At 44.6% G+C, this 144,179-nt stretch overlaps 6 protein-coding genes, 2 long non-coding RNA genes and 5 other non-coding genes across 14 annotated transcripts; 4 read left to right on the plus strand and 9 right to left on the minus strand.

Moving 5' to 3' along the window:
- Nucleotides 1–6,205: 6,205 nt before the first annotated feature.
- Nucleotides 6,206–14,831, minus strand: LOC135401654 (uncharacterized). Of its 2 annotated transcripts, none has more exons than XR_010424875.1 (4): nt 14,667–14,831; nt 9,395–9,532; nt 8,893–8,961; nt 6,206–6,327 (listed from the first exon to the last, which is right to left on the minus strand). It is a non-coding gene; the product is annotated as an uncharacterized LOC135401654 (long non-coding RNA). The 2 variants fall into 2 exon arrangements; XR_010424876.1 differs by lacking the exon at nt 6,206–6,327 and adding an exon at nt 8,567–8,687.
- A 963-nt stretch (nt 14,832–15,794) lies between these two features.
- LOC135377752 (uncharacterized) lies at nt 15,795–36,581 on the minus strand. Its single transcript, XM_064610403.1, has 6 exons — nt 36,524–36,581; nt 36,228–36,470; nt 35,945–36,116; nt 35,734–35,882; nt 35,550–35,659; nt 15,795–15,842 (listed from the first exon to the last, which is right to left on the minus strand). Exons 1-6 carry the CDS (start codon nt 36,579–36,581, stop codon nt 15,795–15,797), a joined length of 780 nt encoding a protein of 259 aa, XP_064466473.1.
- Trnag-ucc (transfer RNA glycine (anticodon UCC)) lies at nt 20,846–20,917 on the plus strand. The gene has a single exon. It is a non-coding gene; the product is annotated as a tRNA-Gly (tRNA).
- Nucleotides 27,493–27,564, minus strand: Trnag-ucc (transfer RNA glycine (anticodon UCC)). Its single transcript has one exon. It is a non-coding gene; the product is annotated as a tRNA-Gly (tRNA).
- A 437-nt stretch (nt 36,582–37,018) lies between the features above and the next one.
- LOC135377757 (uncharacterized) lies at nt 37,019–74,904 on the minus strand. The gene is made up of 14 exons (XM_064610415.1): nt 74,827–74,904; nt 74,640–74,726; nt 74,513–74,560; nt 74,396–74,428; nt 74,141–74,212; nt 73,956–74,033; nt 73,481–73,689; nt 73,015–73,174; nt 71,690–71,816; nt 38,956–39,008; nt 38,664–38,747; nt 38,044–38,104; nt 37,244–37,613; nt 37,019–37,120 (listed from the first exon to the last, which is right to left on the minus strand). Exons 1-14 carry the CDS (start codon nt 74,894–74,896, stop codon nt 37,019–37,021), a joined length of 1,554 nt encoding a protein of 517 aa, XP_064466485.1. The 5' UTR covers nt 74,897–74,904.
- Trnag-ucc (transfer RNA glycine (anticodon UCC)) lies at nt 67,726–67,797 on the plus strand. Its single transcript has one exon. It is a non-coding gene; the product is annotated as a tRNA-Gly (tRNA).
- Nucleotides 74,905–74,907: 3 nt separating the features above from the next.
- Nucleotides 74,908–75,861, minus strand: LOC135401662 (uncharacterized). The gene is made up of 3 exons (XR_010424877.1): nt 75,804–75,861; nt 75,642–75,707; nt 74,908–75,017 (listed from the first exon to the last, which is right to left on the minus strand). It is a non-coding gene; the product is annotated as an uncharacterized LOC135401662 (long non-coding RNA).
- A 1,132-nt stretch (nt 75,862–76,993) lies between these two features.
- LOC135377765 (uncharacterized) lies at nt 76,994–78,158 on the plus strand. The gene has a single exon (XM_064610426.1). It carries the CDS (start codon nt 77,094–77,096, stop codon nt 78,156–78,158), a length of 1,065 nt encoding a protein of 354 aa, XP_064466496.1. The 5' UTR covers nt 76,994–77,093.
- Nucleotides 78,159–98,901: 20,743 nt separating this feature from the next.
- On the minus strand, nt 98,902–98,973 carry Trnag-ucc (transfer RNA glycine (anticodon UCC)). Its single transcript has one exon. It is a non-coding gene; the product is annotated as a tRNA-Gly (tRNA).
- Nucleotides 98,974–107,334: 8,361 nt separating this feature from the next.
- Nucleotides 107,335–108,036, minus strand: LOC135377772 (uncharacterized). Its single transcript, XM_064610440.1, has one exon. It carries the CDS (start codon nt 108,034–108,036, stop codon nt 107,335–107,337), a length of 702 nt encoding a protein of 233 aa, XP_064466510.1.
- A 2,832-nt stretch (nt 108,037–110,868) lies between these two features.
- On the minus strand, nt 110,869–111,870 carry LOC135377780 (uncharacterized). The gene has a single exon (XM_064610450.1). It carries the CDS (start codon nt 111,868–111,870, stop codon nt 110,869–110,871), a length of 1,002 nt encoding a protein of 333 aa, XP_064466520.1.
- An 11,824-nt stretch (nt 111,871–123,694) lies between these two features.
- Trnag-ucc (transfer RNA glycine (anticodon UCC)) lies at nt 123,695–123,766 on the plus strand. The gene has a single exon. It is a non-coding gene; the product is annotated as a tRNA-Gly (tRNA).
- Nucleotides 123,767–128,287: 4,521 nt separating this feature from the next.
- On the minus strand, nt 128,288–129,202 carry LOC135377796 (uncharacterized). Its single transcript, XM_064610472.1, has 2 exons — nt 129,152–129,202; nt 128,288–129,067 (listed from the first exon to the last, which is right to left on the minus strand). The coding sequence occupies exons 1-2, from the start codon at nt 129,200–129,202 to the stop codon at nt 128,288–128,290; spliced, it is 831 nt and encodes a 276-aa protein (XP_064466542.1).
- Between the last annotated feature and the right edge of the window lie 14,977 nt (nt 129,203–144,179).

Raw genomic sequence — 144,179 nt, forward strand, 5'->3', positions numbered from 1 at the left:
TATACTGTGTACACGGGATTCTGAAGCACTTAGACAAAAGAGAGTGCTGACAGAGTATAAAGGGCCGTCTACCGTCTACTCACAGTACCAGAATGACTGTTCCATAACCGGAAGCACTAACTGAAACCTAACGGAAATAAGTTCAAGATGGTGTCGGAAACGATAAACGGGAACAGGAATATTTCAGGAAAATGGAAACCGTAACAAAAGTACTCCCATTACACTTCCCTAATTATAGTAGAAATACCGAAAAGTATTACAGTAGGAGCATTATAATAAAAATAACTCTTACTGTTTATCCCTGACTTTTCGTAGGAAACCTTCAAGCATCTTCCTCCTTCCCAGCACCTTGCTTCCTCTCCCCGTACAAAAAAAGAAAAAAAAAGAAAAGAAAAGATCTTCTAGAGTAACTGCATAATAATTGAGTTAAGAGAAAAATATGAAAGCTTGTGCAAACAGTGTTTGAAGAATTTTCGAAATAGCAGACGTAAGCAAGATTTTCCATATCGCATTCTGCACGTCTGAGGTCGGTGTGGAAGTGAAAAAGCAAGCAAGAAAGAAAGAGAATGCCGTTTGCAGAGCACCTTCTTTCCTGAAGATACACTTTCTTTTTTCATAGAAACCAATGGGCATTGTGCTGCACCTCCGTCCGGTCTCGGGCGGAAAGCCCAACGCTCTCTTATTGTTGCGAAATAGCGTAATATAACAAATCCGCTCACACGTACTGACCGTTCATGTATTTATTGTCGTCTCTTCTTGTTGTGACGTCATGCAAGGGAGGATTGGAAAATAGTACTGCTGATGTGTAATTCAAGCCATGGAGGATGTGCCAGTAAGAGGCACATCAAGTGGTATTGCAATACTTCCGCAGACTCATCTTTTTTTCTCCCAGGCGCTTGGATTTCTGCTGTGTCGATGTCACTGTGACCTCGTGCAGTAGCTAGAGTATGCAGAGTAGATCATAGTCGAGGAGAAAGTAACACCACGTGGATATGACGTAAGGCTCCTTGTTGCGCTGAACGGGGTAGTAAAATGCGTTTGAAAAATCGCACATATGTTCAAAATTAACGAGGCCTTTTCACATAATTGCTTTCCAATGCCTGCGAATGCGAGCGCGTGTGGGTTGCCATGGTAACCAACCTGTGCGTCGTCCCGCGTATCATAGATAATCACAGGCCGCGCTCCAGGTAGAAGAAGACCAATAATGTCAACGTACGCATTATCAACGCAATAGTGTTGCCCAATTATAGTTCACACTATTGCGTTCCAATGCGTGCGTGCGGCAGTGTGCGTATGCGTTGACATTCTTCTTCTTCGCAGTCCAATACAGTTGATAGCGTACAACTTTCGCTTTCGCGTGTTAAGGTGCCACTACGGACTAAATCTCGTGTCTTCAGAATCCTACCAAACCATGTTACTGAAATATTCTTGTCTCACTTAACATTCCTGTAAAATATTTTGGCTCTACGTGACACGAAAGCTAGAGAAAATACATTGTTATTTTTGAGAACTGTGACGTCATGTTAGGCTGCGACGGAGCACCCGGCTCTACATCCGGCAACGTTGTTGCCGTTCGAGTCTTCCGGGGGGGGGGGGGCGCTCAGTTTTTGCAATCCGTTAGCGGAGCCTCACGTGACATATCATCCGAACGCTCCGACCTTCGGGAAAAAACACGGAGGGAGAAGGCTTGTCCACCACGTGACCTTCCCCGGACGCCGGCGTCGTTGCTGGGAGACGAGTGCCCTCTCCAGAACATGACATCATTGCAATTTGTGGGCTTATGATTACGTCTCCTGCTCCTCGCGTCATCGAAACTTGTGGAAGTTCCGCAGATCTTCAAAAATTGACAGAAATGCACAGCGTTCGTAAACAGGATTGATATTTCGCGTATAGAATCCTTGAGGCACCTTCTTTTCACCTAGTAAATAAAATAACGCTGTTTTCCGTGTCCGGAGTGGAACTTTAACGTGTTGTTTCGGACACAGCTTCAATTCTAGAACACCTATAGTGTTGTGTGTGGATAGTTGGGGTTGCTTCGAATGTAACCAGCAAGGTGCATGTATGCCGCAATTGGCACACTTTTTGCTAACGTTTGTATGCTACCGTGGTGTACTGGAGTTGGAAAGTCGGACAAAGATCGAGTTTAGCATGACCCAGTAAAGACTAATTCGAAGCGTTGAGATCGGGATTTACCCGAAAAGTTAGACACTGTGTGAAAATAGTTTGTTCTGGAAAGGAACGAGCAATAATAAAGGGCCATCGGAAAGAAATGCGGAAATGTTTTATGGGGCACGCGTCAAACACGAAACATGAACACAGAACAGACAATCATTTGGCAACGTGGAACGGATTCGGAAAAGTCCTTGGGCATAGCCATCCATATGTGCGAGAGCTCATTGACTATCTAGGCCTGGAATCAGCTGCCGTACCTGTCATGAATCCATAAACTTATTTAAAAAATATGGACGTAACTCGTGGCTGTACACATGTAGGAAGGAAACACAAGAAGCGGCTCTTCGCTCCAGACTAGCGTAGCCACCATCTAGCGGTCGCTCGAGTCAAAATCGCCATTACGTCCTGTCCACCACGTGATCCCCTCTAAAGTTTCGGTTTTGCAAGGCTTTGTTTCTCGCGCTGCTCTCCGTGCGATATTGCTTTTCGAAAGTAATTTATTGTGGAAATGTGAGCACCATCGTAGAAACGACGAATACTAATGTGTTCCTGTCCCGGCTGCGGGTCTCGTTGAACTGGAAGCAGCTCTGTCACGAGAACACGTTTTGTTCGTAAGTACACGGTCAGTCGTAGTCGCCTGTGTGTGTTCGAGTCATTTTGAATTGTTCGTTTGGGACCTGACACTGTGCCGCATATTCATTTCATATCCTCTGTTTTGTACAAATCTGGTTAATAGTGTTCTGAGTGCGGCATTCTTTAAGACTTAATCAAGAAACGTACGTACGTTGGAAGTCACCGTTGCCACGCGTGATGTTTCCGGTCCCGCGAACTCGTTTTGCGTTCTGCACACTGTGACCGGTCTTCTAACAGAAGAGTAAACATTGGAACATACAGAAATAAAGTGCAAGCACGCGTTCAACGTAATACTGCTATCTGAACTGTGACACAAATACAGCTCGCGTCGTCTGCTCTGGTGGCGCCGTGCTGTCTGGAGGGTCACGTGAGTGGTCACGTGGTAGACAGTAGCATCCCAGAGTGCAACGAGAAGCCGGCTACACTCGTCCCGATGGAAAACTGTCGGGAGGGGCCGCTCCTTGTGTTTCCTCCCGACAAGGAGCGGCAAGAGCGGCCACCTTCAGACAAGGATACCGAATCTGCGGGTGCGAAGCGCTGATCATGAGGAGGCAATGGGACAAGTTCCTCTAGACATAAGCTTGCAGAATCCGCTTTAATATTTTATGCAGAAAAACTGTGAACACAAATGAACGAAAAAGAAATGTACCTCTCTTAGTTACTGACTAATACAACAACGCATTGTAATTTTATTACCTATACGCCTGTCACACGGGCAGTCTTTAATGGTCGTTGAAACTAATGGGAATTGAACATGCTCGTGGCGCCACTAAGTGTGTAACCTGTCAACTTCTCAAACAGCATCGGGGTCTGTGCTTCCTGACAGGTTGACACGTTACACGCTTGGTGCCGTCCGAGTGACGCTCTCTCCGATTTCCAGAGAGGGAATTCCGGCGTACGCTCAACATCCATCTTCTGCTCTTACCATGCATTACATGAAAATTGCACAGAAACTACTCTACTAGTTAGCGTCCAATTTTCGGCGTTATCGTCAGTGATGAACGAGGAGTAAAACGGCATTGGGTGATTTCAGGCAGAATCAGGCAGCGTGGTCCGGTCGACCTCTCAGATTTTTTTCGTTCCAATATATATTGAAGCCTAGTGTTTAGGAAGTACATTGGCGAAGGAAATAGCTGGAAATATGTTACAGTTGTTTTTTAAAAATAATAATGTTCAAGACTGACCATTTCGCACACTGCGAATCCTCGCAATTTTGAGGCATCGTATCTTAGTGGCCATTAAGGCCATGCAGTTAATTTTTTTCGCGCTTATTGCCCATGTGCTGCTGTACTGTTTGCTGTATCTTTGAGGTTCTAGGTTTTGCAGGTGTCCAGATAAAAAATCGCGAAGTCGCCTCATTTGCAAAAAAAATCACTTTTTGAAATACGATATAAATACGATATATAATAATATGAAAAATACGCAACCCAAGTTGCGCGTTTTTGCCATACCACCCCTCACTAAACACAGAACGATGTCACCTATGTTAACCCTCTGGTATTTGCAGAAAAGGAGTGACTCCTTTTCTGCAAATACCAGAGGGTTAACATAGGTGAAATCGTTCTGTTCGACTTTAAACGCTCTTTCCATTCATATAAAAGAGATTCTTGGAAAACCTCGGACATACTTCCTAACGCCCGTTTAGTGAGGGGTGGTAAGGCAAAAACGCGCAACTTCGGTTGCGTATTTTTTATATTCGCCCACTCGTGACGTGGTACATATTCATCACGCATGTTGTTCATGATAAGCTCGGATAGCGTAGTGAAAGAAAAAAAAATCACTTCAGAAATGATCGAGGTTCCGTTGCGGACACTCAAAAGCAGGGATGGGCATAAATAGATTTTCTGAGTATTTAACTATAAATACAAAATACTTTGTTGAAAGGGGTATTTAAATACTCTTCATAAATACTTTTCAATATTAGTAGTTATATACAAAATATAAATACAGTATTTAAATACCGTAACTACTGCTATAAATACTTTGAGGAAGATGGCATCTGGAATTACAGAGATAATGATGATCATAACAACAAATCAATAACATTTATTTGTTAGGTTATCATGACGATCTTAATATTAGAAGTTTCTCGAAGACTGCATCTTTTAGGCATCTTCCGTTCGGCCGTACAATCAGTTCCGCAAAGGTGAATAGCATCTCCACAGGTGCCGATGAACAAAGGCTTGTACTAAATTTGACGAAGATGCTTCATACAACAAGGTAGTCGGGTAGACGCGACCGTTGTCCCCAACAACAGTGAAACTCTCGCCATCTAAATGGTTGTCACATACGTATGCTGGCGCAAACACGGTACAACTGTGCCCCAAACTTGCCCTTCTTCGCGAAAGGTCAAATGCTGGGCAATTTTAGGATAGGAGTCAGTATATTCTGTATTTATGGGTATTTATAAAGTAATTACAATAATAAATACCCGAAAATTGGCATTTAAATATAATTATACATTTTTCTAGTTTGTATTTAAATACGAAATATAAATACATGTATTTATATTTTATTTATATTGTATTTATATTATATTTTTAATAGTATTTTAATTACAATGTATTTATATACGGCCCATCCCTGCTCAAAAGTAACCCCATCACAGCAACATGTATGGCGCGGTGTCGAAGCCGCGGTAGGGTTTTATGGCGCCTTTTTTTGACGAAGGTCACACACGAGGTGCGAACTAAGAAGCTGCGCAGTTCCTGCCGGATGGATGAGATCATGTGTCATAAAGCAGTGAAACATAATCCGCTTTCCGAATAGTTATTGGAGAGGCGATCGACAGAAGCGGAGAAAGCGCCTCTTTCCGTCACTCCTGTTGTCTTCATGCGACTTCGTCTAGGCAGAACACATTCTGTTCCTCCTATGTCTGGGAACACAAAAACCTCAGTGCTCCTTTGTAAGGGCGTGCAATGAACAGAGCTCATAGCGCAGACCGTGTGACCGTGTGTTCTGTGCGGACTACGCTGGTAAGCACTGCAGTGCACTCTAAGCAATTTCTTTGTTGTTTCAACAGGAAATCCTAGAAAAAAATAACCCAGGAGCCCCGTTAAATTTTACAGGACATTTGTTTTAGGTAATTTACAGGTCCCTCGCCAAAAAAGAAAAACAAAACAGGGCGGGGATGTTAAAATAACAGAACGCTGGGTTTCCCCAAAATAACAGGAATCCAAATCACTGGTATGCCTTTAACAGGATGGCGTAAAATTTACAGGGGACCTGTTTTAGGCAATTCACAGGCCGTCGCCCAAAAACTAAATAACAGGAAGGGGACGTTAAAATAACAGTAGGTCTGGTTTCCTCGAAATAATGGGGCAATCTAAATCACCCGGTGTGGTCATTTCTTCCCTAATTACTAGCTCCATGCATCCAGAAGCTCAGTTGAACGACCAGGTGAGTGCTTGAAAACGCTTTAGTTCGTCCACAAAAGAGAGCACGTTTTGGGTGACCGTTCCAGGGCCGTGTCTCTTGCCTTTTGTTTTTGACCCAGGAGGAGGATTGATGCTCAGGAAGCACCTGAAAACAAAAATAATCATATCAGGCTGAGGTCACAGGGAATGCAATCAAATGTTCTGCATGTTACCAAAGGCAATCCCTTTTATACAGAAAGCACCATTGATGTCCAGCTAATCCTCAACTGCGTTCACAGACATGCAAGCAATTTTAAGGCACCAGAGACAAAGGCTGTTCCTATGTGGGAACACCATGAAAATTTTGAATGAAGCCTTGACATAAGAAACAGAGTGTAAATATGTCATCTGAGATGACAGGCTACATAATGTATACATGTGTTGCAACATTTATACAGGGTGTCCTTTTTATTGGAAACATTTTTCATAAAAAAATCTAAAAAGGGCAGGCTATTTCTGCTTTTGCATATGACATACACTCCGCGTGGGAAAAAATTAAAAAATAAACTAAAATTCGTTAACTTTTTAATTAGCAGCCTTTGGGAAAACAGCAGAATTGTAGCCCATCCTAAAAAACATCCATACTATTTGTCAAAAATCTCGAAAACCGCGCGTACCGGCAGATATCAAATGCACAATGATCACATGCAAATAAGGTGTAAAGGGAGAAGGCGCTGATCAAACTGCACCAGAAAGGGCGTGCAGACACCACGTGATGAGTCACGCGCTCAAACCTTGCAGAGCGATTGGAGCTGGAGCGCAGATAAGCCGGTCCGATGTGAAAATAAGCCACGCCTTCGAGCGTTGTCAGCTTTTTTTCCGCGCCTTTTTTTACTCCGTTGAAGGCAGTTTGCATGTGGGTTTTTGGCAATGAATTTTGAAGATACGCGAGCTTTTTCCCGATCTTTCTTCGAACGTTATGGACGTTTTTGATGATGGGCTACAATTCTGCTATCTCAGTTTTTCCCAAAAGCTACTAATTAAAAATTTAACGAATTTTAGTTAATTAGTTGTCCAGCAGGTGCACAATACTGACCATAAAGTTCCCGCCGCGCCGTGTGTATCATATGCAAAAGCGGAAATAGCCTGCCCTTTAGATTTTTTTCAGAAAGATGCGTTTCCAATAAAAAAAGACACCCTGTATATGTGCCACGCCCTGCTCAATGACGTTTGACCAAGTTTTCGCTTCTTCTGCTATCAGGTAGTATTTGAAATAATGCTAACAATGCAGTACATCAGGAGTTCACTCTTGCCGTTAAAGAAAATGAAGTGTTGCCTCTACTTGACGTGGATACACTGTTAGAAAAAAAGGTATTAATAAGGTATAATAATGTGCTCTTATACCTCTTTTATACCTTCTGCTTCACATATATACCTTTGGAGGGTATAGAAGAGGTACACATTTCCTATTTATACCTTCAACCCTTCTCGAGGGTATGAAAGAGGTATAAAGGAGAGCTAACGTACCATATTTATACCTCATCACCATGCGTTCATATCCAGTACCAGCAATAGATCACCAGGCTATGCCTTTCACGGATACGATGAGGCTGCTTATTCCTTCTGTTTCTTTATACCTTTATGGTTTTTTATACCTTTATTTCCGCAACGTGCTGTATCACATCATCATTTTTTCTTGAGACGGTATCAGCTAAGTTAAACGGATATTTAACTAAGAAACATACACATCAGTACAGTACTATCTAAATCCACATGGTTAGTTTATGGCTGCATAAAATCTTCATTGCTGGAATGTTGAATCTAGATGTCCTCACCCTTAGGGTTGCGTACCAGACGAAAGCTGCTCCACAGTTTGTCAAGTCGCCACTAGTATATCAGTATATGTTGCTCTGTAAATGTCTGTCTCACGATACATCGTGATACACATATGATGACTGCGCAGAGCGTCTTGCTCCTCGAAAATTTTGTTTAGATTTCAACTCCACATCTTTTTATTTTTTTTAGATGCCGAGTAATGTGCACGAGGTTTTCGTCCTACTTCACAACCATATGCGTTTGCGTGCGTGCCAACCATGCGTTTGCGTGTGTTTGTAATACGTGTGTGTGTGTGTGTGTCAAAAACTTTTCTTCCCTCCAAAGGTGATTTTTCTAGTTCCTTCCTCTAAAAATACTTATGCCTAGGTGTGATGTAACACCATGATGGTACTCGTGCAGACCTTCACAGGGGTATAGAGCTATACCCCTAAAGGTATGGCATATGGCCCTTTGTTGAGGACTATTTTTATACCTGTAACCGAGGTATAAAATAATACCTAAGAAGGGCTAAGTTATTGAGCAGGCGACCTATACCTCTAAAGGTATAGATTTTTCTCTGAGTGTAGGAAGTGTTACAAACGAAATACAGGGCCATGAGAGACGCAAGAGCAGCATTCATATCTGGTACTGCTTTCATGACGACCTGCTGATCTGCAGCAATCATGAATCGCCTAAAAACGTAGGGGCTCCCTAACAGAAAAGAAAATATGGTATGACTGTTATTGATACAGGATGCGACCCAAGCAGCACAATGTACTGAAAGTCGAGTGCAATAGCTGTGGACGGATAGGTGGGAGGCCTTGACAGACTCAGGACACTAAAGAACATTAAGATACATACCGTCCACCCTATTGCACTCGACTTTCAGTACATTGCGCTGCTTGGGGAGGCTCACCAGCTGAAATTATCACAGGGGGCGGAGGCAGCGCAACGTCTTCGATGGTCTTGTCCGCCTGAAAAGGGGCTGAAAGGGAAAATACATCGAGGAGTGTCAGATCACTGGAGTTCAAATGGCAAAGAAGCACTCAACAGGTTGTTCACTTTCGTCATGAACGGGAGCGACCTTCCCTTGAGCGGGACAGCGGATCGTCCCAATCTCGTTTCCAGCTGGCTATCAGCGCCCGATTACAAAGCTCCGCTGTTTAAGATAAGTCTTCGCGCCACTGTGGACCTGGATTAGACTAGTTAACCTCAGAACGGAAATTTACGCCTTCCGCTCCAGCAATTTCGTCATATGGTATCCACGTGGTCCTATTCGTTCTTGTTCACAGTTCTTATCACCTGTTTGAATGAAATAGGCAGCGGGGTTTGGTTGTTCGCGATAAAACGTCGTGCTGAGAGGTATGGTTCCGTGGTTGAGACGAAATTCACAAAGCTTCCCACTCCCAATGACCCACCCAGAGAGGCTGCCGAAGGAAGACATCGTGGCAGCCAGAATATCCAGATTAGCCAACTGATGTCGGCTCTTTAGGTAGACGCAGCTTTTTCATCCCTCAACATTGTAACATCGGTATGGTGAAGATGCAAGTGTTGTTCTGGAAACATCAATTTAGTATGAGAGAACTGATGTTTTGAGGCTGGAACAACATAGATGTGACAAATACATACAAAGCCTCAACTACCTAAGAAATTAACGATGAAAGATGGAAGTCACTGAAAAGGTTAGCCAGCTGTAGGAGTCAAACCCACATCTTCAGGATTACCGGTCCAGGGCTCTACCAATTGAGCTAAGCTAACACGCCTTCCGAGCGACTTCCAGGGTGCGTCATCTGAAGGGACAAACCAGCCACTCTCTCTCACTCATCCTCCTTTCACTCTTACATTTTTGCTCACTCATACAGACATTCATACGACGGGATCGACGCTAGCGGCAACTGTTGAACGTGAGAGAACTGATGTTCGGAGGCTGGAACAACATAGAAGGGACAAATACATACAAGGGCCCCAATGGCCTAAGAAATTAACCACCAATCTCTACCAATTGAGCTAAGCTAACACTTTTTTTTCCACCAGGTAATAACGTTTATTTACAAACATTAAAATAAGCTATGACTGTACAGTGTTAATGAGTGATGTATGATGAATGAATGATGCACACCGTAGCATCCAAATACACAGGATACAAAAAAATACACGGTACACAAACACAGGTTACACAGGTCACATGCAGAGAGTAATAATTTACATACACACAGGATACGAAAAATACATGGTACACAACACACAGGTTAAACACGTCACACACAGAGAGTAATAATTTACATAGAGGACAGCGATTCACACAGATGCTCTAACCACGGTGGTGCTTCCAAATGCTGCATGCAGCATAGCTTCAGCTGCGTTATTTCTACTTTAAAATACTGCATGGGCGACGCCAATGGCTCTTCATTTCTGTCTGCCATACGCAGCTTCCACAAGCAATACATAGCTATCAACATGATAATATCGTAACGTATATCTTCATTCGGATGTAAAGGTAGGAATCTGATTGTATGTGGGTTCAGAGAGAGGCGTTTATTCAGTACTTTAATCTGTATGTCGTCCCAGAAAAACTGTGCTTCCGTACAATCAAGAAAGATGTGGTCAACGGTTTCAGGGACTTTGCAAAACCTGCAGTTGGCAGACCATGGAACATATATGCCTTTCTGTTCCAACCATGCTTTCACAGAGAGCGTTGATGTATGAAGCTTGAAAAAGAATGTTTTCATATTCGGCTTTATGTGCATGCGTTTGACCCTGTGTAAAACGTCCGCCCCAGGCCACTCAGACGGAATTTGCCTGTAAATTGGCACGGGAAACAAGGTATCTATCAAATGGGCTGCCAACACTTCCGTTGAAACCGAAAAGAGGTAATCTGGGGTAAAGCTGACTTTTAGAAAGTTGATGCAGTCCACGACCTCCTGATAAAACCCTGTCAACTGCAAGCCTTGTTCGTGGAAGCCAACATATATATCAGGCATATAGTTGTAGGCTACTGCTCTCTTCACGGCGTCTAATAGGGGGTGCACAGACTGCCTATAAAACCAGAGTCTCATAATTAGCTGCTTTACAAACAAGTGCTGTAGACCTAAACCTCCTTCCTTGACTTTCTTGAAAACGTTTTCTCGGCGCAGTCTTTCAAATGTTGAGCACCATGTCGTGGTGGCAAACACGCGATGGCATGCATGTACGATTTTACGGGAACACTGAAGTACTTGCAAAATGTATACCATTTTCGCCACCAAAAACACATTGCAAACTGAAGCCCGCTGGAATATTGACAGTTCCTTGCCTCTCCAAGTGAATGCATGCTTTTTCATCTTATCAATTCTTTCTGACCACATCCTGTTTGTGTTTCTACTTGCGTGTAATGGCACCCCCAGGTAGTCCGGGTTGCTCGTCTGCCACTTGTTATCGCAAAATATTTCTGGAGTTGAACCCCAAAGCCCACACCATACTCCTAAAGACTTCTCTTTGTTTACTTGAGCTCCAGAAGCTGCACAAAATAAGTCGATCTGCTCCATTATTTTTTCGACACTTCTCTTATCTTTCACCAAGAACGCAACGTCATCTGCATACGCCACAACTTTAACTTCAACACCACCCAGCTGAAAGCCATGAACGTCATACTGACAGATTGCGTGTATACACAACGGTTCTAAGTACAAATCGAAAAGTAAAGGCGATAAAGGACAACCTTGCCGGACCGAAGCTCCAAGCGCAATCGGGGTGGCAATGAATCTATTCACCACAAGGCTCGTTGCAACAAGTTTGTAGCACAACTGGATGTGATTTACAAACCTATCTCCTATGTTGACATGACGCAGCAATGCGAACAGGTATGTATGACAAACTCTATCGAAAGCTTTCGAAAGATCCAACTGTAGCCTCGCCACATGCCCACACTCACATCTGCACCAATCCAACACCGTACGAACTAGATGTATATTGGTTTATATTCTTCTATTCTTGATGGCACACGTTTGATGTTCCCCTACTAGATGGGGCAACACAAATTGCACACGTGCAGCAAGCACTTTAGCAAAAATTTTGTAGTCAACATTGCAGAGGGTAATAGGCCTATAGTCAGTCACTTTCGGAGTGGACCCCTCAGCTATTTTCTTCGGGATTAATACAGTGTGCGACCTCCGAAAACTAAGAGAAAAAATGCCCTTTTCCTCCGCTTCTGCATAAAGATTAAGTAAAACAGGCGTGAGCAGCTCTACGTACTTCTTGTAGAACTCTGCTCCCAAGCCATCCGGCCCGGGAGTGCGGTTGAAAGCTAACTCTTTGATTGCACACTGTATGTCTGTTGCTGCAGTGTCCGACCCTAACATTTCTTTCTCCTCCTCACTTAGCTTTGGCATGGTTGCAATGTACCTATTTATCAAACCCTCATCGACTTTTCGTGCTGTTTGTCCAAACAAACTCTTATAGTAATCGACGAATATCTCCCTCACTTTCTCAGAGTCACCTACTACTTTACCCCCGTGCTCTAAACTTTCAATGCGCCTACTACGCGTCTGCTTCCTCTCTGTTGCCAAATAGCTTTTGTTTGGCGTTTCATCCGGCAAATATCTCTTTGTTCGACATCTAACTCTTGCGCCTTCATACCTATGTTCGCTGAAAAGGTCGAGCCGGAGCTCGATTTCCTTTATATCGTCAAAACATGTGCCTAGGTTTTTCGCCTCAAGCTGGTACCAGACTGCGATGAGCTTCTTTCAATTTGGTTTCTTCACACATTCCTTGATATGCTATTATATTACTCCTCTCAATCGCGTAACCTCTAACCTCCTGCTTGAAGATTTCCCACTTTTCGGCCCAGCCTAAGGGATTCTCGGCAAGACATGCAAGCTTTCGTCGTATGTAATCATCGAAAACAGAGTCCTGTAAAAGCTTCGAATTCATTTTCCATAGCTTCCACGTCTTTGGAGTGCGTTTTGCCGTTTCGGGACTTCCAATTGTTGCCACTACGAGACAATGATCGCTGAAGTGGACTGGGAAGACTTGGTATTTCGTCACCTCTCTGAGTTTGTTGGCGGAATAGTATATGCGATCCAATCTAGCGTGTGAGTTCCTTTGAAAATGTGTGTATTTAATTGTGTCTGGTGTACTATATTCTGCAGCATCAATCAAATTATGAGTTTCTACAATGTACAGCGTGTATGCTATAAAAGGTCAGTCACATTTTCGCGCGTTGCGCGGTACCTACTTGACAGACAGACTTCCGCTGCCGCAGAGTGAAGAAGTTACGGCAGGAAACCCTACAAAAAATCGTCGATATCAGGCACTGCGTAACAAAATAGATACGGCCACGCAAACTTTCGTCTTCATGCATTTCCTATGCGCTATACCGACGTAAACACGCCAGTCTGTCGATAGTTGTTTGTAGCTTCCGCATGGGGCGCTAGTGACGTTGAATCCGAAACAAACTCATGTGGGCGCGTATTTCTGTTATGCACGGTACGTACCCGTGGTACTCATTGAGATTTACGTTTAACGGAGCTTGATACGATTTGTTTTAGAGGTTTTCTGCACATGTTGTGGCTCGCATGCCGCTTCCTAGCGAAACATGTCTGCTTGTTCTCTTAGCAGACGACAGTCTGTTTGCAATTGCTTTGTTGCGAGAACGACACTTTTAGCCGCCCTTCTAACGTTTTTATTTCATTCATTTTGTGTCTCTATACAGTTTCATTGGACTCTATTATTCCTGTTATTATATTTGTTCGTGTTCCATTTGTTTCTGTCGTATTTTGTATCCTTTGTGCCTTGCTGTGCGCCAGTTGACGGTTCAGGAGCTACACATGTGGATTCAACGTCACTAGCGCCCCATGCGGAAGCTACAAACAACTATCGACAGACTGGCGTGTTTACGTCGGTATAGCGCATAGGAAATGCATGAAGACGAAAGTTTGCGTGGCCGTATTTATTTTGTTACGCAGTGCATGATATCGACGATTTTTTGTAGGGTTTCCTGCCGTAACTTCTTCACTCTGCGGCAGCGGAAGTCTGTCTGTCAAGTAGGTATCGCGCCACACGCGAAAATGTGACTGACCTTTTATAGCATACACCCTGTATTGCAGACACTCGGCACTATCATCTTCAAGATTTCGGAACGTGCTTCTGTCACTCGCTGAGAGGACGCAATTAAAATCTCCCAGAAACACCATGTTATATTGGTCATCAAAATATTGTCTGGTCGATTCGAAGAACGCACAGCGTTGATTCTTGTCATTTGGAGCATATACGACTAAAAACCTCCAAAGTTCCCCCCAATGTCTACATCTAGCATTGCTGACCTACCATCTGCATCTACGGCACGGTATACATGGGTATAGGAAAGACTTCTCTTAATGAAAAGCATGACACCAGCAGAATATCCAATGGAATGGCTAACGAGCACTTCGTATTGATTCATGAAATACTGCGATAGCATTTGTTCGGTGTCCCGCTGCGACTCAATTTTTGTCTCTTGAATAGCAAGAATGTCAATTTGAGGAAAACCATCCAGTAGCCTTCTGAGTTGGTATTGTTTCTTTTTAGAGTTCAACCCTATAACATTAAGGGTTGCAATGACCAAATGACCCACAGCCATGATTTCTATGCTTCAATAGTGATTATGTATTTACTTATCAAATCAAATCACTTATGAAATCACTTTAGTGAACTGAGAGAGCAGCTTAAGCTTACCGACTTTGGAGGAATCTAGTTGCGCATCCTGCTAACACAACACTGAGGTAGCCAATCTCCCCAACACACTATGCTGACAAAAACCCAATATCGTCAAGAACAGAGCGGTCCACTTCAACAATCTTCGGAGGCATTGTCGCCGGCGCCGACTTCCTTCCCTTCTTCCTCTTTGGTGTGATCCAGAAATCATCTTATATCTGTTCGGTCGCTTCATTTTCAGATCCTTCTAAACCCGACGAGGCTGTATCTTGACGCTCCTGGAGAACGCTTTTCTCCTCTTCTTGTTGAGAGTCACCCATTGCTGGAGCAATGGGCGTGCCTGCTTGGGAAGCTACTGTCGCCGCAGCAGGTGCAGCAGCAGACGAAGGAACAGGAGCGGCAACAGGTACAGCTCCATCAGCATCGTCGTCGCATTCCATGTTGTGCTGACTGTCCTGGCTTCCATGTTGTTGACGAACCCTTGACGCGTATGTCACAACGCACTCATCTTCCTCGTGTCCAAAACGGCGACACGTTTTGCACCAAGGGGTGTGATATTGCTTCCTAATGTGCCCCACGCCTTTACACCGTAGGCACAATGGCGGTCGCCCTGGTATTGCCACAAGAACTTGACAGCCGCACACATACATCTGGTGCGGCAAGCTGTCCGCAGTTACACCATTTTTCAGTGTAATTACCACTTGCCGAGTCGTCGACTCAGCTCCTTCAAAGAATGAGTCCTTCTACTTTTCTCTGACAATGTTTGTCACAACGCCGTATCTTTCAAGCGCTGCTTTGATTGCCTCGTCAGGTACATGTTGAGGGAGCCAATGCATTTTGATATGAAGCTCTTTCTTATGCGGATCAATGAGCACACATCGTTTCTCTTTCACCGCTACTTCGCTGAGGCTAAGAAACTTATCCTTTGCACTCACGCTATTAAAGGTCAGGGCCCAAAGGTGGTTGAACAGAAACGGACCGACCGATGTGACCTCGCTCCAAACAACTTTGTCCTTCAAAGCGTCACTGAAATGGCCAATGTTGTATGGCCTCCCAGTTGGATCAGCATGTAGAAAAACGGTATTTAAAGCTACAGTACCTGATGGAATCGTTGGCAGAATCATTTTGTAACCTTCATCCCGGCTAGGCTTAACCGTAGTCGCCGCTCTCAATGAGCTCATAATTCCTGCGTCCGATCTGTTCAAACAGAACAAGCAGAAAAAAGAGCTAACACGCCTTCGCTTCATCAATTTAGTCTCTGTATGCAAGAGGGGATAAGTAGACTTATTCTCTGTTTAGTATTTTTGCTGGATTGACATCTACATACCACTATGTACCTCTCAAAGAAAATTTAGGACTGTATTGCAATTTACTGGCTCGCTACAGGAGGGTAAGAAACGGGACATGCACATATGCCAGTGGGATGGACACCGAGATCAGACCCATTTTCTACACATGCATACGAATGGTGTAGCTAATATATGATGTGGACAGGAACTTCGACATGCATTCAAGAGACATGTTCTCCCTATCTTACGTGACTGTGTCAGCACTGTTATTGAGCATTGTAATAAAAAAAAAGTCTGTACTCATGTAATAAGTATGCTCCAGGACACCAATTTCAAGACTGTGCTGCTTCAGCAGCAATCTTGGCTGCTCCACTGCACAAATGTGACTGCTAGTACTTTGCCCTACCTATCACTATCAAAGTCAGACTCGTGAAAACTGTTTTTCCTGCATGAAAATCTCCTGTGCCTGTTGTGTTCCATTGAAAAAGGGGATATGTCATGATCCTGGATTTTGTTCAAGTTCTACCATGTCATACACCCTACAATGATGCTAGCAGGATATGCATGAAGAGTAGAGACATACACACGTTACACATTTTGCATGTACGCTATTCGAAGGAACTGAACTGCACCGCTTTTTGCAAACTAAGAACGAGTGTGCTAACTGTGCTCCATTATTCGTGCGACACATGATTTTTGGCCTTCGAGAACCACAACAGAAGTGTTATGCAATTGTGGCATATTGTCACGAAGCGAAATTGTCCGGCGAGTCGTCGAATAAACAGCAAACGGTTTATTAAACTACTTGTTAGCAAAAACACAAGAGTGAGGATTCTCTGAACACAACTGAGTCCAAAGAATCAAAAATGCTCCAGCCTGGAGCGCACATTTAAGCGTCGCGCCGAAAAGTCTAGAAACAGCACGTGCGTTTGCCAGAGAGCAGGCGATGTGTCTGGAAGCTTCTTGCTGCTGCTTCAGCATGCGCCGGGATGAGATGTACCGTTTCGTGCCTGCCCTGGAAGTTTCGCGATGATGATTCGTGGCAATATTATGTCTGCACACAAGGATAAAATGCATTGTTGTTTACGCTGTATATGTATATTTGTATACATGCTCACTCCACGTACGTATAGCACGTAGACTGGGTATGTATGTAAAGCAAAGGATGTCATGTCAGAAAAAAGAATAAACACATGAAAAGAGGGACGTGCAAATAAATTTATTGTGCTGTGCTTTTCTTGGGGAAACGAAACCCCCTGTATGCTCTTGAAGGGAAACGCCTCCTGATTATGTTTATTGCACATGACGGCATAGGCTTTCGGTTATATTTCACCAAATATTCCCACACCCACAGTACAAATTGGCGGTATGCAGTAATATGGTATTGTCTGAAACGAGGCGAGGTGTAAATATTAGTGACAGTGAAGAATCTTGAATGCAGAAATGGACTAGAAAGAGAAAGAACTCTGCAAAGTTGATTCATAATGCTAAATCTCGCAAAACAAACGACGGAGATTTTGCAGCAAGAAAGAATGTAACAGCTTGATAAGAAAGGAAACATGCACGCTTGCGTGTTCCAATACAGAAGTACACCATTGGCTGTGCTGAGTCTAACGCACGTAATTTCACGGCGTCCCTATATACTCACTCATTTCTTGCTCTACTAGTCTTTACTCCACGTTGTCGCAGATCTCTGTTTGCAAGGCGCAGAACCACTTCGTTTATACAGGCGGAGGCAAACTCATCATGCTCCGTAATACATTTCACCTCGTTTTCTTCAATCATCTCTTCTACGGCAGCGTAATCGTGGCAGCATACCGATTCCATTGATGTTGGCATGTCAACGCAGTGCCCGCATCGACACGAGCACAAGCATCAAGGTGCCAAAGAACATGATAGAATGAATATGACAATCGGCGAAGACGCAAGACAGCGGCAAGTACCGAAACCACACGGCTAGGTCACCCGTCAAGTATGCCAACACATCACCTATGACCTGATAGTATGTGGTGATTACGACATAATTCGATAAGCTCTAAGACGAGACAATGCCTTGCACCAATGCGATGTAGTAACTTCCACTTACCAGTTTGTGTTTCCGACCCGATCAACGTGGTCCGGGCTCGTTTCGGCGATATTCTCAGTTGACGCGGTTTCCAATGTTGATGCGAGCGTCCCTGAGCGTTCTGGTGTCATGCCGTATAATGAACTAATTGCCGAAGTGCGCATAATAATCTCACGCTCAACATCGCTCAATTCGGTCAGGGACGCCATGCCGCTGGATCCGAAACCTGCACAACGTAGTCCGGCACAACAGCCGGACCACCAGTCACTCCGCGCTACAACTGATCCTGAGCTGATTGGCTCAGCAATCCGAAACGTCATTACTCTCTGCTGCCATATGATACGCTGGCGAGCCTCCACGTAACCGCATGAGGTCAGAGGCGAAGGAGAGACGCACGCGGGTTGCTCCTCTTTGATAGCATTGTTTCTAGGTCAATGTGCGCTGTTGAGTTGAACCAAGCGCATACTTGGGTAGTGTGAGGTGCATTCTTTGATGGAGTCACACTGCTGGAAAATATTTGATGACCTGTTTAGTGCCCCTTTAAGGTAATACAATTAACTCGAATTTAATTATTATTCAGTTAAATAACGTAATATTAATTGGCTAACTTCTTTTAGAAAGTCACCAAACTGAGTTTCACGACAAATTTTCTTTCTAAATTTTTCCACTAGCTGGTATACGCGAGGGTCTATCTTTTGCAGTGCGTTTCTTTAAAGGGATAGGCACAAAGCGTTAGCGCACATTTTAAGCATCTTTTAGGCATACATTTTGGACATCATGTCTCATACGTCAAGATTGAAGGCTCAGGTCAAGAGCCTGCCTTTGGAACAGAGTGTGCGTTCTTCTGCTGAGCGTAGTTGGCGAAAAGTCGACGGTAGCGTAGCCACAAAATCACTTCGGAAGGGTTCCTACGAGAACTTCACATGGGGGAGAGGATGTCGCCCTTGTTTTCTCTCTCCCAAATGCACTAAGAAAGGTACGATTTCGGGGGCTTTGAACCTACGAAACCCCCTTGTGGCTTGGTCACTGACAGTCACTGTTCGAAATGCCCACTCCTGACCCCAGGCTTTACTCTAGACATGTGTCATCTGAACGCTCGATCCCTCTTCTGTCATACATAATCTTTTTTTTGTTCTAATTTTTTCTAATACTTCTGGTATAACCTTATGCCACAGAAGGAGGGGCAAAAACATTAAGAAAGAACAAAAGCTGTAAATGCACGGTAAGTTTTCATGGAAACATTACTAGTGAGACAGTTCGGTTTCAATACAAGTGAGAAAAGAGTGCACGGGGTTACATTCGACAGCTTGACAATATAACAGATTCCAATCTGCAATAACAGTTGGGAAAAAAGGAACCCTTCAAACAATTAGTGCGCCCGTATGTACTGTTCACTAAATTACGAAGATCCCCGTTGAGACATGCTAAGGTAGTCTGATTGGTTGATACATGTGTCCGTTTGAATAATGAACCATAACGTCGTGAGACGTTGCAACCTAGCTCTACATGCTACAATGTGGAGACATCAGCTACCTCTAACAGGCATCTAACATGTGTGTTGGGGAATCATACCGAGAATATTTCTTAAAAACAAAACGACGTATGTCTCTTCTTTGAACTGCTATTGGATTAATCTTTGTAACAATATCAGGGAACCAGATTACGGAACCATAATCCAGAACAGAGCGCACGAGTGATTTGTAAGCAACTATAGCTTGGTTTTGAAGTCGGCATGTTTTAGGGTTCGCCTTAAGAAGAAAAGTCGTAGTGTTAGCCTGATGCAGTAAGCTTCTAATGTGGTCGTCCCCTCTGAACTGAAGTCCTAGATATCTCAATTCGTGCACACGAGAAAGTGGGGTGGCATTGTATTATATATAGTTTTTCTTTTTCTGCGTAAAAGCCATGCAAACTCTCTTGCAGAGTTGTACGTAACGCGTTACTAGTAATTGCGTTACTAGTAATCAATTACTTTTTCAGTAATTTTCAACGTAATCGATTAATTTTGTGAGCAAGTAATTTCCAAGTAATCTGATTACAATTTTCGGTAATCGATTACTTTTTAAACATTCTTTCAACAATGGCAGCTCTTTTCAGCAAACAAATTTGTAATAAACGCGTGTATGTGTTTTGTATGTTGCTTTCAAATGTATTTGTGTATTTCACTTACCATATATGTTGGTGTCTCATTTTAGAATTTGCAACAAGAGCTGCATAGTTGCATTCACTGCAGGCTTGTTGGCTTTGCTATGGCCCACAATTTAAAAGTAACGGAAAAAGTAACGCGTTATATTTTTAATCGGTAACGTATTACATTTTTGATGAAGTAATTTGTAACGTAAAGAGTTAAGAGGTAAAGAGTTACTTTTCGCGCAGTAGTAACAGTAATTGTAATCAATTACTTTTTCCGAGCAACGTGTACAACTCTGCTCTCTTGTGCTTATCTAGAATCATCTGTAATGTACTACACGAAGAGATAACAGCATCAAGAAAGTTTTGTAAGCACACATGATTATTTGACGAATTAATTTCTTGATACGGGACACAATCGTCAGCGAATAATGTGATATTAACGTTAACCGCGTCAACTACCATTAATGTATAACAAAAACAGCAGTGGCCCTAAGATCCCTGAGGGATACTTGGGCGTGCTAGCGATGATCTTATGCCAGTGACCGGTCGAGCTGTCCCTTCCATTTTTACGGGATGCGTCGGGTTCCGCCGGTCGTGCTCACTTCAACGAGAGGCTGATATCCGGTGCGAAACCAGTTGCGCCATTAGAGTATACCATTCTCTGTCGCTATTGACGGCAGCGCAGAGCAAATGTTTGTTTCCAGGTGACGTTGTGTGCGTCGGTGGTATAGTGGTTAGCATAGCTGCCTTCCAAGCAGTTGACCCGGGTTCGATTCCCGGCCGACGCAAATGCTTCTTTTGCATTTCTCACCACGCTCTCCGGTGTGCCTTTCGGAAGGAACTTTCCTGCGTCTTTTTTTTATTTTTTAGATTCAGCAAAACGATTCCACTTCGGCTGCCATCATTTAGTATTTCATTCCGCGTAAGCGTATTTCGTATTTCTCGGCTCTTCTTGAGACGAAAACCCGTTTAACGCGCTTATAGACGAATTTGAGGTTACAAATCGGAGTCATATCAGTCACCGTGTGGAATGCAGTAAGCATGCGACATAAGGATAAGTCCCCAAAAATTACTCATCCCGAAGAATACGCTCAACGAGAGTTGACATAGATCATTGGAACATATTAGTAATGTTGTCGGTGGAGGAATACACGGAACAGGCAATAGCAAACCACAACAAACTTTATTTTGGTTGGTTTCGTGTTTCATCTCCACAGGGAGTACTCTACCTGATTCCATATAATTAATTGATAATTCATTAATAACTGAATTATTAATTTTAATATAAGTTAGTAATATTATAAGTTAATAAGTTGGTTTTACGTTGCGAGACAACTATGATCATGAGCGACGCCACAGTGGTGGGTGTGTGGAGTAATTTTGCCCACCTGAATGGAAATATAATAGACCTGTGCGAATATTCGAAATTTCGAATATCAAGCGAATGTCTGATGCTATTCGAGTGCTATTCGCAACCTATTTTCAGTATTCGAAATTTTCGAATATTTTTCGAATAGTACTCAAGCGAGGTATCCAAGGTAGATTTAGCCAGGTAGCGAAGGCGGAGAAAAAAACCAAATCTAACTCGGCAACACTGTCATCTCCGTGACTCGAGCGATCCTGGGTGTTGGTAGCACAGGTACGGTCGTAAACAAAAATATTTACGATGCGCGCATGGGTCTTATACGTACTAATAGTTCACTCATAATTTAAGTATAGGAAAAGCTATCTGTTGCCTAACTATATCCAGTAACAGATGAAAATATGCGCAGTTTCTAAAAAAAGTGCAGGAAATTGACAATCTAAACATAGAGAGGAGGAGATGCACTCAAAGCAGACTGCATGGAACATGTTGACTAACTCTTAGTACAGTTCATCCCACAAATGCTGTCTACCATACACAACAAAGATAAGGTACCCTTCTCTCACGATATGTTATGCTGGGTGAAAACGCTCACAAGTTTGGAGCAGAGCATTATCGAAGGAGCACAGCACCACAAAATATTTCACCACGAGGTATTCGAAATTATTCAAATTGGGCCTTTTCCGATTATTCGAATTCGAACACTTCGAACACTTCGATTCGCCATCTGAAGAAATTATTCGGATTCGATTCGCAGTGCAGGTGAAATATTCGGAAGCTATTCGCACTGGAAATTTTGCTATTCGCACAGCTCTAGTATTTAACGTGCTCTGTAACCTCAGCACACAACACATATAAGCGGCACCCTCGGCCTATCTACTTAACCCTACAATTGTACCCTACCACTCAGTGCCGTGTATTAAAAGGCAGTCTGGCCATTAAAGGGAGCCTAATAAAGAAGCTTGAACTGGCAATCAAAGGTGAGCGTTTTTCATTGTCTGCTGTTTACCATTGGGGTCGCCATGACACCGAAATTTTCCCGGATATGGTAACGTAGCTTGGATCGGCGAAGCGAGAATTTCATGCCAAAAATGTACATAAATATATATTACTTTAATTTTGCTCTGTACGCATATATTATCTTGTCATTATCTTGGAAATCCCCTTTAAATTACGCTCCAGTGTCCATGTTCACGTGAAAAGTATATGTTACGTCGTCCTTGTTAGGCCTAAAGACAGCGATCGCAAGAAAATAGCAAGAAAAACGGTCTGGATGCCTAAAAATTTGCATTTTATGACGGACTTTTATGTGTAATGATTAAATATAATACCCGCAGTCTGTTCCAACAAGCGGTTCTGCCAGCCAATAAGTATTGCTAGCAAGTCGCAAGCAGTTCTGTCGTTCTGCTGTTCTCCGTCTTCTCGACACGCCTCTCTCAATCCAGATGACGCCGATAAAAGTGTGGCAAACTCCATTATGTTGGTAGGTCGCTAAGGGATATCCTATTCAATCTAATCCAATCCAGTCTACTGAAAATGGTGGCACGCAACGAATACAGGTGAAATTTAGCTCGGATAGCCAGAGAGTAATAGCGAACTCTATTTTGGCTCGTGATTGGTCAGAGAGCTCTTTAAGCTCTTTTACCCCTATCCCCCGAGCAGTGGTGGGGAAATTACTTTTATTTTGTAATGCATTACCATTACTCATTACTTGTATAAAAAAACTAATGCATTACACTACTCATTACTTTTTCTATGTTAGTAATGCATTAGTAATGCCATTACTTCAACGAAGTAATGACATTACTCTGGCATTACGTTTTCATTTTAGGGCATAAGCCTCAAAGATGCTATGCATAAGTTTTCCTCCTCGCTTTTTTTGTTATAGGCAATAGCCACCCGAGTATCCCCCAAGTCGGTGCTACTAAATCCCGACAAAAGCGAGGCTGATAGGCAAAAACTATTGATAAGATTGATTGCAGCATAGTAGGAGTTAACGCTCAAAGTTGTCATCCGCTAGCCTTGCCCGCTTCGGCGACAGGACAGGGGAGTAATGCATTACAAAGTAATGCATTACCGGTAATGCATTACTTTTGAGTAATGAGTAATGGTAATGAATTGCATTTTGCCAGCAAGTAATGAGTAATGGTAATGCATTACATTTCGACTCAGTAATGCAGTGTGGCATTACTCATTACTTTTGTCGAATGTTCATTGCGCCACGTGAGGATTGGGAACACATCCAGGTTTCAGAGCAACAATGAGAAGTGCCCAGTTCAACAGACGGCGGTGTGTGTCACAAGTGTCCATGATGGTATCACCGATTTTCTCCTGTACGCATTTGGAGTAAAGGATAATCAACTAAAAAGAAACATAGCCTCTATTAGGGTAACAAGTGACAATTGCACTAGTGATTCCCTGTTTTGATGTGGTACCGTGTTAGTTTCTCTTGTGCTGTCAGAGGTCGTTTTTCTGCAAGGACAGAATTTTAGGGCTGGGCATAGCGAAAAGGCATCATGGAGCCGGCGGGTGAAGACTTGTCCCATTCGTAGGTCGAATTTAGTGCGAATATCGAGCCAGTTAGTTGCGATGGGAGACATGTTAAAGTTCGGTGCAAGCTATAAGGATCGCAGCCTAGAATCGCTAGATGGGTTCCCGAAAATGAAGAGACTATTCGTGCAGTACAACACAGAAATTCAGTCATTCGCTTCCGCTGAACGAGTGTTCAGTACGACAAAAGATGTCCTGTCGCCGAAGCGGGCAAGGCTAGCGGATGACAACTTTGAGCGTTAACTCCTACTATGCTGCAATCAATCTTATCAATAGTTTTTGCCCATCAGCCTCGCTTTTGTCGGGATTTAGTAGCACCGACTTGGGGGATACTCGGGTGGCTATTGCCTATAACAAAAAAAGCGAGGAGGAAAACTTATGCATAGCATCTTTGAGGCTTATGCCCTAAAATGTAAATGTAATGCCAGAGTAATGTCATTACTTCGTTGAAGTAATGGCATTACTAATGCATTACTAACATAGAAAAAGTAATGAGTAGTGTAATGCATTAGTTTTTTATACAAGTAATGAGTAATGGTAATGCATTACAAAATAAAAGTAATTTCCCCACCTCTGCTCATTACTTGCTGGCAAAATGTAATTCATTACCATTACTCATTACTCAAAAGTAATGCATTACCGGTAATGCATTACTTTGTAATGCATTACTCCCCACCTCTGCCCCCGAGGTACCTCGGTTCGAATCCCGGTGCCAGCTGTGCTGTCTAGGGTTTTTCCTATGTTCTCTTCAGACGCTTTCAGACATATGTTGGCACAGTTCCCTTAGAAGTCGGCCCAGGACGCACATTCCCCCAGGGCGGCAGTCGTGACGTTGCCCACCTCTGTGAGGTCGACAACGGCGAGCCCTTTCACCATCACCACCACCACCACCCATATGAATGGTCAGAGAGCTCAAACCTTTTCCTTATAGACGACTCTGCTATTGCTAAGTTACTGGCGTCCTCTGTCAGGATAGAACCCGCAACTTTGAGAGCTACTGGGCACACTAAACGGATCCACCAAGGCCGGTTTTGTAACAAACTGAGTATCAATATAGAAAAGGAGACAAAACCCAAACGTTGTATACTGTGTTTAATTTAGATAAACCACATTCTGTGGCTACCGTGTAGAAATACTGTATAGCACCTGGCTACTTTCTCTAGCCTTCGGTCACATGTTCTCTACGGACAAAAGATGTGTACCAGATGCCTACAGAAAGGACGCAGAGGGTGACAGAAAGGATACAGAAAGTGTGCGTAAATTCTGAGGACCGGGGCATCAGGAGGTATACAGACTTTCTGCAGAAAGTGCTGAAATTTTTTGTACAGGAGAAAGGCGCCGTTCAGACGCCCCGCAACGGCAAACCGTAATTCCGGCATGCTCTCAACATCCGGCTTCTGCTCTTGTCATGTATTCCATCGAATAGCAGTCAAACTACGCCATTGTTTCGTGTGGGATTTTCGATACCGCGGTCCGTTGTCCACGCGGAATAAAATGACACTACAGTTTCGAAATCGACTGGAACAGATGCGACCGTCCCTTTAAGAGTTCAAAATCACATCGTCCCTAGGTATTATTTATTTTTTATTTATTTTCAAATACTGTTGGCCTCTGCTCAGGGGCCGTTACAGGAATTGGCACAACATAGGAGGTTCACACACACTACCACTCAAAATATAACCAGAAAAAAACATATGAAGAGCAGAAAATGCTCATACATGAGGTCACGCATGGCACAAAATCACTCAGCTAATGAACATATGTCATTAATACGCTGACAAAACTCGTCATAAGTAGCAGAGGAGACGCATTCTTCGGGTAACCGATTCCAATCATGGATAGTCCTGGGGGAAAATGAATACTTAAAAGAATTCATTTTCATGCGGTATGGCCGCAAGTGCTTGGGGTTCTTATGTCTGGAAGGGCACGTTTCGCTTTTGTTGATATATATATCACTTTCGAGTTTCAATTTGCCGCTGAATAAGACAAATAAGAATCTCAATCGTTTCGCTTTCCTGCGATTAGATAAAGCGCAAAGTCCCGCTGAGCGACAAAGAAGCGAGGGAGAATCAGTTCGCCTGTACTTATTGTAAATAAAACGAGCGGCCTGTTTTTATACCTTTTAAATTTTCTCTATGGCAGCAGAAGAATAGGGATCCCAAACCTCACAACCATACTGAAACACACACATAGTGTATGGGGCCGGTTGGTACATATCCCTTGGCCAGGCGACAAAAGAAACGAACGAGACAAAGGCATACTCTAAGATTGGTCTAACCAGGGTCTTGTAGGCAGTTAGTTTGGTTTGTTGAGTAGAACTTCTGAGCTTTCTTTTTAAAAGACCTAGTTTCATTTTCCCGTTATTGCATATCTTATCAATGTGGACATTCCAAGATAGAGACTTGGTGATATGAATTCCTAAGTATTTATAATTATGCACCCTAGGGAAGTTAAAATTGTTCACGTTATAGCTATACTTCATCATCTTTTTCTATACACGACAACGGCGGTGTTCGAGCGACAGCGGTACAGCAGGAAACGACAGCGTATACTGCATTGTTTTCATTTGGTAGCGCTGAAGCTACCTCGTGTGTTGCTCAGATTAGCTGCGGAGCAGGGCATTATGTGTAGTGCCTACACTCTTAGAAATGAACTTCACCACATAGCACGCTCCTGGCCAACCATCATCTCGAATGACAACGTTCTCGCCCCTGATTTGTTGAAAACGGGAGGAGGAGCCTATTTTGTGCCGTGCATAATGGGCACAGAATAGGCTCCTCCTCCCGTTTTCAACAAATCAGGGGTGAGAACGTTGTCATTCGGGATGATGGTTGGCCAGGAGCGTGCTATGTGGTGAAGTTCATTTCTAAGAGTGTAGGGCTACCTAATTTCTACAGCGGACACGACACTGTCAAAGATTTTGTTTCCTTTTCCGTGTGCAAACTGAGCCTTTAGAATTCTTCCTGTTTTCGTCTATTTCTCCTCCAACTACCTCACTAATATTCTGTTCTCCTATTTTTTAACGCTCTATCTAAAAAAGTACTGTGTGTGTTCTTTCCAATTTGCCCTTTTTTTCTATCATGTGTCGAATGTTTGCGTGTACGTCAAGCTTACTGGATGTGACAGCCATTGTTTTCATGACTCTCTATGACAGGTTTGTAAGGTTAAATTGATTGACGATCTTGGGGCAAACCATGCAATACGAGTATGATAGCTAAACAGCGCACAAACAAGACGGGGACGCAGAACCGACGAGCGCAAGCAGCAACTTCCATCTCAATTTTATTTAGAAAACCTACATTAAGTTAATCATACACCCGCACAGAAGCACGTGCAATATGATATTGTATTTTGGCATCTCAAGTGGAATTGTTTGGCACAGTGTCAATAAATTTGGAGTTGCCCATGCAAGATATGGCGGATAACGAGTGGTGAATGAAAATAAAAGTATGCGTCGGCCGGGAATCGAACCCGGGTCAACTGCTTGGAAGGCAGCTATGCTAACCACTATACCACCGACGCGACGGTAACGTGGAGGAAGAGAAAATTGGCATAAGTTTCGGTTAATAGTGATACGTAGGGCGCGGATTTTAATCCCCCCAAATACATGTTTTTTTTTCCTCTCTCTCTCTCGATATGGCTTCGTATCTGGACGATGGAAAAACAATTTTGGACATGGCTTGGGACTGATTAGAAGGGATCTATAACGGATATAAATGAATGCTTTGCACTTTATGGCATATTCCACATGAAAATGCACGCGTAACGCATATCTTGCCATATTTCCTTCTTCTCCAATTACCTTTTTCTGCCATCTTTCCGGATAGCGAGCTGTGAGAGCTTTCTGCTTCTTTTTTCATTGGACGTTTTGCTGACTTCGAGAACACTTTAGGTCCTATTTCACGAGAAATCGTGTCTGAATATAATATTTTCGATGTTTCGATGGGATGTGGTGTTCAGCCCCCACCCTGGCTGATCCACTGCGCGAAATACTACCCGCAATTGTTCGAGATCTTTTCTTACAGTGGCGGCTCTAGCTTTACGCCTTTTGATGGCGTGCGGAGTGCGTTCGCTGCGCGTGTATGGTCGGTGGGCCGTGCTTCGCCTTCTCCACTTTCTTTACCGATAGGAAGATGGGCGGCGTTCGCATTTCAGTCTGCACTCTGGTGCAGTGCTGAAAGCAAAGGCTTTAGCTGCATGATTTATATGTGTGACTCAAGCCTTCTTTATTGTGGGCCCCTGAACGAAGGCGGCTTTACTTTATCGTGTGATCTAACTAGAACTAGACTCTAATGCACAAATTTTGTCAAATATTCAGGAGATGTATTGCCTTCCTACTAAAAACGATTAAAAACATCACACATATTCAGTTTTTAGTGCATGTTTCGAAGATTTTAGGCGCATAGATACATGCATATTTCGGGAGTTTTTAGTGCATATTTATCCGCGCTTTAGAAGGAAAGTCTTCTATATGAAGAACCTATAGGTTCTTCATAGAAGCCCTCCTGCCGTCCAAGCGGGGAGAAGGAAAATGCTATCCAGCGATTCGAGATATATGTCAAGAGTGAAGCTTCGAGTCAGGAATTGGATATTTCGAATAAAGACCTCTCTTCTGCAGTTAGCAGTATAAGAACAGCCCCTTTCCGAAAGTAGGGTTCTTACCTCAGGCTTCATTCTTAAAGGGACGGTCTCGTACAGATCGAGTGATTCGGAAACTTAGCTGAAACTACATTCACGAGTGCTACAGAGACTCAGTCCTGAAAATTTCATCCACAACAACGAAGTGGTTTTCGAGAAATTTACAGAAATATGCCGTAACAGCAGACGACGGAAGTTGCAGCTGGATTCACTCCCTCTCATGCAACGTCAGGCGTGACATCGTTACGGTGGTCACGGCGGAAGGTCGCCCATTGGGCAACCGAAGAACGAAACAGTTGTTTGCGGTTGGAAGTTGTCATGCGCGACGTCGCAATGTCTGACAGCGATCGAATTTAGCGATAGTGACGGGTCCCTGTCACTGAGCGCGGAACATGAGTTCATCGGCGCCGACCGATTGAATTACGGGTACGTCGATGATCCTTACGCTGCTGACCCTTTGTCACGACAACGTGGTCAGCCAGTGTAAGTATTGGATGATCCTGATTGGGTTAGACTCTTCAATAAATGTGCACTGTTTTGCGTATATATGTTCCGCCTTATCGTGACACCGCTTCTCAATTGTACAAACCGTTGCAGGTGTGTGTGTAGCCACTGCTCGCCGAAGGAGGCTGACGAGTACATATGCTGCACGGCTGTAGACAGGGCAGCGGTTGTCGTAGACGAGGCCGGGGTACACTGCGTCACGCAACATCTGCTGTTCCTTGATTTTTGCACACGTCGGGAACATTTAATCGTAAACGGCCCTCCGTATCGGTGATACAGCCGTCAACTAGACGGCCACTGGATCCGAACGATAACACGTGTGTTGCGATTCTGAACTTTCACTATTGTTTATAGAATGGCGCGTTTTCATTTATTGCGACGCAACGAAACCGACGCGGAATTGACATGCATCTGCATTACTTCTGAAAGTGCATCAGATATGCAGCGTATGCATGGTTTACAAACTGGATCTGGGGATATCTTGGTCCAAAGAATAGGCGCCAGATACCAGGATGTGTTGTTCGCACAATACGGAACCTGTTCCCATCCGTCACGTACACAGGCTACTTCCCCTGAAATGTGTTGTAAGGTTTGATTTAGTTGCTCAGCTTTTCATTTGCATATAAAAATGTGTATTTGGTGGTACATTATGCAAAATTTCAGGGCTTGGGCACTTCGTCATAAGCATCACAACTTGGATGGTCTTCTGAAGGAAGCTGCTCTCAGTATCCATTCCAGCAAGCGGCAGGAGGTTGTCAACGTGATAAGCGAAGGCATTCCATCCACGTCATTGCACCTGGAGCAAATGACAAAATCAAGGAGAATCTGATACGTCAGCCTTCAATTATACCCCTGGCCTATGGCAAAAAGGCCCTTCTCAGGGCTATCCCACATGTCTGCATCAAAGACCGCGCCTCTGCATAGAATAAGCCCTTGTCGTCATTGTTGATGATATTATTTATTATTTATTTATTTATGTGCATTCCTCAAGGGCCACACAAGGGCGTTACGTTTCTTCAACGTTTCTCAACGTAAGACAGGAGCCGCTGGGTCAGCTCACAAATATGACGTCATCCAACTGTTTTTTCCAAAGCTTTGTCCGACACATTTTAGAATATGCGTCCTCAGTCTGGGATCCTAGGACACAGTCTAACTCTGCTCGAGCGTGTAGAACGTCTGGCACTTCGATTTATATTTAATAAGTATCAACGTAACACATCTGTCACATCCATTTATGCCTTAGCTGACATCGAACCACTAACTGCTCGGCGCTCACGCGACAGACTTAAACTTATTTATCTCATGGTCAATGGAAAACTTCGTATCGACATCAACAAATATATATCGCGTAACGAAAATAAGCCAGTGCGATCCGGGCATAACAACACGTTTGTTGCCCCTTTTTCTCGAATAAATGCATTCAGGTTTTCCTTTTTCCGCGCACAATAACAGACTGGGATGCACTAACGTACGAGATAACAAATGCTTCATCATTACATGCGTTCTCATCAGCCATCGTCCCACAGTAGCTGTTAAGCCCTTCCTCTTTATATGTTCTGGTGCTTGTTATAGGTTTTCATTGAGCTCTATTCTATGTATTACTGTGTTTGAATCTTTTTTGTTGTTGTTGTTTACTCTTCATTTATTCATCCAAAACATTGTAGCCTATTCCTGCTACGGTCGCCAAACGGCGATTAGCAGTATATAATAAATAATAAATAAGTAAATTTTCAGCCTTGTCGGATACTGTGCAGCTGTATGGCAGGCAGGGTACGAGGGATGTCAACAACATATTTCAGACATCAATTTAACAAATACGTAGTTGTGCGTGATAAATGTGCAAGATGGAACACCCTTGTTTGTCGGGCACCTTATGTTTGCTCATATCACACCGGCGTGTTCATGAGTCCATACTGGCTCACATTTTGATTCGGTGTCAAGGGTTGCGAATTAACATGTCCAGCATGTTGAATATAAAAGATGTGGAAATGTTTACAAAACTTTGAAAATAAAAACACCTAGATGTGCATGACAAATGTACAAGAGAGAACAGTGGTTTCTGTTTTTGTGGCAGGTTGGTCGCAACTTGTTGACATGTCGTGCGCCTTATTTTTGCTCATATCACACCGGCGTGTTCATGAGTCCATACTGGCTCACATTTTAATTCGGTGTCAAGGGTTGCGAATTAACGTGTCCAGCATGTTGAATATAAAAGATGTGGAAATGTTTACAAAACTTTGAAAATAAAAATACCTAGATGTGCATGACAAATGTACAAGAGAGAACAGCGGTTTCTGTTTTTGTCGCAGGTGGGTTGCAACTTGTTGACATGTCGTGCGCCTTATTTTTGCTCATATCACACCGGCGTGTTCATGAGCCCATACTGGCTCACATTTTGATTCGGTGTCAAGAGTTGCGAGTTGACATGTCCAGCATGTTGAATATAAAAGATGTGGAAATGTTTGCAGAATTTTGACAATATCAAAAATACCTAGATGTGCATGACAAATATGCAAGAGAGAACTGCGGCTTTTGTACTTGTGGCATGTGGTTCGCAACTTCTTGACACGTCGTCTGCCTATTTTTGCTGATGCCACACCGGTGTGTTCATGAGCCCATACTGGCATGCATTTTGATTCGATATCAGGGGTTGCACACTAACATGTGCAGCACGTTGAATATAAAAGATGTGGAATTGTTTAAAAATTTTCAGAAATATCAAAAATACCTAGATGTGCATGACAAATATGCAAAAGGGAACAGCGGTTTGTGTTCTTGTGGCAGGTGGTTCGCAACTTGTTTGCATGTCGTGCGCCTTATTTTTGCTCATATCACACCGGTGTGTTCATGAGCCTATATACTAGCACACATTTTGATTCGATGTCAGAGGTTACATGCTACATGTGGAAATGTTTCAAAAATTTCAAAAATATCAAAAATGCCTAGATGTGCACGACAAATGTGCAAGATAGAACAGCGGTTTGTGTGCTTGTGGCGGGCAACTTGTTGACATCTCATGCGCCTTATTTTTGCTCATATCACGCAAGTGTGCTCATGAGCCCATACTGGCTCAGATTTTGATTCGGTGTCAGCAGTTGCAAGCTAACATGTCCAGCACGTGGATTATAAAGCTTGCGGAAGTTGAGTGTTTGTGTAGTCATCTTTTATTGTCCTTTACTGTAATGTACGTCCACAGCACTGACCAATTGTGTTAAAATGGAGTAGTTGGTTTCCGGTAGTCATAGCACCTCTCGTCCTGTCCTGTCAACAAGGTCGTCTTGTCTTTTGCTGCTTGAACATCATTATAACTACAACACTGATTTGTGGATATAACTTACATATTTATATTATACAACACATTTTTTCACATCAGCAATGTACAGGGAAAAATTAAACAGAGCTGTGAAGTCTGCGAATTTGAGTTGCTATATTTGTGACCTATCAACAGGTGAAAGATGGAAGTCACTGTAAATGGTTAATCAGCTGTAGGACTCGAGCCCACATCTTCTGGATTACCGGTCCAGGGCTCTACAGAGCTTTGCATGTGTTTATCCTTTCTATATGTGTTCCAGCCTCGGAACATCCATTGTCTCATATCAATAGGTGTTGACAGTGGCACAGGAAGGAGTGTCACTCTACTAGTGTCAGCTTCTGAAAGGATACAAAACAATATTATTGAGCATAGTTTGGCGATACACTGCTCCGGTAGGGATAATATCTTGGAGAGACTATATTCAAAGCAAATTGACATAGCCTGCTGGGTCAATCGCTTCCTTCTCGCAATACTACCGCGGTACGCGGGACTGCCGTTTCGTGCGGTGCCGACCATTCTGTACATATTACTGTTGGTGTCTTATCAACAAAGTAATACCTATCTTTCAACATCGCGTATCCAGTTCCTGGGCATCGTTGCCGCTAGGAGTTGACCGCGTGACGATCGACAGCTTTTAGTTTGAGCTGCGTCCGGCGCCGTCCCATATCTTGCTTGCAGAACGTCTCTTACTTCATATGCATCGCGAACGAAACGTGCGGAGAACACGCTTGTGACAATCAGACCTTTTGTTGAAGATGCTTCGAGTATGTGACTCCCGACAGCTGCTTTTTCTATATCCACTTTCGTCACATTGTCGTCGACAAAAGAGTTGTTACACCCGGGTTACGTTTCCACCACTTCCATACGGAATATTCTTTCCGCAGGTAAGACGAACGAGAAATGCTCAAAATACCGAACGGTACGAGACGAGTTCGTAAATACTGACTTTATTAGGTCGAGTCATCCACGTTAACTGCCGCTTGTTCTCGAAATGGGGATGCGAGACGTATTGACACTGTTGTTCGGCCACATTTTACAATATGCGTCTTTCGTTTGACCACATACAGCTAATTTATTGCCGTCGCCATGATTCTCGGGCACCTTTTGGAAGTCGTCTGCTCTCACCGCTGCAAAAGGCCCCGAGAGCAGACGATTTCTTCATCCAATCACGGATCTGCCATCATGCATAACGTCGTAGGGGATATCGCGGTTGCCAACACAAATCGCGATATGCAGCGCTGTTTTTATCAACTTAATTCGTTTATTAAATAACCGTGACGAATCTGGAGGAGCGAATTGCAGTATTACGTTTTTTGAGCAATGAGGAATCGAATGGTACACTTTGTAGATGAGCCAGGGTGTACGAGACCGTCGCTTTAACACACAATCCATCACTTCTAATGGATTTTTATGAACACGCAAGTGTCCCAGTTTGGTGGGTACACACGACAAGATTACACACTAGTATTATTATACAATTATACAATACAAGCAATAGACATTGTATTTTGTCGTGTAGGGTATTACGCTTCCTACATAAAAATACAGGCGTCGTCTGCCGGGGACACCGTTCATTTATTTTGTCACGTGTGTCATGACTCATTCCGATCCCTCTAAAATCCCGCGCATGGCCTTTGTCTTTGTTTCGTTTTCATCGTTGCCTACGTGGTTGCTGTTGTGCTGTCACAACACATGTGTGGACGCACATGTTGTCCGCTTTGCCACCCCGGGGGCTTTGTACGCCCTATTAGTTCAGTAAACCTGTTTCATTAGCTTTCTCAATCAAGCGATTACACTACGCCCACATCAGGCGCAGTCAACGCCCCCAAGCCTGCTTATATTCGTTCTGCCACCTCTTTGCCTTCTTGTCTCGCGACATAAAGCCCCGTCCTTTGTTTTGCCTACACACCATACCGTCATCCATGCTGCTCACCCGTACACACACGTTGGTGTGCTTGGTGACAATACATCAGGTTGGTGTGCGTCAGCACTTGCATTTAAAAAGACTGTTGCATCCGTCCCGCTCGATTCGAAATTATAATGGGGCGATTTCGGGCAGAATAAGGAAGTGTGGTCCGGTCGACCTTTCCGAATTTTTTCATTCCAATATATATCGTAGCCTGGTGCTGAGGAAGTACATTGACTGAGGAAATAGCTGAAAATATTTTATACTCGTAGTTGTTTTTTAAAACATAATGTTCAAGACTGCCCATTTCGAGAACTGCGCTTCCTCCCAATTTTCAGGCCTCGTATCTTCGTAGTCATTAAGGCCATGCAGTTAATGTTTTCCACGCTTATTTCCCATGCCCTGCTGTACTGTCTCCTCTATGTTTGAGGTTCTACGTTTTGCAGGTGTCGAGATAAAAAATCGCAAAGTCGCCTCAATTCCAAAAACTTATACTTTTTCGGCGCGTAACTGCTTTTGTGTAAATACTAGAGGGTTAGCATGGGTGACATCGTTACATCGTTCTGTTCGTCTTTAAACGCTCTTTCCATTCATATAAGAGAGATTGTTGGAAAAGCTCGAACAGACTTCCTAACGCGCGTTTAGTGGGGGGTGGTAAGGCGAAAACGCGCAACTTCGGTTGCGTATTTTCCATATTCGCCCACTCGTGACGTGGTTCATATTCCTCACACATATTGTTCATAACAAGCTCACATAGCGTAGTGAAAAAAAAAATCACTTTAGCAATGCCTGAAGTGCATTTTCGGGCTTTCCGCGCACACCTGCCGTGGCCGGTTCGTGACGGGCGCGGCGAGGGCCGACAGCGGAGTTTCGTCCCTTCGTGGATTCATATATTATTTGAGACAGTCCAGTTCTGGTTTATAAGGTTTATTACGAAACGAACTTCAAATATCAATCTACACAGACAGGAGTTACGCGCCGTAGGTCGACATGAACGTTGGTATACGCGCAAAACACACATTGAAAGCACGTACGGTCCTTAATTGATGACAAACAGAAAATGGGACAAAGTCTAACAGTGGAAGGCTGCTTTCCTCCATGCACTGTTCGAGGTTTTTGCCGTGTACACTTCACAAACGCCATTACCTGTTCATCCTGCTTTCCCCACATCCCCACACATGTGAGGACTGTATTCCAGGAACGCGCTGAAAGTGTGCATTCAGTTTCAGCTTGTGGAAGCAGCTTCACAATGTAGTCTGAAAAAGAAGAAGACAAAATAAGGTGGTGCCTAACAACTTTTCCTGCATTTACTCAAAAGTGGGGTACGTACTGAATGTTGGTGGAGTTTTAATGGGGCAAGCAACTTGGTGGCCCTGCCTTGCTTTACAGCTTTTCACTTTCCACCGTTGTACTCCAGCCGATGTCTCCGCTTGGCAACGTTCAGCGTTTTCATTGTAATGGAGAACTGCCAGTCTCGTCCTGTAAGAATATTTCTTTTTTTAATTTATCTGTCATGAAGTATAGCATAAGCAATAGCTAACCTGCAACGCATGCCTTCAGGGGAGAAGGCCACTGATTTTGGCGCAAACCTGATAAGGAGGCTGTGAAATGACTCCAGGGCATAGGTTTGGATGTTTGGCGACATCTGCGCCACGCCATTCAAGATGCGCTTGTTTCCTGTCACTTCCTTGAACTTTTTATAAGCTAGTGAATCTGGAGTGACAGTAACAGTGTTATTCGACATCCCCCAGTGTAGTTCAACAAAATTGATTCACATGATTTCACAGACAAATATGAGAGTGGTAGAATTTTCTGGCCCCTCACCGGGTTCAAGCCAGTCCCCATTTGGAATTGGGCCATGGAGGCAACGCAAATATGATCCAGCATACCCGTTGTGAATGTTGATCACATGATTATGGATACTGAGCCATGCGTCGACAGTCATTTGGGAATTTCCTCCTCCAGCCTTTGCGCACCAATATAAGTGGTTTGATGTTCCCTGAATCCAGCCATCTAAGCTTGGACAGCTAGCGCTTTTACTGATAGCAGTCAGTTTTTTCTTCACACCTAAAATTATACAGTGTGGTGAATACTGTGAAGCCCTCCACAATTCAACCTACTTTTCGATATGTGCCAGATGTCGAAAAAGTGCTTTGTCTCCGGATCATGTGTCTCCATGTGCTTTCTGATAGGCGGGTGACGGTCGGTAGTAACAGATTCCAGTGTTATGCCTGTCATGGAATAAATTGTTATGAGCACAATGATGGAATAAATTCTGAACAAGCAAAATGACATTATGCGAAAAGTAGGAAAACATGAGCTACTGGTACTAACCATGCTCCTTCAAGAATCTGAGGCTTCTGATGGGTCCCTCCTTCTCCATTTGGACACTCGCAGTGACCCTCTCGTTCTACACAGTGTGTACAGGAAACAATCGCATTTATTTAATCTCTTTTACTAAAAGTGGAACTTATTTGAAAATGCTCAACTGTCCACTCATAACACGTGCAAGATACTGTTATAATTTGGAAAGGCTGCCTGTGAACTTACCTCTGCGAGCTGAACTTGCACAGAGTGAATAATTTTGTTGATTTGATCAACCTGAATACTGTATGTCATGCGGAAAAACCTGGTGAATCGCACTTTCCATCCCCTGACACGTCAACAGCCTGGCCTTTCAATTGGTCGAGGAGCTCCTTTTGCTCTGCACACCATACCTGGCACAAAAATATTTTTCACATACTTTATCATCATGGCCAGACTTTTTCGGGTTACACCCGGTTCCTCCTGTTTATATCACCAACATTTGAATTATGAATACGCCTCAATTGCCTACTAACCTTCTCAACAACTGGAACAAGAAAGCTGCTCTGGTATTTGTAGAATGTTGTCAGCCTGAATGTTTCGACATTGATATGCTTGAGCATTCGCAAAGTGGGAGCAACATTAACCCCGGAGAAGAACATGGCACCCGAGAGGAGGAAGTTTCCAGTTGGCCTCCCATTTACCACAGGCTGACTGTCCCAGCTTCGCACATGCCCATGACGGCACTGGCTCTTCACTGATATCATGGTGCCTTGCGTGGTGATTTTGGTGGAGCAGGTGGAGAAACATTGTGGGCACGTTCGAAAGAGCTCAAGCAAGCAGCTCTCAAACACCAAGAACTTCCTTTCTTGCTGTGGTGTACATGGCGGGAAGGCATCATGCTCACTACGGAGTGACAGAGACGTGAATGGTGAACACTATGTTATGTAATTACGCACTTGCATGCTGAATTATGTTACATGTAGATTGAACGGCATATGAGTACTTTCTCATTTTGAAAGTGTGCACATGACTCTAATTATTACAAACAAGAAACCTCACTCGCTACTACTATCTTCCTGTGATGGAGAGTAACTGTCACTTGTATCCTCGTCCTCAGTTTGAATCAGGCTAGGGACTGGAATGGGTGCTGTCGTGTGCTTGGGGCTGACCACAACATTTCTCTGAACTGGTTGTTCCCAGGGTTCTGTCTAACAGCCACGCTCTTGGAGGGCTTTCACAGTCGTGTCTGTCTGTGTAGCTATGGGAAATCATAGCGGTGTTGGTGATTTGGAGTCCAGATACCGCATATACACCATGTTTGAGTCACACTTACACGTGGAGAGTCGTACCGCAAGTGGTTTCAATTGCTGTGTAGTTGGAGAGGAATGGGCCACCTGCAAGAACACCACACTGTTAAAGTGTTCCTTGATTCAACAAGTACCTCAAGAAACAGCTGTGTGCCAGCATCGTTTTCGTGAATTAGTTATTGACTCTGTCCAGTAGGCACTTAGAGGCTTCATGTGTTGTGTTGGTTCCTAGGTGGACCTTGCCTTGGCTCGTTCACCAATTTGGTATTAATAGCTTTCATTAATTTTTTTGTACACTGCTTATGCAAGGGGCAAGCAGGACATAGCTGAATCTCTTCAAGCAAAGGTATTGCACAAGTAACTATGACAACGACAGAAAAAAAAAAAACTTACGGTTGTTTGTGGAAGCACATAATATGTTCATGATGCAGTGTGATTTTGTTGCAAAGCAGAACTAGCATGTGGTGTAGACAGCTGAAAAAGGATACCATTGTTTTGCTACTCAGTGAAGTGCAGAAGCGAACAAGAGAATTTTTACCTTTTGTTGGGAGTTGACTGGTGTGAGTACTTGTTTTGGGATCTGTACTGTGATAAACGAAAATATGACAGCTAGTTATTTTACAGCAAATGCTTAGCTAATACTTACCAGTGGTCTGTATCTGCCAGACAGGCTCGATCCCCGTGTCGTCACGCACGGTTGTGCCTGATGTGATTTGGAGCCTTCGAGTTCCTGGGATGCGAGAGGGTCGATGTCCAAAGTGTTCGTCAGATTACTGGGGTGTTTACGAAACCTCACATGCACATCCTATTACTATTATTATCTCTCTTTTTTCTTTTTTTTCTTTTTTTGCTGCAGTTACATACATGCACTTCTATCATGCGCATATGACATCAAGCAGAACCAATTGCGGGGTAGTTGGTTAGGGAAGAATACTTACGAAAGTCGCACGACGTTTCGATGGTGCATCCTTCGGAAGCTTCAACGATGGCACTGCATCGTCACAAAGTTTTCTACTGACTGGCCCCATGATGGCCATACGATACGAGTTTGGAGCGAAGTGCTCCTCACAAATGCGCATGGTCCTCGGCAAGTTCTCTACCGCATTTCGCTGTCCCGCAAGATCTAACCACAAAGATCTCCGAGGTTCATCACTGGGTACACTGTGAAAAGTTATCCCCGCTGGCTGGTTCTTCGACCGTCTGTACGGGCACGTAGTCACAATACACACTGATGGCATGATGCCACTAGTCCCAACCCGAGTAGGGGTTGAAAAACAAGTTACACTGTACACAAATTTACAATACTTCCACTTTTAACGAGACAGTTAAATTTCACACAAATTTCACAATTAAACGATAATCAGCAGCAATATATACAACGTACCAGACGATTACATAAAGGCAAGGAACACAACGCAGAAGCGAAAGCACGACAGCGAGCGAACGCAGTAGTGAGCTCTTCGAAACCCAGAGCTACTGAGCGCACGTAGTATTACGGAATTAGCGCTGCCGGATGTTTATCCGCGCCTGCGATATAGTACTGCGCAGAAAACATAGTGCGCACGTGAAATGAAATATACGATATTTCCGTGAAGTTTGAACTCCACAGCTTGTTTGTTGTAAGTGAGCGAATGTTTTCAATTTATCTCAGTTCGTGTTATCGTAATAAATTGGGGAAAATCCGTCCTGTATTATGGTTGGTTGTCTAACCGCAACGTCAAAATGACGTCTAGCTATTGTTGACAAGGCATCGCTGGGCGGGCCATATGCACGAAAGAGTGCGGTAGATGTTTTGTCGATTCGTATGTATACGGAACTTTTCAGCGCCAATAATGGGCGCAAAGGTTTCACTGTTCCGTACGAAATACAGCAGAACAATAAAATGTGCACCCTGTATACCTGTTTATTGCCCAATTAATAAGTTAACCCTACACCGAACCATAACGTCGAAATGTTCCATGAAACTTCTGAAGTGTGGGCCCTATTAAACAGGGATGTACATATATTATAATACCGGCATGCCCGAGATTCCAGTGCGAGGGCCCTGTCTCTGATATCGGAGACAGCACCGGTTCCTCGACACATAGAAAGGACACTCTAGTGAACAGCCCAATTCAAGATCGCTTCACCATTCGCTACGGATTCGCTACGTCAACAGCGACATCACCTATAAAAACACGACCGTGGTTTGAAAGTAACACGACAAGGTTTTCATCAGTGGGAACGGCGACAACTGCAGCCTTGGGATGTTCCCATATCGTTTTGTCGGAATTTTTCAGGCAGGTGCCAATAACGGCACTTCTTGCTATCGTAGTGATAATGTCTGCCTGCTGTTGTTTCAGTTCCCAGTTCGTCTCGTGATTGAAAAGTGTGTAGACCATGTGAATCGTACAATGCGCTTTTTCTTGTTGTCTGGGGATGTCGAGCTAAACCTTGGCCCCGTGACTAAACCCCAGGAGGAACAATTAACGCGAGCTTTAGATATCCTCGCAAAACTACACGACAATGTCACAAAATTAATGTCAGACATTTGTATTACAGACTAACCAAGGCATTACGGATAATGCGGTAACTGCCCTTACCAAGAAACTTCAGGCTGTAGAGGACGAGCTATCCACTATAAAGATTGCGCAAGCCAGCCTAGTGGCCAACATTCAGTCAGATATAACTGAAATCCGGTCACTATCTTCTGCCATTTCGACACAAGTCGCTTTGGTAACTGGACGTCTGAACGACCTCGAGGATAGGTCCCGTCAATCTAACGTTATCTCTTAAGGGTTACCTGATTCTCCTGTAGAATCATGGAGGGAAAGCAAACTAATTATAATTGAAACTTGTTGTACTAAGCTTGGTATCCAGTGCTACCCCGGCGACCTTCGGACACCGCATAGATAAATATAAGGGTAGTAAACCTCGACCCATCGTGGCAAAGGTTTGCTCCTATAAATTAAAAGAGAATGTCATGTCCAACGGTTATAAACTAAAGGATTCAGAGTTAGGTATCGCGAATGACTTCTCGGCAGCTAGACGTAAAAATTGCGAAATCGCAATCGAACACATTTAAACTGCATTATGATAAGTTAACTATCGGACATGAAGCATATTACTTTCATACGGATACCAATAGTTTTAGGAAGCAACATCATAGCAAGACAATCATCACTGTAAGTCATCCATGAATCTGGGTGCGCCTCAATGTATCTCCTTCGTGTTCACTAACATCCGCAGCCTACTGCCGAAAATTGATGAATTAACTGTTTTGTCTTACTCTACTTCATCCGATGTTATCGTGATTACAGAAACATGGCATTCCTCATGTGTTTCCGATAACGAACTGCATTTACATTTCCCTGATTATGCTATCTTTCGTAAAGACAGAAAAAAACAGGAGAGGCGGTGGTGTTCTTATCGCAGCTAAAAACTGGCTTCATCCATCCCGTATCTTTACCTCTATAGCCCTTTAGAAATCATTTGGGTTGCACTCTCACAGTCCTTTCCTCTGACTGTGGCTGGTGTTTGTTACAGACCACCTGATCTTAGCGATTACTCGCTTCTCTCGCTGCTTCGCGACGACCTCATTCGTATTTCACACCAGTTTCCTTCCAGTCGCATACTATTGATGGGTGACTTCAATTACACAACCAATGACTGAAATAATATTGACCGCATCGATCCCCATTGCGTCCTCGTTACAAGCTTTATCGAGCTGCGCCTGAGTTTTAACTTCACTCAGATTATCTTGCGGCCAACAAGAGTCACCTCCAGTACAGAATCAATTCTAGATCTGGTATTAACCACTCACCCTGATGACATTTCCTCAATGCACGTTACTGGCAGGCTTAGCGACCATAAAAATATGTTCTTTAGTATATCGTCTTCCGGACCTAGGACACATAATTGTACATGGAAAAAAATATTCGCATACAACCGAGTTAATTTTCGGACGATTAACGACGGTCTAACTTCTTTCTATGAGAAACACTCCCTCAACAATAATGCAGACAGTGTTGCCTAATTTTGACGTATGTGCACATAGCTACTACCATGAGGTTCAGCTAGCAAAACACAAATTCTTCCACCAAGACCTAACATCCCTTCTGAGTAACAATCCTAAGAAATTCTGGAACACGTTATCACCACGAAAGTGTCCCAATATAACCTTAACCGATACAAATGGTGATGTCATCCCGGCCGACCGATGTGGAACGGAATTCACACCCTTTTTCTCTTCTCCGTCTTCAATGCTGATAAATACAATCAGTGTCCCACCTTGCACCCACTAACCACTGATACTATGAACAGCATCGACATCACACCCTCAGGCATCTGTAAAATTATCATCACTCAAACTCTTTCAAACTCAAACTATTATCACTCAAACTATCATCTACTAATGGTCCAGACGGTGTCAATCCCTAAAGTGCTTTACCACACTAGACTAATTTCTAGTACTATATTTTATGTTCCATCTTCTCACGGTCGCTCCGCTACCCAGTAAACCAACATTGACCTGCGGACGTCCCCAGAACGTTGAGCTCCGGACAATAGAAACGTCATTCGGACATCCCTTATCCTCTCTGGGACGTCTGTGGGACTACCGGTAAAGTGCCAACGTCACATCCCAGGATCTCTTCAAAACGTCCTTATAACTTTCCGAACTACATTTCACGGACCTGAAATGGATCTTTCTCCCATACTGTGTTTACTTTCATGGCGTGCCCCGAATGCTAATAAAATGACAGAGATACAGGCATCTGGTGAACAGACTTGCTGAAATGTTAAACAAGCCTGAGCAATGGGTAAACACTGAAGACTATACAAGACAGCTGTCCTGTGCAGTATTCAGTGTTCACCAACTGCATAGGGATGTTTATCATAGGTTGTGTCAGTATAATGACTCAAATAAATTTCTGGTCATTACGACACTTTTCACAGTTGTTTGGGAATCACGGAATAACTTTACGACGTGCATGAAAGCTAGTAGACTTAGAGCTGAGGGGTGGCCGGTACAGGCCAGTATTGAAAGCAGAAGTCAGCAACAGCCAGAAGCGGTCGGGCTGCGAGCCGGACGGAAAGACTTCTGATTGGAGGATTGAGGGAGCAATCGCTGCACTCTCATTGGTCGTGTGCCCAGTGTTGTGTGAATTTAGCTATACTATGGGCTCTATGGGGAGTTGGTCAGAGCTGGTTGTTGTTTCAACCTGCCTCGGCGACAGGCCAGAACGACGCGTGTCTTATCATGGTGAAAGCTGGTTAATGACCAAGACCGAACAGCAGATCTGCCCACTTTCTGCCGAACGAAGTGAGTTGTATGCGCCCAAATTTGTTGCTCGGAAGAGGATCCAAGTCATGACTTTGCCTGCTCTATCCAGCGCCAGCGTCGTGCATCGATATTCCTCACGCATGGCCTGTTACTGCGACCTCGGCTGCGGTCAGTAGGACATAAATTGGCGTAATCACTTTCCGTGCACGGTACAAATAGGTGTTGAAGAGAAGGTACGTCTTGTGCTTTCTGTGTGTCAGTTGCGTGATATTTTCGGGTGTGCGCTTGTTTTATTACACTGGTTCACGATCCAGTGTAAATTTCAGCCCAAATATGGAGCGAAGGACAGATACTTTTTCCGTATTCATACCTGAATCTGGCTTGGTCAAGAAGTGCTGACATGTCAAGCAACCAACACAAGTTCACGTTAACATGAGGTGTGCATGTTGAGATGTCGAAGATGTTACTAGGTGGCCGCTACGGGCAGAGCCCCCGTAAAATGTGGCTTGAGAACGAGAACACGTGCCTTGATTTTGAACAAGCTTGTCGGAAAGATGCGCGAATTGCGTACCATTATTATTGTGTACCATTCCACTCATGGGGTCTTTTCGAACGCCGTGTGCGGCTGTCCTCATATGCAACAGCAGGTTCTGTCTGTCATAAATCAGACCATCTGTTTATGGAATTTTATCGTGCATGTGTTTCACTTCATTCCTTAGTGCCATTTCTATGTACACTGAGTCATCCCTAAGTGTGGGAGTGTGTATGAGTTGTCAAGAGGACAAAATCAAAGTCAATCAACTGGACTGTTCATCTGCATAGACAACTGTTATTCAGTTCTGCTTAGTTGCAGCAAGGACACACAGGTGACCATAAGTAACATGCATGCAGGTGACCGTAAGTACAAGAGGTACAAACTATCCAGCTGCTGTTATTAAAGCACATGAGACGACGGTTGATCTTGCTTGCGTCTTGCTCGTTATGGATGTCCGTTCAGTTTTTCCGGGTCTAGCTACAGGATTTGTGTGAGACCAACCCCACGGCTTCATCCACAGTTACTCGCGTGCTTGCACCGATGGTGCAGCACATCATATTTTCGGCCGTGAAATTATGTTGAATTGTGCGGTTATGATAAATGAAATAACAACGCAGGCAAGTCATGGGGATGTTCCTGCCGTCACCGTATCCCCGTAACACTTCGACGGGGGGATGGGGGGGGCGGATATATTTATTGCAAAATCAATGGAAGGGAAGCGGCAGCCATGCTCAGTCCGATGGCTTCCGCAGTGCCTTCACCAACAGGAGCGTATAAAGGTGTGCATAGCCCGGGCTTGCATTGCATGTAGACTGACTCAGACGTGTACAAGATACTCAAAAATGTATTGAAGAAATATAATAAATACTAACGTCAGAATGTAATTAAGATAGAGTATAAGTACATGCAAATTGACGTAATTAAGGTAGAGTAAAATAATACAAAAAGTATTTGAAATACAATTAGGATACTATTTATCCTTGAAAGCAAAAGGTCACCGGTCACTGGTCAATGCGGCAAGTCGCCGCCATCTGACACGAATAACCTAAACCCCGCGCACTACGCTAGCCGCCGCTGTGTGATAGAAGTCATGTAAACACAAGTCCCAAAAAGATGACAAGGATACACCACATAACTCCACTAAAGATATGCGACCCAAAACAAAGCCAGCTTCTAGCAGGTCCCTGCTCGGCGAGGTCAGAATTCGGCGTCACTGCGTCAGGGCACACATAATTGAACACGGCCCCTCGATCGCTCCTCTCATTGGCCAAGGATTAGTACACACAGGGCAAGATCTCTAAATGGAGACTTCCCGAAGGGCCAATGTCTGGGTCAAATCCGAGGGACTCAGGAAATTTCCACTTAACAAGCAAGATAAGGAAAGACGAGACACAGGAAGTTTGAGAGAGAGATGCAAAATATGTAATTAGGATATTGAGTAGAAAATACCATAAATGCATTTTAAATAGCGTACAAATACACAAAACAAAACGCATTAAGTAGAGTGCCAAAATACCGCTAATTGTATTTAAAAGACAGTATTTTAAATACAGTACTCCTAATACGTACAAGGCTGGACTGACTGGACTCTCAGAAACGAAACGGATAAATTTACGCTTACGTCCAATCTTACCCTTACTAAGCGTAAAGTTCGACAAAACCGCAGATGCCGTATCCGTCAAGCTCTGTTTTATTCCTAGTACCCCTAAACGCGCTCGCTGTAAGCGTATAGGGCGGAGTTTTAAGCGTAAATGGGACGGAGGACATGATTTACTCTTATATCCTGACTCATTCGATTTCGTCTTGGCGGATAAACTGAGGCTCTGCGTTGGAGTATTAAGTCTTTACGCTTATATTGACACTTATTGTTTTCAATTGTTATACGGGCCCTGCCTTCTGAGAACACGCGCATGGTTCCGTGTGCAAAGCGTCTTTTCTTCCGCTTCGTTAACGGTCACTCTGGCTTCTGGCGTCTCACGGTCTCACATCATGCACGGTCTAGCAAATGTAAGTTGTCACATTTTGCGCTGTGTGTCTGTAGTTTTTTAATTCCATATTTCATTTGTATCAAGCTTATCACAGGAAGAGATGGCCATCGAACGAGACAACGTCGCACGATATGTGGGAAGGCACGCGGACGACGCTGCTTGAACAGTTGTGATTCTCCAAGCTTTCTCCGCGCTACAAATCCGTATGCGTACGCCCATTGTCCACCAGGTGAGACTCTTTCTGTTCTCGTTTTTCTCGGATGTGCGTTTCTCCCCGTTGAAGCATCTGTGTTAACGATTCCTCAATCCGTTCTTGTAATAGGAGTTCGGATGATTATTGCTGATTATACCGCAGCATGATGTGTTGACAAGAAGCAAATCGATTTTCTGGCGGTCACGATTTTCGATAACGTGGTGCATGCAGGTGGTGGTTGTGGTGGTGCTGCAAAACGCGTGTGCAACGCCACTTCTTAGACAGCTGAAATGAGTTACGCGTCTAACATTATTCAGTTAACTGTTATCTTAAAGGACTAGAGTGTTTCCAGTTATAGTAAGTGGTTTTTGAAGTCCATGTTACGTTTATGACTATTTCATGTAAGCGGCCTCTGCGGAGATGGACTCAGGTCTGGTAGAGAGCACCTTATCGGCATGATTTATTTCGGCGTTACCTTATTTACGAGATTAGGTTTCCCATTTAAACGCTAGAAACCGTATCAGTCCGCGATATATACTGCTGCACAGACACCTGCACCCATTTGACAGTACCACAGATCACATCAATGACATGATAAAATGATTTACGGGTCTAACAAAATTCAGTTGAATGCTACTTAAAGGACGAGAAAGATTTCAGAATGCTATGTTTGGCAGCCTGTGACCATTTCATGTGGGAGGTCTCTGCAGATGACCCAGGTCTGGCGAAGAAGACCTGATCTGCATCACGTATTATGACGCTAGCACATTTTCGAGATTAGCTTTCTTATTGAAATGCAATACCATATCTTTGGAATCTACTGTTGAACGGACATGCGTAGCCATTTGACAGTATCAGGAAGGACATTATTTTGCGCTCATGACAATAAACTTCTATGTCCAGCATCCCAAGGAACAGGGCACGACACGCTCTTCGTAGCCATGCTGGACTGCATAATACCACGCATGCACCCTCAGCTGCATTAGGTGGTGCTCCTAAAATTTCTACTGTGCGACATATTCTGGGAAGAAGTACAGAAGACTCTACTCCCTCACGCATGTACAACCACTACAACTCACCTGTAAAGATGACTTGTAAGTTGTGACTGCTTCATGAGTAATGGTGCGTTGCTCGATAAATGCAACGTCTGCAATACACTGAACTATATATACTTCAGATATTATACGGTGATTTCACGCCGGATCATGCACGGTGGTGAATTTTTTCTTTCAAACATATATCAAAACCTTGTCCTTAGTAGGCATATTGGCGCTGAAAGTAGCTGAAAATAATCGGTGGTTCTATTTTAACGAATTATCATTCTGATGTGGACATTTCGACCATGGCGTTTCCTACGCAGTTTGACGCCGCGTATCTTCATAACTATTTAACACATTGTTTTTTGTTTTTGTTTTCTTGTTTTCTGGGGTGGGTAGCATTGCATCGTAAGTTGTGAAGATCCTAAGGTTTGCCTTAGAGGAGATAAAAAATCGCAAATTTCCTCATTTCTAAAATATGGTACGTTTTGGGAACCTCACAATTCGGCTCCCAGTTGAGATACCCGGATCTGATCCCCGATATCTAAATGACATAATTAACATTGATGTCAATTGTGAATTTATTTCGTACGCGGACGATGCAAGCGTGTTTTCCAGTGGCTCTGATATTGATGAATAGCCACTACTGCTAACGAGATCCTTAGCAACTTGGAAAAATGGGTTAACTCTTCACGCATTAATACTAAGCAATCATATTTCGACCAAAAACAGGAGCGTTAGTCTAAATATAGAGATAGTATATCTTAATAGTCCTGTTGATATTGTAAAATGCATCAAATGTTTGAGTGTCATCTTTAACGAACAGTTGCTATGGGATGAACACATTGAATACGTTCGTTACTAGATGGGTGGGTTGATGCATGATCCTTCGATGCATCCAAACAGGAACGAGGACAAACACGAGAGACACGCTACGTTCACATTGAATGCGTTCAGAATAAACTGTGCAAAATGTTAGCCATGACTGCTAGGCATATAGACACATGTTTCCTTTTCGAATTAAGCTACTACTATACCGTTCACTGTTCATGTCTCACCTAAACTATTGCCATTTAGTCTGGGGTACGACAACTAAGAATAGTCATGATGAACGCTTGCGAGCAAAATGAACGATGTTACGAGTAGGAATATATGGGATGCGCGGTGTAGAATTTACGCATTTTCCGTAGATATCCCTCACAAAAAGCCTATTGCGGGCGTTGCCTCAATTCGCAATACGACGTACTCGCTATGCGAAGAAAGGGCATTTCGAGACGAACACAATGATGTAGATTACTTTCAGGTATCACAACTGGGGGACGAGTTGTGAGGTTCCCAAAACGTACCGTATTTTACAAATGAGGCAAATTTGCGATTTTTTATCTCCTCGAAGGCAAATCTTAGGTTCTTCAGGACTTAGGATTCAATGCTACCCAATAGACAATCAGAATAGTAGACAATACGTGAAAAAAAAAAGTAATAAGCTGAGTATGTCAAATAGTTTGAAGATGCGTGGCGTCAAGCTGCGTAGGAAGCTCACATCTGAATGATAATTCACTAAAAATAACCACCAATTATTTTCAACTACTTTCAGCGCCAATATTCCTGCTAGGGACAAGGCTTTAACATATGTTTGAAAGAAAAAAAAATTGAGGAGGTCGACCGGATCACCCTGCCTGATCCGGCGTGGAATCGCCCTATAGATAATTAGTTTATGACCTGTCTGCTATGGATTTCTTTTTGTATATGTCTGATATTCTGTCTACCTCGATGCCTCATCCTGTGATATAACGCTCATTAAATGTTTTTGCTTTATAAACGTAATTTAATCCAATTACTAGCTCATATAGCTAGTCTACAATTTATATTTTGTTGTGTTGAAGTGTTGTGAAGATGTACAAATGTCATTTCATGATTCTCTAAAATATTGCAGGTGTTGTTATCTGTTGGTTTATTATGCTGTTCCCAATTTTTTAATGTTTGGTCACGTGCGCCTTATGCCGCATCATTTTCAGGCCATAGGTGCAATATTCTATAAACACACGCCCCATCTCATCATCGTATCTCTATTTGTGTACGTGTGTGTCTATAAAAACATGCATGTATCTATTATTATGGACTCTTTCCTGCAATAAAGTGGAATTATTTGGCGAATATTTGTTGCATTACGGTTTAGATGCGTGCTACTAACGCTGTGGGAAATACTTCCATGTATCCAGATGTTCTGATTTAAATGAGATAGCGGCGTACGCGGCCTCTAGTGAGACGATGAACCCGGTTCAAGTGATACCCTCGTGCTTCTTACTTTTCTTTTGACTGTCGCGAGAACTCTTGTATATTGCTTGCCTTTGCTAGAACGTGCCTTTTATATCTGTTATTCACGTGATGGATGCGTTTGTCTGCGTCATACCATTTTTGCAGTGCAGTTAGCCTAGCTAATGTGACGTACTGTCAATTGCCAAGTCTTTTGGATGAGCAACAAGCTGTGCCTATACCATGGATATCTTTTAAGCGATAGCATATAAAAGTGAGCGGGCTTCCGTCCGTATACATGCTTCGTGCACCTATGTGGTACTGCTGACGAGTCTCGGATTATACGAACTTTTTTTCATGCCCTGTGAGATTCGTATCATCGAGATCCTGTTGTAGCAGGAAACAATTTCGCATGGTATGCCGACTTTGCACAGAGAATTGCACCGCCAGAATGCCGCACAGTATGCATCATATCTGGGAACCTTAGGCGCCGCGTGATGTCAGCGTCCCTATAGGGCAGGCAATAGCTGTAATGGCAAAATTGACAGGCAATCCGATTTTCCGTCTACTGCTCTAGAAACTTCTTCCTGATGGCAATTGGCAACCACATACCCTTTTCCAGAACAGCCGCCGGAAAACCGCATTGCGGGTCATTTCAGAATTGCAGCCCTTGCCTGTACAAGGACCGTGAGGTCATGTGACGTCTACGGTGCTCACGTTTGACGCATACTATGTGGTATTTTTAGGTGCAGTAAGCGGTATCACAAGGGTAGCCAAACAGCCCATAGAATAACCGGCATCGAACACCGCTTAAAATAGAGGTAAAAAAAATTGACGATTTTTTACGCTTACTGTCCTTCATACTTTTATGCGTAAGGTGCTGACCCTTAGAATATGGGTCAAAAATTTGACAATTTTTGGCCCTTACTATCCGGTTTCTTTGTGTGAGTGTACACACACGATATCTACACTCACTGCACGCGAATAGCATTCTTATGCAGGTTGCCAGGATGATGAAGTTGCCACAGAATTAAAAAAGTTCGTCCAGTTCGCTGATGTCCACGGCTTTATCCCGTAGTTCCATGTGTCTCGTGACCGACAATGACAGCCACCCCGCTATTCGCATTGTACCCATGGCCGAAAGATCGCTTGCTCCATGCATCCTCCATCTACAATGAGTGGGATGTTCCAAAAGCCGTCGGGATCGCGACACTCCTTCCGTTGTTTGGCAAGCTCAACCTCTGCGGCCGCGGCTCTCTTCATGGAGTCTAATGTCGCTGATTGAAGGTTTTCCCCAACTGTGTTCTCACATTACTGGTACAGCTTACGCGACAAGAATGAGAGGCCGACTGATGCTGTTAGTTCTTGAGCCTGCGTGTACCCGATCCCGATGGAAAGGCATCCTCTAACAAAATCAAGATTTATGCTGTCGTTTCTGGCGGTCACTTTTTCCATCCACACGAAGTGAGTGAAACTGCACAGAGGTGACTTGGGACAACGATACTCCAGAATGGCGATAAGTCCAACCCTGACTTCTTTGTACAACTGTATCTCACCACAATATAGACAGTTTTGCTGGTGGTTCAAGGCAAAAAAAAAAAAGAAAGAAAGAAAGAAAAACAAACGATTAGTATTAGTTAATAATATAAAAATATGTATGGAATAGAAGAGGTCACCCTCTACATTGTTCCAAAATGCATCGTTGAAAGCAGAAGCTGTCCGCGGGAACAGATACAAATCTGTCGCAGGCGCCTGTTGTTTTTCCACTCTGACCTTTATGGTTACATATGCGAAGTGGGCTTATTTTTTTCAACCTCTTCAGCTTCTTCATATCAATCATTGATGTGTTTCATTAGTGCAAAAACAGTACGGAAGAACAATATTACTTCGTGTTCACTCATTTTCCAGTGCACTTGAAAACGTTCACACATTCCGTGAACTTCCCATTCCATCGTCATTCCATTATTACGTGTGTGCGTGAGTGTATGTGTCAAGCAAGAAGACCGCTTCGTTTCATCATTTTATTTTTTATTTATTTGTTTTGTGTTCCACTATTCTTAAACAGGCACGCACACTCAAAATGAGGTGAGGCGCATGGCATGTGAAATCATAGCGATCGTGCGCCGCTGTGCAGCATGTACACTCTCGCAAAGAAACCGGATAGTAAGGGTCAAAAATCGTCAAATTTTTTACCCATATTCTAAAGGTCAGCACCTTACGCATAAAAGTATGCGGATAGTAAGCGTAAAAAATCGTCAAATTTTTTACCCCTATTTTAAGCGGTGTTCGATGTCGGTTATTCTATGGGCTGTTTGGCTACCCTTATGATACCGCTTACTGCACCTAAAAATACCACGTAGTATGCGTCAAACCTGAGCACCGTAGACGTCACGTGACCTCGCGGTCCTTGTACAGGCAACGGCTGCAATTCTGAAAGGACCCGCAATGCGGTTTTCCGGCGGCTGTTCTGAAAAAGGGCATGTGGTTCCCGATTGCCAAAAGCATCAGAAATAAGTTTCCAGAGCAGTAAACAGAGAATCTGATTGCCTGTCAATTTTGCATTGCAGCTATTGCCTGCCCAAGGGACGCTGACATCACGCGGCGCCAAAGGTTCCCAGATATGATGCGTACTGTGCGGCATGCTGGCGGTGCAATTCTCTGTGCAAAGACGGCATACCATGCGAAATTGTTTCATAGGAAAAAAAGAACAGCTGCTACAACAAGATCTCGATGATACGAATCTCACAGGGCATGAAAAAACAGTCAGCAGTACCACATAGGTGCACGAAGCATGTATACGGACGGAAGCCCGTTCACTTGTATATGCTATCGCTTAAAAGATATCCATGGTATAGGCATAGCTTGTTGCTCATCCAAAAGACTTGACAATTGACAGTTCGCCACAATAGCTAGGCAAACTGCACCGCAAAATCGTAAGACACAGACAAACGCATCCATCACGTCAATAACAGTTATAAAAGGCACGTTCTTGCGCAAGGCAAGCAATATACAAGAGTTCTCGCGACAGTCAAAAGAAAAATAAGAAGCACGAGTGCATCACTTGAACCGGGTTCATCGTCTCACTATAGCCCGCGTACGCCGCTATCTCATTTAAATCAGAACATCTGAATACATGGAAGTATTTCCCGCAGCGTTAGTGGCGCGCATCTAAACCGTAATGCAACAAAAATTCGCCAAATAATTCCATTTTATTGCAGGAAAGAGCCCAGAATAATAGATACATGCATGTGTTTATAGAATATTCCACCTATGTCCTGAAAATGATGTGGCATAAGGCGCACGTGACCAAACATTAAAAAAATGGGAACAGCATAATAAACCAACAGATAACAACACCTGCAACATTTTAGAGAATTATGAAATGACATTTGTACATCTTCACAAAACTTCAACACAACAAAATATAGATTGTAGACTAGCTATATGAGCTAGTAATTGGATTAAATTACGTTTATAATGCAAAAACATTTAATGAGCGTTATATCACAGGATGAGGCATCGAGGTACACAGAATATCAGACATATACAAAAAGAAATCCATAGCAGACAGGTCATAAAATAATTATCTATAGGGCGATTCCACGCCGGATCAGCCAGGGTGGTCCGGTCGACCTCCTTATTTTTTTTTTCTTTAAAACATATGTTAAAGCCTTGTCCCTAGCAGGAATATTGGCGCTGAATGTAGTTGAAAATAATTGGTGGTTATTTTTTAAAGAATTATCATTCAGATGTGAGCTTCCTACGCAGCTTGACACCACGCATCTTCATGACCATTTGATATATTCAGCTTACTACTTTTTCTTTCTTTTTTTTTTCACGTATTGTCTGAGGTGGGTAGGATTGCATCCTAATTTGTGAAGATCCTAAAATTTGCCTTCCAGGAGACGAAAAATCGCAAATTTGCCTCATTTGTAAAATATGGTACGTTTTGGGAACCTCATATGTCCTCCCTCAGTTGTGATACCCGAAAGTAAGTGTTCGTCTCGAAATGCCCTTTCTTCGCATAGCTAGTACGTCGTATTGTGAATTGGGGCAAGGCCCCCAATAGGCGATTTCAGATATTGCCCTTGTGCTCCGCACGGGGGCCCTCCGTCGCCCAAGTCACGCGCATCGCGCAATGCGTCGTGGGAAATGGTTTACATTCGTGCTCGTCTGCCTGTTGCTCGAAGGTGCGGGAGGTGAAGCAGAGAGAAAACCGAAACCGTTTGCGCTCTTCTTCTTCTCTCTGACTCATGAAAACTAAATCCCAAGGTGCAGCGGGGCTTTCGCAACACGGCGCTCTCTCGTGGGCCATTCATGCAATTTATGAAATCGTCTATAGGCTTTTTGTGAGGGATATCTCCGGGAACTGTGTAAATTCGACACCGCGCATCCCATATATTCCTACTCGTAACATCGTTAATTTTGCTCGCAAGCGTTCATCATGGCTATTCTTAGTTGTCGTACCCCAGACTAAATGGCAATGGTTGCAGTGAGATATGAACAGTGAACGGTATAGTAGTAGCTTAATTCGAAAAGGAAACATGTGTCTATATGCCTAGCAGTCATGCCTAATATGTTACACAATTTTATGAACGTATTCAATGTGAACGTAGCGTGTCTCTCGTGTTTGTCCTCGTTCCTGTTTCGATGCATCGAAGGATCATGTATCAACCTGCCCATCTAGTAAGGAACGTATTCAATGTGTTCATCCCATAGCAACTGTTCGTTAAAGATGACACTCAAATAATTGATGCATTTTACAATATCAACAGGACTATTAAGATATACTATCTCTTTATTTAGACTAACACTCCTGTTTTTGGTCGAAATATGATTGCTTCAGTTTTACTACTATTAATGCGTGAAGAGTTTAAATTAACCAATTTTTTCAAGTTGCAAAGCATCTCGTTAGCAGTAGTGGCTATTACATCAATATCAGAGCCACTGGAAAACACGCTTGCATCGTCCGCAGACGAAATAAATTCACAATTGACATCAATGTTAATTATGTCATTTAGATATCGGGTATCACATCCGGGTATCTCAACTGGGAGCCGAGTTGTGAGGTTCCCAAAACGTACCATATTTTACAAATGAGGCAAATTTGCGATTTTTTATCTCCTCTAAGGCAAACCTTAGGATCTTCACAACGTACGATGCAATGCTACCCACCCCAGACAATATGTGAAAAAAAAAAAAAAAAAACTGTTAAATAGTTATGAAGATACGCGGCGTCAAACTGCGTAGGAAACGCAATGGTCGAAATGTCCACATCAGAATGATAATTCGTTAAAATAGAACCACCGATTATTTTCAGCTACTTTCAGCGCCAATATGCCTACTAAGGACAAGGTTTTGATATATGTTTGAAAGAAAAAATTCACCACCGTGCATGATCCGGCGTGAAATCACCGTATAATATCTGAAGTATATATAGTTCAGTGTATTGCAGACGTTGCATTTATCGAGCAACGCACCATTACTCATGAAGCAGTCACAACTTACAAGTCATCTTTACAGGTGAGTTGTAGTGGTTGTACATGCGTGAGGGAGTAGAGTCTTCTGTACTTCTTCCCAGAATATGTCGCACAGTAGAAATTTTAGGAGCACCACCTAATGCAGCTGAGGGTGCATGCGTGGTATTATGCAGTCCAGCATGGCTACGAAGAGCGTGTCGTGCCCTGTTCCTTGGGATGCTGGACATAGAAGTTTATTGTCATGAGCGCAAAATAATGTCCTTCCTGATACTGTCAAATGGCTACGCATGTCCGTTCAACAGTAGATTCCAAAGATATGGTATTGCATTTCAATAAGAAAGCTAATCTCGAAAATGTGCTAGCGTCATAATACGTGATGCAGATCAGGTCTTCTTCGCCAGACCTGGGTCATCTGCAGAGACCTCCCACATGAAATGGTCACAGGCTGCCAAACATAGCATTCTGAAATCTTTCTCGTCCTTTAAGTAGCATTCAACTGAATTTTGTTAGACCCGTAAATCATTTTATCATGTCATTGATGTGATCTGTGGTACTGTCAAATGGGTGCAGGTGTCTGTGCAGCAGTATATATCGCGGACTGATACGGTTTCTAGCGTTTAAATGGGAAACCTAATCTCGTAAATAAGGTAACGCCGAAATAAATCATGCCGATAAGGTGCTCTCTACCAGACCTGAGTCCATCTCCGCAGAGGCCGCTTACATGAAATAGTCATAAACGTAACATGGACTTCAAAAACCACTTACTATAACTGGAAACACTCTAGTCCTTTAAGATAACAGTTAACTGAATAATGTTAGACGCGTAACTCATTTCAGCTGTCTAAGAAGTGGCGTTGCACACGCGTTTTGCAGCACCACCACAACCACCACCTGCATGCACCACGTTATCGAAAATCGTGACCGCCAGAAAATCGATTTGCTTCTTGTCAACACATCATGCTGCGGTATAATCAGCAATAATCATCCGAACTCCTATTACAAGAACGGATTGAGGAATCGTTAACACAGATGCTTCAACGGGGAGAAACGCACATCCGAGAAAAACGAGAACAGAAAGAGTCTCACCTGGTGGACAATGGGCGTACGCATACGGATTTGTAGCGCGGAGAAAGCTTGGAGAATCACAACTGTTCAAGCAGCGTCGTCCGCGTGCCTTCCCACATATCGTGCGACGTTGTCTCGTTCGATGGCCATCTCTTCCTGTGATAAGCTTGATACAAATGAAATATGGAATTAAAAAACTACAGACACACAGCGCAAAATGTGACAACTTACATTTGCTAGACCGTGCATGATGTGAGACCGTGAGACGCCAGAAGCCAGAGTGACCGTTAACGAAGCGGAAGAAAAGACGCTTTGCACACGGAACCATGCGCGTGTTCTCAGAAGGCAGGGCCCGTATAACAATTGAAAACAATAAGTGTCAATATAAGCGTAAAGACTTAATACTCCAACGCAGAGCCTCAGTTTATCCGCCAAGACGAAATCGAATGAGTCAGGATATAAGAGTAAATCATGTCCTCCGTCCCATTTACGCTTAAAACTCCGCCCTATACGCTTACAGCGAGCGCGTTTAGGGGTACTAGGAATAAAACAGAGCTTGACGGATACGGCATCTGCGGTTTTGTCGAACTTTACGCTTAGTAAGGGTAAGATTGGACGTAAGCGTAAATTTATCCGTTTCGTTTCTGAGAGTCCAGTCAGTCCAGCCTTGTACGTATTAGGAGTACTGTATTTAAAATACTGTCTTTTAAATACAATTAGCGGTATTTTGGCACTCTACTTAATGCGTTTTGTTTTGTGTATTTGTACGCTATTTAAAATGCATTTATGGTATTTTCTACTCAATATCCTAATTACATATTTTGCATCTCTCTCTCAAACTTCCTGTGTCTCGTCTTTCCTTATCTTGCTTGTTAAGTGGAAATTTCCTGAGTCCCTCGGATTTGACCCAGACATTGGCCCTTCGGGAAGTCTCCATTTAGAGATCTTGCCCTGTGTGTACTAATCCTTGGCCAATGAGAGGAGCGATCGAGGGGCCGTGTTCAATTATGTGTGCCCTGACGCAGTGACGCCGAATTCTGACCTCGCCGAGCAGGGACCTGCTAGAAGCTGGCTTTGTTTTGGGTCGCATATCTTTAGTGGAGTTATGTGGTGTATCCTTGTCATCTTTTTGGGACTTGTGTTTACATGACTTCTATCACACAGCGGCGGCTAGCGTAGTGCGCGGGGTTTAGGTTATTCGTGTCAGATGGCGGCGACTTGCCGCATTGACCAGTGACCGGTGACCTTTTGCTTTCAAGGATAAATAGTATCCTAATTGTATTTCAAATACTTTTTGTATTATTTTACTCTACCTTAATTACGTCAATTTGCATGTACTTATACTCTATCTTAATTACATTCTGACGTTAGTATTTATTATATTTCTTCAATACATTTTTGAGTATCTTGTACACGTCTGAGTCAGTCTACATGCAATGCAAGCCCGGGCTATGCACACCTTTATACGCTCCTGTTGGTGAAGGCACTGCGGAAGCCATCGGACTGAGCATGGCTGCCGCTTCCCTTCCATTGATTTTGCAATAAATATATCCGCCCCCCCCATCCCCCCGTCGAAGTGTTACGGGGATACGGTGACGGCAGGAACATCCCCATGACTTGCCTGCGTTGTTATTTCATTTATCATAACCGCACAATTCAACATAATTTCACGGCCGAAAATATGATGTGCTGCACCATCGGTGCAAGCACGCGAGTAACTGTGGATGAAGCCGTGGGGTTGGTCTCACACAAATCCTGTAGCTAGACCCGGAAAAACTGAACGGACATCCATAACGAGCAAGACGCAAGCAAGATCAACCGTCGTCTCATGTGCTTTAATAACAGCAGCTGGATAGTTTGTACCTCTTGTACTTACGGTCACCTGCATGCATGTTACTTATGGTCACCTGTGTGTCCTTGCTGCAACTAAGCAGAACTGAATAACAGTTGTCTATGCAGATGAACAGTCCAGTTGATTGACTTTGATTTTGTCCTCTTGACAACTCATACACACTCCCACACTTAGGGATGACTCAGTGTACATAGAAATGGCACTAAGGAATGAAGTGAAACACATGCACGATAAAATTCCATAAACAGATGGTCTGATTTATGACAGACAGAACCTGCTGTTGCATATGAGGACAGCCGCACACGGCGTTCGAAAAGACCCCATGAGTGGAATGGTACACAATAATAATGGTACGCAATTCGCGCATCTTTCCGACAAGCTTGTTCAAAATCAAGGCACGTGTTCTCGTTCTCAAGCCACATTTTACGGGGGCTCTGCCCGTAGCGGCCACCTAGTAACATCTTCGACATCTCAACATGCACACCTCATGTTAACGTGAACTTGTGTTGGTTGCTTGACATGTCAGCACTTCTTGACCAAGCCAGATTCAGGTATGAATACGGAAAAAGTATCTGTCCTTCGCTCCATATTTGGGCTGAAATTTACACTGGATCGTGAACCAGTGTAATAAAACAAGCGCACACCCGAAAATATCACGCAACTGACACACAGAAAGCACAAGACGTACCTTCTCTTCAACACCTATTTGTACCGTGCACGGAAAGTGATTACGCCAATTTATGTCCTACTGACCGCAGCCGAGGTCGCAGTAACAGGCCATGCGTGAGGAATATCGATGCACGACGCTGGCGCTGGATAGAGCAGGCAAAGTCATGACTTGGATCCTCTTCCGAGCAACAAATTTGGGCGCATACAACTCACTTCGTTCGGCAGAAAGTGGGCAGATCTGCTGTTCGGTCTTGGTCATTAACCAGCTTTCACCATGATAAGACACGCGTCGTTCTGGCCTGTCGCCGAGGCAGGTTGAAACAACAACCAGCTCTGACCAACTCCCCATAGAGCCCATAGTATAGCTAAATTCACACAACACTGGGCACACGACCAATGAGAGTGCAGCGATTGCTCCCTCAATCCTCCAATCAGAAGTCTTTCCGTCCGGCTCGCAGCCCGACCGCTTCTGGCTGTTGCTGACTTCTGCTTTCAATACTGGCCTGTACCGGCCACCCCTCAGCTCTAAGTCTACTAGCTTTCATGCACGTCGTAAAGTTATTCCGTGATTCCCAAACAACTGTGAAAAGTGTCGTAATGACCAGAAATTTATTTGAGTCATTATACTGACACAACCTATGATAAACATCCCTATGCAGTTGGTGAACACTGAATACTGCACAGGACAGCTGTCTTGTATAGTCTTCAGTGTTTACCCATTGCTCAGGCTTGTTTAACATTTCAGCAAGTCTGTTCACCAGATGCCTGTATCTCTGTCATTTTATTAGCATTCGGGGCACGCCATGAAAGTAAACACAGTATGGGAGAAAGATCCATTTCAGGTCCGTGAAATGTAGTTCGGAAAGTTATAAGGACGTTTTGAAGAGATCCTGGGATGTGACGTTGGCACTTTACCGGTAGTCCCACAGACGTCCCAGAGAGGATAAGGGATGTCCGAATGACGTTTCTATTGTCCGGAGCTCAACGTTCTGGGGACGTCCGCAGGTCAATGTTGGTTTACTGGGTAGCGGAGCGACCGTGAGAAGATGGAACATAAAATATAGTACTAGAAATTAGTCTAGTGTGGTAAAGCACTTTAGGGATTGACACCGTCTGGACCATTAGTAGATGATAGTTTGAGTGATAATAGTTTGAGTTTGAAAGAGTTTGAGTGATGATAATTTTACAGATGCCTGAGGGTGTGATGTCGATGCTGTTCATAGTATCAGTGGTTAGTGGGTGCAAGGTGGGACACTGATTGTATTTATCAGCATTGAAGACGGAGAAGAGAAAAAGGGTGTGAATTCCGTTCCACATCGGTCGGCCGGGATGACATCACCATTTGTATCGGTTAAGGTTATATTGGGACACTTTCGTGGTGATAACGTGTTCCAGAATTTCTTAGGATTGTTACTCAGAAGGGATGTTAGGTCTTGGTGGAAGAATTTGTGTTTTGCTAGCTGAACCTCATGGTAGTAGCTATGTGCACATACGTCAAAATTAGGCAACACTGTCTGCATTATTGTTGAGGGAGTGTTTCTCATAGAAAGAAGTTAGACCGTCGTTAATCGTCCGAAAATTAACTCGGTTGTATGCGAATATTTTTTTCCATGTACAATTATGTGTCCTAGGTCCGGAAGACGATATACTAAAGAACATATTTTTATGGTCGCTAAGCCTGCCAGTAACGTGCATTGAGGAAATGTCATCAGGGTGAGTGGTTAATACCAGATCTAGAATTGATTCTGTACTGGAGGTGACTCTTGTTGGCCGCAAGATAATCTGAGTGAAGTTAAAACTCAGGCGCAGCTCGATAAAGCTTGTAACGAGGACGCAATGGGGATCGATGCGGTCAATATTATTTCAGTCATTGGTTGTGTAATTGAAGTCACCCATCAATAGTATGCGACTGGAAGGAAACTGGTGTGAAATACGAATGAGGTCGTCGCGAAGCAGCGAGAGAAGCGAGTAATCGCTAAGATCAGGTGGTCTGTAACAAACACCAGCCACAGTCAGAGGAAAGGACTGTGAGAGTGCAACCCAAATGATTTCTAAAGGGCTATAGAGGTAAAGATACGGGATGGATGAAGCCAGTTTTTAGCTGCGATAAGAACACCACCGCCTCTCCTGTTTTTTTCTGTCTTTACGAAAGATAGCATAATCAGGGAAATGTAAATGCAGTTCGTTATCGGAAACACATGAGGAATGCCATGTTTCTGTAATCACGATAACATCTTCACAACTTACGATGCAATGCTACCCACCCCAGAAAACAAGAAAACAAAAACAAAAAACAATGTGTTAAATAGTTATGAAGATACGCGGCGTCAAACTGCGTAGGAAACGCCATGGTCGAAATGTCCACATCAGAATGAGAATTCATTAAAATAGAACCACCAATTATTTTCAGCCACTTTCAGCGCCAGTATGCCTCCTAAGGACGAGGTTTTAATATATGTTTGAAACAAAAAAAATTCGCCACCGTGCATGATCCGGCGTGAAATCACCGTATAATAACTGAAGTATATATAATTCAGTGTATTGCAGACGTTGCATTTATCGAGCAACGCATCATTACTCATGAAGCAGTCACAACTTACAAGTCATCTTTACAGGTGAGCTGTACTGGTTGTACATGCGTGAGGGAGTAGAGTCTTGTGTACTTCTTCCCAGAATGTGTCGCACAGTAGAAATTTTAGGAGCACCACCTAATGGCAGCTGAGGGTGCATGCGTGGTATTATGCAGTCCAGCATCATTACGAAGAGCGTGTCATGTCCTGTTCCTTGGGATGCTGGGCATAGAAGTTTATTGTCATGAGCGCAAAATAACGTGCTTGTTGATATTGTCAAATGGCTACGCATGTCCGTTCAACAGTAGATTCCATAGATATAGTATTGCATTTCAATGAGAAAGCTGATCTCAAAAATGTGCTAGCGTCATAATACGTGATGCAGATAAGGTCTTCTTCGCCAGACCTGGGTCATCTCCAGAGACCTCCCACATGAAATGGTCACAGGCTACCCAACATAGCATTCTGAAATCTTACTCATCCCTTAAGTAGCATTCAACTGAATTTGTTAGACCCGTAAATCATTTTATCATGTCATTGATGTGATCTGTGGTACTGTCAAATGAGTGCACGTGTCTGTGCAGCAGTATATATCGCGGAACTGATACTGTTTCTAGCGTTTAAATGGGAAAGCTAATCTCGTAAATATGGTAACGCCGAAATAAATCATGCCGATAAGGTGCTCTTTGCCAGACCTGAGCCCATCCCTGCAGAGGCCGCTTACATGAAATAGTCATAAACGTAACATGGACTTCAAAAACCACTTACTATAACTGGAAACACTCTAGTCCTTTAAGATAACAGTTAACTGAATAATATTAGACGCGCAACCCATTTCAGCTGTCTAAGAAATGGCGTTCCACACGTGTTTTGCAGCAGCACCACAACCACCACCTGCACCACGTTATCGAAAATCGTGACCGTCAGAAAATCGATTTGCTTCATGTGAACACATCATGCTGCGGTATAATCAGCAATAATCATCCGAACTCCTATTACAAGAACGGATTGAGGAATCGTTAACACAGATGCTTCAGCGGGGAGAAACGCACATCCGAGAAAAACGAGAACAGAAAGAGTCTCAGCTGGTGGACAATGGGCGTACGCATATGAATTTGTAGCGCGGAGAAAGCTTGGAAAATCACAACTGTTCAAGCAGCGCCGTCCGCGTGCCTTGCCCACATATCGTGCGACTTTGTCTCGTTCGATGGCCATCTCTTCCTGTGATAAGTTTGACACAAATGAAATATGAAATTAAAAAAAAAAAACTACAGACACCCAGCGCAAAATGTGACAACTTACATTTGCTAGACCGTGCATGATGTGAGACCGTGAGACGCCAGAAGCCAGAGTGACCGTTAACGAAGCGAAAGAAAAGACGCTTTGCACACGGAACCATGCACGTGTTCTCAGAAGGCAGGGCCCGTATAACAATTGAAAAACAATAAGCGTCAGTAAAGAGCTAATACTCCAACGCAGATCCTGACATCCTGGACATCAGCTCTTCAATGCAGAGCCGTTTATAGAGAACGTTAGGCCACCCTCTGATATTTTGCCGCCGTATGAGGTGCCTGTTTCGAGGTCAGAGTCGTCATTGCACCGCCCCAAAAGCCTAAATTCATGCGAAACCCGCTTATGAGCCATCTGGTGGGCGCCATTTTGATGCGATATGCCAGCTGGTCGAGATGTGCTTTGTCGCGCTCAATGCAGTCGGTAGTAGCTCATAAGCACCAAATGCTCATAACCTCCAAACGCTCAAAACCTCCAAACGCTCATATGCACCGAAAAAAAGTTGGTGGTTTTGAGCGTTTGGTGGAAATGAGCAGGAGGGGAGAAGCTGCTCATAAGCACCAAACGTCCAGAACATCCGAATGCTCATATGCACCGAAAGGCGGGAGACCACAAAGGCCGGGTCTTCCTCTCCCGCATTTGAAACAAGGTCATAGGGTGAGAAAGGTGGGATGAATGGCGACTACCAAGGCCGCTTAATGTGTCAGTTTGAAGTTTATGTAACAGCTTGGTCCTGCCAGTCATCTTCCAGACTGAAGGTAGAATAACTATAGGAGCGAGAATGTGTAGAGCATGTTGGATGGAGTTTCGGAAAAAAATAGTCCCGGAAAAGTTCGTCCCGGAAAAATTGGTCCCTGGTTGCGTGGCGGAAGAAATGGTCCCGCGCGGTTCCGTGCGCCCAAAAATACAGGAGCGTCGTTGTGGACATCTGATAAACCGAATCATAGCCAATCAAGTGCTATCATTCGCACTCCTCATTTGTTCGAAATTGGAAGACATGCTTTTTTAAATTAACATTAATCTTAATGAACAATAAATGCTGCACGCCATTTAATGAGGAACATAAAAGCGCTGCACCGCTTGTATTGTACAAATTGCGTCTGTTCTTTCTGTTCCTCTCTTTATTTTGCGGAGTACAGACAACGCGACAAGATCATGAAGCAGTTCTGCAATGTCTGCTACCTTCTCCTAAAAGTGAAAAAAAAAAAAAAAAAAAGAAGAGTCGTCTTTCTGCATAACAAAAATTCAAATCTGAGTTCTTTCTTATTCTCACTGATCAGGCCATATCTTCTGTTTTGTCGACCTACTCGTGGAGTGGTAAAAGTTGTTTGGATTTCTGTAAAACGCTAACAACTTGGGGCAGCGTCAATGGGAACTTGAACTGTAGAATCGCAGCAAAAATTTTGAAGTAAAAAATGGTAGACATCGATGCCAGCGAACTTATAATGGAATATCCTTTTGTGTCATTCAGAAAAAGAGAGGACGACAAACAAAGAGACGCCAAACAATTTTTAACGTACACATACAAGAAAGCCTCCAGGAGATGTATCTGAATCCTTGCATTTGCGTCAGCATTCTATTTTCTGACCACACCAGCTACTTTCGCTGATGCTGAAAGACGTCTCAGCACAATGAAACTGACCGATCAAGAATATCCTGCGCTCAATTAACCATAAGAGATGTCAGGCTTTCTGAGTTCGTAGTCAACCGAAAACATGATTATCATATCTCTGGACTATGACGCATTGATTAACCAACTTGCGAAGAACAAGGCTCGAAAGAAGGGTCTTGCGCAAATGTTCACTGCAGGCCTATGTATGCATAATATAAACCCTATATAAATATCGTATTCCAGCTTCTGCACTGTAAGTGAACCCGGACATATGTTCGGAGGGGACCACGCTCTTTGTTGCTACAGCCCTGGAAGCCGAGTGCCTTTCGAGCTAGAATCAAGTCTTTTGTCCTAGGCTGCCTCCATGTCTATGAAAATAAAGCTCAAATTGAAATCCATAAACGAGAAGGCGCTATTCGTTCTGGCTACATACAAGCAGGACCAAGCTGTTACATAAACTTCAAACTGACACATTAAGCGGCCTTTGTAATCGCCATTCATTCCACCTTTCTCACCCTATGACCTTGTTCCAAATGCGGGAGAGGAAGACCCGGCCTTTGTGGTCGCCCGCCTTTCAGTGCATATGAGCATTCGGATGTTCTGGACGTTTGGTGCTTATGAGCAGGTTCTCCCCTCCTGCTCATTTCCACCAAACGCTCAAAACCACCAACTTTTTTTCGGTGCATATGAGCGTTTGGAGGTTTTGAGCGTTTGGAGGTTACTTACGACCCACAGCCGCATGCGATATGTGGGCTTTGTTGCCAAATTGAAAAAAATTCAAGGACGAAGCAAAGTATGCACGTGTGTTTGCTTAATATGTGTACCAATAAATTGCTTACTTTTGTGAAGAAAAAAAAATGTGTTCCTTTATTATTCGCATGGCAACAGCGTGTGCGTAAAGCACGGGCAGGGTTACACCATACGAAATTCGTTACACTAAGGATACTCCCTATTGAAAAATAAATAAATAAATAAATAAAAATAAAAAGGAGATAATCGTGAGGTTACCCCAGAAATCCTGAGGTTCTGCTAAGGTAACCCCAGCAACTCAGGGTTACCCCAAGGCGCCGTAGAGTTACCCCAAGACGCCCTGGGGTTACTCTAAGAAACCATGTGGCTACCGTAAAATGTTCTATGGTATACCGTGGGCTTTCTGTGGTTACTCTATGAACCCTTGGGGACTTAACCCAAAGTTCCTGACATTTCTTCTTATCTGCGTGCGAGGTGTACTTAATGGGAGAACAAGCGATTTGTGTAATGACATGAAGGCACATCACAGCCATGACTTATAACGTTATCGCGATAGTATGTTAATGATCATTGTTCTGAAGTGACCGCTATCACTCGGCCGCTTCTTAATTAAAGCTCATTTTCGACTCGCGTTCTGACACCTATGTCAAGCAACATACATGAACATTGGTGTCTTGCGTGCTGAATTGTTTTAGATTTGAACGCTCGCTTTCCGCATGCCACTAAACACCTCTCGTCAAGGTGTTGAATTAATTCATCTAATGCGACTCGATGTGGCTTTTACAGCTCAGTGCCGTTACCGCTTGAGACAAGTTGACTCTCCGAGATACTGTTACTGCGGTGCTTTAAAATAGCTAGAGCACATTCTTCTTCATTGCCTACACTACCAACCTACCCGAACCGAACTTTCCGAGTCTCTTAATCAGCTGGATTCTCGCCCCTCTCTCTGCCAAAATTGCTTGGTCCAGCCCACCAACGCTTTGCCTTGAAAGCTCTTTTGACCTTTTTGGGCATAGTCGCAGTTCGATCCGTATTGTGAAAGGGCTCATTATTTCATTCCTCACATCACCAACAGCATTGGGGTAGCGTTTCGCCCGTGACGATGAAACTCGCCATTAATCATCTCAAAATAAAGATGTTGTTCTTCTTCTTCCAGATTCATCAATTGTAATCAAGTAGTCAAAACGTCAGAGTGAACGAACTGCACACCTGCGCATATTCATACATATCTATTTCATGCTTTATATGCATGTTAGTGAAATGCATGTTAGTGAAATCGTGAGTCAATTGTGGAATGACACGAAGGCACATCGCAACCCTGAGTTTTGATTGTTATGTGCTTCACTTCAATTCAGTACAGTTTATTTATCATTCACATGACAGGGCGGCAAAGAAAAAAGTTGCCAAAAGGCTACTTGACAAGGCTCTGTCGCCCAAATTTTTAGCAGCGAGCCAGCAACATGTATCAAGAATTACATAGATGCACAATTAATTATACAAGGATTAAGGGGGGGGGAATCGTTCTCATTAATTCTATCATGGTGTAACACAAAGTTACATGATTTTATTCAAGGTGCTGTGAATATCATTCTCGGTCACTTTTTCATATTATTCCACATCTTGACAGATAAAAGGTCCCGATTGTTCAATTGTTTATTGAGCGGCTGTGGTAGGTTATGACGGAGTGATCGGTGAACTAAGGTAGCCATGCGGGGTAGTTGGTACATATCCATTCGTGGTAACCTCAGCCAATTGGACCACTTCAGCCTTTTGTCCTCATCCCATTGGCTGAAGTTACCACGAATGGAGTGATTGGTGGTCATAGCTTGTGCGAAAAAATGGGATCTTCCACTTATTATTTCCACGGAGACAGACGAATGACGTGCTTTGTTCCAAAAGTGAACATGTCTCCAAGAAGTGCCGATGCATATCCATACAGAAATGTGATATGCTGATAATTCGTGGCTTTACGTCAGGAGCTATCTTTGGTCATGAACGAATGGTTAAAGGTGGTGTCCGCGAGGAATCCGGACTTATAATGTTAATGTGATATCCACTTGGAGATGCCTTAAAAGAAGAAACACTCGCAATTTCTTTAATATTTTTATGTGAATTTTTATAAGCAATGGAACAAGATCGGTGCAACTATTGGTCGGGAAAAAATGGAATGTTCTTGATATAGAAAATACATGGGGCCGCGCAGGCCCTATCTCCTCTTAAATGCAAGGGCTGACACACACCAACGGGTACGTCAATGGCTGAGCAGCCTGGATGGCGGTAGTGCGTGGACATAAAAAACGACGAAGACAAAGAGGAGGCAGAGTGAAGATTAGCAGGCTTATGGACGTCGACTACGACAGATGTGGGCGCAGTGTAGTCTGAAGGCTGGGCCGGGAAAGTTAATGACACAGGTTTACTGAACTCAGAGGTAGTGCAAAGCCCCTGGGAGTGCAGGGCGGACAACATGTGTTTCCGCACATGTGTTGTATCTGCAGAACAGTACCCACGTAGGCAACGAACGAAAAAGAATAAAAGACAAAGGCTGTGCGTGGGATTTTACGGTGATCCGGAGGAGTGACATGATCCACGTGACCTAGGAGCTTTACGGTGGCTCTGTCAGATGGCGGTGCAAGAAGTATGGCTCACAATATGTCACAATATATAACCCTCTAGCGTCTGTATATTTGAAGTGGAAACAAAATAGCCAACACGACAAAATACAATATCCGTTGTTTGTGCCGTATCACAGTATAATAATACTTGTGTGTAATCTTGTCGTGTCTACCCACGAATTTGGACACTACACTTACGTGTTCATAAAAAAAATCATACGAAGTCGTAGATTGTGCCTCAAGTAAGCAGCCTGCTTGGGGAATGGGGCTGTTCTATTCTGCTGGCTGTGGAAGGAGAGTGTTTGTTCGAAATATCCAACTTCTCACTCGAGGCTTCACTCTTGCCATATATCCCGGATCGCTGGATCCCTTTTCCTTTGACATATCATATTGCACGAACAGACCTTCCATTTGCACGGCATGCATCAAGCTGGGACAGCAGGGCGGCTTCTAGGAAGAAACCAGTTGCGAAACCGTGCCCACTCTTATCACTATATATAGCGACGCCAGAGGAATGTTATTTCGCTTGGTAGACAATCGCGTCGGTGGTATAGTGGTTAGCATAGCTGCCTTCCAAGCAGTTGACCCGGGTTCGATTCCCGGCCGACGCATGCTTTTTTTTTTTTTTATTTACGGCTTGTTATTCGGCACATCTTACTTGAGGAACCCTAATTATTATACACCTACAATTGACACCATGCGGAACGATTCTACCTGATATGCACTTTTGGCGCCAAACACTGTTCAACAAGCTGGTCACTGAATTTAATATTACAAAAACCTGTCATGTAGACTCATGAAAACAATGTCTCTCACTTGCTTGACGCTTTCAGAGCTTGACGTACATGGAATCATCCGACACATGATTGCAAAAGAATGGCCTATTCCAAAGAACACGCACAGTAGTTTTAGATAGAGCGTTAAAAAGTAGGACAGAATATTAGTAAGGTAGTTTAAGGGGTTGAGAAACCATATGCAACACACTAAATGTATGGCTCCGTTGTATGACTCAGTTGTAGAACCATAGATTCGACACACAAAGTCGCACATTCCCCTTTTGAACGGTTTTTTCACTCTTGGGTTTTTAAAATTGCGATTTTTTCAAGCCATCGTCGACGGTGCCGCCGAATTACGCACAGAGTCGTCAGCAAACGCACGGCAAGTGACTTTACGCTTGCCGGAAGTACCCGAAGGTCACCACACCGAAGGCCGTTCTCTGGTGGCCCCAGCGGCCGGCTCCCTCTTTAGATCCGTTACGTCGTCATGGAAACGGAAAAGTATGCACTTCCTTTCTCCGCGATAAAGCGTCACTCCAAAAACTGGCGAGGAGTTGGAGAGTTGAGAGCGACGGAGTAGCTCGCCCAGCGGGCGACCTTCAGGGTGCAATAAGTAGTTTCGTAACGCAGAAACATTGCGTTTTGATGCGCATGTTTAGCACACATAAATCAATATTTACAACGCGATTTCTTTAAAGGGACGGTCTCGTACCCCCTGCCCCTTTCATAAAGTGTACCATTCGATTGCGCCTTGTTGAAAATGGAATACTGCTAATTTACCCGACAAAACACGCCACAGTTATTAAATAACCGAATTAAATTGATAAAGATTGCAGAGCATGCCGCGATCTGTGTTGGTAACAATAAGAACGGCCACGTCGCCTGCGGGTAAGTCCGTGATAGGATACAGAAATCGTCTGCTTTTGCGCGCGCTAGTGCATCGGCGTGAGCAGACGACTTTCAGAAGTTACTGGTCACCGCGGCAACTTTCGTACATTTTCTTTCAGTTCTCAGGTGAAAAACGCGCATTCTAAGTAGTGGCAAGCATGGCGGCTCAGAAAAACTATGTTAAGAGGGGATACGAGTGAGGCGGCATCTCCGATTCACGATTTTTTTCGCTCCTAGATGGCGCCACACGAACATACGGGTCTCAGCCTGGAGGAAGCTGTAACCATTACCCTTAGTACAAATAACTCGCTCCTCCGCAGGATTGTGTAGTCCCAAAAACACGTGTGACCTCCTTGACTATTGAGATGCAGGGATCTCACGTCATGTTTGGGTTGCCAAGGTCAACTCAGCTACAAAGAAAGAAGGAGGTCCCGACGAAAGCCAATTCTTCCCTTTTGTCCCTTTGTGGACTGCATCTGGTGACTTCTTGATGTTTTGCTATCTAAGCTTGTCTGACTTTCTGGACGCAGCGCGGAGTCCAAATGTTATATTTCGTTGGGCCTCGCTTATTTATATTCACCTGCTGATTTTTCTTTGGCGCCGAGTTCTCACACTAGAACATTTTGCGGACGCATTTGTGCAAGTGAATCTAAATTTATTTGTCGCTGCAAACATTAACCGAATAAGTCCCCCGAAACCTAGACAAGATAAGCCGTGCAGACCTTTGCATTTTGTCTTCTTTATTTGTTTTTTTTTTCTCGGACAGCGTGGATGTGCAGAGATCCAAGACTGCAGATGCATGCTCTAAATGAGGGGAACTAATGTTTTGATAGCAGATGGGTAGAAATCCAGCGAACCGGTAGAGATGTAGGAAGGGAGTTGCCTCAGGACAGAAGCCGCCGATATTTCGAACAGAGACTGTTGAAGAAGAACAGTCTCTGAAGAACAGTCTCAGAAGAACAGAAGAAGAACAGTCTCTGTTCGAAATATCGGCGACTTCTGTCCTGAGGCAACTCCCTTCCTAATGTTTTGATTGTAAAAGAAAAAAATGGAGATGTTAGTCCTGAGCCACTCGGAACTAATGCTTTATATGCTGTTAATTTAATATGTTGTACCATGGCGAAATTTCCTTCTTATAGTTTCCACAGACGAGCGGCTTTCGCACACATATGGATATCCGATTTCAGAACTTTCCCTTTAAATTTGCCGCCAGCAATGAGAAGGGTGCCCAGAAGAAGCACAGACTGTCGGCTGCTCCCAACGTCAGGCCATATTCTTCAATATGTGTAATTCGTCGGATTGTACCCACTTTTCTGTTCAGCTGTGTTGTTCGTAAATGACAAAGGTCTTAAAATAACCAGTGGCCTCCCCTCTTCGGCGGAACAAAGCAAACAAATAAATAAAAAAGCAGAGGACACTGATTGCCTGCACCGTATGCTCGAATCAAAACTTACGGAAAAACAGGTGCGTACGACCCACTCCACGGAGCTTTGAACTCCTTTCAAAACAAACGCCTTTCCAACAAACGGCGCCGATCAAACGGCATTCGACCAAACGATTTTCGATGAAATGGGCGGACACCCAGTTTTAGTTTATTTACTTTGCGCCTATGTGCAGGTGAACCTAAATTTGGTCCTTACAACATACATGTATCCTTCGAAACCTAGACAAGATATCAGAAGGTCGAAACTTAAAAGGCTGAAAAATTAAAACATCGAACGATCAGAAGGCTGAAAATTCAGAAAACCGAACTATCAGCAGGCCGGAAAGCCAGAAAACCGAATTACCGTAAGGTCGAAAAGTAAGGAAGCCAAGATACGGAAATTGTTATTCCAACTGCGATAAAAAATGAGCTATACAAAGTAAGTAGGATAGAATTGTTGAGAATTAATACAGGGAATAAATCGTTTCACCAAACTTCCCTTTAGATAACGTACTTTCGATCACTTAGGCAGAAAACAAAAAGTAAAAGTAGAGATGACTGTGTTATTGCAAGAGTTTATTGTACACGACGACAATCACGTTCGGGTTGCCAAATATATAGAGCGACACCATCTCCTCTAAAATTCATTGAGTGGGTAGTACAAGTCATTCACTGGCAATCACCCACCAGGCACTTTCTTTTTGTAAACATGTCCCCAAGAGTCTAGGCAGCTAAGACGCTCAGACTTGCAAATGCAGGTTGCAGTACATCAGTGCAAATAGTGTTTCGTGAATTTTGGGAGCAAGCTTTTTTTTTTTTTTTCAGAACTTGCCATTTTTTGAGTCAATATACCCAATAAGCACTCATCTTCTGGGTGTAATATGTGACACCCCTCTTACACCCATCATTGGACCCCGAGCCCGAGAACTCGGAAGACTGAACAATCGAAAGCCAGAGCCCAAGCAGCACAGACAATCCGGGCCAACATCGGGTCAACATGCCTCTGCCGATAACCCATGCATCGGCCCAATATACGCTTTGCAACGTCCACCTTAGTTGGGCCGATGTCGCTTGCCAACGTGTGTCCGACATCGCTTGCCAAAGTTGGTCCGACGTCGCTTGCCAATGTGGGTCCGATGTCGCTTGCCAATGTGGGTCTGACATTGCTTGCCAAATTGTGTCCGATATCGCTTGCCAATGTATGACCGGTATAGCTTCCCGCACAGTAGCCAGTATCATCTGCCACTTAGTGGCTGATATCGCTCTGTTCCATAGCGGACATCACTTGTTGCACACGGTGGCTGGTAAAAGGTCAGCTTCATTTTGTGGTTTTCAGTTAGCATGTGTATTGCATGTGCGCATCACAAAAAATACAAGGTAGACATATATTAAGACAATGAAAATAATTTATTATACTTCTTTGTGCGTTCCTTCCTGCCGCCCTCGCGGTCACCCGCAGAAGCCAGGTATCGACTTATCCTTGCGCAGATTTCTTTGTCGGTGACCCCCACCTTCAAAACACCCATGCGTTTGTGAACTGCAGCTGAAAAAAAGGTATAACAGGCAATTAATATGCAGGCCATACCATAAGTAAAACGTGATGCATGTTTAGAATCGCTCTCACTCAATTGAGTGAATTCAAGTTCACTCAAGAGTGAACGTCGAAGCTGCATACATGCAGCTTCGACAAGAACTACAAAAAACTAAACACAAATGTTCTCAATACCCATTCAGGTTTTGAAAAACCTCAAAAGAGGCACACAAGTAATCATGCTGAAACATTACGCGAAAAGAAGGTCAACCATGGTAGCAATGCAATGTGTGATTGAAAGCAGATCGTCTTGCCCTTTAGTTGTCTTAAGCACAGCCACAGTAGAGCGGCTGTGCCCACAGCACTGCTACAGAGCATGCACTACGTCCCCACAACCAGACAGATATACTCTTCAAGAAAGCGTGCAACTGTAAGATGACGAATCACCAAAAATTAACATTTCAATTAGGGGAAATCGGGTGAAACAGAGATGTCAGACTGAGAGACTATCCTAGCTGGGCCATTTCACTTTTAACACATCCTGAAACATGCACTAAACTATATATATATATATCTGAACTTTGATATGCAAATGAGGCGACCGCGAACTGGGGGAGTACGATGCTTATTTCACGTCAGACGGCCACGTGATTTGGAGTGGTGGATGTGATTGAGTAGGTGCTGCTCAGCTGGCCAGATAAGCCTCCGTCAGTTAGGGCGACGTGCTCTTTTTTGGCTTCGGCTCATTTGCATATAAAAATTCTGGAATGGGTATTTTACTGCACGTGCCTTTCAAGGTTTTTAAACATGAAATGGTATACAACGAGGGTAGTCTCTAATTCTGCTATCTTGCTTTTGCTGGTTGCGACATAAGCTCTTCCAGAGGATGCCTGCCTGGCTGTAGAACTCAACTGCGAAAACATCTGTGCTGCTCACATAGCTGTGTTATGAAAATGCTGTAAAGGCTAAAAATAAACACCCCGTGTCGATACTTTTTTTTAAAAAAAAGGACATTTCACTTGACTCGCAACTTTGAGAGCTACGCCAGCTTCAAGACAGGACAACGAGCCCCGAGTGAACACAATGCATTACACAACAATGTTGGAACGCTGTAAACTATTCTAAAAAGCGTCTCCGACTAAATCCCCTGATCCATGAGGGATAGAACGAAAACTCAGCAATGCAGACATTTTGCCAAAATATTGCTTACCCAACACGCAAGAAAACAGCCTTGTTCCTTTAAATGGTCTTTTGCCATTGCGGCCTTCAACAGTCAGTTGTTGCTGAACAGACTTCCTTGTGCAGGTCTCCATAATGATTCTTACAACATCGTTCAGGGAACTGCCCCCAAGGACAGCTAGGCGATCCACCTTACAGAAATAAAAATGGACACGACTAAGTTTTCACAGCTCTCACCAGGGGCATTAATCACGCAAATGGATTGATATACGAGTTACACAGCAAGTTGATAAACCAACATAAAATCAGGTAATGTGCCTTCTAAAAATGAGCTTCCCAGCAATAAGATTATGTCTAGTAAAACAATGCAGCAAAGCAAACAAAGCAGGGTGTTTGTTCAAAATAGCTGATTGCTCGGAAAGCTCTTTTGTAACTGTTGGCACATTTCAAAATGTCAACTCAAGTTTCCCAATCCCAAACAGTCTGGGCACACTTACAAGGTTCTGCCTTGTGGCATTGTCCTGTAGCTTTTCCTCTAAAATTTCCCAGTCCCTAAGACTGCTAAGTGGCTCCTGCAGAATCTGCTCCAGGACATCACAGGAGTAGACTGGTGCTGCTGTTCCTTCGAGTGCTGCAACCCTTTGTGACAAGTCTCTGAGCGCTGCTTTAATGTCCAGCACCAGCTTCAGTAGCTTCTTCTGATACGCTAAAAAAAAAGAACATGTTGACTCATGTGTAAGGACCTAAGGTAATAACTGGCAAAATATTCACATATTAACATGCACGAACAACCATGATGTGTAAAAAAAAGTTACAAAAGTGGCTTGCATAGATAGAGAGTTACAAGATTCGCAATTGACAGATGAATGGCTGTGGAGTAAAAAGCCAACGCTTTAGTGAGTGTGCTACAAGCCGAAACAGTTAAAACCCCTTATAGCATACACAAGCCCAATGATGGTACGGATTACGAACCAGTCAGGTTTCCGTCAGGGTCATCTCTTCCAGCCTGACTGCTGCGGCTTACAGCGTCACTTGCTTCGGGTGAGAAGCCTGATTACAGAATTCAATCATTGAAAGCAGCATATTCATAACACACAAGATTGGTGGGCACTGAAAGCAACCTTATAATATCACAATGGCACACTTAAGCAACTTACAAGGTCCAGGAGATTGTGTAGCTTCAGTGATGCACATACTGCCCAGCGGTGGCGGTGAGAGTGATGCGCGTCCTGGTAACAGGAAGATTGTAAGTGATTTGGAATGCTAAAAATGCAGTTCCCCAATACATAATTGCACTTCCACCACTGCACTATCTTTCACCTTGGTGGAAGCACTGAGCCTTTATGAATCTCATCTAAACATAACTTAAACTGCACAGTAGCACCTTGTAGCAAAAGACCGGGTATACTTACCCGAACTGCAGACTGTGTTGTCGATCGTATGCGCTAAACAAATGAAATAATAAATTCATGAAGAAACATTCTAAAAGGAGCAAAAAGTGTCCTTAAAGTATATATTACACAACTTACGTGGTGACGGAAGCTGCATTCTTCGTTTAGCTGGCAGGTCAACCTCAGCTATAGAATACAAGTATTTCATATGTAGCAGCATTTTGACACCCAGCTACTGCATCACTGATGTGAATTGTGAGAATACCTGTGATATCTTCGTCGCTGGTTTCAGATTCAAGATGAGAGGTGTACTCTGCCTCTCTGGCATTCTTTTTTCCTCTTCTGTAGTTGCCTGTTGCATAAAAACATCAGAACTCAGCACAAGAGAAGATTCCACCATTTTTGCAGATCAAAGAGCACTCTAAGAATCACCTAAATAAAAGTAGACTTACTGAATGACGCCATGCAAACACAAGGGTGCAGCTCCCAATCGTCTTCCGGCTCGGCTCGATCCCTGATCATATTGGCAATCTTTGAATTCTGCTTCTTGGCTGGCCAAAGGCATAGCTTCCCACCAATAATCCATTTTGACGGCACCAGTTCGACTGTGTCATTTGCGAACTTTACAACTGTGTAAAGTTTGCTAAAGTATAGAAGAAAAAGAAAAGGTTAGAGCAAAATACCACATGCCAATGTTTTTATTAATTTAAGAGAATATAAAATGAGACCACATTCACAATTCTTTGAACAAGTTAAAGTGAAATTACTTTGCACGTGGTTTGGGTCTAATCTCTTGAAAGCTGCACGACTTTCTAAAGATACTAAGCGCATTCTTTTCACTTGCACTGGACTGCACTACCTTGGACTCCACGCAAGACGGGTTTTCGGCAGCTGCACTTTCTAGCAGAAAGGAACTTTATTAGTAATGCCTTTCTTTTCAACAGGAAAGTGCAGCACGCAAATAACCCAGTTCAGATCTGGTGCATGAGGTGCAAGCGAAAAGAATGCACCTACGGTGGCTGACAGCCGTCCACGTGGTTGACGGGTTTGCGTTTCAAGACCGCATAACGTGTCGCAAATACCTTTGGTAGCTTTTTGCTGACATGCAACATATATTCAGAGGTGCAAGCCGAATGCCCTTACGCGCCTGATGTGTGCATTGGCATCGAGGCGGAAGACCAGTCACAAGGAATGGCTCCCATATAACTGATGTAATATTCTAGCACGAAGACGCAATTAGAAAAATAAAAAAAACGCCTTAGCTCACCTTATTTTGTATGTGCCCATTGACGTTGCTTCTCCTGTGGGTGCCATTTCAAATGCTCTAAAAGCACTCACAAAACAACACTACAGATCAAGAAACTGCAATGGTGCAGCAAGGAATAGATTAAGCAATGTAAGAGATAAATTAACTGTAGGGACGACGCACCAATACACCAGCCAACTCAAACCACGCGGGACGCAAGACAACACCGCACAAAGAAAAAAACGGAAAAGAAGATCAGGAAGCGGAAGTGGTGATACACTCTCGATCCTCTCGACGAGAACACTGATCTTGTCGATCTCGTATTTCACGCGGGGTTCTTCGGGTTCTTCATAAACTTTGTAATACAAACTTAAATTTATTTAAGTATGAAACTTATGTAAACATCAAAATGCAAAAGCATTGCAAATTATGAATGCATTGTTTACTACGAACATTACTACATCCTGTTCCTGTATTATGGCCGACGAATGTGCATAGCAGCATGAAGCCGTGGAATCTAAGAATTCTAGGAATAAGCGCGTTTAGATTCGCTTAATTGCACATCCGGTCTTCGCTTCTCATATGTGGAGTGTCCTCTTCGTGGCTTATTATTGCACTTCGTGTATGTGACACACTGACGCCATGTCGAGATGGACACGCTATCGCGCATTGCGAAGAGATTTCGAAACCACTGTGTCCGAAATTCTAAACAGTGATATACAGCATGTGCATCCATCGTATGTGTGTCCGCAGTTGGGAGATGACGCTGATGAACCCTTCGCAACTGGAGACGAAAGTACTGGTTCGCATTCACTCACAGACGATGCAATATCGGACCTGTCTTGGGAAGAGCTTAGCGATGATGCAGTGGTCGAAGAAGAACCTTGCGGAGATCTGATTCAGCCAGAAAATTCTGACGACCTGGTCTTGAAGTTAGCCCGACTCTCACTGAAGCACAACCTAACGCATGCTTGTGTTAATGACATCGCCGGGCTCCTGCGATCATGCGGCCACGAAATTCCAGTTGACGCTAGAACTATCTTGGGAACACAGAGAAAGGCTGCCGTGGAATAAGATGGGACGTTTGTTCATTTCGGATTGAAGTCTGGCATCTTGGAATCCATTTCGCTGTGCGCTGTACCAAGTGAGATCAGTCTACAAGCGAACATTGATGGTCTCCCACTCTACAAGAGTTCTGCAACGTGCTTCTGGCCAATTTTGTGCATGGTGAGAAACGCTGGGAACCAACAACCCTTCCTGGTGAGCCTCTACTCCGGAAGTGGGAAACCACCCAACTTAGAAGCCTTTTTAGCACCATTTCTTGAAGAGTTGAAACTGCTCACCACTGATGTCTTACAGTACAAGGGAAAGCACATACAGGTAAAGCTTGAGGCTGTAATTTGTGATGCTGTTGCACGGAGCTTCCTAAAGCGCATCAAAAGTCACAATGGTTACTATGGATGTGAACGTTGTATGCAAAAGGGTGTGCACCAAGAGGGCAGAATGCTCTTCACGGAAGTGGATGCTCCTCTTCACACAGACAAGAGCTTCCGAGAACAAAGTTGTGGAGGTCACCACATGGGAGAGTCTCCGTTTCTGCAGCTGGAGATTGACATGATTTGTGCATTTCCCCTGGACTACATGCATCTCCTGTGCTTAGGGGTAATGCGAAGGTTGCTGCATCTTTGGACTGGTGGAAAATATGGTCGTGGGAAGCTAACGGCAGAACAACAACACACATTGAGTGAGAGGCTAATCTCCTTTCGCAGAGACTTCCCTACCACGTTTCAAAGAAAGCCACGAGGAGTCAATGAGCTTGAAAGGTGGAAAGCCACTGAATTTCGCTCCTTTCTGTTGTATGCTGGTCCAGTGGCACTCAAGCAACTACTGCCTGACAAGCTGTATGATCATTTTCTGATCCTTCATGTGGCTGCAAGAATTCTAGCCACTCCAACACTGTACAGAACACAGCATCATTACGTTGAAAACCTCCTGAAGTTCTTTGTGCAAGAGATGGGTGAACTGTATGGAAGAACACAGCTCATATACAATGTCCACTCCCTTGTACACCTTGCAGGGGACTGTCTGCAGCACGGGCCACTTGATTCATTCAGTGCATTTCCGTTTGAATCATACCTGGGAAGGCTGAAGCGAATGCTGCGAACCACAAGCAATCCCCTGTCACAAATCAGCCGCAGAGTATCGGAATTGAAGCACTGTGGAGCACCTGTAAATGACAATGCCACGACTCTCTGTGTCAAGCCAGGGTTTTGCTACCACTTTCCCAATGGTTATTTTGCACGTATACAAGAAGTACGTGCATCACAAGCTCGAGTGACTGTCTTTTCGAACAAGGCAGACTTCTTTGTAACACCACTTAAGTCCTCTTTCTTCAACACCTTTCGAGTCAGTTGCCGTGGTTCCGCTGAACGAACGATGCCACTGTCAGCCCTCAGTAAGGAAAAGCAGTGCGTGCTACTCAACTACAAAAATGACTATGTCGCCTTCCCGCTTCTCCACCAAATGCAGTTATCATAGAATACTTGCTTCACCAAGACTCTCTACTTCATTCATGAAGCCCTTTTAAGGGTCAGGCAACATTGTTGCAATAAACGCATACAGGTGCATCTCAGAAATAAAAAATAAAGCTATGACTATGATGTCATAGTCACCATTTTTCACATATGGCATCTGCTTTTGAGAAACACTGCGACCACCTTTCAGAATGTATTTTATCGCTGCTTGTGCTAGCCGAAGGAACAGATTACTATTTTCTCTGTGTCTTATGACGGGTTAGGCCACGTAATAATTATTTGTGAACGTGAGAGCCACCCTTAAATCTACAAATGCATGTGGGCTAGCTCTGTGAGCGTCATCTGATCAGTCCGGAACGCACGAGACTATGCCTCCGCAGCCTAATTTTGGTTAACAGATAAAAATATGTTCCCCATTCTGCACATATGGCATCTGCTTTTGGGAAACACTGCGACCACCTTTCAGAATGTATTTTATGGTTGCTTGTGCTAGCCGAAGGAACAGATTGCTATTTTCTCTGTGTCTTATGACGGGTTAGGCCACGTAATAATTATTTGTGAACGTGGGAGCCATCCTTAAAAGCCTCAAACGTGTGCAAGCTTGCATTGTGAGCCAGTGTTGAACCAACACTGCCAACTTCCTGAACTATAGTCACATATGCTGGTGATGTTGGAGATGTGTCAAAGCTTACTGCACACTTTTTGCCGAGACTGAGCAAACGTTCCTATAGTACTATCTAAATCTATGATAGATGACTTTTTGTTCAATTCTCCAGTCACACAAGATATGCGAATGCTCTAGGAAGGAATCGTGCAGAAAAAGATGTGTGTTCTGGTGACATTATTTGAGCCAATGTTGAACCAACACTGCCAACTTCTTGAACCATTGGTCACATGGTGGCAATGTCGGGGATATGTCACAGCATACCACCAACTTCCTCCCGACACTGAGCCAACATTCCTATTATAATATGTAATTTTGTGATAGAGGATTTTTTGTTGATTTCTCCAGTCACACACCATAATGTGGATTCTCTGGGAAGGAATTGTGCGGAAAGAGATGGGTTCTTGTGACGTTATTTGAGCCAATGTTGAACCGACACCGCCAACTTCCTAAACCATCGGTCATATGTTGGCAATGTCGGGGATATGTCACAGCTTACCGCCAACTTCCTCCCGACACTGAGCCAACATTCTTATTATATTATGTAATTCTGTGACAGATGATTTTTTGTTGATTTATCCAGTCACACAACATAATATGCACCCTCTGAGAAGGAATCGTGTGGAAAGAGATGAGTTTTTATGAAGTGATTTGAGCCGATGGTGAACCGACACTGCCAACTTCCTGAACCATACCGGTCACATGCTGGCAATGTCGGAGATATGTCAGCACATAATGCCAGGTTTGTACCGACTTTCAGCCAACATGCTTATAAATGGAATAACTCTACAGTATGCGACTTTTTGGTAATTTGTGCAATTACACATCGCTATGTGAAGCCTTTGACATGGAAATTTCTGCGAAAAGATGGGTTTTTCTAAAATATTCCGAACCGATGTCGCACCGACATTGCCAATCTTCCCAAATGTATCGGTCATAGGTTGGCAGTGTTGGGGCGATATTGGGCTGACATCCCCAGTTTCTGCCCGACATCGGTCCAACATTATGTGCTGCCTGGGAGGCCACCAAGAAAGGAAAAATATATATTCGAAAAGTTACATCTGCTACATCAGGTAGGTCCACAACGCTGTGCTCAGGACAGGTATTGGGAATTAATGTGCTAAATGCTTTTTATGCATTTAAAATAACTTTGTATGACCTTGTCCAGCGCATGCCACTTTTTGGCAGCATCCCTCGTGTACTGGGGTTGATCTTACAGCTGTGGATAGAGAAAGAGCTTCTTTTGAAAAAGTTCTGTTAAAAAGTGAATTTCTACGTGGAGTCTTTTTCAACGTTTTATTCATAAATTATTTATTTCGCAGACATCCTCTTGGAATTCCTTATTTTTCGGCCTTTCCATAATCCAGTCTTTGACTGTTTGATATTACCTCATTAAAAAAAGAAAGAAAACTGTCTTCCAATTTCAACACATCGGGAGAGCGAATGATAACACCACTCGGTCTCACTGTGCCTCACCTCCCCTAACCCTACCGTTCTTTTTACGTGCATGCGATGCGAGACGAATATTGTGTGGCTGTGTAGCAAAGCTTTCCTGGTCTATGCCGCCCATTCTCCCTATTCTCACTCAAGGCCTTCCCATTATTTTGCGACGACCTACTCAACGTGGATCTCTTCAGACAGGTTTCACGACCTCAATTTCGCGCTTCCGCTGCCGGGGAAACCCCTTCTGGGATAGGGTGCCAGAACAGTGACTGCATTCCGCGGAACGATATGAAGTTCTCTTCTGACAAGCAATGTGGCGCTACTGTACGATGGCAAGACGGGGCAGTTCACGGAGCCGTACATACCTTAAGTTTTTTCAATATTGTGAACAACTGGAGGCATGGACAGACATGACATGGACACGTAAATATTCAAGAAAGAATTCCGCGTAAATCCTACTGATTACATTTCACATATGTGCTACAGTAAACGAGCTACGAACTTCCAAAAGCGAGAGACCGAACTTATAAAATTTTTTTGCAGCTTTCGTAAGGTTTCTAAAAACGTCTGCAAAAAAATTGCAAATGTCGCCAATGCGAATTTTTTGAAATTCTAAAATCTATCGAACAAGGCCATTTTGGTCCAAATCGGTTCAGTATTAGTTGCAAAAGATCGCATTGTTTCGCCCATAGAGAATACATGGGGCCGCCGGAGGTCGTATCCCCTCTTAACCCTCAGAGACAAGTTAAAAGTCGCAGAACAACCCCATCCACAATCACAGATCTGAAGTCGCTGGCCATCGGCGCGAGCGATCGCATTACAGCTCCGACCAAAAATATATTACGCGCTCTTCCATTACACTCCCCGTTGTACACTGATCATGCTTCGAAATGAAGTGTCGCTGACGGCGTACATGGAGAAGGAGTACGTGTTTATTTAAAAACCGCATTAAATACTCGCGGAAAGAAAACACGTGACTTAGCTTCCACGTATCCGATTGTGCGCCACATTATGGGAGACCCCACAGTCAATGCTCGGACTACATTCTCCGCTCGCGGAGGTATATGCCTGAGTGTCCCCATTTCGAGAGCAAAGGGGATTACTCAACCCACTGATCTCGATTGTAAAAGGCTGGATCGCGGATTGGGAGCGCGAGGGTGAAGAAACCTGCCGCCATCTTACTGTACCCACAACAGTCGCCGCAGCGATCATGGCAACTTCTTGCAATTACGGTCGTACCAACCGTACTGGCAAGGATACAGGGCCTAAATTTATACAGGTGAGTCCCTCTTCATCAAGGAATAAATAGGCGTCCATTCTGTATATTTAGTTGACCATTATGAAGTGTTTTTTTTTTTTTTTGCCCAAAATGAGCACTGGATGCAGGTTGCTTGATCGCTCTTCCGACGTTCAATCGAGCACACTTGCATTTTACCCGGCGGCAAATACAGTTTGAGTGCATAATATGCTTGAAAGAACATGTTACACTACACAGGTAGTGTTGTCATCAATATATGTGCAAGCACTCGAGCGCTTTTTTGCATGCATTGCTAGCATGGTACACGGTGTTCTCTGCGGAAGCCACATTCATTTCTTTGAATTACCTTCGCGCACAAGTTCGGTATTACATCCTAATGATTGTCACCTTTTTTCATGTATTGGTATTGCTTTGTGCCTTGGTTCGATTTATGACAAAGAATCCTACGTAACGGTGGTGTGGCTCGACTTGAATAACGCCTTTGTGTCTGAGCTGTATCGTCAGCTTGATACGATAGTAGTAATCTGTAGCGTGTCGTGCTATTTGTAGCAGTTTTTAAGGCAAAAGTGGTCTCTCAATACAGGTTTCGTCATGAGGGCTACCCAGTGAATAATCTGTGCAGTGTGATATGGCTGGGTGTACAGGTAAGTATCACGATCCTCATCCACTGGTTTCTACTTTACAGGAAGGAACAACCTCAGTGCACGCACTGTGGTTAGCCTCTCTCAGTTTTGCATATTTTCTTACATGTTCACATCAGAAACACACCTTAGACTTTAGGCTCCTTCACCCAGCAATATAATAATTAGAGATTATAATTCTTTTTAGAAGAGTTCCCCATATTCTTTTTAGAATAGTTTTTAATATTTTTAATTTTTAAAAGATACAGGGATTGTAAACCATGTTTTAAACTGATGTTTTAACATTTGTCCAATGCATTTATTAAACAACATATTCATTTTTAACTGGTTGCACCCAAACCAATGTTCTGATGTATTATTTCCTTTGTTGTCGATGCACCATAAAAATTGGAATAATCATCATCAATGCAGGTTACTTCACAGCTGCCTCGACATACTCAAGAAATGGGTGCAAAACCTGCGTAATGCCCACAAACTTTGACTACCACAGCACCTCCAGAAAGTAAAGGCATATGTGTCACATCGGATTTTTAAAGGCATTCACAGTATATAATACCTTGTATGAATTGTGCCTTGTACCTTGTTGTAGATCTAAGCAGCCTCTACAGTACACTCTCAGAAATTAAAACTTGTCAGGGAACTGTGATAATTGTTTCAGTTAATAGGCATGCACATATACTTTACAAGAAGAAAATTATTTATTGAGAATGCACTTCTCTGGCTACTCATGTTGTTTACATCTACTGTTGATCACATTCATTTATCACATATTATATTCTTACATATTATTATTATATTATCACATATTCGATCACATTAAATTTAAGATTTAGCATATATTAGAAAATATCAGGAGGGAAGTTGCTATTCATTGCTCATTCCAACCTAAAATTGAGTGCTACAAATTTAGAGAGCGTACCTGACCATTGTCATTCCTAAAATATATATTGCCATTGTAGCAAGGTCACAAAACAATAAATGTAGTATTTTGCGACCTGCCTGCACGTTCATTGTATCCTGAAACCCATAAGTGCGAGAAATAACTTGAATAAACTTGAACTCGTATATTCTCTTTACTCATCATCAGTGATCTTCATTACAAAAGCATATCCTGTTAGACTTTTTTGTTTGCGTTTCACAGACTGGGTACACGAGGGCCAAAATGACAAAATCACAACTGTTTCAAGCTCCAAATAGTCCTGTTGCAACTTGAAGACCATATGTGGAGCTGCATTTTTTGGAACATGCTCCACATAACAAGCATGACAAAGTCAGCACTGGATAGCAGGACCCCATCCCCAAGCAGCTTTTCTCACGCTGCAGTTGTATTCAACAAAAGCATGTGAGTGCTGGAGAAGGACATTCAGTTTGGCAGAACCGCGCCTGCAAATAATCAGAACAAATAAAGGAAGAAGCAAACATACATAGAACGGCTGTACTTAGTTCAAAAAGAGATAAGTCCTGTGTCTCAAGGAGGTGTTACCACTTTCAAAGTAACTTAATTGATTAAGCTTACATCACTAGCTGATTAACTGTCCTAACGAGTGTGATCTAATTGCGTGAAGTAATTATTTGCGCTGCTTCGGTGTGTCCATATTTGCGAGGCAAAGCACCGCTGTCGTTTACTAAAAGGCTCTTTCTAAGGCGATGCTTGATATAAATCATACTAAACGCATACACGGCTAAAACAACGGCTGTGATTCTACAGAACGATCTCTTTCTGCCATGCGAGTATTGCAGTATATTGCGAGTATATCTTTTCCCGAACCGTTCTTTATGGAACAATTTTTGTTCAGAACGCAGTACGGGATATTATATACATGGTTGTTGTTAACCTCAAGTCGTTTCTTATTGAAATATTGGCTGGGAAACGTGCTGTAGTACAATCCCCAGCGCTGCACTGCGGTGACGGTCTAGTTTCGGAATGCAAAACATAACGTAATTAAGAATCGAACGGCGGGACACCTGTGAAACACTGTTAGGATACATCAGTATACTGGCACCTTACAAAATTGTGTGATGACAAACAACGATCAATGCTAGCAGCGCAATAAATACTCACAATCTCTGTTGCCTCCCATTGTTTTCTATGGGCACACACAGCACTTTAGGGCCCACCAACATGGCGGCCCGAAGGCACGCCTCTCCCCCACGAGCCCCTCTCCCATGCGCGATCCAGCCTTTGTACATAGAGATCAGTGACTCAACCCGAGGTGCTTCTGCAAGTTACAATTACCATGACAACGACGACGCACCCGCACGCCGACGTCATACATGACGTATGCATGAGAGAAGCGCAGATTTTGTCGTCTGCTCTTACGGCACGTTTCGACAAATTCCTCGAAAACGACTTGGTTATTCCGAATGAAACTTTGACGGTTGTATGTGTACAGTACTCGTGAAACTAGTTTTGGCTAAGTTTCGGAATCGCCCCGGCTGTACGAGACCGTCCCTTTAAAAGTGCTTTCACAACCTCTTTGAATGGGGAATAGACGAAAACAGCCCTGTTGAAAAAAAAAAAAAACATATAGAGCCGTCTGTAGGAGCAATCACATGGAGCTCATATATGTGTTTATTGCATGAGCAATCATATGAGCTTCTATGAGCATTTATGAGCTGTAAGAGCATGTATGAGCTATATGAGCATGTATGAGCTATGTGAGCACTCTCATACAGCCTATGAGCATTCTCATACAGCGTATTCATGTACATGAATGCACATGAACCGTCTGACCAAACGTGCAACATGCGTGACTAAGCTAAAATGACAACACGTGATTACAAAATACCGGTTTATTCAGGTGCTGGCGAGACGTAGGTCCCTCGGAAAGCTTGCCAAATGCTTTTTGATGAGCTTTTTCCGTTTCTGTGCAGGCACCTTTGATGTCGATGGTTTACCTTCTTCTGGATATATGACGAAGGTATCTGCCGAAAAAGAAAGACCAAAATTAGAACTGCGCTAAATTTCTGCGCCTAGAAGTATTCCAGTTCCCACAACTTATACAACTGTATGGGTTCATCCTGAAATGGAAATGATTAGGGCCTGTTTCTCATCCCAACGCATTAGATCACACCTTCAAAGCATTAAGTTGTATTTAGTCAGTCAGAATAACGCACGAGGTCATTTTGCCGATTAAAATTGAACGTAACCTTCCCCTAATGCTGGTGGCGCCCAATGAACGCGCTTCTGAAATACCTCAGTATGTTTGCGCAGTGCTTGCAAAACTGAGTGCATGTACTTGTTCGCTAGCCACTACAGCAACAGGTTAGTGACACAGAGTGTTTGTGGCTTGCTTGACTTTGGGGCATCGAAACATACACTTTTTAGAGAGAACAATTCTACAGACTGAGTGTGTACACGGAAAAGGAGACAAAACGTCGATAGTGTCATATCAGCCGAGCACTTGTGGCACCCCAGAAAGACGAAACAATGTGGTTAGGACGAGAGGTTATGACAAGGGTAACTGCCTAACCAACTGCCTGAAACAACATCTGCCTTCCATGTCGTATCAGGTGTCTAAATTAGGTACCCCGAGGCGCCACAATTCAAGTGTAGCACCTTCCCTTATCGTTTATCGACTGTTGTCCCCCACCCCTCCCGTAGCGTTATACCTGCTCCGCAACTTATCTGAGAAGCAAACGCGGTGGCTTTAGCGCTACCAAACAAAAACAATCCAGTAGTTGCATACGCTGTCGTTCCCTGCTGAACACTTCTCGCCCGAACACCCCGTTGTCGTGTGTACCTAGCGACATACACAGGGTGTTTGCGAAGCATGTCATCACATTATATTTAAAAGTCTACTTGTCCGAACCAGCGGAGATTTTGACGTTACTTCTGAGCACTTTTACCAAATTTAATTCACGGGAAATTGAATTTTCCTAATTGCGCTCCAAAATTGCTCCTTCCTGGTGTCCTCTGTCTATTTGTCCAGGTCTGTACGCCGCTCATAGCCACAGTTGCTTCGCGGCGATAAGACGGAGTTAAAAAAAAGTGTTGTTCTACTGCAAGCACAAGCCGATGCACCTAAGAAGAGCACGTTTTATCATGAAAAATACACACGTGCACCTATCGTATGGTGTTGACAACAGCGTATCTGAGGCATGAGTGCGTGGAGGATGAGGATGATCATGTATTAAACTAGAGAACTATGTTTGCCTTCCAGAACTTACCCGGATCGACTCGAAGATATAGGCTGCGTTCCAATACCTCGCGCCCGCGAAGCCGCCTGACTATAGGCATCTGAGTAGACCCCTTTGCTTGTCACTATTGGAACATGCTTGCCTAGCCGGGGCGCCTGTGGCGCCATCTCGTCGCTCACACAAGAAATGCGTACGGCCCAAGCGCAGCAGGACTCTAATGCGCTAAGTTTGTAGGACATCGTGCATAAACTGTCACCTTCACGACTAAACATGTGTTGCAATTCTCTACGCAGTTTGAAAAAACATACCACTATGTGCAACTTTACATTTAAAGCCAGCAGAAACAGCGGGCACGCTGGTACCGTCAACGCGCGTCTCCATCCCGGCTGTCAGATGGTCAGGCGTATAACTAGACTGCATCGATGCGCACTAGGCGGTAGCCGACTGAATAGCGGACTTGGCGAGATTTGGAACGAGACTTAACATGGCGCCACTTCCGGTTAGACCGCTAGGCAGTCGACTAACCGGGGTATTGTAACGCAGCCATAGAGAGTAGCTACTCTCCGCGTTCCAAACGTGCTCGATGACGTTACGACCGTCGTTCCAAAAGCGGGTCACCTATTCTAGAGTAGCTACCCGATATGGACTTGTGCTGCTCCCTATCAGATGGGGGTAGCTAGAGTAGTGACGTAGGAGCTGTCGTCTGCTTTTGGGGCTACTCGTATCAGCTGAACCATGGAGGACGCCTGGAAATTCCAGTGCGGATTTTGCGACTTCGTGTTTTCTTCAGAGCATCATGGCGCGGAACCATGCATACAACGCACATCTCCTCGTTGAGTGTGAGGGTCGCAAGCTGCTTCTATGCGTTTCAGAGCTTGCTGCGGACCAGAACAGTCTACCGTTTCTCGAAATGCGCGGTAAATATCTGTAATTCGTGTCGTGAACGCTTTACAAACTCAAGCAGATCACCCCACACCGAAGTCAATACCGTCACAACAAAATGAAGCAGCGGCCAGAGGTTCTGATGTCACGAGGCCCAAACGTCACTGTCGAGTGCTGTCGCCATGTCGAGGATCGCACTCGCGCCCGTTCCACAACGAACTCGAGGATCGCCTACCCTCTTCATCACGTGGTACAACTCTGCCACGTGACTCAACTCTACGCTGGAGTTTGTTTTGGAACCCAGCCTATATTTCCTGCCTCTGACAATCCTCTGGGCCGGCTTCACAGGGCTCGCATAGTTCTCTCTGGAACCGACCCAGGACTCCGCCACATGCCGCCACACCGACCGCTCGGCAGTAGAGGATCAGGAATCCAGAAACCCGAGTTTCTTCTCGCAAGGTGCATGGTGATGACGACAACGATCAACGACGACGATCAGCTAGAGATGACAAGAAGTGACGTTGTGACCACTTAACGGACAAGACGCCCCAGAAGACTGCGTTCGTTATCGAGCCTAATATATTTTAAAAACTAAGAAGCTTTTCTCCCATACGGGGCGCTCCTGATCGCATTTATTTTGTGACGGTTGAGCCGGTCTGTGTGCATTCTACCATAAAAAGGCAAGTGCTGTGGAAATTTTCTTAGGCGCGCAGTTTATCGTTTTCCATCAACTTAAGCCCTTTTCGAGATATTCACTACCTGACGTGCGCTGTAGGCGACGTCACGACCATTTCTCAATATGATGAAACTAGCAAAACGGTTATGCTTAGCTGGTAGCGAATGGCCTTAGCGAGTGGGTAATCTATAAAATCGGGAACCAGTACAGCTAATTATTTCATTGATTTCAAAAAGATACCAAACGAAATTCCACGCCAAAATCTCGCGGATCTCTCGAACGAAGAGATCTCTTAAATTTTTCCAATGTCTGTTACATACGACGAGAGTCTACTTTTTGCGATGCGTGTTCAAACAGTTTGACATTAATTCTGTCTCAGAGGACACGTCGCACATCTTAAGCCTCTTTTTATGCATAAATTGATGACCTCATGTCTCATATGTTAAGAATGGAGTTTCAAGTCAGGAGACTGCCTTTCGACCGAAGTCCATTCACCTGTTGAGCATAGTTGAGGAAGAGTGGCTGTTCGAAATGTCCCACCTGACCCGAGGCTTCACCGGTGGCATATCCAGGAGGGAAGCGGCGGGGGGGGCGATCGCCCCCTACCGCCAAATCATCAGGTTAAACATTAGGATACCCGTCCTGCCCTCCCCTATTATGGGCTTCGAAAAAGAAGCCGCTCAAAGTAAGGGGCTATACCCCCCCCCCCCCTTGGACTTCACTCTAGACATGTATCATCCGTACACTCGATCCCTGTTCTCTCACACCCCAGTAAACCATAAATATCCCAGGTACGTCTCACAAAGGTCGCACACATCGCATACGTCCGCCACGTCTATGCGATGTTACCTGTATGTCCACAACGTGACTTTGAAAAGTGTCTTACTTTCTATATCCCTGGGACATCTGGTAGATGTAAAAAGAAAGGAGCGAACGTGCGTTATTTTTCGGAGACATCTAGGTCACGTGATCCTTAGTGGCATGACGTAAGCAAACGGGGAAAATTTTTGGGTTTACTACTTTATGTACCAAGTAATCACATTCTAGACGGTGGCTTGAGTTAAAAACACGATGTTTGGCAGGATGGGGTGTCGGGAACGTTCGCAGGCATACGTTGACCTCGTTTCCAAACTCACAAGTTAACTGTAAAGATGTTGTCACCGTTGCAAACGTGGTACGCGACGCTACACTTCATGAACGTACTCCAACAATTTGTATTTCAGTATATGCTCGCTCTTTTATCTCTTGAAATCCGCGTACGCGGTGGAGGGGCCAAAAAAGGAACCTCCGTCTCATTTAAGGGTAAAAACACATTTAATAACGCGCGGTCGGTATTTTCTTAGATTATGGCCGAAAGGTCGCTGGGCACCCCTGCCCAAGTGGGGTGTGCTGCCAAAAGCAGATGCCTTTTTGTTCAGTTAGTGTGTGCAGCATTCATTTGCTATTGCAATCAATCACTATAAATTTCAAATTGATTCAGCACATAAACAGCATAAATTTTAAAATATCCCAGAAACATCCAAATATCCATATGAGGTGTCTATGCGACGGTTCTGGGATGTAAAAACAGTAGGAATCTGGCAGTCGCATGGATGTACTTTCTACGTAAATGGGCTCTCTGCGAAGCTCCCATAGATACCCTAACATCCAATTTGCGACATCATCAGGATGTACCTGGGATGTATATAGTTTGCTGGGACGTGTCATACGTCGAGCTCATCCTTCCATTTCTACGGAATGCGTCGGGTCTGCCGGTCGTGCTCACTCGGATGACACGGTGGCTTCCGGCAAGAAACCGGTAGCGCCATTGTAGAGTTCTTTATCAGTATTAACGGTACCTCAGAACAAACGTTTGTTCGCGGTTGTCACCATGTGCGTCTGTGGTATAGTGGTTAGCATAGCTGCCTTCCAAGCAGTTGACCCGGGTTAGACTCCCGGCCGACGCAAGTTTTTCTTTTCATTTGCGACATGTCCGGCATGCCTTCCGGAAGGACGTAGTTCTTTTTTCTTTACATTGAGCAAAAACGATTCAACTTGGCCTACCAATGTTTACTAATGCTGAGTGTCTCATATAGTATGAGTATAGTTCGTGTATATTCTCTGCTGAATATTGTCCACTAGGAAGAAACCTATCGTCTTTCCTCACTTCTTTAGATGGATATTCTCGTATATATCAAACCAGGAGTACAGTGTAATACTATAGGGGGCGATTTTAATGTTGATATATTAAATAACTCTGTAGACAGAAACGAGTTTGTGATGTTAATGGATGGATATGGACTCAGCAGTACAGCTCTTGCACCTACTCGAGTACAGAACGTTCCACTTTACTCGATTTATTGATAAGAAATTATGATTTATCGTTACTGGAGACCTGCGTTGTAGCTAGCGACATTAGTGATCACTTGCCAGTGTGTTTGGTTGTCAAAAGATTTTTACGAAAGAAACACAAAGAAAGAACATCCTGGCTTTTAGCATATGATAGGATGCAAGCTTTTCAAGATGATATTCGAAATGTTGACTAGGGGTTCGTATTTTCTTATAAGGATCCTAATCAAGCCTACAATGCGTTCCTTAACAAGATTTTGGCTCTGTATACTGTATACATCACGCTTTCCCATTGTCACGAAGCGTTTAAATAGAAACTTTCGGAAACCATGGATGACGACAGAACCGCTAAAAAGTATACGTCATAAAAATAAGTTTACCAAAGATTTATGAAAACAAAGAAATCTTAGAAATCTTTGAAAATAAATCAAAGAAAAGGAAAACTTAAAAGAATATAAACAATTTAGGAATCGGGTCACGAAAAAGTTAGAGGATGGTAAGAGAAATTATTCCATGAACCTTATGTGCGGCAATTCGAATGTTGTTCGGAGAAACTCGAATGAAGTTCTTAACAGAAATGCTAAGCCATCTTTGCCTGACAAAATCCATCTAAACGGAAACGTTTTACGGGGATGGCTGAAGGTTTTAAGACTTTATTAGTTAACTTATTTTTTGATCATGGCGTTACTGAAACATCTAGTACCAGTTGATATCTGCCGCATAATTGCAGGCAGTCTTTATTTCTCACCCCTGTTGATGACACTGAGGTAATATCTGCATTCTTGACATTAACTAATGGACGATTAACCGGTTAGAAGCATGAATAATTTAATTACGAGACTTTTGTGCAGTAGTCTGCACTTCTTCAGGGTACAAAATACATGGTACAGCTAGACTTTATACGTGGTCAACTTATGAAAAAACGGGGGGAAGAGAAGAAACAGAGAGAGAGAAAGTGGGCAAGGGTTATAGAAAAGCCTCACATGGCAGACGGCTTAAAATGGGCACAAAATTTGGGGAAGCAGTTTAACCTGGCAAAGCCAAATGGAACATCCAAAGGAACAATGCAAGAAGGTACCAAAAGAGACACCAGAGAAGAAACGAGAACACACCCAGAGCACTTCCTAAAAGATTGACTTGGGACTGTAAATGACAAAACGTGGCACATGCACAATGGATTACAGGGTCAGGTTGCAGACATCGTGTCGCCGCAGAGAACGGCGCAGAGAGTTTATACAAACGTAGGTACGACGAGAAGAAAAAGCATCACAATACGAAAGGGGTTCGGTGGTCACAAGAGGGAGTTACAGCTTAAACAAAGATAGCGGATTCGCTATGGACATTGAGACCGGTAGGCTTAGGGGTGCCGAATTTAGGAATGAAATATGATTCTCGGTTTTTTCGCTTGCAAACATTGTCGTAACCTGACTCAATGATGGCGATTTTAAGTGGAAGTCATGGTCAGTAAGGTTGAAATGCAGAGATATGGGAGTTGGGCGTTTATTTGAAATGTCCGATTTATGACCGTAGAATCTCTCACGCATTGTGTTGGACGTTTCTCCGATGTGTTGAACGTTGCATTTGACACAGACAATGGAGTAGCAAATGAGTTAAAAGAGTTGCAATTCAGGGAACGGCGAATTCGGAATTTGAAGTCATTTATACAACTGCGAACAACAGTGCATTGAAGGATGAAGGGGCATGTTTGACAACGTTGCTTATTACAGGCAGAAACAACAGGTTCATGTATCGACAGGTGGGAGGAAAGGAGAACGTCACGAAGATTCCGAGATCTCCGGAACGTAACTAGAGGGGGCTCAGCGAAATGTTTTTTTTTTAAGTTTGTCATCGGCGTGCAGAATGTTAAGGTGACGATGGAAAATTGATTTTACCCAAGCAGCGCAAAATATTGGACCCATATCGACTGGGCATTGGCGATACGGGTCCAATATGGGACCCGTTTTGTCAGGATTTCCCCTATATTGGCTCAAACTTGGCAATATGGGCCCCATATTGCCCGTGTACACCACATATTGACTGAAAATGCTGAAAATGGTATGTACCCGTGTTGGATTACTTGTACCAAAAGCCCAGGCAGCACGGCAAGATTGGACGTTGAAGCGTGTGGAATACCCAACTCGTCGTTACATCCAACAAATTCTCGCAGATGATACACATTGTTCGAAACAGTCAACATATGTGGCAATCGCACTGTAACATGCACTGCAACTCAACAACTCAAGTTTCCACTTGCTGCAAACAGCGAGGCATCTTGCTTCGCGATGCCAATTCGGTGAAACCGACTGAGAGCGTGGTCGGTTGAGCGAAATCACGCGTCCTACAACTAATGCGCATGCGCGACACTCGGATCTGACGTTTCATTCGGGCTAAAATGTCGCTGGTCCATCTAATGACAACGGAATTGCGGCAGGTCAAGTAGAAAACACAATGTTTGATAGGAAGGGATGTCTGTTCTGTAATGCTAGGTGCTTTCAAGTTACTGCAGGCAGTGTGAGTTGTTGTGGCGTATGTCCGTCACCGTCACGAAAGTGTTTCGCTCCTTTGTACTCTAGGAGCGGGTTGGAAATTGGAAGTTGGCAGGCTGTTCAACGGAACTGCCAATGCCAAACATCCCTCAGGAGCGTTCCTTCGGATCGCAACATTGTATGAGTAGTAGAGAGGGGTGTAGAACCGAGCCCCATGAGAGTTAGAAACATGGACCCCCTGAACCCTGCGCGTATTTTTCCCTGCGCGGCGCGTGTGGGGAGGGTTGTCCGCGCGCTTATCGGTGGGGGAGGGCTGCGCGTGCGCTCATCGTAGCGTATTTTTCAGCCTGGGCAGACTTCTTTGGCCGACTTCACATATTTTTCCGGTACAGCAGGTGAGCGGTTTACATGCAGAGACATGCAAAGAAGGGTCATACACAAAAAAGTACAAGTCAAAATATATTTATTAATGCCACTCAAGTTGAGATATATTTATTAAAGCCAATAGTGCCGGGAATTGTGATGCCAATCAGGTGAAGGAGAAAAACCCAGCCGAAAAAAACCTTCACCACCTGTAACAGGGCGGTGCTCGGGTGGAGGGTTGCTGTGGTGGGCGGAGCGTGACCGGAGGGCTGCGCGCTTACCATTCATCCTGGGCTGACTTCTTTCACCACTTTCCTACTTGGGCCGACATCCTTCCCGCGACAGGTGGGCTGTTGTGGTGGGTGGAGCGTGACCGGAGGGCAGCGTGCTTGCTTACCACTCATCCTGGGCTGACTTCTTTCACAATTTTCCTACTTGGGTGTCGCGTGGCCGGAGGGCTACGTGTGCGTTTACCATTCAGCCTGGGCCGCCGACTTTCGTCATTTTTCAGACTGGGCCGCCGACTTTCGCCATTTTTTTTCACACTGAGCCGACTTGAATCATATTTTTTCCAGCTACAACAGGTGTGCAGTTTACATGCAAAGGATAGCCATACACAAAAGTACAAGTGAAAATACATTTATTAAAGTCATTAGGAATTATGTTATGACTCTGTGTCAATGGGAAAAACTTAGCCAAAAATCTGAAATAGAAGGAACACAATACACGTAACAATACTTATTAAAGGTATGATACAATAGCATTGAATAGGTATCACAAATCAAACACAATATTTTTATTAGTGGAAGTTTTCAATGAATCAGAAGTGATAGCGCATTTAAGATATTCTTAATCAATACGATTACAATCAAAATTATAAAAAGTCCGAGATGTAAGAATCTGATAGATGTAAGTAATTTCGAGCACAATAGATAATATTCCAATGTGACACAAATTTTATTTATATTTAAGTGGATAGCACAGACATAAGGCAATAATTCGAATCAACACATAGCATTAATATAGAACCTAACCGACATGTAGGGAAATAATAGCTACACCATATCAATACGATCATCGCATTTAATCAAAGAAGATATTCTTAATCAATATGATTATAAACAAAATTATAAGTTGTATTATAAAAAGTCTAATATTTCTATACGCGAGAACCATCTTTGCAATAGTGGGAAGTTCTGATAGTTGTATGTAATTAACTGTGAACAGCAGAGACACTGGAAGACTATGGGACACGAACACAAGACGAAATAAAATCTATACCACTACAAAGAAGATATTTCACTTCACCACATAGCACGCTCATAGCCAACAAACAGAACAAAGAACGACACGAACACAAGAAGAAAATCAGAAGAAAAAATCAAACTCATCAGAAAATAGATATGTTAAAAACGAACTTCACCACATAGCACACTCCTAGCCAACAATCAGAACGACACGAACACAAGAGGAAATAAAATCTATACCACTACAAAGAAGATATTCCACTTCACCACATAGCAGGCTCCTAGCCAACAAACAGAACAAAGAACGACACGAACACAAGAGGAAAATCAGAAGAAAAAATCAAACTCATCAGAAAATAGATATGTTAAAAACGAACTTCACCACATAGCACACTCCTAGCCAACAATCAGAACGACACGAACACAAGAAGAAATAAAATCTATACCACTACGAAGAAGATATTCCTAATCAAAACATCACAGTAATCTATCATTCAGAAAATCAAACTCATCAGAAAATTAATATTCCTATACGCGAGAACCATCAATGCAATAGCGTGAATATCTGTCATAACATTTTCGAGCGCAATAGGGAATCTCAATTTCATATTCCAACATTACTCAACTTTTAATTTCTTATTATGTGAACAGCATAGACGTAAGGAAATAACGAGAAACAACACAATCAACAGCTACAATTAATAGAGAGCCAAAACCTGCGCACCATCCAACACATAGAGAAATAATAGCTAATCAATCTATCAAAGACGAAATAGCACAGATTTAACGCTGAAGAACAGAGGAACACGCGGCGACACGTAAACATCAACAGAGGAAAATAATCTATCATTGAACCATCATAAAATCGATCAATATACAATTTTCATTCTAACAAACATTACGAACCTTGATGAAGGTATCCAAGACATAGGAAATATGCACGGTTTTCACTCTTTTCCTCAAAGCCGGGAGACTTTATGTCTATATCTATGTGACCATAGCACAGCGCATGCTTTATCCCTCAAAGGGTTAGGGGCTATATTACTTTGTGCAGCAAACGGGGCGCTCTAGAGGTCAGATAAGAGAGTTCAAAGGCAATATAGTTTATTGTGCAGCGCAAATAGATGTCGATATCACTCGCTGGGGTCACTATCTTTTCGCATCCTTTCCCTGAAACGGAAATCTTTCGTCAAAGTGGTTCACAAGTCGGCTAAGTTTATAGAGATGCGATATTGTTATTGAAGATGTAGAGAAAGTCCAAATTATTAATTGGTAGCAATGATACTCAATCAAAAAGAGAAACAAAACTAATTACATCAATTTTTGTAATATCTTGCAACAGAAATTTCTAATGAACCACACAGAAATATCAAATGTGAAATGCAACTCAGAGTTATGAGGCATTCCAATCTTAGAGGTACTTACTTATGTCATGCGAGTGAACAATTGAAGCAAATGCAAGACAATAATTATTTCAGGCAGTAAGTTCACAACTCATAGAGTATCAGACGAGTGAATACTTGAAACAAAATCAAAACAATAATTCTCACAACACAACAGGTGGAGATTATAGCATTCTAAACCAGATAATAAAATTTTAACCAATAAAATAAACATAGATATGCTTTTAATTAAGTGTAGATGTGCACTTGAAAACAGAAGAGACAATTGCTCTACATAGAAAAGATGGACAGATTTTGTACTCGATACCATAAGTCATGGGAAAATGTGATAAAAAACTGCTTCGAAAAGGAGGAGCCGCGAAACGATTTCATTATCGCTGCATTTCAATACGTCCTAGACATGGTCGTATTCGGAGATATGGTACAAACTACAGATCTGAAGGTGCAAGAATTTATATGCCGAATCTACAATACTTATAAAAATATCTGCACATCAACGTCTGAAGGGCCATTGGGATTGATTGCGGAGTTTTTGAGGTTTGCCAACGAAGAATTGAAATACACTAGACCAGATGTAATTGTAATCATTGCAATGGGCATTGCGTACATCAAGAAAGCAGTCGGATCAAATTATCATATACAAGCGGTCTATATCGCACGATTCATTACGGATTTGTTGAAATTACACATATCTGAGATGGAAAGTACATAAAATCTTGTCACGTGATATATTCCACTACCACGGCAACGCAATTATTTTCTTCTACCAGTCTCTGCAACGATGTCGACTCAACAGAAGTTCAATATTGTCGTGCAAGGTCTGATGTATTATCACCTGTTGAAATTCAACAAACATATCAATTGCGGTGGACCACCGGACGATTTTCACCTAATACTCTCTTGTACGCCATTCAAGAACCTTCATACAAAGAAAGGAAGCATCAATAAGAGACTGTGCAAGTTCATCGCGACAAAGTGCAAGTTGTTGAAGCAATACAAACACGGCGACAACATAGCGCCTGCGTTAATCAACGCTGGATTCAAGCGCCCAATAATCAGAATAAACTATTTAATGTCTACGGAATTTATCAATGAAGACAACAAACGAAAACTTCAGAGTTTGAAATAGAACTGTAATTTATCGAAATAAACAAGTGTATAAGTGAAATAATAATTGTAATCTTTGTCATCATTATAATGAATTCTTCGCATCACAATGAAAAACACTTTACATTTAGCATGGCTAGACTGAGAACAATGGTCGCTAAGGAAACGAATATTCCACAATTTGTGTAAGAATTCTCATATGGAATGAGACCTGACCACCAAATAGGTTTTACTCGACTACACTCTATACAAATTCAACACCCGATGGATAGAATTGCCGGAGAAGGATCGGTCATTGAAATTCAGAGACATGATACATCGATCTATGATTACAAAAAGGATCACTAATCTCATGTGAAAACTTATCATATTTCATGAATTAAATTCCACAGTGCATGTATATTTCTCAATCAGTTGCACTATCCCAGACTTAGTAAAAGAAGAAAAGGCCTCTTTGACAAGCAACCCGATTGGAGTGCGGAACAAATAAATAAATATTTTTGTCAACACAGTTGTCCATTGTTTGAGTAGGAAAAAGGAGCCGTCCAAGGCTTACAGTGGGGGCCAAGATATGGCAAAACGGGAAATAAGGCAAGATAACTGATTGCGGCGGATCGTTCGCGACAACTTTTACAATCGCATTGGGGTTCACTGCCTGGGAGATAATACGAAGCCTTCGCGAAAAGCGAATCTATTATCAGATGCCACAATGCAAACGAAAGATTTTACGAGCACGACGTACAGGCCAAGTCTACGTTTCTAATCACGTAGTCTTCGTAACACACGGCACACAAACGTATATGAAATAATTTCCAAGTGGCAATCAGATTTTGGGAGAAGCGGATCACACAACAGACATCAGAAGTGCTTAACCAATGTACAATGCAGATGAGCGTTATGCATAAACACAATGGAATATATGTTATATTAATTATAATAAGCAGATCAGCGCAGGTCACACATAAACGTAGATCCAATTCACAAAATATACTAGAGATTTCCCGTAACCATACAAAAAAACTATCACATTATTTTAGTGTCATAGCATCCGGGCACTACAAATGGAAAAGTCATACTTTAATTTTATAAGTCTTTAGCTCATAACATTGTAAAACGCAAATTCCACACTAAAGATCGTTTTTTTCTTTAAATTTTCAAAGTCGAAACTGCACGCTATTTCTTGCATTTTTCTAAAGATATAGATTAAAAAGTTGTGCATATACTCACACATACCATACAAGATATTTGATTGTGGATTAATTGCTAAAATTTATCGATTCACATTCAGGAGAAGTGGTGACTACCACACATCAGTAAGGGTTTAATTACAATTTGAACAGGTATTGCGATTTATGATCAGTGTTGTAGAACGTGTAATTTCACAATACGCAAGCTTTAGGTCGCTCACCTTGACGAGCACTCTTTCATGATGTCAGAGAAGTTATTCGAATGGATTGATATTTTCTGTATACACTATAACATAATGCGAATTCTTTATGTCGCGGATATTAAAAGTTACGAATATTTTTCGAACGAAAATTTACTTAAAACTCGAAGAAATGGTCACCCGCGTCCTCGAAGACGTTTCGGCAACACGCCGGGCCGCGTTTCCCCAATGCCGTACCCGAAACCGAACGCGATTCTGCGCACGACGCGTTAACGCAGTACAGCACGCGAGCGTGTTGCTTTTTCTGGAAACGAGTTCGTCGACTCGGGTGACCCTTTCTTCTAGTCTTAAGTAAATTTCCATATATATATATGTCCATATAAATGTCCATATCCATCCATTAACATTACAAACTCGTTTCTGTCTACAGAGTTAGTTAACATATCAATATTAAAATCGCCCCCTATAGTATTACACTGTACTCCTGGTTTGATACATACGAGAATATCCATCTAAAAAAGTGAAGAAAGACGATAGGTTTCTTCCTGGTGGACAATATTCACCAGAGAACATACACGAACTATACTCATACTATATGAGACACTGAGCATTACTAAACATTGGTAGCCCAAGTTGAATCGTTTTTGCTGAATGTAAAGAAAAAAAAAAACTACGTCCTTCCGGAAGGCATGCCGGACATGTCGCAAATGAAAAGAAAAACTTGCGTCGGCCGGGAATCGAACCCGGGTCAACTGCTTGGAAGGCAGCTATGCTAACCACTATACCACCGACGCACATGTTAAAACACACAAACAAACGTTTGCTCTGCGGTACCGTTAATGCTGACAAAAAACTATACTATAATGGCGCAACCGGTTTCTTGCCGGAAGGCACCCTGTCGTCCAAGTGAGCACGACCGGCATAGCCCGACGCATCCCGTAGAAATAAAAAGGTGAGGTCGACGTATCACACGTGTGAGAGAACAGGGATCGAGCGTACGGATGACACATCTCTAGAGTGAAGTCCAAGGGGGTTATAGACCCTTACTTTGGGCGGCTTCTTTTTCGAAGCCCATAGCGGGGGAGGGGAGGAGGGGTATCCTAATGTTTGACCTGATGATTTGGGGGGGGGGGAGGGGGCGATCGCCCTCCTACCGATTCCCTCCCGGATTCTACTGATGAAGCCTCGGGTCAGGAGTGGACGTTTCGAACAGCGACTGTTCCTCAACTACTCAACAGATGAAGAGACTTCGGTCGAAAGGCAGTCTCCTGACCTGAAACTCCATTCTTGACATATGAGACATGAGGTCCTCAATATATGCATAAAAAGAGGCTTCAGATGTACGGCGTGTCCTGTGAAACGGAATTGTCGAACTGTTTGAACAAGCGCCGCACAAAAATAGACACTCGTCGTATGTAGCGACCACTGGAAAATTTTAGGAAATCTCTTCGTTCGAGAGATCCGCGAGATTTTGGCGTGGAATTTCGTTTGGTATCTTTTTAAAATCAATGAAATAATTAGCTGTACTGGTTCCCGGCTTAATAGGTTACCCACTCGCTAAGACCTTTCGCTACCAGCTAGGCCCGACCAAGTGTGGTAGCAGCGTGGGGGAGGAAAACATTTTTCAGTATTTACTTGTATTGCATTTATAAAACACAGAGAATGATCACGAAAATATGGAGACAGCACATGTGTGACGATTATACATTACAACGTTACGAAACATACGAATGTCATAATTACACATATTAACATCTGAAACGCGTCTCAAATATGTGAGCATAATCCGCGAGTTAAGAGATGTGTGAACGGACTTCGACAAAAGAACCAAGAATTAATTTGAAAGGAACACGGACTGTAAGAGATGCTGATAACTCGATACAATTTAACCCACCATAAAAGCATTTAAGTAAGGAAAAGGACATGGCGAGACGCCCTGCTCGAGCACAGCATGCTTATACTTCGCATATCCAGTAGACTACCATAGTACATTGTTTCTAGCAATGTCAGAGCTTTCCCGGCGCACGGTGAAGAGCCAGAGGTGGTCGAAATTGCTCGTAGTCCGACACTGCGAGCCGTTTCGTAATCATGTTTCGAAATGTTACTGGGTGACGAACAGTATGACCCAATGTCACCTATTTCTAAAATTACGCCATTTTCCGAACGACACGAGCGCCTCCAGCGCTTCTCCAGGGGGCAGAGCGAACGCTGCCGTTCTAGCGAGCTTCTAGCGAGCCTCCATGGGTTGCTGGAGGTTGCCTCCATGGGTTGCTGGAGGTTGCCTCCATGGTTGCCACATGGAGGCTCCCTATGCCGTTCAACTCCACCAAGCGACTATGTGTCACTGAACTGGGTCGGTGGTCGCGTTGAGGCGCGTAGCGCAATGGCTGTGGTTTTGTGTTGTGGGTTCGAGAAGATCGAGCTTTTGTGCCATTTTTTTAGACCTTCTAATTTGAGGAAGGGTATTAAACTCTACGAAAGCAGCCATGTGTATGGAGTTCGCGAAACAAGTGAGAAAACAACCACTGGCCCTATAGTAAGTGGAAAATGCGTCGCCCAGACGGTGAAACATGTCTACGACGTCGAGATTGAGGTACGTGTTTTGCTTTATAGGTGATAAGATATTATGAATGGCGTAGATACGTCTGTAGATAAGCTGGAAATATGTAAATGTGTTATTTTACGCAGCTGGAGTCACACGAACGCAAGATAAACCGAGCATCATGCTCCTGCAAAGCGGGGGTAGCCGGCGGCTGCACGCACGCTGCTGCTGTTGCTGCGTTTGTAAATAAGTCAGCGGTTACTTCCTGTACGTCTAGACCGCAGGCTTGGGGAGTGCCAAAATCAGGACCGCAACTCGACGACAAACGAACCATAGCGGATCTCTTTGGAAGTAAGCGTCAGAAAGTGATTCACTTCTAAGGTAACATAGCATGTCTTACAAACGAGACAGCTGAAAAATGCACGCGCTATAGCATCATAACGTTTGCTGTGGTCATTGTCACTCGTACCAGTTCTTTCAGCGTGTGGCTCAACTATGAGCGAGCAAAGAACAAGCATTTTGTGTGTGAATATAAATGCATAATGTGTTCTATTTAGAACTCATTTGGAACGGGATTTCCACAACTGATTGAAATCCTAATTGTTTGATAATTGCACGGTCGTTTAATGACCGTGATAACAGCAAGGAAAACGGTACATTGTGAGGCTACTGAGTTATGTCATAAGTGTGATTACCTCCTCACAGGTGCAAAAAGAACTTTGCCAGTCACAAGAGCTACTGTGCTGGTATCTCTAGCACAGTTGCTGAGAAAATTTCAGGGCATAAACAGTGTTGTGACTACAGCTATTGCGCTCGAATATGCTGACGAAGTTGTTCGGCATTGCCGTGCCACTCTGCGGCACCTTGTTGAAGCTGCAGCAGACAAAGCTGGCAAGGAAAATATTGAAGATATCCTTCAAGCTACACATGAGTGCCCTAAAGTGTTCCAGTGCATGGACGTGTCACAAATTTCTCCCACCATGAAGTTGACAAAGAGCGATTGGAAAGACGTTGTGTCACTCACAAAGATGGACTTCTATGAAAAGCACATATGCCATTGTAACGTGGCAGAGATCGCCTTTGCCACTCTCGGGCAGGCCAGTAGTGACAAGTGAAGTATATGGTGCACTGGGCCCTGTCTTAGGATACAGCCTAAATGTCGCAGTGATATTCTTTTTCCTCAAGTACGTGGTGACACATGTGATTAGCAATGTTCTGTATTTATCCAGGTGGCACAGTGAACGAAAGCTGAGGATTACAGCATCAACCACCCACAGAATATGGACGAGGCAGGACGACTTTGGGTCATTTGCAAGGAGCCTAGCTCATCCAAAAAGTATCCGCACTGTCGCTATGGCATATGGTATGCTTACTTGAAAAGCATAATGCATTTTGCTCTATCACACAAACAGTGATCATCTTTTGTTGTTAGGGAAAATCAACTGAAGCGGTTGCCCGAAAGAGTTTGGGCACTAAAATGAGATTACCAATAGTGGAGGTAAGAAATCCCGTATGTCTTGAAACATTCAAGTGACTATCTTAAGTGATGATGCTGCTGAGCAGGGTTCTGTCCCAGTAGCAGTAGTATTAGTAGTTCCCATTATATGAGTACATTCATGAGAGATGTTTGATACGTCGATCGATCGATGATACGATCTATGTATTGTATGTGTTCTCATTCTATGCCCAAGATATCATCTGTTTGAACATGAAACAGGGTTTATCAACATGCAAATATTCGCAACCTTCGAGACACCTATGTACGTAAAACAAACAAAAAAATGCTCGTCTTCACTTCGTTCAACAGGAGCTGGTACACCAACTGTCAAAACAACGCTGTACGTTAATTTTGTTATGCTCCTGTGTAGCTTGGCATTGCTTCTCATGGAACACTCTGCTTATTTCTCTTCCAGACTGGAAGGACCATCCATGACTGCCAACCATGGCTATGTGGTTGCCCAGATGGACAAAAGTGGCTGGGAAAAATGGTGCTTATAGAGATCAAGTGCCCTCACAGCAGACGAGACAAACCACATGTGGACAAGGAACACGAAGTTAGCTACCTAAGTACCTGAGCTATGAAAATGGAGTGTTGCACTTGAAGCAGTCCCGCACATATTATACGCAGGTGCAAGTTATGATGTTTATTCTAAACATTACACACACATTCTTCTTTGTCTATTCCTCAGTGCAATAAGTCATGGTGAACGTGACGAGCAATGACGTGTTCTTGTCTCAACTTATCCCAAAGCTTGAACAGTTTTATTTCCTATATTTCTTAAATGAGTTGTAAATAGTTTGTCATGTTAAATTTGAGAAACTTCGTGCATAAGTTGAACAAAATGTGTATATACATAATGTGTGAAAATTAAATATGTTAACATACTCACTGATGCTTTTGCAAATGAGTTTATATTGGCCACGAAGAACACTGAGTGAGAAAGTCCAAGCATATCATACTACACATTAGGAAACAATACAAGAATGCAGGTCACCTTAACACGAATGAAAATGTAGCACAATGTGGCAAACTGGAAATTGTAATCACAGGAATCAAAAACATATTAGAAACTTCAATCATTTAACGCAGGACATAAATATACACACACGTGCAACACAAAGAAAACAATGCAGCTTATGTCTGCATACTGTTATTTCTTGATAATCGGTGGCTGGAAGTTAGCTAATACACAACAAATATGAAATATATCAGTTGTCTTATTCCTTCAGACCTCGTTATTTCAGGTATTGTGCAAAGAGACATTCGAGAGCGGTGTAGCAGTTCAAAACAGCCGATGTCGCACTTGCGGAAAGCATTCGCACGGCTGCGTTCAGCGTGGTTTGCCCACACCAATCCCGCGCATGCGCAGATGGCGCCTCTTGTTTGTAAACAGTAAAGTGGTCTATACCAACGCTGGCAATACAGTACGTGTCCTCAACCTCTTGTTGTGCAAACTGCAAGTTTCCTGATGTAAATGGTGGCATGACAAGTACAGCATTTTTTCCTTCGACGGTCCACCGAACAGATGGGAATCCCTTATCACTCAATACTACGTCACTATGCTCAGTCATATCTAAAAATTTGGAGTGAACAGTAAGCTCTGAATCACTTGTGCGGCCGCCCTATGCAGAAGAAACAAAGGCAATCTGGCCACTAGGCACTATTGCTACCAAAAATTTCACTGTGAAAGTTCCTTTATACCTTGAAAACAAAGCACATTGCTGTGCCACTGTAGCCGGCATTTCAGTTTTGATCTCTGTGCAGTCTATGATGTATTTACACTTGGGGTAGTGTACTTTAAAACATTCTGGCAACATTGCTTGTCGAACATCTGCTGGGGGTGTGTATATCCAATCTTTTGTTGAGACAGTCAGTACTTCTAACACACGATGAAATATCCTTGATGCTGTCGTTCCGTGCATAGAAAATAGTGCTGCTAGTGAAGTAAACGAGATGCCTAGCTTCAGTTTAATTAAAAAAAGCAATAATGCATTCTGTATGGTGACGTCGCAACAGCGAGTCCTTAACACTGCTAAAAGGCTCACTAGCAAGGCAAATGTATTTGTAGACACACTGGTTACGTCTTCAAGTACATCAGGATCATTCTTTATAGAATTGTAGCCCCTGAACACACAGGCTCTTTCTTCATCTCCGACAGTACGTTCCGCTGAATCTGAGCATTGTGTGATTTTGCTGTCTCTTAACGGATGGGTAACTTGTGTTTGTGCACCATCCGGCCTCACAAACGCAAAGAGAATAGAAAAATGTCCATCAGCATCTGCAGTATCGCAGAGCAGAGTATCTGCACGTTATTCATGATGGCATCCTGAATTCAGTATTATGCATTAATCAATGACAACAAAAGTCTATTGCTCTCTGTATCTATTTTCTTTATGAACACCAATTGATTGGGTGCTTTCACAGTCAAATACCATACGTACCGTGAGCTCAGGGAGCCCAGACCAATCCTCCTGGGGTTGGTACCTTTCAGCTGCACTATTTTCTGAAATCTCGTAGAGTGGAGGACTGGATGGGACTACAGCGTTGCGCATGGCATCTACGGAATACGATTGGTTGCGTCGTCTTTTTGTGGTTCTAAAGTTTGTGTATGTGAGACACAGACACGCACTGAAAATGGATTGAAAATGACTACCTTGCATATCTTGCTACCACTGCCTCGGTGTTTTTCACAACTTTCCCATACACCTCCGGAAATAACGTCGGCACGTACAATGGGCAGCGTTCTTCATCAACTTTCACTCCGTTCACGAAGTGCGCGCTGAACATATGCGGGTGTTCGCAGTCGGCACCCACTGCTCCCCGTCTTGCATGTCTTGCCTGAAGAAAAAGAGATACGTTCAGTGTAATTTATTTTCATTTTGATACAGAACGCCCCCCCCCCCCTCCCCTTTTCTGTCTTCAACCTCGCACAATACCTTGTACGTCGAACCACTTATATCCAGCGCTGGCGGTGTTCGGCTTCCCTGTGCCGTCCGGGGAACCAGTGAAACTTCAGAGGCTGTCTGGTTACTTTGTCAATATCGCCTTCACGATTGCATCAACGAACGACGCAACAGTACCTTATGTAATAGCCGTTCTTCCGTGGACACTTTCCAGCGTCTCTTTTATCAGGATCGTCGTTCTCTATACTCCGTATGCGATGTAGCACGCACGCTTCCAGCAAGGTTCGATTGAAACCACCTACCCAGTTGGAAATGGCGGATGCGGGAGGGGGCGCCACTAGTACTTCGAAACTTTAGTGCAGGGAGCCTATAGGCGAAATGATGTAAGAAAGAAAGAAAACAAAAGTGCCACTGACACACTTTTTTGTAACATACGAGTACATCTGTCGAAAGCCAAACAGATGGCGCAGTCATGGAACCAGCCTCACCATTAAAGATAAAGATAAGACTAGTGCACTGCGCCGAAACGTATTCCGCAGGTAGCTGGTTTTCGGTGACAAAGTCGTGCGACCTCAGTGAAGTCAAAGTGTTCTTTCGAGAATGGTGTGTTTTAGTGTGTTTCAGCTGAATGTCAGTGAAGTCAGCACCTGAAGGCAAGCCTCAACCGCAATATCTACAGCCGCGTCAACATCTCCTTGAAACCCAATACTTCTTCATGTAATGTGTCTCACGGGTTGTGATAGTTTGCAATGTGGCGTTCATTACATGATGCACGTATTGTACTGCATACAAGAGCACTGAAGAAAACAGAATTATTTTTCCACTTGTCGTGTTTGAAAAAATGCACACTCTTGAGATCACGTACACGACAGCTTTTGACGCCAGAGGAGCTAAACCTACGACCCTTTCCGGGAATGGGTTTGGAGAACTCAGTCGCTCCTCCCTCTCGTACCGACTGCGCACCCTCGCAGTAGAGAGGTAGCAAGAACAACAGCAATAAACCGTTTGAAGAAATGAAAGACCAATGAAAAGTTGCACTCCAATATGCTATCACAAATTTGATAAATTTTTGCGTGATTTTTGTTGATGTTTTTCGGAAAACTACCCTGTTTCCGAGTCGCCATGTTGCCAAGTGCGGTACAGATAGGCTTCTTACTTGTCTTTGCTTGTGACGCTTAGTCAATTAAGTGCCGTTGAAAACGCAACGGTTTTGTGAAATAATGTAATGTTTCGGTTTAGAGAAAAAGAAATAAAAATACAACTAATGTGCCTGTACAATGCTTCATATGTTCGGTCCTGGTGTTTTAATTATCGACAGTGACATCATCTGCGAATAACATTCTGTTCCTTCGCGTAGCTCGATGCAAGACAAAGGAATGACATTCGGTGCGACTGCCATTCGCTGGGAATGCCATTCAGTTTTGCAGTATGGCAGATGTATGTTTACGGGAGAAACGGGAAGTGCTCACAAACGCGAAGTAACAGACAGAGTGTTCTTATCAGTTACAGACTGAAACAAAAGTTGTGAGAGCAGCACTGATCAATCTTCAATATGCAGTCCAGGTCCCTTCACAATGTTGCAGGGATAACGCAAATCATATCTCATCTAAAAGCTGCAACATAATAATCGATTGAGGCTACTACTTATTATTTAATAGGATTTTCCTAATGTATACCTTCTATCTTTTCTTGGGCTCTCCTACACTGACTCAAGACAAGGAAACCACTTGAGTCCCTCCCACAATTTCATGAACTTCACCGGCTATCCGACTCCTTCTAAAACTCTCCTTGTGAGACATAAGTACGCTTGTAGCTCTAAAGGGCTAAATGCGCTTGGAAGAGGCGGGAAGAGATGCCATCCGTGAATATGCCGTTAGGAGATGGACACACGCACACAAACGTCCGCGCGGAGTAACTTTTTTATTGCAACTGACTTTCAAGTTTAGGGAAAAAGGGAAGGAGCCGAGAAAACCACCAGGAGCGGTAACCCGACACCACGCGTGGGAGCGGCACAGAAATGGGAGGGCAGCGACAGTTTCGCTAACGGGGGTCAGCACCCCGTGACAAACGGCCCCTAAGCATTTATACATAGACAAAAACGCAACGTTAGGAATGTGTATCAGACACGTTCGAATAACAGGAGAAGAAGAAAACGGAACAGTGCTTTTTTCTCCAACACGCTCCCCCGCAAGGAGCATAGCGCAATCCGTTATACAATTTCTAGCGGGAAAAGGTGTTGGACAGCACGTTTAGTAGTTCCACCACCGGGAAGTTGCACCTGGCACGATCGCACACGTCCGTCTCGGCCTGGGAACAGCTTCACCACGCGGCAGATCTTCCACATTTGCCTTGGCAGCTTGTCATCTTTCACCAGCACCAAGTCGTTGACCTTCAGTCCAGTGGAGGTAGCAGGGCGTTGGTGATGTGCTGTCCGCAGCTCGAAGAGATATCCGTGGACCCACCGCTTCCAGATTCGTCTCAGCAACACTTCTCGGTAACGTAGTATTCTGGCAAGGAGTGGTTGTCCGGGCTCGGAGGTGACTGTGGGCTGGTCAGGCAGTCTGGTTATCAGTTTGCCGACCAGCAAGTGCGATGCCGACAATGATTCGGGCTCGTTGGAGTCCGAGTAGACGAAGGAGATGGATCTCGAGTTGACCATCGCCTCTACCTCTATCAGCAGTGTCGTTAGCTGGTCGAGCGTGAGACTGTTCTTTCCAAGGACCTTGCATAGTGCCGTTTTAACGAATCGCACCATTCTCTCCCAGAACCCACCCCACCACACCGCTCTTTCAGCGATGAATTTCCAGTGAATATGGGTTCTGGAGAAATAGTTGGCTACTTCGTCGCTTCGGATGTCGGTCCAGAATCGTTTGAGGTCCCTGGAAGCACGCTTGAATGAAGGTGAGAGCATTGTCCGTATATACGGTGTGGCATATTCCTCTTCTTGAAATGAATCTGCGAAACGCCAACAGAAACGTCGCAGCCGTCAAATCAGTCACCAGTTCCAGATTCACAGCTCGAGTTACCGCACAGGTAAACAAGACAATATAGGCTTTGCGGCTTCCTGCCTCCGATTTTTAGTACAGCGGTCCGGCGAAGTCGATTCCGGACACTGCGAAAGGCTCGGCTTTCATCACTCGGTCAGCGGGCTTAGCCTTCCATTTCCTGCAAATCAGACATTGATGGAGAGTACGTTTCACAGCTTGTCTTCCGCTAAGAATCCAATACGATTCACGAAGCTGCACTAAAGTATCTCGCACTCCAGCGTGGAAAAGTCGCAGATGTTCTTGCATGATGAGCTTTGACGTGAAGCCGTGATCTTTGGGGAGAATTATAGGATGTTTGATCTCCACGTCGGCGTCGCACTGCTGAAGCCGTCCTCGCAGACGCAGTAGGTTGTCCTCATCGAGGAAAGGCGACAAGTTCCGTAGTGAAGATGTTCCACCGACGGTCTCCTTGCCTTACGAAAGGCGCTCCAGTTCTCTTGGAAAGCATTCTTTCTGTGTTTGCCGGATTCAATATTTCAGTGAGTCCTGTAGCTCCATTGCCGTGAGCGGACCTGTAGCTCTTGCCTCGTTGTGTCGGCAGTTGTGAATGAAACGTATCATCCATGCAGTGATACGGAGAACCATGAGGAGCGAGCCATAGTTCGCAAGTCTGAAGATAGGCGTACTTTCCTCAGCGTCTGCTGTAATATTGTAGTGACGTTCATCTTCTTCTCTATCGACGCCGTCTCCGGAAGGCACAAGGGCTCCCCGATTGGTTTAGGCCAGTGGTCCTCCGCATAGTTAAGCCACTTTGGTCCATTCGACCACATGTCATCTTTCAGTAACACTTCAGGTTGCACTCCTCGTGTTAGCAAATCAGCTGGATTTAGTTCGCCTGGACAGTGATGTCACTGTGACGGGTTGCTCAAGTCTTGGATTTCAACAACGCGCTTGGCCACAAAACGTTTCCATCTAGTGGCGCTTCCCTTTACCCAATGCAAAGCCACACTGGAATCTGTCCAGTATTGAACCGTTACATCCGTGCAGTCTAGAGCAGTGACCACGAAATGCGTCAGTCTAGCACCTGTCAGTGCACCCATTAGCTCAAGCCTTGGAAGAGACACGCGCTTTCATGGTGCCACCCTCGACTTCGCAGATATGATGTCGACGTTAATACATTCATCTTCGTACCTAGTGCGCATACACAACTGCACCGTACGCCTGCAGGATTGCATCACAGAAGCAGTGAATACCTCGTTCCACAACGTGCTCGTCCCGCGTGATTGCTCTCTGCACAACAATGTCTCGTAAGAGCGGGATTCCCTTGCACCACTGTTGCCACTCCACAGAGATGTGTTCAGGAAGCTCGTCGTCCCAGCCAACGCCCAGTTCCCACGCTCGTTGACTCAGTATTTTTGCCTTAACGGTGTAGGGCGAAAGTATGCCGAGAGGATCAAATATGCGAGCGCTAGCTTGTACCCAAAGAACACACGCGGTCTTCAGGACGTCCCTACAGTGTCGTCGTGTCCTCGTCCTTCGAGGTTATCCTCAGGACGTCCTGAGGATAACACTCTCGGACTGTCCGTGAAGAGTCATTGAGGTACTTCCTGTGCCCGTACCTGTGGGTTGCTGCGGGACGAGAAATATTACTTTGTTTAGTTTACATGCTCAGACTTTCTAAACACATTTCTTTTTTTTTTAGGGCCGATCCTGGGACCTTATTGACATTTTTCTGAAATAAAGGGTCGTCCAAGATAAAATTATCTGCATCTAGAAAGGATGACTGTCCATGATAAATGGAGCGCATTACTCGTGTAATGGAGAGAAACGCGCGATTCTGTCGCACTGCTTTTGACTTTCAAGGCTCCTACCTGAACGTCTCAAACCAAAAGGAGTAAGAAACATAGACTTTTCATTGATGTGGACCTAATACTTTAATCAGGCTAGACACAACGACTGAGGGACGGAGACAACGAACTTTGTGCTTCATGCACGAACGTTGATGCGTGAATTAGAGGAGCCTAGATTGCACTTTAGATCTGGATTACACAAGTAAGTAGGCATGTTTTTCAGGCAAGCTATTTCGGTTGTTGGATTGTATTTTCTCCTAGGTTACGTCCAGGCGATGTCGTAAATGGGTGAGTCAATCGTCTACTGTGGTTAGTGTTACGTTCTGCGGAATAAACAGAAGTTGGGGAAGGACAGCAATCCAAAGGTGTGGAAGAGATAAAGAAGCGTGACCGCAGAGCAGCTGCAATGGTGAAAGAGAGATGCAGTGGTCATCATTCATCTATATACGTTGTGCCCCGTGTGTTCGGCGTTTGTGCATCATGACAATGCACGCTCGCGATGGAAAAGCATCACCCCTGAAATGGATGTAATTTTTCGAATAAAGGTATTTGTTTGTTATATTTATCGTGCAGCGTAGCTTCCTGGGGCTGTTAATATATCGTGGAGGAGGGGAACCACCCCGACGGGTAGGCCTAAATCGCTGCGCGCTATCCGTTACATGTATCGTATGTGAGGGCACATGTACCTCTTAATTTTAAGCGCCAAGCGATACTTAACCGTTACATATGCGTTACCTGATTTAGTGTGTACAGTTAGCACATCGTAGTCGAGCGCCACTTCTACATTCCCGTGCGCAATGATACTGCTTTCCGCATCGACAACATCGCCTTTCCGATTTGAGTTTTTCTTTCTTTTGTTGTAGGGAAAGAGTTACAGTGCAGCTCTGAAGATAATGTTCCGTGGACTCAAAATACGCATCTTCTGTGTTCTGCGCCCACTGCCAAAGTCACTCCCGATGGGGGGTTGTTTTGTTGCCTCCTTCTGAGACCGTCTCCGATATTCGTTACGTTCGACTTGGTGGCTCCCCCGCGTTGGCCTCTCTCGCGGCCGGTCACTTCGAGGTTTAAGAACGTCAAGTAGGAATCAAGATCATCCTTGTCACTGTGCTTTCGCTCATACTCCAGATTGATATCCGCAGGTACAGCTTTGCGTAGGACCGATAATAGCAGCACTCCGTATGAGCTGTGGGCCATGCCTAAGGCCTCCAAGCATCTGATGCCAGTTCGTACTTCGTCGTAGAGTTCACGCAATTTAGTGACTTGACTTGAATCGGATACTTTTGGTAAATTTAGAAATCTTGTCATGGGTTCGTCAATGATGAGGCTTTTCTTTCCGAATCGGTCTTTAAGAAGATCAATGGCGATACTGTAGTTTTCCTCGGAAAGCGAAAGCCTCTTGATAACTGTCATTGCTTTTCCTGTCAAATAGCCTTTCAGATATTTGAACTTGTCCACCTTGGAGAGCGATTCGTTAGAGTGAATGGTGGAGTCGAACTGGTCCCAAAAGCTTCCCCGATTTCTCAGATCTCCGTCGAATTTCGAGATTTCCAGTTTCGGAAGTTTCACACTAGTAGAATTTCGATTTCGCGGATTACTGGAGAGAGGTGCATCGGTGGCAGGATTGCTTAGGAGTTGCTTCGCGACAGATTTTGCGAGACAAATTTTGTCTTCGTATGCCTGTGAGCCCGTCAACTCCTCGTCAAAGTCCTCATCTTCTATTGTCAACTCCTCTATGGATGCGTTCAGCTCGATTAGGGCGCTCTCTTTCACGGCAAGAAGGTCAAACTTCTGTTGCAGCTCACCTTTAACTTGCGTTGAGATAGTCTGTTGGGCGAGTTGCGTGATTTCGTCCGTGATCTTTATTACCGCTGCACGGATGGTGGAACGTTTTCGCTTGAGTCGCTCCATCGTTGATTAATCCACGTGGTATCGGGTCTTCTTTCCCGGGTTTCGGCACCAGAAAAATGTAGCTCTAAAGGGCTAAATGCGCTGTGAAGAGGCGGGAAGGAGATGCCATCCGCGGATATGCCGCTAGGAGATGGACACACGCACACAAACGTCCGCACAGAGTAACATCTTTATTGCAACTGACTTTCAAGTTCAGGGAAAAAGGGAAGGAGCCGAGCACACCAACAGGAGCGGTAACCCGACACCACGCGTGGCAGCGGCACAGAAATGGGAGGGCAGCGACAGTTTCGCTAGCGGGTGTGAGTTCCCCGTGACAAACGGCCCCTAAGCATTTATACATAGACAAAAAAGCAACGCTAGGAATGTGTACCAGGCACGTTAGAATAACAGGAGAAGAAGAAAACGAAACAGCGCAGAACGGTGCCTGTATGATTGGTGGTGGTTTGAAAAATAGATGTAGTTCTGCTTACTGGTACCCGGGTTCGAATCCCGGTGCCGGCTGTGCTGTCTGGGGTTTTTCCTGGGTTTTCCTCAGACGCTTTCAGACATATGTCGGCACAGTTCCCCTAGAAGTCGGCCCAGGACGCACATTTCCCCAGGGCGTCAGTCGTGACGTTGCCCACATACGTGAGGCCGACAACGGCAAGCCCTTTCACCGTCACCACCACCACCTCTGCTTACTGGTACTGCAATCGTTTTGTGACACATTGCCTTTCTGTTGTGGATTCACTGGTACACTGCTGTGATCTCGGACAGAGCAAGGCTCGCAGACTTATTTTCTGCGTGCTTCAGCACAGTTTCAGATCGATTTACAATGCGAATGCAGTGTGCCGGATCAGTACGATCGCCTATGTAAAATGCTGTCTATCTTATTTGGTTTCCTTTAAGTGTATCTTGCTGGCAGTGTACGTGTGAAACAAGTGATTGGGAAAACAGTAGCAGGACTACACCGCTTCATCAGCGTGGACGGTTTTTGCAAGTGTTCATCCACTTCTCCTTTGTGTCGCTAAAGGAAGTACCCAGCCACTAAAAACGTCAATGCAGACAATAGCAATACGCTATTTGCCGCGCATTTCCGGATAAAAGCAGTTTTATGGGAGATATAAAACGGAAGCGTTGAACCGGTTCGAGTTTTGGCGCGGCCGAACCGGAACTGAACCGGAACGAAATCCAACCAACGCGAACCCGAACCCGGCCGAACCCGTATTTTTTGCGGTTCGACACATTGCTTACAAGGCAATCAATGTTGCACTCTCTACGAAAACGAAGCAACGGAATACCGCTCCCCGCTACTTCACATAAAAGTAGCGCAGTACTAGCGTCGCTAGAGATTTGAAAAAGTAATGCGATACCGCTTCCGCTACCAAATAAAAGTAACGTGAATGCCATGCCGGTGCGTTTCCGCTACCGTACCCTTCTCTAGGCAACACCTTGCCGTAGGCATCTCGTTACGGAATGTGTTAAAAGACCGTGCAATATTTATGTTCCCTCATAGCCAGCATGCAGCATAAAGTATACCACTACATACAGCCAAGATATATTATTTCACATTAAATTTCGACATAGAGATGATACGTCTTTAAGGCCTAATTTAATACACAAAGCGCATATGTTTTATTTATTGATTTATATTAATTAATTAAATCATTTGTATTAATTCATTTATTTATTTCAGGGCTACAAATTTTGGGTTAATTTGTGCAGAAAGAGGTCCCATAGTTAATACCAGTTGTGGGACCTCGAGTTATTATCTTATTTTGTTAGCAGCTGTATATGGTAAATGTATGTGTTAGGTAGGTTAAATGTAAAAAAAAAGTACAGTCTAATACATATGTACGTACAGTATATACAATAGGAATAGATACATTATTACAATAGAAATATACATTATATACTAGTCATATACAGTGAACCCTCATTAATATGCCCCCGATAACCTGACATACGCGCTCTACGCGCTCTACGGCCATACTCCTGGGGGAACAATGCAGTGAAATCTCTGCAAATCCCCCCCCCCCCGTTAATATGACAATTCCGCATTATGACCAATATTTTCAGGAACGGCCATGGTCATAGTAACGAGGGTTCATTGTATGCGCATCCAATATACATATAGATATAACTCATAAACATATAGCACTCACATGTACGTAATTTATGAGCAGATAACACACACATACATACATAGACATACAGGGTGTTTCTTTTTATTCGTTACAGAATTTTTATAAAAAACTAGCAGAGCAAAATGGGGCGGCGTGGGACCCCTAAACCGCTACTGAAAAGAGTAGCCCGTACGGTAGCGACGCTACTAATAGCGCCCCTATGTACAACACTGGAAGCAATCGAGCGTTTTCTTTGTTTTGTGATCAGGAATTTCGAGATCGAGAATATCGCAAACGGGAATATCGGCGTCCTTTCTAACTCCTTGGAGTGTGGGTCCCCTCGTCTGTCCATCTTGCTGCCTATCTTCGCCGGATGTCCCTTGTTGGTCAGCCACGGCATCCGAGTGCTCCCAACTGAGCCTCGGCTGCCCAGTTTGCAAGCGAGGTGGAATGTGACCTCGGTTGTGAAGCTACCGGTTGAAGATGGATACGAGACATTCCGGGGCCGCCGTTGTCGATCGCTCCGGGCCATGGGCCCCCCCTGGAATCCCACAGGTAGGATGCAAGGTGATTCCCTTCGTCAGGGGCTTCCCCGATGTCAGAGACATAGAAAAATTAGCGACTCCCTCGCCTCGGGTTGCCCCGAAGTTTCGCTTCACCCTACTAGCACAACGGTATCCAGCAGTGCCATCCTTAACTGTTGCACTCTGCAACTGTACCACGGAGTGCACACTGCATTGTTATTATTTGTATTGCTTTGTATTGCTTTGTATTACTTTGTATTATTTTGTGCATTATTTTGTATTACTGTATATTGTTACATTGTGTTTTTGTATTACAAATGTAGTACACTTGCCAAGAAAACACAGAAACACATTTGTTGCAATACATTGCTTCAGCTGCGCTCAAATGCTTCTCTTGTGTCTCTTGTGATTGCAGTCATTACATCTCTGCTGCCAACTATAGCTTTTCCCGAAACATGTGATAGGGAGCATCACAAATTGATATATATATATAATTATCGAAACATAACTTCCCATGTTACTGAGATTTTATCAGAGCTTTGGCGCATTATGACCTTAGATGTTGTTGCGCCATTAAACATCAAACATCATCATCATCCCTCCAGGCTGCCATCCGTGCTCCCGCTCTCATTCTCGCTATAGTGCGCTGGCTTCGCTGTTCTTGGCTTCCGCACTCAACTCCGACTCTGACTCTTTTCCATGACGTCACGTGGCGGCTTATAAAGTTTTCTCTGTCACGTGTCGTACGGGCCTCGCGACACGTCCAAGCCAATCATCATTCGTGGTCCCAAAACCAAACGGCACCATGTATACTCCAATGTATAATAAACACGAGAAACGAACAATTCTCAGAAACCATAACTCACAAACAGGCGAATGCAAAACCCATGCGGCGACACTTCGAACCCCAAAGTAACCCAGTTTCGCTCTCCGACAGGTACTCCCACGCCAGAGACGGCCACTATAGCGATGACCATGTTTCACAAAGACGCGAGATCTTTCCGGTATGTTCGGTATTGACAGTTCAAATAAAGGGGTAAGGACTGACCAGCATTCCTGACTGTTCGTGGACTAACCATGGCACTGCGGACACTGCATTCCCGGAAATTGACGTACTAAAAATTTAAGTTAACATCAGAATGTGACGGAACGTCAGAATCTGTATAGGCGGTGTCACACTGGTCCGACAAACGACAGAATCTGTCGGCTGACATCCAGAGACATCGTGTCCGCGAACCAGTCACACTACACATACAAAAGACGGCCGACACAGACATCCGTATGTCGGCCGTCGGCGCCTGCCGCTGTCGGCGGGCCCTCTTGACGAATAAGCCTGGCACACTGAATGACAGCGACAAGCTGCGTTGTCCCTTCTTTCAACATGGCGTCCTGAAATAAGCCTTTTGGCAAAAGTGCGGCCAATCCACCATTTGTGGAAAATACTGCGCCGTCTAGCAATCGGCAGCGTAATCTGAAGCGCGGCTGCTATCGAGACTAATAGGCTGAAAACAGACGCCACGCAATCCAAGTGTACACGCTGTCTTTTACCGCTGCTGTGAACTCGCTTCGTCGTCGTCTTCTCATTTATTTATCTTTTTTTTCCGCCTGTGATGATTCACGAAGAGTGCGTCCCCTTCAGCTTTCACGAGCTCGGATGGGGACACGATCTTTCGTGTTGCCGGAACGTCACTGTTGACGAAGTGTGGAGGTATCTAGGCAGCACCACATCGACTGTCCGTCAGGCACACCGTGGATGGGCGTTCAAAGAAGAAGGGTTCGTTCACAACATGATGGTGAATGAACGAACAGAAAACTCTGAGTTTGTGCTGATACGGGCAACGTGCACGCCATCGATGAAAAGGGGATTCTATACTGTCTCAGTATGGTACAAAAAGGAGACCGGTCGCATCAGTGGCGCTTACTGCCGATGTGTTGCAGGGTGAGGAAATGTTTCGTTTTCGCTTCGCGAATGTGCTCGTTCACTAATAAAGGACTTCTATCATTTGGATGTTCCAGGCTCAGCGAAACGTGCCACCATGTCGCGGCAGTTTTGTTCCATGCCGCAGACGCTGCGCGTGCGAATGCAGCAACAGTCACGAAGACGTGCACGGACCTGCCATGTGCATGGATTGTCCCCCCGCAAGGTCTGTATATATCTTCGGTTAACATGCTCTCCACCTCAAACACAAGTTCGTCAGTAGCGTAGGCAGCAAATATTTCTGGAGGGGTTTTAGGGAACTTTGCGTTCTTATATGAGGGAGAGAACTTGACCATCGTTTTGGCTCTCCCGAATGTATTACCTCAGGCATGTTTACGGGAGGTTTGAACCCCTCCCCCCACACACAGTGCCACTGCTTAGAAGATGCAAACATTGCTGTTGCCTTGATATCTTTATTTGCAAGCAATGTACATACCTACACAACACTTGACAAAGGCTTCTGAAGCTTAAATGTTGACCCCTCTAGAAGTCATGGTAGAAATAGAAGCATGTTGTGGGGCATGCCATATTTGAAGAATATTTTGCCGTCCGTTCATGAAACCATTTCAATTTCAGGCAAAAAGGCCACGACTCCCACTGTACTGAGAGACATAACATTCCAAAAATTATTGGTCAACAAGCCAGCAAGGAAGACAAGGAAACGGGTCTATAATCCATGCCAAGATGCAATGGAAGATAGAAGTGAGGCATATACGGACCTTGTAGAAGATATGAGAGAGAGCTGCCCCAGCATGCTTTGGTTGCGTTACGCTGCTCCAGTGAAAAAGTGTGTTTTGCAGCAGAGCCTGCCAATAGATGATGATGTTAGCCTCACATCGGAGGCAGCTATAAAAGTCGTGAACGACCACTTGGCATCAATGAAGCCACTTACAGCTGAAGAGCGGGCAGATGTCACAGCGAGAACAGCTGGACAAGCTGAAAACAGAGAATGGCACTGAGAACGGATCGGCCGGATTACATCATCGGTCTTCAAAAGAGCTGCCAAGTGTAGGTTGCCTAATGGGCTTGTAAAGAGTGTGCTGTACCCCAAACAGTCAGCATATTCTGAAGCCATAGCCTACGGCAGAAGAAACGAAGCAGCTGCAGTGGATGCATACTGCGAACTTATGGGTGCCTATGACAAAGACATTTCTGTCGAAGTGACAGGGCTGCATGTACATCGCACGTACCCCTTCCTTGCAGCATCCCCTGACCGCATTGTCAGAGATGGTTCCGAGGTGGGGCTGCTGGAAGTTAAGTGCCCATTCTCGAAAATCGGTGTGACACCGATTGAAGCGTGTTGTGACAAAAACTTCTGTTGCACACTCGTAAATGGTGAGGTCCAAGTAAGAAGGGACCACTCTTATCATTACCAGGTGCAAGGACAAATGGCTGTCACTGGAGCCCAGTGGTGTGACTTTGTTGTTTGGACAAATGCTGGAAACAGTGCAAGGTCCACACATGTGGAACGCATTTTTTTTTACAGTGAATTTTGGCAGATGAACCTTCTTCCTGCCTTGCTTCATTTTGCAAAATATGCCCTCATCCCAGAGCTGCTCACACAGCGGTTGAGAAGGCTGGGACAGCTGTACACGAAAGGGACATATGTGTCGTATGAACAAAGCAAAAAAGGGTACTATATTTGTGAGCCGGGCAATGGGCTCAAAGTAAAAATAAGAAAATTTTCCTAAAGCACTGCAGCAGTTATTTGAATAAACACAGTGACAACAGGGTGTGGGATCATGTACATTCATAGCATTGGCACATGTATTCAACAGGTATTGGAATGGAACATGCAGCAACACATCCTGCACATATACAAGAGAATTGAAACAATGTGTTTGTACAGAAGTTCATAGTGCATGTAATGAAATGTATTACACAAGTGCTTTTAAAGAAAAATGTGGCATTTGTTACTGGTAACAAACTAGGAACATTAGCTGTTCATATAAAACTGGTATTGAAAACAGTGAACCTAGAAACAGTAGACAAAGAATTGCTAAAAAGCAACCAAACCAGTGATTAGAACTGATATTACTACACACCCCTCCCAAAACTAGGGAACCACAAAAAACAAGTTGTCTTTAAAATGGCGTAGATTCAGATACCACCGTGTTGTTCTCGTAAATGATTTATAGCATGTGTATCCCTCGGCTCTCGTACCGCCAGAGATCATTTTAGATTATTAAAATACAGGATTTCTATATGTACTTCTTCTGAAGTCTTATCTGTCTGCGCTGAAATAGAATCACCTCGTCATTTTATCTCTGTTCAAGTTACAACAAACTGCTACGAGGAAAAGAAGAAAATCACGCGTTTGAAGTTTTGCCCTCACGCAATAACTACGGAAAGTGTCATTAGCTTACAATATATCGCTGGATTGAGTGATTGTGCAACAAAATGCAATAATATGCTTCTCGACCACGATTGAGAGCCCCGAGTGAGAGCAAAAGTAAAATTTTCTGTGTCAAAGAAAGACAACAAAGAAGTGACATGACAACACGAAACATAAAGACAATATGAAATATTCCCTGAAAGCACGCACAGCTGCGGAAACGTCGTCTGCTCCACGAGGTTGTCTCCCCCCGAACGACGCGATCACCCCAAGCGGGAGCAATTGTCCCTAAGTGACCTAGTCTACTGTATTCGAGCAGAGTTTCCTGACCAGAAAGAGTATTGAAGGACCGTGGTAGAAGGTTTAGAAATGGTTCTAGGAATCAGCGACGGGCACGCGAATTATAGTGTTAGGCTATGCACAACCGGATGTGAAGGGAACGTAACGTATGAAGACCAAGACGAAGAATCTGAAGCACAGACCTTCTATTGTAGACCCATTATTGTAGACTTATCGGAAAGCAGAGCGAGCACTAATGAGCTAAACAACCATTTCAGAGAGCATGCACTACAAGTAAAGAATGACGACTGTATGACAGAAATTGTCGATCATCTCGATTCATGTAATGGTTGCAGCCCCTTACGGCGTAATACTTATTAAAGCTAGAGAAGCAAATTTGAATTTGTTGTTCCCTAGTCTCGGGAGGTTTCAATAACATGAATTCAAACAGTAGGTTTTCGTGTACCACAAATAGAAGCCAACATATTTCTTTCAGTAACAAACCCTGGGAAAATGTACAAGGAAAATGATGCGGATAAAACAAATAACGAAACTGACCATTTGCACTATATTAAGAAGCCTCTTGCCTAAAACATGGACATATCATAAAACTGGTGCACACATAACCTCATGAAAAAAAAAAGCAAACAATGAAAGGAACAAGTTCTCTAGTAACATAAAATTTTGAACTTGTGGCATGTTTTGCTTATTTGGCTAAGGATCGCCAATCAGTGGCAGCCGAAAATTGCTGAGGAAGCAACAAACATGGAAAACTTGCTCAGCAATATCTATCATTGCTATTGGAAAGGGTCGGTCAAGAATGTGAAAAGACTTCACCCTACGAATTGCTCGCTCGACGTGCACTCTTGCACGAGCTACACGTCTAGTTTCTGCAACATCCTCACGGCTCATCTGTGGCTCATGGAACTGACGCAAAAGCAAGACTAAAGCAAAACGCTCATTCTTATGCCTAGTTTTCAACCAAAAAGAAGAACAGCGCGGCGGGACCGCGGTGACGAGAGTACAGCTGTGCTGCGCATGCGCAGAAAGGTTTTCCACAAGTGGTGGATTCTCGTTGTTTACGGCCCTTCATCAGGAAGCACTATATTTTAACGAAATAAACCCGCTTTAGTTAGAGTTAATTTTCAATGAGTTGATCAATCGTCCTGAATATACTCATTGCCAGGAGCCTCGTGGCAAACACAAACACAGGTGTATCTCATTTCCTGTCGCTGTGTCTCCCCTGCTTGAGTTGGCTTTGGACGGCCTTGCAATGCCCTTTCCGTGGCGTATTGGGCTCTTCGTGATTGCATCAGGTGAAGTGGGATTGTCCCGGCTGTCATATGTGTTGTGTGCCTTCATGAACCCCCACTCTGTTTTGCAATTCGTCAACGGTGCTCCCAGTAGTGACTTCATACCTCTTCGATATACGCTTCGGAACTCCACCCGACGAGGGACCCCAAGGTTGAACTTCTGGACAATCGGACTCCACAACCACAAGTTCCATTTGTTTTACCCGCTAGTGTATATTCTGACCGCAAGTTACATTTCTTCCGTCTTACTGTTCTCCTTCAACTGTTTCTCCAAGCTGAGTTTGTTGCAATATTTCATGTTCACGCATAACTGGTAGAGCGTTTATATAAATGTTGCTATCGAAACAAGTGTTTCTCCCACTTTTCGGGTGGAACCCTCCTATGCCCCCTCCTTCCTACTGCCCTTTCTCCATCTGTCCACGTCAGTACGCCGCTTTGCGGCGCTAATATAGAATAAAAAGGACGGATTCGGGATAAGCAACCCTGTTTGCACCAACACGCGGAGGAGGGCGTACGCACGATATCGGCCGAATGCGCAGCACAATGCTCATCGATTTTTTAAAATAGAAAATAAAGTGTATCTTTAGGAGAGAAGTTGCTCTGCAAAAGGCACTCTCTTTTCTTTCTTTCTTTGTCACTCCCTCAGCGAGATCAGACGTGCAGAATGCTATGGAAACTGCAGTGTCGCCTACAGACCACTTTACTGTCTGCACACAACACGCACCGTCTGCGCATGCGTGGGGTTGGTGTGGGCAAAACACACTGAACGCAGCGTGCGAATGCTTTCCGCCAGTGGGTCATCGGCTGTGTTGCACTGCTACCCCGCTTTCGACTGTCTCCTTCCACAATAACACAGTAATTTAGAACTCTGAAGGAACCAGACAAGTGACACAGCCAGACGAAGTTGTTTATGAACGGTATACAGCATGACTATCCCTTTGCGCTGCACATCGACAACTGGACAGCCCAACCACAAAACAGGCCGCCGATCAGAATCGCATTAGTTTATCTAATATTTTCGCCGAGCCAGTTCATTGCTGATACTGTGCAAGCGTACGAGTCACTGGAAACATACAATTATTTCACTTTAGACGAGCTGTTTGATAGCGGCGTTTCTGAATACAGCGCGTTAGCGTCCTTTATTTGTACACATGTATATCGTGAGGGAATCTCACAAAGGCGACGTCAGGGAATCTTTACGTTTAACTGCAGCGATCAAACGATTCCTTCGTTCTGCGTTGCTCGGAAACTGATGAAAAGTGATTTCGTCACACTTTTTTGCATCGGATTGTGTACACGAAGAATACACGGCTTTGCGGCATGCCCACGAAAACGGCGATCACTCCAATTGAAAACGGCTTCTGTTTTGACCACACTAATCAGACGCCTTGCTGAATGCAGCGCCACCGCTAGAGCGTGACGTCACGCGCGCAAACTGGTCTATACGTCAGCATTTCCAATTTTTGTTGAAGCACTGTTTCCAATAGCCTTCATATTTGTACTCAACTAAATTATTATGGAGTTGCTCTAGAAGTTTTTTTTTTTTTTTTTTTTTTTTGTGGGAGTCGGGGAAGCAAGTGGCTGGGATTTGTATTACAATGTAATGTAATGTAATAATGTAATATAATGTAATGTATGTTGTAATATAATTTGTACAGTCGGCCCCCGTTTATCCGGACTTAATTTATCCGGATCCCGCGGTATCCGGACAAAAGGCACGGGAACGGATTTTCCTCCATGTATTTTGTTCTCGTTTATCCGGACTTAAGCTTCCGGACTCGGACAAGAATTCCAGGGAACGAAAGTCGAAAATTCTTGTAATCCAGCTTCAGTTATCCGGACTACCGTGAGTAAGAGGAGACGTTGACCCCGCTTCGTCACCCTTTTCGCTGTTTTAGGGTTATTCCCGTCACACGTCAGGGACCTACATTCCTCCGTAAGGGAGACAACCGTGCACGATGACCCCCTTTTCTATTTTTGTGGGTTTGGTCACGTTGACCAGTCGAGTCATTTAGAAATATCTCGAGCAACTGTCCGGTTCTAGAGGGGAGAACTCCAACCCGAGGGCCTGCTGCTTACGGCCTGTTGGCCGATGAAGACATTCCCCTAGCTGAGCTGCGATCCCTGATGCAGAGGCTCACTGCGACTGCCGTAGATGATGCTGCGGTTTCTGACTACGTTTACGTTGATAAGGATGATGAAGCGTGTGCAGCTATGACTGATGACGGTGTGATTGCTGCTGTTGCCTCCGATGATGTGCAGCAAAACGGTGCCGATGATGCCAGTGAGAAATAAGGTTCCGACATTGACACTTTGCGACCGCACTGACATTCTTCGAGCAGCGCAACATCGTGGCTCAACTCTATGCACTTAGCAAAAGTTTGCAGGAATCGAGTGCCTACACTACTATGTAACAGCTGTCACTGACGAGATTTCTGTGTTTTAATTAAACCTTGCTCTGTAGGACGTTTCTATTCGGTCGTTTCATTTATCCGGATGCTCCGGTATCCGGACGATTTCGCCGGGAACGGCACGGTCCGGATAAACGGGGGTCGACTGTATTATAATTAGGGAAGCGTGACGGAAGTACTTTCGGTACCGTTTCCACTTTCGTTACTAAAATATTTGTGTAAAATATGGCAGTCGTCTAAAAAGCCAGACACCGGGGAAACTTGGACCACGTATCTCTTGATTACCGGTCGACCACGCTGGCATCCGCTTTCCGACGAGTTGCCTTGCGGCCAGCTGGGGGGGGTCGTACTTTCCATCATTAGATATTTCTGTCCCCGTTTGCCGTTTCCGACACCAGCCTTGCAATTTCGTTTCCGTTAGGTTTAAGCTACTGCTTCCGGTAATGGAACGGCTACTGTGGTACTGCGAGTAGACAGTAGAGAGCTCCCTTTATGCTCTGTCGGCACCCCCTATAGTCTAAGTGCTTCGGAATCCAGTCTACACAGTGTATAGAGATCAGCATATCTCCGGAGATTTAAAAGAAGTCCGTAGAAACATTCCTTCATCCTGTAGAGTGCTCAGCTGATTTCTGAATTCAGCAACACATCATCATCATCGACTGATGATGATGATGTGATGACGCTCGATCCCTGTTCTGTCACACGTGTCATACGTCCAGCTGACCCTTCCATTTTTATGGGATGCGTCGGGCTTTGCAGGTCGTGTCCAGTCCGACGACAGGATGGCTTCGGGGAAGTAATCGGTTGCGCCATGGTATCGTTCTTTGTCACTATTAACGGTAGTGCAGAGCGAACGTTTGTCTCCAGTTTATAACACGTGCGTCGGTGGTATAGTGGTTAGCATAGCTGCCTTCCAAGCAGTTGACCCGGGTTCGATTCCCGGCCGACGCAACTTTTTTTTTTTTTTTTTCGTTTGCCGCATATCCGGTATGCCTTACGGAAGGAGATAGTTCATGTTTTTTTGTTTTTTTACATTCAGCAAAACGATTCCACTCGGGCTACCAATATTTAGCACTCATTTCCCTTTTTCTCTTTTTTTTTCGTGTTATCGTATTGAATATTCCTTTGCTCTTTTTTGCGACGAATAGCCGAAAAGAGCTTATGGACGAATTTGGTGTTGCAAGTCGAAGTCACCAAAAATCGTGAAATGAAATCCTGTCGGATGTGGTAAGCTTGCTACATATAAAAACATCACACAAAAGATTATCCATTCCAAAGAATACACACAGCTCATGTTTACATTGATCATTGAACATAATATTAGCAATGTCGTCGGTGGAGCAAGAGACGGAAACAGGTAATATCAAAGGGCAACCGCTTTATTTTGCACCAAACGTGTAAATCTACTCCATTTATTATTATAAATTTATTTTGGTTAGTGTGTGTCATCTCCACAGGTGATACTCTACCTTCTCGCTCGTGGTAGTCATAGTGGGTAACAACATAGTGAGTATCAACACAGAAAAGGAGACAAAACCGCGAACAGCGTTGCATTCGCTGGGGAGATTTTTGGTTAAGATGCGGAAAGCCATCGCTGTGTATATGAACACCGAAAAAGGAACACTGACATATTGCCTCCAATATTTAATTCCATCCAGCGTTGAAGCTACTTAGCGTGTACATAGCGTGTGTGAGGATGGCTGGTTATGGAAACTACCCGTTCTCGATTCTCCCGTTATCCTTCTCGAAACGACCTTACTCAAAAGGACGAATTTAAACTGTATCGGGACAACCACCCTCAAAGCGCCCTTCTCGGATGACCAAGGTGCACTGACCCATTGCACTTTTCTAGGAGAACCGAGCACGTAGTAGATTTGAATAGAAACCTGACCTGTATGTAGCCCATATCACGAGGTTGTACTGCGTTGTTTATTTAAGTTTATTTCTAGAAATAATGAGATTGTCCACTTGTCCGTTGTCCGCTATCAAAACGCCCACTCCTCAGCTGATGAGACATGACATGACATGATTGATGGTTCATATGATACCGCACACGTCAGCTGTCAAGTTTTGCTGGAACTTTTCACGGCAGTCGCGATTCTCGGATTCGCGAAAATTAGAGGCTCACGAACACTGGGGCGTTACATCACAGTTTCTTTGAATCTGTTGGAATTAGAGGAGACAGGAAGCAGTAGTCCGTTTGTCTCGGTTACCAGATTCCAACTGGCCCGAGGATGTTTATTTACTCGAGCCACGGGCAGGTGCTGGATGTCAGGGACTGGCGATGCGGCTGCTACAGGGCTCCCCCCCTAGCGACCTGACGGGGGCAGGGAGCGAAAACTGGCAAGCTTGCGTGCCCAGGATACGTGGCGTGGTCGAGGAATCGGGTGACTTGGGTGGAGAGGTGGAGCTGTGCGGTTGTCCACGGATGAGGGTGCCGTCGATTTGTGGCTGCTGGGAAGGGGCGAGCTGAGGGAAACGTCGAGGAACGCCGGCTTCAGGCGATGGACGGAGACTGTGTCCTGCCGGCCGTTAATAAGGAGGGTGAAGTGGTGGGTGGTTCTGGTGGTCACAGGGAAGGGGCCGGAATACGCAGGCTGCAGCGGCTTTCTGACGGCATCGCATCGCACAAACACGTGAGAACACGTATCCAGGTCGGGGTGTCGGTAGGTCGGACCGGACCGGACCGGGCAGGCGAGCGGGGTGGCACCGGGCGCAACGAGGACATAACACGGCGAAGTCGGGATACGTAGTCCTGTTGTGCGTCGGGTTGCGGGTCTTCTGGGACGGACAAAAATTCACCGGGAAGTCGGAGCGTTGTGCCATAAACCAGCTCGGCGACGGTACAGTGAAGGTCGGATCGGAGGGCTGTGCGTATTCCAAGAAGGGCAACGGGGAGTACTTCGGGCCAGGGTGTATCAGGAGTGGCACGCAAGGCGATCTTGAGCTGTCGGTGTAGTCTCTCGACGAGCCCATTCGAAGCAGGATGATAAGCTGTTGTACGAATACGTTTGGCGCCCAATGCGTTCGTGAAAGCGGCGAAGAGGGCAGACTCGAACTGCCGACCTCTGTCGGTCGTGATGATGGATGGTGCGCCGAAACGGGAGATCCAGGTGTTGAGAAGAGCCGATGCGACTGTTGGAGCAGTGGAGTCAACAATGGGCACCGCTTCCGGCCAGCGGGTGAAACGGTCAACGGCCGTCAAGATGTAGTTGAAACCCTGGGAATGCGGAAGTGGACCGACCAAGTCGATGTGAACATGGTCAAAACGGGCGTCAGGTGGCAGAAAAGGTGCTGGCGACAGACGGGTGTGGCGCTGGGTCTTGGTTCTCTGGCACGGCAAGCATGTGCGCACCCAGTGCTTGATATCAGCGTGCATATTCGGCCAGACGTATCGGGTGCCTATGAGCTTTTGTGTGCCTCGGACGCCGGGGTGGGAGAGAGCGTGAAAGTGATCGAAAATGGGACGGCGTAATGCGAGGGGGACGAAAGGTCGTGGCGAGCCCTGTGAAGTGTCGCAAATCACGGCGGCCGTCGCCCCGGGGAGGTGAACATCTTCAAGCTTGAGGCTGTTGGACGCGGGCTTCGTGCGCAGTACGGCCAGCTCTTCATCAGATGACTGAGCAGTGACAAGAAGGTCCAGAGACAGAACGGCTGAGCACTGCGCTGTAGTGGGTGTGATCAGGGTGGATATTCTACTGAGAGCATCGGCCACGGGGTTGTTGACGCCGCTCACGTGCTGTATGTCACTGGTGAATTCTGAGATGAAGGCCAGGTGCCGGATTTCTCGAGGTGTATATCCGGTACCAGAAGATGAGAGAGCATGAGTAAGCGGCTTGTGATCCGTATATATGGTGAATGATCGTCCTTCCAAGAAGTGCCGGAAGTGCTCCACTGCTAGGAATATGGCCAGGAGCTCGCGTCCAAACGTGCTATAGCGCGTCTCTGCAGGTTTGAACTTGCGCGAGAAGAAAGCGATGGGCTGCCAAGTAGAAGTAACTCGCTGCCGCAAGACGGCGCCGGCAGCACTGCTCGAAGCGTCCACCATGATGCAAGTAGGTGCATCGTGCCGGGGATGGACAAGAAGAGTGGCGGCGGCGATGTCTTGCCGGATTTTGTCGAAGGCGGCGATAGAGTCGTCGGACCATGGTAGCGTGGCGGCGTCGCGTTTTCGGGAAGAGAGTAGAGCTTCCAACGGGGCCAGTGTGGCAGCACAAGATCGTATAAAGCGCCGATAGAAGTTGGCGAAACCAAGGGAACGTCTCAACTGTTTGACGGACGTGGGACGGGGGAAATCCTTGATTGCGGCGACTTTAGAGGGCAGAGGAAGGATGCCGTGCTGGTTAACGCGGTGACCCAGGAAGTCAAGCTCCGGGACGCCGAATTCACTTTTCGCGCCGTTGATTACAATGCCGTAATCTTGTAGGCGAGCGAAGAGGGTTCGTAAGTGCTCGGCGTGCTCTTCTGGGGTGGCGCTGGCAACCAGAATATCGTCCATGTAGGCATAGACGAACGGGAGGCCAAAGGTGACAGAGTTAATAAACCGTTGAAATGTCTGGGCTGCATTACGCAAGCCGAACGGCATACGCAGGAACTCGTAGAGGCCAAAGGGTGTAATGATGGCGGTCTTCGGAATATCGTCTTCCGCCATGGGTATTTGGTGGTAGGCGCGCACCAGGTCGATTTTAGAGAAAACGGTGGCGCCTTCGATGTTAGCGGTGAAGTCTAAGATGTTAGGGATGGGGTATCGGTCGGGCACCGTAGCGCGGTTTAAGGCACGGTAATCACCGCAAGGGCGCCAGTCTCCCGTCTTCTTGGGCACCATATGGAGTGGGGATGCCCAGCTGCTGCTTGACGGTCGGATAATGCCAAGCTCGAGCATATGCTCGAATTCAGCCTTAGCGATGGAGAACTTTTCGGGAGCCAAGCGACGCGGGCGAAAGTGAACGGGCGGGCCTTGAGTGACAACGTGGTGTACGACGTCGTGCTTGACCGGGCGAGTCCAGTCGGGGGGCTTGATGAGCTCAGGGAAGTCTTCCAGAATATGGGAGCAGGGCGACGCCGGCGCACAGTAAGAAAGGCTGTGGCAGGGTGGAATGCGATGCCGGATGCCGTGAACCTGAAGATGGGTGGTGGCGTCGATAAGGCGTTTCCGAGCGACGTCAACGAGGAGTCCGAAGTGCGTGAGAAAGTCAGCACCAATTATGGCCTGGGAGACATCGGCTACGTGAAAAATCCATCGGAAGTCTCGTCGTAGGCCCAGGTTCAAAGTGAGGGACTGCTGGCCAAATACCGGGATGGTGGTGGAGTTGGCGGCGCGTAGGGTGAAACACGGTTGTCGGCTGCGATGGGCTTTGCTAGCGGGCATAACGCTGACATCGGCACCGGTATCTATGAGAAAGCGTCTGCCTGACACACGGTCTACAACGTAGAAAAGGCGACTTTCGAGTTGACCCGGTGCACTTGTCGCCATTAGTGACTGGGCGGGGCGTTTCCCGACCACGAGCAGGGTTGGAAACAGTGCCGGGCCTCGGCGCCAAACCGCTGGTGGTACCAGCACATGCCGTTGGGCCGAGGGCTTGGGCTGCGCCGGCCGCGAGGGGTGAGCGATCGTCGGCGGAAGCGCCGGGGGCTTGGCGACCGGCTCCGCGCTGCCAGTGTCGCGACAAGGTGGGTTAGGTTGTTCACCTGCTGCGTCAAGCTTTCAATGGCGGCCATGTGCTGAGAGGTGTCTTGCGTTGGTGCGGGGGTAGACACTTGCGAAACGGCTGAAGGTGTGGGCTCTGAGAAAGGAGGGTGTGGTGTCTCCACATGCATTACGGAGGGTGATGGAATAGCAACCTCCATTACAGCATCGGCGAGGGTGGCGAGTTCGTCCGTTGAAAGGTTTGTCGTAGTGGCTAGGACCATCTGCACATTTCTCGGAAGTCTTTGCAGAAAGAGTTCTCTGAGGAAGCTGTCACTTGTGGAAGCAGCTCCGTCACCGAGCAATTGCTTCATGCGCCGTAACAGCTGCGTGGGGCGTCTGTCCCCGAGCTCCTCCGCAGACAGAAGCTGCTGAAGACGTGCGCGGTCGGAGCAGGTCGTTCGCTTGAGAAGTGCGGACTTCACCTTGTCGTACGGGCAATCCGCGGGTGGTGAAGCGATGACATCATAGACCTCGTCGGCGGCGGATGGAGAGAGCGCTGCGATGACGTAATAGAATTTCGTGGTCTGGGCTGTGATGCCGGACAGATGAAATTGGGCCTCGGCCTGAATAAATCAGGTGGCTGGGTTCCGGTCCCAAAACGGTGGAAGTTTAACGCTAACGGCGGTCACGGAAGTGGGCTATTGTACCATGCTGGGGGTACCGGGAGTCGTGGTGACGTGGCCGTCCCCTGTAGACATGGTGAATAGCGTGGAACGTCAAACGTTCGGGTCACCAATTGTTGGAATTAGAGGAGACAGGAAGCAGTAGTCCGTTTGTCTCGGTTACCAGATTCCAACTGGCCCGAGGATGTTTATTTACTCGAGCCACGGGCAGGTGCTGGATGTCAGGGACTGGCGATGCGGCTGCTACAGGATTCTTCTTGTTCATTACTATATTTCACAAATTACCGCCCGCAATGGGGAAGAGTGTCGCCCCTGGCGATGAAACTCCCCCAATCGTCATTATTAAAATTAAGTTGTTGTTGTTGTTGTTGTGTGACGAGTCCGCATTATCGTCGTGGAGTCTTCGTACTTTACGTCGTCAAGCTCGCGTGACAGTTGTTCTTCACCTTGTTGTTCTTGGCTACAATTGCGAGAAACAAAATCAAAGTGCAGGATCTGACGCAACGCTGGCCTCACATCTCCATGTTTTTTATCTTTCAATCAATCAACCAATCAACACTTCCAAACAGCCTGGGCCTCACATTATGCAAAGCAGTGGATGAAATTATATTAACTGCTTTCACTCTCTATCTTTTATTAGTTTTCGCCAACATAAAGATCAACATCTTCAGAAAGTGCCCTCTCAGTGCGCTACGTTTGCGTTGTCTACTTATTAATCGGACTTGAAAGCAAACACCCTAGGGGCCAAGATGATCGCGGCAGATGCGCGAAAAATCGGTATGATTTTTCCGCGAAAATTTCAGAAAAACCGATATGGTTCGTTTCGCGGCGGGTACAGCGCGAAGGGAGTTTTGAGAAAGGGCTGAATGGCGACGGGTACAATCGCGAATGGGTAGTTACGATATACAGCCGTCAGGATGCTTGCATCATGGTTGCCCCATATGTATATTACAAAGACAAAAAAGTCAAGTTATAGCTCCGTTGGTAGCGTACTGGCTTTCCCTTGCAAAAATTTTTTTGGACATGCTTTAGAATTGCAATTGAAAAAAGTCAAAAGAGGCAATTGAAATTCAATAGAATTGCTTTTGAATTTATTTGGAAAAACGTTTGGAACTTCTTTTGACTTCATTTGGTTATTTGGGACAGACTTCCTTTCGACTTTTGTCAAAAGAATCTCTTTTGAACTTTTGCAATTGCCATTCAATTGACACTTTTATGACATCAATTGGTCTTTCTTTTGACACCTATTTGCCATTAATTTGATTTTCTTTTGACATAATGCCCAAATGTACCTCGTTGGCTCCCCAAATAGCACCCAGTACCCCTGGTATTCACGACAAAGAAGCCATCTGTTACTGATAATACACATAATTTATTACGGGTGATTATTTCATTTTCGAAAGCATGGACACAACACTCTCCTTGATCTCTCGCAGACTTGTTGTTTTCTTGCATCTGCATGGTGCAAAAGAAGTGCAGATTACCATCTTGGTCTACTTCTGGCAGTCCAGCTCCAACTCTTAGAACATGGTTGTTGCTGCCAATCGCATTGCAAAAGTGTGCCACATGAATGTGATGGTTCCAGCAAGCCAAATCACGAGGTTGACACTGCAGGAGTACAATTATGAGCTCAGGAACGCGGGTACGATCCCGACCGAGTGCGGTAGGAGTGTGGAGGAGGTAAACGCCTTTGAGTAATTATTTTTAATACACTTACAAAAACACAGAAAATTACCACAAAAATCTGAAGACAGTTACAAACAATGAAGCGTAACGATTATACATAACAGCGTTACGAAACCTACGAACGCCACAATTAAAGATGTCAACAGCTGAAAAGTTGCTCAAGTATCTGCGCATACTTCGCGAGAAAGGAGAGAAGTGTGAAGGAACTTCGACAACCACGATTTGAAAGGAACTCTGCCTGTAATAGATGCTGATCACTCGATACAAAATAACATACCATGAAAGCAAAGGAAAAGACCATCGCGGGACACCCTGCTCGAGCACAGCGTGTTTATACCTAGCATATCCAGTAGACTACCACAGTAAAATGTTTCCTGCGACGTGCGCCAGTTTTTTCCAGCGCACATTGAAGAGCCACAGGTCGTCGAAATTGTCCGTATATAGTCCGACCCTGCGACCCGTGCCGTAATCATGTTTTGAAACATTACTGGGTGACGTATAAAGGCAAACCTCCATGGAACGAAATTTTTGCAACAAAGTTCGCGCGGCAGACTGCCACGCGCGCTACGCTGGCAGTTGTTGGCCGGCGCCAGCTCCATGGGACGAAAAACCAGCGGACGGCGTCGGAAAGTCATGCTCTGATGTCACTGTTGCCAGAGTACGAGGTGAAAGCTTAGTGAAATCAGCTGCTCGAAAAAATGCACTTAATGTCACAAATTTTGCAACTAAATCCAACAACTCTCTGAAAAAGTGTGCCCAGTATTGTGCCGAAAGGCATATTGACTACTGCGAAAGGAAAACAAGTTTCTGGGCAGAGAATGCCTGGCGTTCTAGCAGTGCAGTAGGCGAAACAGCAAGCAGACGACAGCATACCATAGCAAGAAGAAGAAGACAACGACGACGACTCACGAGAGCAAACGACCACGTGCAGACGACAAGGCAGCGTAGCTGGCCTAGATTCGTAGCGGAAGAGCGCTTTGATTGGTTCATGCGCAGTTGACGCTTCTGGAATCGCGTACGCTGGGCGAAAATATCTGGCATGGGCAGATCGCCGGCGGACGCTCACATTGTTGAAGCCTCGCCTTGGGCGTCTGACGCTGAGCGAAGTTCGTAGCTTTTTCGCTGTACATTCGCTCCATGGAGGTTGGCCTTTCATGATCATCCCGTGTCACCGATTTTCAAATATCCGCCACCTTGCGAACGACACGAGCGCCTCTAGTAGGTGTTTGCTCTAACGTGTCCAGAAATTATATTTAAAGCGAGCGAGAAAAGAAAAGCAAGAGGTACTTTTCTGCTATTTGAGTAAGAAACAAGTACTGCTTCACTATAGTAGCACCTGTTTCTTAGTCAAGCAGCTCAAAAGTAGCGCTCGTTTCTCTTTTATCGCTAGCTTTAAATAAAATTTCTGGACACGTTAGAGCAAACACCCTGTATATAGGTTCAATTATGTAAAAAAGAAACGAAACGCGAAGTGCCACCGACACTTTTTTTTTGTAACATGCGAGTACATCTGCCGAATGCGAAACGGATGGTGCATTCATGGGACAACCTCACCATTCAAAATAAGACTAGTGCACCGCGGCGAAACCTATTCCGCAGGTAGCTGATTTTCGGTGACACAGTCGTGCGACCTCAGTGAATTGTGAAAGCGTTCTTTCGGGATTCAGCTGAATGTCCGTGAAGTCGGGGAGCCTCAACCTCAACATCCACAGCCGTGTCAACATCTCATTGTGCCTAATACTTCTTCATGCAATGTGTCCCGCGAGTTGTGATAGTTTTGACGTCAAAGGAGCAATAGCTACGACCCTTCGTATTCGTATTCATAAGCACGTGATCACTTCCGCAGTGCTCCAGTGACGGACGCACCTGCAGTCACAGCCGGATGAATTTCGCTGTTCGCAGTGCCGATCATCTACGTGTGTATTACCCAACTTGTTGTGAAACTTAGAATGCAGGTTCGCATCGACATAAATGCCTGTCTTTCACATTTACCCGACCATAGCCTCCTATATACTTCAATGCCTGCCCAGTCGAAGCGGAACCCATGCGAACCGGCCGTCCACTGTAGTGGCGCCACATACACGGGGTATGATCATCATATCGCTCCGTCTTCTGGCGCGTGATGTTTCGGTTTCGCACGTGACTGCAGCGTCGTCTGCCTGCCAGCTTGTTCGGTCTGTCTGGTGTCAACCTATACCCTCATCTGCTTCCAAGCCTGTCACTATACATATAAATTGGAAAATCTGTATGCTCTTCGTTTATTTTGAGGTATCAAGTGCACCTCTGTGAGCAACAAATAGTAGGTTTTCCGTAATGATTGCATGCGTATTCGGGTTCGCTTCTGCCAAAGTGGAGAAGCCAGAAAGGCACTAGAGGGCGTAACTAGAGTATGCACTTGTAACCTTTCGGATAAGGCTTGGTGTGTTATTTGTGCCCTGAAAGTACGTCCACTGCCTGCATGTTTCACATCAACAAATGCTTCCATGACACAACGCGAAGCAACTTAGGATATGCCTGACTTTTCGTCAGTGGCGTAGCGATGGGGGGGGGGGGGGGCTTTGAGCTCTTTAGCCCTCCCCCTTCGAAACCACACCTAATCGTAGTGCATCTGGGGAAGGACAAAGAACGGAAATCGGCCTTTCCCATATAAGGGAGAGAATGGCATAACACAGGCAAGCTGGTGGAGGAACTCCATGACTGACAAGCCTGAGTCTCGGCAGAGATGCAAACACACGACAAGGGGACTCAGTCGTGGACCTTGTCGTGTGTTTGCATATCTGCCCAGAGTCAGACTTTTGAGTCATAAAGTTCCCATATGAGCTTCCCATAGATCCTCTCCCAAAACTTTTTGTTTTCTGGCTATACGTCACTGCCTCTCATAGCTGTGGTCTCGATCGCGGAGATGAATTCCCCTGCGCCTTTGCACTGCTGAATCACCTGCCGAAATCATATCGTACGTCGGATGACAATCGATTATCACGATTCGAAGGGTCACGGGTTCGCTCCTTTCTATCTCCTTTCTGCTTTTGATCTTACTTTTTTTACGGGGAGGGGATGACTTGGTGGACGATTCTGTGACTCTTCACATCGTTGCCGGAGAGTGTCTGAGACAGAGACTGTCTGACAAGACAGATGTCTGGGAAATCTCGTTCCGGGCATTTTCCTCCTGTTATCGCCATACCGTGTACTGACGCTGGCAGCATACCGAGACGCCCTGACGGCGTCATGAAAACTTCCGCGGTGCACTTTCACTCCTGGCACAGGTGAGACGTCGGCATGTCATATTGTTGCTTGCCTGGGTGCAAGTCTGACTCTAAGAACAAAGTCAAAGGCATCTCGTTTCATGAGATACCTAGTGAGGAGCGACTTCGAGTACAGTGGCTGAAAGCCATCTCTCGGCTAGACTGGTGCCCAAAAACATAATCATCGGTCTGCAGCCTCCAAGAAAGTTGCAAGACACGTCGGCTGAAAAGGGGTGCGGTTCCGAGTGTGTTTCAGGATACGTATTCCAGCCCTCAAGCTCCAAAGAAGAAAAGGGCCGAAGACGGAGCCGCACAGACTAATGCCAATATTCCAAAGACTTTCTGCGTTTTGCAGCCCCACCTACTGTCCATGGCGTGGAGTTTGTGCAAAAGGGGCGAGTTCTCAGCTCCCCATCGTCGCAAGGTTCCGGTCTCAATAGCGGCTGTGCAGACGTGAACGTTTTCTCGCAAAGCGTAAATGTGACACCTACGCTAAAGGACCAAGCCGTCCAAGTCGACATTAAAGTCCGCACGTCCGCATCTGTGCTCGAACGTCGCAGGTGGTCACGTAAAGAGAGAGACCGAAAATCCCGGATCAGGAAGCTGCAGCTTTCGCTTGATAGCGTTAAAACTGAACTGAAGGACTTGAAGGAGGGAAGGAATGTGTCCCAATATCTAGATGTGGTAGCCGCCGCTGAAACAAAAGACGTCCGGGCAAGCTTTCTGTTGGACCAGGTCAAAAATTTCAAACGGAAAACACCATCATGGTCCGACCTGACCTTGCGCCATGCCGTTGTGCTGAAGAGCCTGTCCACGCAAGCTTACGAACATCTAAGATCCGAGGACCTCTTAAAGTTGCCTAGCCTGGAGGACGTTTCAGCGATACACAGGGAAAATTTGCACGGCTACCGGACAAGTGGGATCCATACCCTTTGTTCAAAAAAGGCTGCAGTCTGAGTCTGACGCAGTAAGCGCGCCTCAAGCGAAAGTTTGCTCCCTGGTCGTCGACGAAATGAAAATCAAAGAACGTTTGCAGTACTTGAAGTATCGTGAAGCATTTGTAGGGGAGGTAAAACTGGGACCTGATCAAGAGCCTACCGAATCCAATGACCCGATTCTAGCCAATGCCCTCCTATGCTTCGTTCTGAATGGACTCTCGCGCTCTCTCAGAATTCCAGTAGGATATTTTCTGACAAGAAACTGCACCGGCTCTCAGCTTCATGAGATAAATCTCTACGTTATACGAGAGGTGGAAAAGGTCGGGTTCGAGGTCGTTCGCATCGTAACGGACAACTACAAGGTCAATGTCCTTGCTATGCGCTTACTGTGCGGTGGGAACTTGTCGCACATCATCAAGCATCCAAATGACCCGGCAAGAAAATTCTTGCTAGCGTTCGACCAGTGCCACCTCCTGAAGAACGTCTGGTCACAGTTCTTAGCACGTGATCTTGGAAAGGACGGGCAGATCTCCTCAGTACACGTGAAGAACCTGTACAAAATGCAGCAGGGGGGGGGGGGGGACAGTACGGTCAAGCCCGTTCGATTCTTGACGCGGAAAATCGTATTTCCAACAAACTTGGAAAAAATGAACGTGAAACGCGCTGTCCAGCTTCTGTCCACACCGGTGTCAGCATCCCTAAAATGTCTTTACGAACAGGCTGGCCATGCCTGTGACCTCAGCTTTGCGAATGCTGCTTGCACCATAAAATTCATGCAAATAATTCACCGCTGGTTCCTGCTCATGGACATGAGTAACTGTACACAACATATCCACCAGAATCGGCCTGAGTGCAAAGAGTACCGCCATACCGATGATGAGCGCCTTGACTGGCTAGAAGACGATTTGCTCAGCTACCTGAACACCATGAAGAAAGAAAGCACAAAAAAAGCAATTCCTAAGCCAGGAGACTTATGAAGGCCTCGTATTCGCCACGCTGTCGAACGTCAACTGCGTACGGTACCTTCTGGAGGAATGTTCCGGAATGGAGGAATGTTCAGGAATGGAAGGCGTTTACTAACCATGCTGTGCACGAAGTTCTTCAGACCAGTCCTAACAAATTATGCTATGACTGTCACGGACAAATGCGATCTTGCAAATATCTTCTTTGCAAAGCCGATTTCGAGGAAGGCACTCAAGGTATAACTACGGTAAAATCCGATTTTATTCCATTGATGCCATGTGATGATTCAGGACAGCACCGCCGTAAAAAAAAAAAAGAAGAAAAAGAAAAAGAAAACCCGAAAAGGGCATCTGTGCGAACCATGGTGCGCACATTGCACTAAAGGTGCCACAGGAATTGATGCTGTAGTATATGTTCCGAACACGGAGTGCACCTCACCAATCACAAGTTATAGCGGAAAACCGCAATTCTTCCACCCATGAAACGCAACTTAAACGATGCGACCTTGCTAACAGAAAAAGGAGGCTCCAGGTACACGTAACGAGAACCTTTCCAGGCGGTTTTAGTGACGTGGGGCGCGTCGAGATATCTCTGCGTATGCGCGGTGGCAGACGGCGTTCGACACATTCAACACGAAACCGAAACATCATGCGGCAGCAAGCGCAGCGATATGGTCATCACAACCCCAGGTATGTGGCGCCGCCGCCGCATAGTGCGCTGAACGGCCGTTCCGCCTCAACTGGGCAGGCATTGAAGTATATAGGAGGCTATGACGCGACATAACTACGGACGCAGTGTTGCAACCCCTGTAATGAACTGTTCGCTGTCAACTTCGCAGACTACTCCGGTGCGCCGTATTGATGTCCAGCTTGCACGTATGCTTACAGGAGAAAAGGGAAGCGCTCAGAGACACGAAGAAATATACAGGGTGTTTATTTTATCCGTTACAGATTTCTTTTATAAAAAGCTATTACAGCATCATTGATGCCATTTTTCCGCGCCGGTTACGGTGCAAGGCGGACGTCCTGTGGGAAAGAGCATGACTACTGGACGAGCAATTACCTAATGTTGAATTTCAATGGCGAATTGGGACCACTTACGGAGCAAGTCTGGCTGCTCTGTCTGGAGCAATTCTGTTCTGCTGGCAGGTTCGGAGCAGAATCTGAGTCTTCCAATGACAGTTCTGGCGCGGCATTAGGGCCAAGGTCGCTTCACGGAGCAACGCCGACTGCTGCTCCAAAATCGGCAGATTTCACCAGAACTCCCGCGTCACATAGCGTGTGGTTTGTGCCCCTTCTGGTGTTCCGGTTCCTGCCGCTTCCGTGCCTTCGTTTTTGCTAACATGGCGGAAGCTCCCGCTGCAAGTGTTGCACCCATGACTGCTGGTATTTCGCTTCGCATGCTAGCGCTTTTACTCCTGGATGGGAGCAACGAATCAACGAGTACGTCATGCTCAGATTCAACGAGTGAATCCTCGAACGATGAGGGGTAAGTCGTTTACAAACGTGCCTTTCACGCGATGTTTCGAAGGCCTCCGAAGCGACCAAAATTTTCCGGTTTCATCGAACACGTCGTAACATGAGCCAACGACGAAGAGCTACGCGACAACTTTCAACGCACACCGAGCAAGTTTGAATGTTAGCAGGTAGTTGTAAACTAGTTCAGCAGGCACTTGGGACTGTTGGTCCGGTCGTGCGCGAGCATCCCCAACACCCCCGCTTGCTCTAACGGGTACGAGAATGTTCCAATCGCAGATACAGATCGTGTGCTCTTGACCAGAGCGGGGCGCTCCCCCATGGTGTCGGCTGACTGCTCCAAATTTGCCACTGGAATTCAACGTAAAATTCATTAATGAACTATTGTGTTAGATGTTTTCGTGGAAATGCGAGACGACATGACGACGATGGGGAGACGACAGAATTCGAGGAGGCGACCATCATTGGAATTCACCCTCTTTCTCAAGAAACCGTAAAACGAGCACGTACTTTGACATAGAGACTCAGACTTGCACACGTTACTAAAAAAAGTAATTCATTACCGTTACCCTGTACGAAAAAGTAATTTTTTACCGTTACAAATTACTCTCCGGAAAGAGTAATGACATAGCGTCTAGAAAAGTAATGCGTTACTTTGCCAATTAGTTTCGATATCTTCTAGGAAAAGTACAAACAGAAGTGTCTGAACGCCGTCATGCTTAACCGCGAGCGTACTGCAAGCTGCAAGGCACTGAGAAATTGCATGAGTTAAAGCTCAAAGCTAACAGGAATTTTTCTTCAGGTGTTGTTTCTTTCCTCTCTCTCCACCGCTCTGAACATGCCAGATAGCTCAGACTACGGCGACAAGTCATTGCAAATCGTCGACATCATTGTGACACTGATAGTATTCCGTACAAGACTGACAGGAGCTCATAAATGCACAAGAATCGCAATAGGTTATCGAGGTGAGAGTTCTGTGTTCTCTGTTCATCTCGCAAAGTGAGTAAAGACAAAAGGGTCCCAACTTGGAGTCCCATAGATGACCTATTAGGTTCATGGTACAACCTACAGTCCAACCTACTGTATATGCAGGCCGGATTACGGAAAGATAGTCCACTGAATGGGGAGAGGACAGTGGACTCAAAAACACACTACACGTGTTGCGGAAATAATGCTAGAGATAAGACGGCCGTCTTGGAATTTGCAGAGGACAGTTAGTTTTGTCTTCCCGAACAATGTGAGTTCTTTGGTCTCAAAGTAATCGATTACTTGGTAATTGATAACTGAAAATTGTAACTGAGTTACTCAAAAAATTACTTGGCCATAAAAGTAATCGATTACGTTACAAATTACTCAAAACGTAATCGATTACTAGTAACGCAATTACCCGTTACGTACAAGTCTGGATATAGTCAAAGGCTGGTATGCAAATGAGGCGAAACCAGAACTACGCACTTCTCGAGCGCAGAATCGAACTCGCTTCGGTTTATCTGGGCCGGAACGCTGTCTATCTGTCCAACAGATCAGAGTTTATTCCCATCAGCTCTCTCACTACAAAAGACGTGGCCCCCGACGCAAACGTGCTGTCCCTCTTTTTGCGCTCGTGAAGTTATGCTTTTGCCTTATTTGCATACCAAATTTTGGCGATTAATATCTCGAAACAAGTGCTCGTTTAAGGATTTTTGAGATAGAGGCCCGATTCAAATAATGTTCTTCTAAATCCTTCTTCTGTCTCGCATTTTCGCGAAAACGTCCGGAGTCCCTGGAGTTTGGCTGCAGCCCTCTACTGTCCGTCTTGCCACCCATCGTCGTGGGGTATCCCTCGCTGCTCAGTCACAATCAGAGGTGGTCATCCTCATGAGGGCAGATGATGGTGAAGGTGCCCTCACCCTCACCTCATGCACATTTAGGTGATGTGAGGAGAGGAAATCTCCCCCAGCAATGAATTGAGGTGAGGTGAGGAAAATTTCCCAAAAGGGACATTGAGGTGAGGTGATGTGAAGACATTTTTTGAGAAGGGGGTTGAGGTTAGCCGAGGCGAGGAAAATTCTTCGAGAAGGACGTCGATATTAGGTGAGGTGTCGTAACTTTTTTCGACAAGAACGTTGAGGTGAGGTAAGGAAAAATTTTAGAGATGGAGGTTGAGGTTAGGGGAGAAAGAATTTCCAAAAAGGGATTGATGTGAGGTGGAAGTAAGGCTTGGGAGATGAAAACCCGAGGGAGACAAGACAGCGATTGAAATCAGAAAAAATAATTGAGCGAAAAAGCTTGGGGTGATGAGAATTTACTTAAAGGGTCTCTGACCAGAAGCTGGAGAGACTTTTCCGCAGTGGCTACCGATAGAATACACAAAAGCAACTTCAAATACGAAAATGCATGCCTCAACACCTCGTAGTTTTCGTAAACTCGAATTTTAAACACGCTTCATGCGCTTTACACGCTTTAAACACGCTTTAAACACGAATCGTGGTTCACGGCGACGCTGGCACACCTAGCGTCAAACCAAGAAAACGTACGCATATATAGAAAACTCATCTGGTCATCCCACTGGAATGACGTCAATCGCCCATGCAATCAGCGCGCAGAATGCCGTCACGTGATCAAGTACTACAACAACAACTTTCTGCAAGAACCAATATTTTTACGCCAATATACTGTTGTCACAATGTGTGGAAATAAAAAGTATTTACATACTTCGACATCTGCGTTCTGTTTTATAACTGCGATAATTCAATTAGCGACTTCCGTGGAAAGAGGAACTAGCTACGAGCTACGACGACTTTCGGGACCCAGCGCGCTGTTTCACAGCGTTAGTGTAGTGCGGTGTAATGTGTGTATTTCCAATTTTTCTTTGTTTATGTCTTTTGGAACAACCAACCAATTTATCGAAGTACACTGTTAGACTTCATTTGACATGCCTCTCGGTTGTGTCGTGAAAGCGAGATTTCTCGGCGGGCATTCAGTTCCATACGATACTGCGCGTTCAACCGCAGCGGCAGGTATGGCTTGACAGTATTGGAGGGTGTCATGACAGCGCCGTAAAGACGTTTGGGGTAACCCTAGGTTCTAGGGTTAGCCTAAGGTCTGGGGTTAACCCCGGACCTAGGGTTAGGATACCCCGAACTCCTCATAATACCTTAACGGTCTGGGGTAACCCCAGGAGCAGATTTTCAATACTCAGACAGCACTGTCATGCATTTCTAGTGCTGCATGGGGTCCTGTGAGTAGTTCCTCAGATTATTTGCGGGCCACCCAGCGACCTTTGTCATTACCATACCTGGGTAAATTACTTCTAAAATGTAATTAAATTACATTACTCATTACTCCGGTTAGAATTTAATTAAATTGCATTAGTCATTACGGCAACTGAAATGTAATGAAATTACATTACAATTACTACGAAAAAGTAATGACATTACAAAGTCGTTACTTTACCATTATTGGCACACATGTTCCCGAGTTTTTGTGGAAGGCATAAGGGACAAAAACACAAAAGTTGACGAACCTTGCCTTCCTTGAAGTTCGGGGAAATGTACGCTGACAATGAACAACAGTTAGCTTGTACTCTTCACAGTGTTAGGGTGATGACTTCATGGAAGTGGAAGGAACAGGAGAGGAAGACATCTGCAATGGTCATGACACTTGTCTGTCAGGTACAGGACCAATTTCTTTTATAAATGTGGTGTATAGCGCGAAGTTGTTACTAACACAACTTTTTTGTGCCCTTTAAAGGAATCTACAGGTGGTGAGCATGCGTAAGGGCTTGACATATCTCAATAGAACTTAGACCTGCCAATTGCACATGAGATGTGTGACTCTTCTTACACACACAAGCTTCTGCAGGTTTGATGCATGTATATGTTGAAACATGAAAGACAGAGTGCTAAAAAATGTATCTAAGGTGAGAATTTGAGCAGTTCACTGCAGTAATTCTATCATTTTTTTTTCTTCTTCAGCAATTTGGGAAATGCATAGTGACGGCAAGATTACCTGTGTTGTACTGGCTGACCATGTCCTATTGGAGTTTCATGTCCTAGTTATTATATATAATAGCTGTTTGAGGTTATTACATATTTATTATGCAGGTGTTGTACCTGTGAGTTCCTGCAAATGTGCTCTGCAGTGATCATGCTGGACAGAGAGCTATGTCTGTATAATAACAGTGACTAATGTCCTTCTACCCATAAATTGTGATTGTCACTGAGCAAGCAGAGGGCAGCATACCCGGGGTTGCTGAAGAGAGCTCAAGTAAATTTCAAACTCGAATAAAAGAACTTCATGATGAAAGAAGGAAGTCACTGAAAAGGTTAGCCAGCTGTAGGACTCGAACCCACGTCTTCTGGATTACCGATCCAGGGCTCTTACCAATTGAGCTAAGCTAACACGCCTCTCCAGTGACTTCCAAGGGTGCGTCATCTGAAGGTGACGCAGCCTAGGAAGTCACTGGAGAAGCGTACAAAGAGGTGGCAGCCTCGTTCAGATTCCTCCTGGCAAGGTTCTCTAGAGAGTTCATCTTTCAAACGACTCGGAAACGCCTCTATCATGCTCTTCTGGATTCGCTTTTTCCGCCTCCAATGTACCGTACGATGTTTGCACCCCAGCCTGGTGGTGATGTTCTCTTGCGTGTACGGCGCATGCCAGTGTGTCCAAAGGTCAAGACTTTCTTCTATCGGTTACACACTTGAACGCTACCGCTTCGTGCGTGGCTGCGCGACAGAGGGTTTTGGGTGCCATGGAATAATTTCAACTGCCGTCTTTGTCCGGAAGAGGAAAACATTGAGCACGCTTTTCACTATTGTTGAGACGCTATCTTCTTTTGGGACGTTTTCCAGCGCGCGTTCAAAAGGGGCATCTACTTAAATTCCCGTACTATACGCTTCCTTCCTGTCAGGCCTGGATGCGATTTGCCTCTGGACATCCTACTCCTGTTGGGGTTATACGCACTGTGGGTAACTAGACGAATATATGACGCAAATGAGCCACCTGTCGGCTCCTGGCCCATATTCCGCCGCATGGTGTTTTCGTTAGCGCACTTTTTAGTGTTCACATCCTCTGACGAAACTGCGCACACGTGGCTGAACGTCATCAATCTCTTACGAACGGGCCCCGTAGACTACTAATTTTTTCTTATCAGTCAGTCCTGCTCATGTCTTCATGCTCCTACTTCTTCTACGTGTCCTTATCATACTAAGCTTACTTTTCCTTGTTCATGTGGCGTTTTGTGTTTGTAACGTTTCGCGACGTTTTGGGTTGTTGTGGAGTTTGCTTTTGTAACGCGCATTACTCTCATTTTGTCGCCGTATTATGTTAATGTGCAGCAGTTTTCAATGAGTTGTACATAATGTAAATATTGTTATTCATTCACTCATGTCATTCTTGTACGTAGCGCCATGAGCCATAATAAACGTGAAAAAAAGCGTGTTAGCTTAGCTCCATTGGTAAGAGCCCTGGATCGGTAATTCAGAAGATGTGGGTTCGAGTCCTACAGCAGGCTAACCTTTTCAGTGACTTCCTTCTTTCATCATTCATTTCTTAGGTACTTCATGCTTTGTATGTAATTGTCCTTTCTATGTGTTCCAGTCTCAGAACATCAACTGCCATCAAGTTCAAAAGAACTTCATCATACTTTCATAGTTGGAGCATTTTTTATGCATATTTTAAAACAATGGCTGCTAAAAATGTGTCAGACACCGCTACCAAGGCTGCCGTCTGTCTCAGGTGAAACATGATTTTTCCCAGAAGCCCAATAATGTATGACGCTGCATCACATATGCTATTTTGGAACAGCCTCTGCAAACATATTACGAAGATATTATCTGAGTGCCACAATAAACACTATGAACCACATTTCATGTTGCATCATCTTTGTGACTACAACATGCCTATATTTGAATATTTGAGCAGCCCAAGATACAAAGCTTGGTTCCTCAAGGTGTACATCCTACTCGCACTGAGCGCACACTTTGCACACAAAAGGAAGGTCGAGGTTTTGGATAGTGAACTTGTGTAGTGAGCACTTCTGTAGGACTGGCAGCGGGAACCGGAGGTCGCACAGAGGGTACCCTGCATAACAGTCTGATTTACTTCCACGTAACGATCATTAAAATACTTGAGGTGCTTAAACAATACTATTTGGTTACTATCAGACAGTAAAAGTATCAACAACACTTAAGACATGCTGACTGAATGTGTGGACAAAAGAATGCGTCAGAACAGGATTGGATTTTTGTGTCGGCGATGGAATTGAGAGCCCAATGTAATTCTTACCAGGCGGAGCAGGCTCATGAGATGGTGCTTTGTGCCAGGGATCAGCACAGTGATTTATCCAGAATCCCAAGCATGGAGGGGTGTTGTTAAAAAAAATGGGGGGGGGGGTCATTGTTATAGTTACATCATTACAGCTTAATACATCATTACCAACATGTGTCTAAAGGTGAAATTTCAAGGGCACCCCCTGTAGGGGGAGCACGGGTGAAAAAAATTAGGGTAGGGGGGCGTCACCCGGTGCGGGAGCTCCGTCACCTCCTGCAATAATATGTCCCTTTCCATCCAAGGCGATACACGATAAATAACAGTATCATATTGTACGCAGAAAAAAATCACACATGCTCGCCGAGGGCTTCTTATGTTGTTCTTGGCGTCACCTCACTACAGAAAAAGACAGGAGGCGGCGGTACTGGTGCAGCACGTCACCCCCTTCTGTCGCATCATCCGGTGCAGACTGCACCCCCCTGTGATGCTACTGTGC

This window comes from Ornithodoros turicata, chromosome 1, assembly GCF_037126465.1.
Source record: "Ornithodoros turicata isolate Travis chromosome 1, ASM3712646v1, whole genome shotgun sequence".
Lineage (NCBI taxonomy): Eukaryota > Metazoa > Arthropoda > Arachnida > Ixodida > Argasidae > Ornithodoros > Ornithodoros turicata.

Excerpts from the sequence above, each read along its gene's own strand:
- LOC135377752 (XM_064610403.1), bottom strand. The coding sequence starts at position 36,581 with ATGGAGACACATGATCCGGAGACAAAGCACTTTTTCGACATCTGGCAC. Across the intron at positions 35,660-35,733 it reads TAAAACTCCACCAACATTCA|ACTACATTGTGAAGCTGCTT; the intron begins GTACGTACCCCA and ends CTTCTTTTTCAG. Across the intron at positions 15,843-35,549 it reads GGGGAAAGCAGGATGAACAG|ATCGGACGCAGGAATTATGA; the intron begins GTAATGGCGTTT and ends CTGTTTGAACAG.
- LOC135377757 (XM_064610415.1), bottom strand. The coding sequence starts at position 74,896 with ATGATCAGGGATCGAGCCGAGCCGGAAGACGATTGGGAGCTGCACCCT. Across the intron at positions 74,561-74,639 it reads CAGCGACGAAGATATCACAG|CTGAGGTTGACCTGCCAGCT; the intron begins GTATTCTCACAA and ends TGTATTCTATAG. Across the intron at positions 74,429-74,512 it reads AATGCAGCTTCCGTCACCAC|CGCATACGATCGACAACACA; the intron begins GTAAGTTGTGTA and ends TCATTTGTTTAG.
- LOC135377765 (XM_064610426.1), top strand. The coding sequence starts at position 77,094 with ATGCAAAAGGGTGTGCACCAAGAGGGCAGAATGCTCTTCACGGAAGTG.
- LOC135377772 (XM_064610440.1), bottom strand. The coding sequence starts at position 108,036 with ATGCTCTCACCTTCATTCAAGCGTGCTTCCAGGGACCTCAAACGATTC.
- LOC135377780 (XM_064610450.1), bottom strand. The coding sequence starts at position 111,870 with ATGGAGCGACTCAAGCGAAAACGTTCCACCATCCGTGCAGCGGTAATA.
- LOC135377796 (XM_064610472.1), bottom strand. The coding sequence starts at position 129,202 with ATGTCTACAGGGGACGGCCACGTCACCACGACTCCCGGTACCCCCAGC. Across the intron at positions 129,068-129,151 it reads CTCCCGGTACCCCCAGCATG|GCCGAGGCCCAATTTCATCT; the intron begins GTACAATAGCCC and ends TGATTTATTCAG.